Source organism: Ricinus communis, chromosome 5 (genome assembly GCF_019578655.1).
Source record: "Ricinus communis isolate WT05 ecotype wild-type chromosome 5, ASM1957865v1, whole genome shotgun sequence".
In the NCBI taxonomy this organism is placed as follows: domain Eukaryota; kingdom Viridiplantae; phylum Streptophyta; class Magnoliopsida; order Malpighiales; family Euphorbiaceae; genus Ricinus; species Ricinus communis.
In genome coordinates this window covers 5,455,373-5,599,551 of record NC_063260.1, presented here as the reverse complement: position 1 = coordinate 5,599,551, position 144,179 = coordinate 5,455,373, and the positions used below count along the sequence as shown (strand labels likewise).

The window sequence follows — 144,179 nt, the reverse complement described above, 5'->3', positions numbered from 1 at the left end:
ATTTTCTCAAAATTCTTTTATAAAAACACCCTTTACAAATTCTTTCATAATTCTCCAATATATAATTTTATTTATATATATATATATACATTTGGGAAAAATTTGAATAACCAAAAATATAATTTACCCTTCAAATAATTTACTTAATTAATTTCTTAAAAATCCAAACTAATAGGATATAGAAAGAATGACTCTTTTATTAGACTAATATTAAAATTCAAAATTTGCATTTAAATTATTCCAACTAGACCAAGTAAAAATTAAATTAAATTAATTTTAAATAAAAACTCATTATTAAATATATAAAAATTCTGGATATTACATATATGTTCCTTATATATAATATACTTACTATGTTTATATTTTTAGAAGAACATAAAGAAAAATTACAATGGTATACATTTTACAGATTTAGGTATATGTTTCCTATAAATTTAGTATACATAGGGTATATAAATGGTATCTGAAACTATTATTTGGTTTCTACTTGTACTTTTGATATCTATGTGTAATCTTGGCCACTTTCAAAAATTTTAGTAAATTTCTTAGAAGCGTATTATCAAACACCGTGAGTGTAAAATATAATCTCATTTAATTAAATTTATTAACTAACTCAAATGGTCATTTCATTATTTGTCTATACATGGGTAGGACTATTACAAAAAAATTAAATTAAATTGAATAATTAGTCAACAAGTCTTGAATTAATGCTCCATGTCATCTTTTTTCTTTGCTAGTTGTATAATAATTTACGTACTCTTTCTTTGATTGTCCTATAAATTTATTCCCTTCATTCTTTTTCACTATATACTTCTAAACATAGAAATTAAAATAAAGTAATAATATGTGTACCACTACACATAAAAGTTTATTGCAAATAGCAAAGTTACATACAAAACTTTTATCTTCATAGAATTATAGAAAAAACAGTATCTATTTACATATTTTAGTATCTTTCATAAATATATAAAGGATATGAATACTCTTTCAAATAAAATACTAAACCCATCAACACCCACCCATTAGAACCATCACTAACATATATATTGTTCAAAAAATCATTAAACACTTTAGTTACATGTTCAAATATTAGTTACAATCATCTATTTCTATGAAGATTGTCTAGCTTATCATTATCAAACATATGGAATATATACTCTTAAAAGACTAATAATTCTACGATTTTAAAATTTTTAAATTCACATAAAAAATTGAAATTTAACAACCTCGACTCAGTAACAACATCAGTCATAGCTTAAAAAAATATATAAATTAATCAAAGATGATTTTTGCTATTTATAAAAAATCCAAAACTAAGACCATTTTTAAAAATAATTATAATTCATAAAAAAATATAAAAATTTATTGGTATACAGTAGCTATAATAGAAAGAGATGAAAAAGATAAAATAAAAGTCAAAGAAAAATATAAAATAATAGGTAAACTTGACTTTTAATTTTTCTTATTGTCTCTTCGTCACCTCTTTCTCTTCTTTAATAAGTAAATTTGCCGTTGACGAATGAATTTGAATTAATTAAAAAGAAAAAAAGAGAAAAAATTATAAAAATAAAGAGAATAGTAATGAGTATAAAAAGGGGAAAAAAAGACGAATGAAGAAGAGCTAAAAGTAAAAAATAAAAAATAAATAAATAATATTATCCATATAGTAACCCATAAAAGAAAAAAAAAATGTTAAATGATCCAGATTTACAAAGTTGTATGGACGTGAGTCCAATAAGATTTATCCAGTATCTATATTTTGAGAAGTAGCAGGTATTCGTTTAGAAGATTGTGGTCCTTCCGGTTGAGACCAATGATCTACTTGTTCCGGGCCATCTTTTATCCTCCAATATGGGGCTACCCATCACAGTGATTTCCGGTTCCGAGTCTCCCATAGCTCTTATCTGATTTTCATTTTCAATACCAGAATTTTTTTGAAGAGGAAATTACATAAAACTTTATTATTTTTTTATAATATTATTTATACTCTGAATATTATTTTAAAAAAAATTATTTATATACATTTAAAAAAATTCAGAGTATAAGTCCTTTAAGTTAAAAACAACACTTCATAAATCATCAAGTTATAAGTCCTTAAGTGAAAAATAATATATTTGGTCCATACACGCCTATTGTCTTCAATCTGGTAACCTATTTCATGGAGCACATATTATTTAACATTTAATTATGTCTAGAAAATATTGTTAAACATTTAATTACATTTACTTAAACATAATACAACTTAAACACTGGATTTAAAGGAATAACATCGATGCACATATAATAATATTATTAAAATAGTAAATATTTATTATTTTCTAAGTGTATTTCTTACGGTATTATATCAAAATCCAATATTTATCTTGTTAACTTGCTTAATTTTCCTAATTATTTAAATAATATGTGCTATTATTTTCCTTATCAATAATAATATATGTAGTATTGTTCATTTAACTGGACTTCTTAGATTTTATAAAAATAATATTTTACTTACACACCACTCTTACATATATTGATAAAAAAAATCATTAAATTCATCTCAATTATGATATTTTTATCCATATTTTATTGTTTTGGTCTTTTATAGGATTAGTTTGGCAATTTGACCTATTGCATTTTTGGCTTTTTATACTTGATCATATATGTTCACAGATTCTCTGAAAAACAAAAACTTCTGCTTTTCAAGATTTGGCTTCCTTTTCATAATTATTTTTTTTTTTTGCATGACAAATTTGACTTGGCTCACATATTCTATACAATTGACTCAAAAATGACAAATTAAGTCTAACCGGCACTATAAAGATAATAATACATCTACCCTGTTTTAGGAAACTAGATGCATTAATTAATTTTTACTACCCATTCAGATTTATGTATGAACAAACAAAAATCTCTCTACATTACAATTGCTAATTATTTTTATGAATTATACAGGTCTTCACAATCTTAGTCAAGGAGAGCGACATTTTAATTATATTTTAATATCATTAAGAATATTTGAAGTGTCCCATTAATTGTTAGAAATTGATAATACGACTGCAGTTAAGTAATGCTCGTATGTTATACTCCCTTTCATTCCATAGTAACTGTCACATTTTAGTAGTTCATATGGATTAATTAAGCATTTTATAGACTTAGTTATATGAAAGAAATTCTAGCTGAGATAGAGTTAATTACCCTTCTATAGATATTGTAGAATTTTTTATATTTATTTCAACACAAAAATAAATTATGAAAGCAAAAACTAATGTTCCATTGGATATATAAAATTGATATATAATTGTAATCTTTTATATGTACAAATTACAATTAAGAAGGAACTAGACATCGGGCCGGGTCGGGTCAGGCTTGAGTTTCTATATAAATCCCAAACCCGGCTCTGGCAGTACGGGCTTTTTGTGAGTTCGGGCCGGGCCGGGCTTATTCACAAAAAGTTTTGTCCAAGCCCTGCCCGAAGAGTACAAGCTTGGGGCTCATGAACATGTCTACTTTGGACACATGGCTGCCTTCACTTGAAGCCCCTCCAATTTTTATTTTTATTCTATTGCAGTATCTAGTTTTTTCTTCATTCCATTGAGCCCTTTTTTTTTTTTTTTTATTATTAAGCACTTGTTAGACATGTATCAGAATACTTTTGTTTGTTTTAAAGAGCTATTGATCTTGTAATTTATCTCAATTTACGGACTATTATGTCCTCAATAAAAGTACAAATACATCTATAGGTGGTGAATGGACAAAAACAAATCAAATGGATCATAAAAAATAAACTAACAAGTTCAAGCGATTAAACGTTAGTTTTTGGCAAGGCTTTTATACTGTAATACAAAAATGTTTGTTCTCGAAAATTGAGATAGGATTTGGCATGCACTGCTTGTTTGACTTTACCTTGTTAGTATAAGATGCAGATAGAATACTTTGTGTAATACACACACCAAATGTCACTAGCTCCCTTATATATAGCGTATACTACTAACACTAATAAGGAGTAAAAATTGAAATAAGCTACAACTTGCCAAAAACAAACACAAACAATCTTCATTTTTCTCAATATCTAACATGTTTTAGGCTACCGAAAAATGGATCCTGTGGAAAGTGGTTTCGAGCACACACTCAAGTACTTTTAGTGACTATGGCATTGCAAGATTTTCAATATAATCGGGAATATGCTAACTAGTCAGAGAAACTAGCGCAGAGATGGAAATCGCTACCCAGGTAACTGGGACATTTAACTAATAAGTGACGTTTCTCGATTTCATAAGGAAGCTTACGTCACAAATCTAGAGATGTATCCAGAAGATAGCTTCCAAATTTTTGTATATTTATTTTTAATTTTATTATTTAACAGGCTATTTCCTATAAATATAACGATTATATATATTACATATCAAGTACTACAGTATATGAGGTCTACTTGAATTTAGCTCATTTTATTTAAAACTAGCCCATATTCAAAGTCATTAACCTAACTTACTAGTTAATTATATACAAGGCCCGCTTAGTTTAACCCGATTATAAATTATGTTTTGGTTTCCAGCCTTTAAGCCTAATATACTACCTTTATGAAAAGACTCAATTTAGTGATCTTAAATCTAATATGGTCTAATTCAACCTAAGTAAAGCATTTTAAGTCTATGTTGATTTTAAGGTCCAATTACCATTTAATTAATCTGATGGACTCCAGTTTCATGCCAGATCCAATTTTAAATCCTATATTTATATGTCAGTTTTAATTAAACAATCATATAACAGATATTTAGCATCCATCACAGATAAAGAAAAAAGAAAGAGCGGAAAATAAATCTAGCTATTACAACTTGCCTACAACTAAAATTATTGGAAAGAGAAACTGTAAAACTAAGTTATAGTATATAAAATTGTAAAATACACATCATAAACTCAAAAATCAGCCTAAAAATTATGAACAACCGATCTACTCATGGTGTAGAGCCGATCGGTCCTGGAGGCTTCGAGTGGCTTTCCTGCAGTTTTCCTCGATTCCTTACACTTAGTTACGATTTTCACATGCATATAAAATAAAAATTTAATTAGAAATATGTAAAATTAATAAAAGAATAGAAATATAATCTAATTACATTTACTATTAATTAATCAAATCCAAAACCTAAATCAAATTCAAAATCCTAAGTTTTCTTATCATCATATTCAAAATCCAATAAAATCAGCATGCTGAGTAGAAAAGAATTCTAGTCTAATAAGTGAATAATGTAGGACAACCATTTTAAAAAAAACATTCCTAATATATATATCGGATAAGAGATGTTGATGATGTGGATGTAGATGTAGGGGGACTCTCATGTTGTCACTGTTGGTTATCGTTCTACGAGTCTCAAGATATGAGGAAGCTATTGAATCAAAGTGTGGTTGGAAATCTAATTCTGCTTTTAGGTTTTCAGAAAATTTTAGGTCGTTCTGTAATGAGTTTCCTAATTTAGGAGTTCTTTCTTAGTGGCTTGCTAAGGGCTAACTTTCTGTATACATCGATATAGCTAGAAACTTTTAGGAATTCTTGCTCTAGTAATTAATCAGTGTCACTAGCCCTAGACCTAACCTATATTATTCTATTTATAGAAATAGGGTTAGGACACCCTAGAAAATGCTAATAATTATTCAATTATATTAAGAAATAGACTGTAATTATCCCTCCCCTTTATTAGATTAATATTAAATAAAAAGATATTAAATCTTATATTTTCAAATAATTATTATCAAAAGAATTTAAAAATTCTAATAATTATCATAAATATCTTATAAAAACTTATTTTTACCAACTTTTGACGTTTTTGGTTGAAAATATACCTAAAACAGCGCCAGATTCAGAAAACAGCCAGTCATCATTGTGTAGAGCTGATTTGGCTCTATGCTAAGCCGATCGGCTCTATGTTATGTAGAGCTGATCGACTCCATGTTATGTAGAGCCGATTCGGCTTTTCTTTAAGCCAATTGGCTCTAAGGAGCAAAAGTTCTAAAAAATTTGACAATTTAATATCTGAACTTGTGACAACTGCTGTTTTACCCTTAAATTTTATTTTTTCTGTCAATTAGGTCCAAATTGATTCTAGAAAGTAATTTTAAATATAATTATTCGCATTTATCACTTAGATTTGCCCCTCCTCAATCTCCAAGACTTGAGAAAGGGAATAAATTTTATCATCAAACTTTTTACAATTCTCTCGATACCTAGATCTAGAAAATGGATACTGACAGACCTAACATTCCAATTCAGATCAGTTATTCATGCCTATTACATTTACATAACTAAATATGTTGCATGTAGTTAATTTCTTAATGCATATTCCAAGTATATATTTATTTAACGAAAACTATTATACTCCTATTTTTGTAGATACTCCGGCTTCATTCACACAAGGGGCATTCTCTAAAGTTATAAAAAAAATACTCCGGAATGAACAACTTTCAAACCTTGATTAGGAATCGAAGGTGATGAAGTATCACCAATATATTTGTGCTTTGATAAGCAAACAACAAAAATATTGCAAGCTAATGACGATCTCTTGTTCAAATGCATGAAGAGTTTTCACATGCTATATGGCTACAAAGATGAAACCTCATGCAATACTAACTGCCTATCCACTGTTGGATGTGTCGGTCTTTTAGGTAATAATGACAATTACGTGCTACGCCCTCGACAACTAAGAAAGGCTGTAAGAATAAGGAAATGGTGTTTATTTTAAATTGGTCGAGGTAGAGAGCTTGCTAGTTGATCTTGTTACATCAGTAGTAATTTGGAAGATATTGTTCAACTTGCATCTTTGTATTAGTAGTAATTATTCCTAATAGTTTGCTCCTGTCTTGTTTCACCTCCTTTACCCTTAGGGTAATTCCTTTTTCTTTTCTTTTTTTTAGCCTTGCCTGTCATGAAAAGTCTCTATAATATTTGAATGGTTTTCTTTTTTATTTTTCTTTGAATATCCACATGTCATGTCCCTTGTGTCCCAATACATATCACACTAATTGTAATAATATTATAAGGCTTAACCATACTTTATAAAGGGAATATATATATTCATTAAATTTAATGATTATTATCCATAAAACACTTATTAATATATGCCTTACATATATTATATTTGTAAATCACTAAACTTACATTACTCATTCCAATAATTAATGAAATATTCATTAAAGTTATATTTTTGTACATGAAAACCAATAGATTTACAAAAGCTTGCATGCTATATGTACACTACAAGTAAGATTATAAATAACAAATCAATCTTGGATATATATATAAAATATTTACATAAACTGCTTAGTGAACGTATTAAACATATAAATTGTTTATTTTATTTCCTGAGAGATTACAAAATACATCACATTACCAACATATACATAAATAAATCAATATTAATAAAAATAATTATTTTAATACCCACTAGCTTAGTGTCTTATTGTGCAGTAATTCACTATAAAAGACCCTGAGTACGAACCTTGTTGAGTTTTAAAGGAAAAAAATATTATTATTTTTCCTATTAAGTTATTATACTATAAATTTATTCTTGTTATTATATATATATATATATATATATATATATATATATATTTTATATTGTAATGCAATGTAGATAACTATTCCATTATCATATTTGAAAATAGTAAAACAATATATGTAATATAATGTAATTATAATTATAATTTTAATATTTAATTTTTTTTATAATAGTTGATATAGAAATAAAATATTAAATAAATTATTTTAAAAATAATATTAAAATCTATTATTTTTTAAAATATCATTAACACCAAAATCAAGTCATCGGACACTGAAATTTTGATCATTTGGTCACGGAATCTGGTCATCGGTCTCTAAAATTTAATTATCGGTCGTTAAAATCCGATGGCCGATCAACAAGATCTGATTGCCTCGTCAGAATCCAGTGATTAGCTACTAGATAATAGTGGTGGGTGGTAGTTGAAGGTATTTAAATTATATTAATAAAAAATAAATATAAATATATTATAAGTAATCATAATTATATAGATTTTGTGTGTGTTGGCCTTACATCAAATAAGGATAATTGATTACATGATGTATTTACCATTATATTACATTAAAAAGAAATTTTACCAAACAAAGTAATGAAGCATGTAATATAATGTTGATTCATTACATCATACCAAACATAGCCCAAGTGTATAATTTAGAGAATTAAGAGAATATTTATTCGTTTATTTTCACACTTTACATAATATTATTATTTTTGTGTTTATATTATTTTATTATTACAAATAACACTATAAGTAAGAATATTAATTTGTTATTATATTTGTGAGTGAGGAGGATAACTTGTGAAGTAAAAAAGATACAATTGAAAATTAAAGATAATCTTTAGAAATCCAATTACAAAAAATAAAACAAATGCAAGGTAATTATGTATTTAGCCTTTAAAGAAATTTTATTTGATATAAGAATAAGGGCCAATTTAGCCTTGAACTTTATGAAAAGGCCAATTTGGCGGTCAAATTAGCCCATGACTTTACACAAATGGGTTTATTTAACCCTTTTCTTTGCAACTCCTAAAGCGTGACATATATGCTCATCTAATGAATTGAAAGAATTGTTATTCTTTATTTTATTTAGTTGATTTTCTTAAATAAAGACAATATAGACGTTAGTTAGTATAAAATCCCTAATTTTATTTAAAAAAGCCCTAGTTTCTAATCAACGATTAATTCTCCTTATGATTCTAAACATTTCATTAATGTCTTCTTCTTCCTACCATAGCTCTTTTTTCATGGTCCAAACTTTGACTATGATGGGGAGGAGAAAAAGTATAAATATTGTTCACTTTCATTTAAAGCATTAATGTAGATATCATGGACAAACTTAAATCTAGAAAGGAGGTTTTTCTCATATCCTAAATGGAAGGTAAAGATTTAGTTTCGTAATTTCAAAGGCGAAATTTATTATTTTAGGATTCATATAAGTATTCTGGTGTTATAGGGAGAAGAAAAGTACAAATACTTTGAGTAGAAAAATGAAGAATTTACTTCATGTTCTATGAAATTTATTAATAGGTTAAGGTCAGAAAGAAAGAGGTTGAAATATGAGATTAAGTGCTTGACTCGATATGGATGTGAAAGGTGCAGAGGAGACTTAAAGGTGATATTAAAAGCTTCACACATATTATTGTCAACTACATCAGCCTTGCATCTAATCCTTTGATAAGCTCAACATCAAGCAATTGGAGGATATTTTCATAATACTCGATAGAACAAGTTGCTTTTCCATGCTTTTTCATCCAACTTCTCTAACTGATCAATAAAATACTCTTTGTATGTAGCTTTATAACACATCAATTACTGATTTTGTAGCTCTAAACCCCTCCATCTCTTTTGACATCTAGACCATATGTGCATAGTACTCCATCTATTCTCCGCCAATAAAAATTCTTCCTTAACAACTAGTAATAGTCCCTACATGACAACAACAATAAAAGTAAACAGAAATCTAACAAATTTGATCTCATAAATTAGCAATACAAATAAATTAAAAAAGTAACTAAAAAATCAAAACCAAAGTTTACCTTTTGCATGTCACTAATTATTGTTAGACCATCACCATCTGCCAACCCAAGATCTTTATTTAGAAGTTGAAAGAACCATACCTAATTTGCTTTATTTTTCAAATGTGCAACAGCCTAGGTAATTGGAAACATTTGATTGTTTCCATCTCTGCCTATGGCTGTTAGTAGTTTTTCTTTTCAGCAAGTCGTTAAAGAACAATTATATATCCAATGATAGGCCTACAATCGGCCTCCTAACCCTTTTTCAAAGCATCAAAATAAATGTATAATTTGTCAAACCTATTTGTATCTTTTATTAATGCAAAGACTTCAGTAGTTGTCTCGAGATTAGTGCTCTTCAACTCTTTTATGCAATCCCAAAGACTTGCATACTTCTCTTTATAATTTCCAAAGGTCTCATTGATTACAATCTGATTTGCTCTTTTGCATATTGTTTGAGATAGTTTATACTTCAATTGTTCACCCACCAATTTCTTGAGATCTTTCACCTTTATATTGGGTTCTCGCAATATTCTTTGCTTGTAATAGCTAGCAAGAAATTTTAATATTAATCTCTTATTCTTGAAAATCCTATTGTATTTATGTAGGGGATCCTAGGTTGTTATTTGAAAATCATTTCTCTTAGATCGATGCTAGCAAATATCATCCAAGGGCACCCATAATGAGTGCAAACAGCCTTAACCTTATGATTCTCATTCTTCGTAAAATCTACTTCATACTCTTTCAATACAAAATATTTTGATACAGCATCTCAAAACTAATGAGATGACTCAAATACCATGCCAATTATGAAAGAAGGCATGGCCACAAATGGATCATAAACCACTCTACTACTTTTTTTTTGTTACACCTTATTCATCTCTTGAATCATTTTCAATACTATAATTATCATCTAATTCGTAATACTCTTCACCTATGTAAAGTTCCTCGCTAATTCTAGTAGTTGCATCATTATATGGTACATCATCCTCGTTTTCATGAATAGCTTCTTCCTCTTTATTTTCTATGTCAGCTTCATCTGTCAATTCTTCTTCATCCTGTGGCAAAACATACTCTACTGTATGGTAATATTGTTGCATTTTATATCTTGCCTCTTACAGTTCATAGTCACTCCTATCTGAATGTATATCTTCTTCCTCTTGTCCCTCATTTGTTGTTTTTCCCTTTAGTTTCGGCTACTCTTTCATTTTGATGTATTTCTTGATCAAAATCATTAAACTTTAGCAATTGCACCATTCCAGCCATATCAACATTGTGCTCTAAATATAACTCAATTAAACACATATCATCCCCCAAGCTAAATATCTTATATTTATCTTTGTCATTCTACAGTCTCTTCAACCCATCATATAAACTAGCATCATGTTTCAATTAGTAAATAGAAGGCATTTGACAATAATTCAAACTCATTATATATTTTTTTATTCTAAACATATGTAACTTGTCTCTATCTTCAAGAATTAACATTGCTTCTTCCCCATTAATATATTTTAAGTCGGAATATTTTACAAAAGTTCTCCATGATTGAACTTTAAAGACAACTCTTTTGCATACATCCTGTAACAATGCAAAATATATTTAATTAAATAACAACTCAGAATCATATTTAACATAGCTATAACTAAATCAAGGTAATTAAGTCATAGTTGAAAAGAAAATAATAATTATAATCGAATTGCATCTCAAATTTGTTCGTCCATAAGCAATTTTACAAATAAATGAAACTATATTCGGTTTAGTATAAGATAAGAATTCGCTTACTTCGCGGAATGCCCTTTCTTTTTATATTGGAGCTTTGTTTAGGTTGATTTCAGCTCTAAATAGTGAATATGGAAAGCTTCATGCTACTTTTCAAATTCTCCTTTACACAAATCCCTAATTTTTTTTCTTCAGCATTGTGTTCCTTTCTTTAATTGAGATATTTTCTTAACCTATCCAATTTAATGGTTATTAAAATTTAGATAAATAAATATAGCTTTTTCTTAATACAAAATATTGCTTTTTGAAGGACTACACACACTTTGGCTTTAGCGTGTATGCCACACACTCTAGGAGCTGCAAAGAAAAGAGTTGAATAGACCCATTTGTGTAAAATCATGGGCTAATTTGGACCAAAAGATCAAAAGGGCTAAATTGGCGTTTTACGTAAAGTTCAGGGGCTAAATTGGTCCTTATTCCTTTGATATATATACACAACATTTTCTAGTTCATCCATTTCATTTCAAACAAGGGTCAAAGAAAGGAACAAATGATGGAACAAGCCGAGCATGAAAGGCTTGAAGGCTTTTTAAAATGGGCAGCAGCAGAACTTGGAATTTCAGATTCATCAAACAGTTCCCAATCTTTAGAAGAACCCAATTCCTGTTTAGGCATTTCTCTCACTGTCTCTCATTTTCCTGATGCAGGCGGGTCAGTAGTATTATACTCTACAAATTCCTCTTAACTTTATTTGATTATTATTGTTAATATTTTTAGTTTTCAATGAAAAGATTCTACTGTGGAATTGGGTTTGTTGCAGAAGAGGTCTGGGTGCTGCACGTGATCTTAAGAAAGGTGAATTGGTTCTTAGAGTTCCAAAATCTGCACTGCTAACTAAAGATAGTTTTTTGAAAGATGGATTACTCTTATCTGCCATTAACAATCACTCTGCTCTTTCCCCTACTCAGGTTTGCTTATTCTCTTTCTCTACCTTTTTTTTAACAAATGTTAACAGCTTTTTTCTAAAACATTTAGTTAATGATGCCCTTTCTCTGAAATTTAATGCAGACGCTGACTGTTTGTTTGCTATATGAAATGAGTAAAGGACAGAGTTCGTTTTGGTATCCTTATTTGATGCATTTGCCTCGCAGTTATGAGATTCTAGCTACTTTCAGTGAGTTTGAAAAGCAAGCTTTGCAAGTTCAGTTTCTAGTGTTCTTCTTTGTTGTATTACTTACTGGTTTTCATTTGTTTGGTGAGGTTACTAATTCAGATCGGTTGTGACATAAGAATGATGGCTGAAAGGTATTAAATTAATTGTTAGGTGGATGATGCTATTTGGACAGCAGAAAAGGCCATATCCAAGGCTGAGTTGGATAGAAAAGAAGCTTATTCTTTGATGCAAGAGCTTAGACTTAAGCCTCAATTTCTTACTCTTAGGGCGTGGATTTGGGCTTGTGCAACTGTGAGTATACTTTTTTCACCTTCCAGTAAAGGGTGTATGCTAAAAATTTTGTGGCTGATTCAAGCACCTATTATATGAGTAAATTCCCTATGAAATTGACAAGATGTTAATAATCTGTATATGATGTTTATATTTCAGTACGTTAAGTCAGTACCACCTCCTCGTTCACCCCTGTGCTTCATTCATGTTGCATGTACCAGTCTTTGATATTCTGTTGGAACGATCATATTAGGGTTCTTTTGGTCCTGTGTATTATGTCATATAATTTGTGTGTTAATCTCCAATTTTCTGCCTGTTCAAAATTTGAAACTTCAGATTTAATGCTGTTCGTAGATATCCTCACGCACAATGCATATACCTTGGGATGAAGCTGGATGCCTATGTCCAGTTGGAGACTTTTTCAATTATGCTGCTCCAGGAGAGGAGTCAAGTAGCCCTGAAAATGACGAGAGTTGGAAGCCTGCTTCTTGCTTGGAAGATGCTTCTTTGTCAAGTGAACGTTCTACAAGTAACTTCTGTTCAGAGACATTTGATGTGCAGTTAAAGAGCTTGACAGATGGTGGGTTTGATGAAGATAAAGCTGCATATTGCTTCTATGCTAGGCAAAATTATAAAAAGGGGGCGCAGGTACAATAAATTCTTTTTCCAGTCAGTTCAACTGCTTCGAAATTGATTCACTTGTTGATATTTCTTCATTTTCTTCTAATGCTTTTGTTTAAACAGTGAAGATTTAAGAAAGAATGTTATAGCTACTTGGTGCAATATACTTTGCATTTTAGATGGTTTCTTTAGCATAATTGAGTTGACCACATTGCCAATTATATAGTGATTGACCTTTATCGAAGAAAGAGAGGTAGAGCCTGCATCATAAATATGTAAAGTAAGAAACAAAGTTATATGGATCGTTTTTTATGCTGTTACATCTAGATACAACACTGATAATGAATTAGTTAGGATATGTGATGGTTGGCCTCTTGCAAAGCTGTTAACATTTCAAGAATATATTCCTTTTAAAAATTGCATGATATGGAACTGGCTGATTACAAAGACATACAAAAAACTGATGGAGTTTTTATCATTTGATCAACCTTTTGCTTTATATTGTTCATTTCTTTTGTACTTTGCTTATCATCGCCTTATAATTTTGGTTGAATTGCTGGTACGTTAGTTGACAGAAAATGAATGCGAATGAGTGATATTATGTGCTTTCGTTTTTGTTCATTAGCAGATGAAGTTATAAGTTAGAATGATACCTTGTTTGCAGGTTCTGTTAAGTTATGGAACTTACACAAATTTGGAGCTCCTTGAACACTATGGGTTTCTCCTAAATGAAAATCCAAATGACAAGGTATTTATTCCCTTGGAGCTGAGCATGCAATCCTCCAATACATGGCCAAAGGAGTCTATGTACATCCATCAAGATGGGAAACCATCTTTTTCCTTGTTATGTGCTTTGCGGCTATGGGCAACTCCTTCAAATCGGCGAAGGTCTATGGGACACCTTGCTTACTCTGGTTCTCAACTTTCTGTGGAAAATGAGGTATCTATTTTGAAATGGATATCAAGAAAGTGCCATGCAGTTTTAAAAAAATTGCCGACAACAGTTGAAGAAGATAGCTTGCTCTTATCTGCCATAGACAAAATCCAAAATTGCCATAGCCCTTTGGAGCTGGGGAAGATGCTACATGGATTTGAAGGGCAGGCTTCTGCTTTCGTGGAAGCCCATAATCTGCTGAACATAAAAATTGGCACAGAGTCGACAATGTTATGCGGTAAGGCCAAGAGATCAATGGAACGGTGGAAACTAGCGGTTAAGTGGAGGTTAAGCTATAAGAAGACACTCATTGATTGCATTTCTTATTGTACTGAAGTCATCGATTCTCTGTCAATGGAAAATGTTTCAACTGCAGGAACTAAATAATGCAGAAATTAGCATGTTTTTGTTATATTACAATATATTCCTACACTGGGATGAGGGTTGGCAAATCGTAACAATTCCATTGAGATTCTGTCGACCCTCTTTGCACATTTTGGAGGCCTGATTATCAAATATGGGATTATGCTGAAAGCGTAATAGTTTCAGAACACAATTTCAAATTTCAGATCTGCTCTCACCGAGCTTCCAAGTGTTGTTCGTGATATAAGAGGGACTGGAGCCGAGGTAATTATTCGAGATCCTATGGGGACACCACAGCGATAGAATATCCATAATTTCTCTTACTTTGGGTTACACGATTTCAGATATCAATACAATTAGTTCTAGTTTCAGTCCCCCTTTTAGTTTTTGTTCCATTATTTCATATGGATACAATTAGTTCCAGATTCAGTCACCCTTTTAGTTGTCTATCTCAATTTGCTTTTTCAAGTTCAACATGTTTGTTGCTTCTCAGGGTTTCTTTGTCGAATGCAATCTTAAAACAAGGGCCCAGAAACCATTTTCTGATAATGATAAAAACAAGCAGCCCTTCGAATATACTCAAGAATGCCAAAAACAAACCAGACCCCATCCAATTGTATTTTGGCATCCCAGCCATCCAATGTTGGTCTGAACCATTATTCTGCAATCCTAGAGTTCACATTTCTTTAGACCCAAATCAGATTTAAGCTCAAAAGGGACTGGTAAATCCAATAATTTTTAGAAACCAATGATATGGTCAATTTTCTGAGTTAAATTCTCTTTAATAAAGGAAAAAAGAAATAAAAACGTTAAATTTATTCAGCATCGATCGTCTAGAAAAATATTCATCACTTACACCCCACCCATCACATGTCATTCAAAGCGATTCCAACTAATTAACTATTTCTCCATCAAAATAGAATTTCAATTTAAAAACCTCTTTTAACTCAATAAAGAAAAATCCTAAATAAATAATTTTAGTATGACAACAGAAATAGAGAATGATAAAAAATCTGGCCTGGACTTATCGAGAGTAATCGCTAAGTATAGTCAGCTTCAATTATTTGAGAAAATAATCATCACCTCCCACCTCTATTCCTGTCTAATTACTCAACTTTGAAATAATTATTTGATTTCCTATTACTAATAAGAAAAATAATTTTTTATTTAAAAAAAAAAAGAAAAAGAAGAAGATGGATCAGAAATCTGGCTTGGATTCTCAATTGAAAATAGAGAATTAGAACAGCACAGTATATTCAGCTTCGTTCATTTGGGGAAATAATCATCACCTCCATCTTCTTTCTCTTTTACTAAAATTGACCCAAAATAAAGAAGGAAAAAGATTATCTCTATATCTGCAGAGAATGGAGAGTCTGTGACAAGCTAATCTGCTCCTATAATATTTACTATCATGCAGACAAAGGAAATTAGATATTGCGTCAGCTCATACACTGCGTCCATTGTTAATAACGCAGGTAATCAGTATATGACGCAGATGATTTATCAACAAAAATCAAACAACAAAACCTTAAATGAGAAACAGGAAGAGAAAGAAGACGATTTATGCAGGAGGCACAACAGCACTGCTTTGTATCTCAAGAATTCAGGTTATTTATAAGCCTCGCCTCTCCTCTCTTAAACCCTAGAAAACCGACTCTTTTTAGGTTTTAAAAGTGACATTGATAAATCAACGGTGGAGATCTCATTGTGTTAGGTTTCGGTTGTATTGGGCTTTAGATCTATGGGCTAAGGCTTAAGGCATAGTAGCCTCATTAAAACCCTGCATCATCAATTAAATTCTAAAATTTATATATTTTACTAATTTTATTTAAATACTTTAAAAATATTAGATATAAAGATCTCATTTTCAATTTATTTTAAGAAATATTTTTCAGCAGCAACTTTTACAATTTATTATTTTTGAATGTCAGATTTTATATTTTTACATGACAAAAATAATAATGACAAGTTAATTATATTTACTTACAAAAAATTTGTGAATCATCGAAAATTTTATCCTTAATTTGACAAATGTAACCATTAAAAATCTTTCATATATATATTATTTCATATATTGCATTTAAACACAATAAATGTTTTAGGATCACAATATTTTTATTCTTAGTAAACATACTCAACTTGATCAGCCATCTTCCTTACCATAAACTTTTCCTAGATAATATCTTCAAAAAAATAAATTAAAAGCATAAAATTTTGAAATTTTAAGAAAATAATATTTTAATTAATTTTTAGGTCCTAATTTATAATTTTTACTTTTTACTCATTTCTTTGAACATCATTAGGTGTATAAATGAGTCGACTCGAGTTTTAAGAATTTGAACTCGAGCTCGATCCTAAATAAACAAGCTCGAGCTCGAGCTTGTTCGAACCGAATTCGAGCTTAATCGAGTTTTGAGTAATAAATTTAAATTTTAAAACTTTTTACCATATGAATTATTTAATTATTAAATCTAAATTAATTAAGTAATTTTATAATTGTCAATATATGTAGAATTATTAATATTCATATAAAACTCTATATTTTTTAAGTATATATCATATACATAAATATAATAAGAAAATAATTAGTTTATAGAACATAAATATAAATATTTATATTAATTATATATATATATATATATATATATATATAAATTTATGCTAAAATTAAAATATTTTATTAACTATAATATATTATACTAGGATCAAGTTAATATATACATATTTATATTTAGTCTAGTGAATCAAGCTTAAATATATCCTATTGAGATGCAATTCAAATCTTACTCTCTATATAATAGTTGATTTTTTCAATTAAGCCTAAGTTCGATTAGGATCGCGAGTCGATTCGACTTGGTATTATAAAGCTCGTGCTCGAGTCGATTAACATCGAGCCGATCTCGAGTATTTTTTGAACATCTATGTAGTTCAAGAGTTGACTCAACTGGATTACACCCTAAGTATCATGCATGTAAATTAATTAGTGATAACTTATGGTGGTTAGTCATCCCACGAATTCTCTTTCAATATAATTAAGTGTTCATTAAAATATCACGAACCATTATTCAACAAAATCTTAACATCTAGTTTAGATTAGAATTTGAAAATATATTGCAAGCATTTATATGGATGTGTTTGCGATTGATGTTCAGTATTGAAACAACAGGTTTTGAGATTTTTTAATTTAATATATTAACTTCTAAATTTCTTATAAACTTATTTTTTTAAACTTGCTTTTGAGGAAAGCATCAATTTATCTGCTTTTTAAAAAATCAATTTTTAAAATTCAAAAAATAAGATGAAATAAAAATTGAGGTTGAAAATGCCAAACATACCCTAAATATTTAGCCTTGTGAACGTTTCCACACACCCAACAAAAGTATTTTTCATATCCAAAACATTAAAATAGCCTAAAAGAGATAATCCTTCCAACCACTAAATAAACCATATTATTTGAACATATCTCATCCCCTAAATCAACTTTCCCTACAAATTTCTCCAATTCTCTAGCCATAGTTCCAAAACCTGCAAAGAAATAAGAACTAAGAAAACACACACATAAGTTATACTAAAGAAAAGAACAAAAGCTTTAGAATCAAAAACTTAATTCATGGAAAGAAGAAAGGTGGAAATAGAAACCTTCATGAGGAAGAAAAAAATGGAAAAATAAAATGGAAAAAACACTAACAGAGTGAGACTAGCTACAGAAAGGAAAGCCTTCAAGATCCTAATTTCACCATAGCGTATAATTTAGTGTTCCATGAAGTGTCAACTCGAGTAAGGTTTTTTAGAGAGTTTCTAACATCATGAAGAGAAAGATTATCTGACATGGTGATGAATGTTTTAAGTCATTTTTGAGTTTGCCTCTTTTCTTTTGCCGATCCGTCTACTACTTTGACTTTTCTACTTCTAGTTAAGGTATAGTCATGCAGCTACACTTTATTACCCTATTTACTTCTTCTACTTTCCTCTAATGGTCCATTGACTGTTGTTCTACCTCTCTTTTTATTTTATGTCCTTTTCTCACTTTTCTTCTACCTTCTACCTTTTACCTTGTCCACTTTTTTTCTTACATTTACCTTATTTCACTGATATTTTCATGCATGATGAATCATATGCAAATCGATCAACTTGGGATTCAACTCTGATTGAGCAAATAAAGAGTCTTAAATGCTAAGACTCAACCTTGGACCTTACAGCAAATGCAAGTACTACAATAGCAAGGATTTTACTCTCTTAAGGAAAGTAATATCTACTAAGGTTCTTAGTGCATATGTGGTATGCGAGGGTCTTCATAGTGCATGGAAGCTTATTAATGATTTCAACGTCTATCACTTTGCTTAAAATAGTTTCACCTTTCACTTCTCAAACTCAAATGATAGATAAAATATTTTGGTAGAACGCCAATTGTTGGTTCAAAAATAGCTCATCAACATCTAGGTATGGGCCTCTAATGTCAGTTTTAAAGATATGGACCTTTCCAGGTCTCCTTTTTGGTTGTATCTAAAGGATCTCCTTCCAAATCAAATTAACAAGCAAAATGCAGAATGAGTTGGGGCCTATTTTTGGTGGTCTCTTTGCACTTGATACTAGGGGTTTACAAGGTAGTGATAAACCTCCCTTCATGTATATAAAAATAAATTTTAATATGGAGAAACCTTTGCCACAAAGTTTTAATAAAAAAAGTGTATGGCAAAGTTCTTTAGTGTCCCTTTAGATTTGAAAAATTGCTTGATTTTTGTTATTATTGTGGGATTGTGGGTTATATTACTCAACTTTTTAACATTTTGGTTATTATTCATACATTGTCTTTATATGGTCAAGGCACTTCTGGGATTACTATCAGGTTTAATACTCTAAGTACTAAAAGCAAAACAGATTAAGCTGTAGATTCAAGACCATATTTTAGTTCTTAAAAGGATAAATCTAGTGTTGTATAGTGGCCTCTAATTACTATAGTTAATGAAAGAGGTGGCTTTATTCTGGAAAGCCATTGTAGCCACGTGGAAACACAATCTCTAAATCATACTGGGGAAGGATTATCAATATCAAGTGTGGACGATAGTTTTGAGTGCACACCTAAGTGTCTTTAGTGACTACGACACTGTAAGGCTTTTCAACTTAATAAGAACACGCAAACTAATCACAGAGACTAGCCCGGAGATGGAGTTGCCACCTAGGTAATTCTTGTAACACTTCTACTAATTGAATGACATACTAAATTCCATAAGGAAGCTTCGCCACATCTAGAGATGGATTCGGAAGCCAACTTCCTATCTTAGTCTTTAATTTTATTATTTAACATGTTATTCCGTATAAATGTGATAATTTATATTTTATAAGCATCCATTACAGCATGTGTGAGCAGTAGTTTCAGGCGCCATCTAAGTGTCTTTAGCGACTAAGGCACTGCAAGGCTTTTTAATATAATTGGAAACATGCTAACTAATCACAAAGACTAAAGCGGAGATAGGAGTCGTCATCTAGGTAATTCTCCAAGACACTTTTTTATAATTGAGTGGCGTTTCTAGATTCCATAAGGAAGCTTCGCCACATACATAGATAGATCTAGAAGCCAACTTCCTTAATTATGTATCTTTATCTTTAATTTTATTGTTTAAGAGGCTATTCCCTATAAATGCGACCAATAAAAATATTAAAATGCAATAAGAAACATAATAAACATAAAATTTAACAAAGAAAACTAAAAAATATATATAAACCCCAAAAATGATACTTGACAATAATAAATATGGTATTTTAAGGCAGATTACAATTTCAGTTAGACAAAACTAAAAACCTAATTCAAACAAACACAAATTAATTATATATCCCTAATCATAAAACTGATCGAACTCAAAACCCAATAATATCACAATATCATATTCAAAATCCTACATGTTCCTATAATTATATTCAAAACTTAATAAAATCAACAATGTATTAAATAGGAAGAGATTTTAATCAAACCATATGAATCATGCTTATTCATTCAAAAATAAACCTAATCATGTTCCTAGATTCATAAGTAAACATAAACATAAAAAGAATAATTAAGAAAAGAATGTTGATGATGTGGATATAGAGGAACCCTCAGGTTGTCACCGTAGGTTGCTGTTCTGCGAGACTCAAGAGATGAGGAAGCAATTGAATCAAAGATTGGCTGAGAATCCGGTTCTGCTTGAGATCTAAAAACTTTTGTCATTCTAAATGAGTTTTCTAGATTTGGGTTCTTTCTTATTGGCTTGAAAAAAACTAACTCTCTGTGTTTAAAATGATCAAATAAGAGTACAGCTTAAAGAATACCCAAAGGAATGTAGCTAGTGCTTCATGATTTCAGCTAACCCTAAACCTAAGGTATCATGTTCTATTTATAGTATGGTTAAGAAATCCTAGAGAAATAGATAAATACTCAATTATTTGAAAATAAGAAACTATCAATTCCTTTTCCTTTATCAGATTAATATCAATAAAATAGAATTAAATCTTTTATATTCAAAAAATTATCATAAAAAATATTTCAAAAATCCAATAATTATCATAAATCACTTCTAGAAACTTATTTTTATATTTTTAGGTATTTAAATGTCGAAAATACACGTAAAACAATGTCAAATCGCTAAAAATATCCAATGGACACTCTGTATAGCTGATTAGGCTGTACATAGAGCTGATTGGTTCTAAGGACTGAAAAGTTTATAAAATTGTAGCAATTTAGTCCCTGAACTTGCTAAAATGACCATTTTATGCCTCAAAGTTAATTTTTTCAGACAATTAAATCTAAATTGATTCTAGAAAAGTGATTATAATTTAATTATTCTTAGTCCTAACTTGGATTTTCGTCTTCGAAAAAGTCAGTAACTTTCATCATAAGGTATTTTGTAATTCCCTCAATATCTAAATCTGGAAAATGGGTGTTGGAAACTGCCTATGGTTTGTTGAGATTTATAAGCATTCATGGGATTAAATAAATTGAGAAAAATTATACTATCAAGGATATGACAAAAAGAATATCTCGATAAGCTGTAGAAGCCACACCTCGTGAGCTTGAGTTGAAAAAATTTGATTTGCTACGGGGACCACATTCATTTGAGTTTTAAGGACTTCACATACTTTTAAAATTTGAGAACTTTGCCTGTTGATTTTACATTTGCAGAGACTTCCCTCTGGCTATTTTCTACTTTGGGATGTAATTATACTATAATTGTTGTCTCAGGTTAATTTGGTACTTTTCTACTTTTGGATACTCTTGGTTAAAAAATTTCATTTCGGCATGCAATGACTTAATTAATGTCTTTTAGAAGTTATACGGGTACCTGGCCCACTCAGGGACTAAAATATAATTTTGATGGGTCAGGGATCAAAATGGTAATTTTTTAAAAATTCCCACCTTGGGATGCAAATTGACCTTTTAAATGTCTTCTAGCGACTTGTATTGGTAACTAGTACATCCGGGGACTAAAGCGTAATTTTAGTAGGTTAAGGACCAAAATGGTAGTTCTGCCCTCCTTATGACATATAAATATCCCTTCATCCCTTCATTATTTACTTTATTTCATTTCAATTCTACTTTTCACTCAAATTCCCTTTCATATTTCTTTGATTTCTCCCTCATTTCTTAACTAAATTCTACAAAATCAGTCTTAAAATGGCAGCCTCGACTTCTAAATTCTCAAGGCATACTCCAATCGCACTAAATTGGGAGTTTTCTCTGTTGATTTCACGCCACAATGATCATGGGCTTGTCAAAGGGGAGGAAATCCCTATCTTAGCGAAATTGAACACTCCCCGAGCATTTTCGACAATTGGAAAGGTATTTTTCTTGCATTAAATCTTGTTTCTTATGATTTATACACTATATATACATGTTATTTGCTCAAAACACATGAATTTTTGTGAAACAATTAAGAAAAAATCATGCCCTAACCCATAAAGTTGATCGGCTTTACATAGTCCGAGACAATCGTACACATGTCGAAAACCCTTTTTTTAGGGTTCTTTAGTGTAAAATAACAATAAATCAATAATATAATCACCTGTTTAAGGTCTTTATATGTGTGTATTGTATTTACAAACCTGTACTTGTGCTTTTCCATAGTGATGTTGTATCGATCTGTTTTATCGAAAATTTCTATAGGACTCATGAGTGGTTTGTCGAGCTTCCACGCTCTATTCAGGCTAAGATCAGTAACACTAGCTTCCGCCAATTTATTGCTACGCTTCATCGATCACTAGGAAGATGGATCATAACTCAGTATATGCCCTACTTAAGAGGTAGATGGATACTACCCACTCCTTCCATACCCCAGTAGATGAACTGACTCTTTCCCACTTTCCTTCATTGCCATTACGGGGATAGACTTTATGGGTACGCATGTACCCTTTAACTGTGCGATTCACGATCAGTGCTCTGATGTCTAGGAGCGTTAGGCCATGACTTACTTGGATTATTACCAACATGCAAGAACACTAGATATATAGCTTATCATAGCATTCTGCTCCACTACAGGAGCTTCGAGCCTCAAAATGCTCGGGAGGTGGATCAGATGACCCAGGCCCTTTTGGTATATCTTTTTGGAACCACTCTATTTAATAATTTGGGGAATGAACTTCCAATGCTTGGCCTTTTGTGGGATATAGACCAGGTCTCATCTTTTGATTGGGGTTTTGTAGCTCTTGCTTACTTGTACCATAATATGGATATTATGTTGCGGGGAAGTAAAAGGATTTGTGACTTCTAGCATACGGTTCATATAAGTCCCATCTATTTTGATTTCCTTATTTTATGCTTTTTATATTTGCATAGTAATTGCTGACTTTTGATTTACAGGTTAGGCCTTGGAAATTGGCCTTCTGGTAAGCTCATAGCCTATAAGCACTTCTCAAGGTTTCCCACACTTGAGCCGCTGAAGCTTGAGTAAGAGCGTCCTTTTAGAATGGGGGTAGGTCCCTATGCACTTGTATATGGATCAACTCCCTAACTTGAGACAAGGTAAAAAGAAAATTTATTAGTTATTTATTTGTCTTATAGTTTCTAGTTACTTACCTTTGTAATCTATAGATTCGTAGTGATTGGCTAGGAGAACGCAATCTTTGGGACCCCTACATACTCTCTATTGCAGATCGTGATCTCAAGAGGGTACTCTTGGATGGCCCCACTTATCAGGCTTGGTTTCGTAGCAAGAGGATATACGGTTAGCAAAAAGGGCCTAATAGGCATCGAGTTCCCTTATCTGCTCCTCCTTCTATGCTTTGGACCACCCATCTTGCTGGTGAAGAGCTAAGTAGAAGTTTGGAGGGATTCAGTAACTTTGAAGACCTCATTATTTGGTCTCAGAGGACAGGCTACATCTCCTTCATCCCTTAGCTATTAGGGCTCATGTTAGCGATGACACCATGGCTTAGGTTTTTCTTTTACTTGCTTTTCATTTTTATTATTTTGTATTAATTACTCATTGGGTTGTCATGTAGTAGTTCATTCATCACACGCCCCTAAATCCTGAGCCGACAAAAGGGACGGTCCACCCGCCGCTCTAAACCTTCACATATTTTAGGCTCCTTTGTGGGTGCCGCATCTGAAGTATCTTCCACTGTGATGCTAGATGTGGTGCTTAGGAGTATTGCATTCCTACCATATTCGATGGTCTCCTACTAGAGTCTCGTCGGTGCTATAGAAGCATCGGCTCGCTATAAAGCACTGCCTCTCGCTGTAGTTTATTCCAAGCACTTGTATGCATGTAAGTTGTATTCATTTGATATTTACGTCTTTTCTTTCCTGAAATGTTAGTATTATATGCAAATAATCACATAGGTTCAGAGAGATCAATTTGAGCACGTACATCGGCACTGCGAGGAAGCAATTTTTCATCCTTGGCGAGTAAAAAAATAATCCATTAAATATAAAATGTATGAATGTATGAGATATACTGACTAATATCCTTTTGGGTTTCCTTCAGAGGGACCATGAGATTATGAAAGAACAGGTGGATAAACGAAAGTGTCAGATTAAGGCCCAAAGAAGTGAGCAGGGGGATGGGAGGCTCAGGAGAGAGCCTCGACTTTTAATTTTTGTGCTATTATTTTTATTTTTTCACTTTTGTAAAAATCGATTTTGATATATAAAATTTCGCACTTTTAACATTTGAATCCATGTTGCAATCTTATTTCCTTCTTAATATCGTGTATTTCAAGTGTACATATTTAAGAGTTTTAAGAGTAATTAGGGTTTCAATATATATTTATTAATGAAAGAGTTTATAGCCTATATATATACATGTAAGTACAACAGTGTATAACTAAGAGATTGAGGTTACATCAAACACTAATACATAAGATATTGCTACAAGAACTGCTATACTGATATGATATATTAAGCTAACTAACATGATTATCTTGACATGCTGTTATAATACTTATCACTCCCCCGCAAACCGTTGCCATTCGAAGTTGAGACACAAGAAATTAAAAACGAGGAAATGGTAGAGGTTTGGTAAATAAATCGGCTATCTGATCTTTAGTGGACAAGAACTGAACATGAAGAAACCCATTCGCCACCTGCTCATGAACAAAATGATAATCCAACTCAATGTGTTTCGTACGAGCATGGAAAACTGGATTCGAACTTAAATATATAGCACCTATATTATCACACCATAAAGTGCACTGCTGAATTGGAAAGCCAAGTTCACCCATAAGAGACCTTAACCAAAGCAGTTTGAAAGTGGCATTGGCAATGGCCTTATATTCACTTTCAGTCGAACACCTGAAAATAGTGGGCTACTTATTCGATAACCAAGAGACCATAAAAGAGCCAAGAAAGATACCATACCCATTGGTAGAGCGCCTGTCATCTTGATCACCACCCTAATCACTGTCGGCATAACACTTCAAAGAAAAATCAGTCACAGCAGAAAAGTACAATCCTTGCATTTGTGTCCCATTCAAATACCGTAACAATCATTTTAAAGCCTTCCAATGTACATCAATTGGAGCATGCATGAACTGACATAATTTATTGACGCTAAAGGTAATATCAGGCCTAGAAATTGTAATGTATTAAAGTGCACCTATGATTTTGCGTTACGTATCACCCTGAGGTAAGATTTCACCATCAAGTTTAGATAGAATTGGGGAAGCAGCCATTGGAGTTGAGCATGGCTTAGAGTCAAGCATTCCATGCTTATCTAATAAATCCAGAATATATTTTCGTTGGGAAAGTAGGTTACCGTGTGGTTGAACATCAACTTCAAGTCCAAGAAAGTAGTGCAACGATCCCATATCCTTAAGTGGAAATTTTGCTTGCAATTTTGAAATAAAATGCGCCACCAAGGAAGAAGAAGAACCTGTGATTATTGATGGTTGCTATCTATGCAGCTACAATCTAAGGCAATGTACCTATCGATGCAGTCTAGCACTAATGGCAAGTATCAAGGTCGTATTCCTCGGGAAAGTGAGAGCCCAGAGTTACTCCTTTGTTATTTGTTATATTAACCTAAAATGAATGATGAATAATTTCTAAACTAACTAATAACTACAAGCTAAGTTCTAAGGGAGATGCAGGAGTAAATGGATAAATGAAACAACCAAGACAAGAAAGCAAACCCAAAGGGAACCTAAACTAGTTGGCAATCAAACAATAGATACAGGATTAATGACTCCAATTATGCTACCCGTGGACGAATTCCTAAACCTAATAACCTAAAGTTGGAATCTCTTCCTAAAGATTGATTCTTAAATTAGCATTAAGCTTTAATCCGCCTCTATTAAGCTTTGTTAATTCTTAATTCGGCTAGTTAATTATCCTTATCTCTAAGTGATTATTAACCAGTTCTTGCTATTCAAAATTCCAATTACCAAATGGGCTTCTCAATCACATAAAGCAATCTAAACACCACAATTCATAATGTCTCATGAATAATGCATTATCTTATTAATACTGAAAGCAAGAAGAATACAAAACCAACTCAAACAATCCAACAATATAACATTAAGCCAACATAGTAAAGAAATCCCAATGGATTTATCAATCTAGCTAAACATTTTCATTATCAAAACCTACAAGAATTCAATTACAACAAAGAGTAAAGGTAGAAAAACCCGATTACACCCTTGGATGAGAGTAAAAAGCCCCAATTCCTCTTGCTCAATCTTGAATCAATCCTTGTTCCTCTTGCTCAAATTGAAATCAATTGAACGAACCTCGCCCAATCTTCAATCTTTGAAGGGAATCCAATTAAAACCTTGGTCCAAGTCTCCTCTTTCCTTGGTCTCAGCTTAAAAAACCCTTAGGGAGAGAAAAATTAGAGTTTGGGACGTTCTCCCCGCCGTTTTTCCTTCTTTCCTCTTAGTCTTTCTTTTAATTAATTCATCTTGTCGCTGCGAACAGGGTCGTGTTCCTGGCCATATTGGGAACACGGTTTGGTGTTCCTAGCCGTGTTGGGAACACGGTTTTGTGTTCCTGGCCGTGTTACTCTCTGTGGTCGTGCTCCTTAACGCATATTTTTCCTATTGGCAAATGCACCCAAAACGGCCGTTTTGGTGCCCGTGTTGGGAATCGGCCAGTGTTAAAACCAACACGGCCATGTTCAGATTAGGGATGCGCAAACTCAACTTATTTCGGCAACTTTGACGTCCAATTCTGCTCCAATTCTTCCCTTTATCACTCTTTAACTTCTTTTGGACCTAAAGCACATAAACAAATGCATAGGGTGAGTGTTGGGACCAATTCACATCCAAATGTACATAAATTCTACCTTAAAATCCCCATTTAGATGTGTGTATTCTACGCACATCAAATAACCCCACACTTAGCTCATTGCTTGTCCTCAAGCAATCAAAAGTAAAATAAGGAAAATAAACCACTAAGAAACAATACCTAAACTGATAAGCAAGCTAGAGAGCCCCTGCACATATCCTTTCAAAGCATAAGTCAAGCAAAAAGAAACGAAGCAATCAATTCAAGTATCACAACCACGATGTTAATGATTCACATAATACTATCTCAACAAAATTATTCAGAACCAACTCCTCACAAGATTCACTCTAAATCACTCAAAGTGTTCAAAGGGTAGTGTTTAATCGCTCAATGCATCAAATACTGCCTTACTTACTATATGCTTGCTCTTAAATCCTACTCCTACCACTTATGGAGAGTCAACAACTATGTCAAGAGGTCTTTATAAGGGTTGTAATGGGGATTAGGTATGGGTAGGTAAATTTGGTAAGAGTTGAACCTATGGTGTTCTGCAATGAGATAAATGACTTGCACACAAGCCACAATAATCACAAGGGATAAACAATGAACAGTAGTCCAAGGTGGGAAATAAGAATCAAGTCAAAATGTAAACTCCCAAAAGTAATTAAACAATTAGCTCAATTACTTTCTTTCTTTTCATCACCTTTCCCTCTTATTCTTCTTATTATTATTTTTTCTTTTCTTTTCTTTTCTTTTTTGAAATATATAAGGGAAGAAACATTCACATAATATAGTGAATTTCTTATGGATTGAAGGAAGCTACTACAAGTTTCCAATGCTATTCCCAAGACAAAAATTTCCAATAAAAACAACTCATATGCAATATCATAACCCAAAGCAAAATAAAACTAAGTGGTAATGAAATATGATAAAAAATGGTGAAAGAGGGGTTTATCTACAAAATCAATAAACGAATTAAGGTTATTTGGCTAGAATGAAAAACCTAAGTGCCTCTATCATACCAAAGTGTTAAACTCTCCTTGTGGGCCCTCATAAACATTACCGAGCAAGTTCTAAAAGTAAAGACAGTAATTGGCACTCTCAATAAGAAATAAATAAAAGCATATAAAATGTATGCTTACAATTGAGGCTCAATTTCTCACAAGTGTGTTTTTTGAGTAGGTTCCAAACAAAAATCATCAAAACAGAATTAAATAAACCAAAGCAACTTATTGTAAAACTTAAATTAAATAACTTACATTCTTCTGCAAAACTGAACACTATCGGTTTTACCCGATCACATGGACATGAACAGGAATTCTAAATCAAGTCAACAGTAAGAGCATTGAAACAAAGTGAAAATTTTTTCAAAATTTTACAAAAAATTGCACAAATAATAAACAAATAACTGAGATGGGATAAATATCACCCACCCCACACTTGAAGGACACACTATCCCCAGTGTACAAAATATAAGAAATGAAAAAGGAAAAAGAGCTAATACTACCCTGACTATGGCTCCGGAGTGAAAAGAGGTGCATCATCAGGGATATCAGGGCGTTGGCTAGTCTGTCGTAGAGGAGTGGCTACAAATAATAAAATAAAGAATTAAAATCGAAACTGAAACAAAAATTAAATAAAATATGAAAACTAAAACTAATAAAATGTTTCAAAATAAAAGGTTAAAATATTAGAGATTAAAGTTAAAAATTGGGGTGCCTCCCAAAAGCGCTTCTTTTTTATGTGATGAGTCTTCTTAGCTGGACTCATGGTGAAAAGAAAACGGGCGTGATCGACAACCATCCATCCTTCTTCCAAGGAAATGTCTTCAAGTATCCGCTTAAAGGGATAATCATCAATTTCCTCTTCCCGACTGTCAAGCAAGCTGCCAGTATGATGGGTAAAACTCGCTCCTCGTGTAATTGCACGTATCATGATGCTCTAGGGGCTCTTCCAATTTGAAAGCTAAAGTTTCACCAATTGGAAGGATCGACGGTTGGGCAATTTCTTCAGGAACGTCAATGGTTTTCTTCAGTCCTTGGCTTGGTTCACTTGCTAGAAGAAACTCGAGCTCCTCCAAGACTTCTTCATTGGATAACTCGTGCTCATCTTCCATCATCGAAGGGACTTGTGGAAAATCCACCAAAAATTCCTCTAACTGCAACTCAGCATCATCAATTGTACATTCCTATTGATAGTCTTTCAAAGGAATCATGTTTACCTCTTCATTTTCTGGTTTCATCTCCATGTTCAAGAAATCATCCTGCATAGAAGCATCATCGTCAAACATAATAGATAAACCAGAAAAATTCTCACCTGAACGCAAAGTGATGGCGCTTAAATGTTTCTCAGATTTAGTAGTGTTTGATGGAGTTCCCCATTGTTCTGCCGCTAGTAACTTGAAGATCAAGCCCACTTGATGCTCTATGTTCTCAATTGAGGCTTGTTGACTTTCAAGTACCCTCTCTGTTTGTTGGAATCTATCATCAAGACTTGCAATGAACCTCATCATCAACTCCTCTCACACTAACTCTTCATCTTGAGTTGATGGTGCAAGATTAGGCTGCTGATGTAGTTGCTGAAATCCTGGTGGCTCATGGCCATCTAAGCTCCATCCAAATGGTGACTGAGTGCTCCACTCTTGATTGTAGGTGCTTCCATACGAGTCATTTGGCCAACTTCCCTTATAATTCACCTGTTCATAGTTATAAGAACAATGAGCAACATCACTATATAATGGACAATCATTACTCAAATGTAAACCACAACAAAATTCACAAAAGACTTGAGATGAAAGGATAGGAGTGGAGAGTTGATCGATAGCCCTGCAAAATGATTCCATTCGAGCTTCTAAAGATGCACGGGTATCCCAATTTTTAGCATTCTTTTGGTTCTTGATCCCATTTTCCAACGTGCTATAGAAAGAGTTTGAATTTAACATTGAACCTCATTATCATTCACTACCTGAATCATAACTTAACTAAATAAATATGTACAAACAAAATAGAAATAAATAATAATAAAAAAATGGCTAAATTAACAAATAGCAAATTTCACTCTAGTTTTCATACAATTCCCCGGCAACAGCGCCAAAAACTTGATGGTTGCTATCTATGCAGCTACAATCTAAGCCAGTGTACTTATCGATGCAATCTAGCACTAATGGCGAGTATCAAGGTCGTATTCCTTGGGAAAGTGAAAGCCTAGAGTTACTCCTTTGTTCTTTGTTATATTAACCTAAAATGAATGATGAATAATTTCTAAACTAACTAATAACTACAAGCTAAGTTCTAAGGGAGATGCAGGAGTAAATGGATAAATAAAACAACCAATACAAGAAACCAAACCCAAAGGGAACCTAAACTAGTTGGCAATCAAACAAAAGATACAGGATTGATGACTCCAATTATGCTACCTATGGACGAATTCTTAACTGAATTCGGTTTCTCTCTCGAGATAACCGAATTTTTAAACCTAATAACCTAAAGTTAAAATCTCTTCCTAACGATTGATTCTTAAATTAGCATTAAGCTTTAATCCGCCTCTATTAAGCTTTGTTAATTTTTAATCCGGCTAGTTAATTATCCTTATCTTTAAGTGATTATTAACCAGTTCTTGCTATTCAAAGTTTCAACTATCAAATGGACTTCTCAATCACATAAAGCAATCTAAACACCACAATTCATAATGTCTCATGAATAATGCATTATCTTATTAATACTGAAAGCAAGAAGAATACAAAACCAACTCAAACAATCTAACAATATAACATTAAGCCAACATAGTAAAGAAATCCCAATGGATTTAATCAATCTAGCTAGACATGTTCATTATCAAAACCTATAAGAATTCAATTACAACAAAGAGTAAAGGTAGAGAAACTCGATTACACCTTTGGATGAGAGTAAACAGCCCCAATTCCTCTTGCTCGATCTTGAATCGATCCTCGTTCCTCTTGCTCAAATTGAAATCAATCAACTAACCTCACCCAATCTTCAATCTTTGAAGGGAATCCAATTGAAACATTGGTCCAAGTCTCATCTTTCCTTGGTTTCACTTAGAAAACCCTTAGGGAAAGAAAAATTAGGGTTTGGGACGTTCTCCTCGTCGTTTTTCCTTCTTTCCTCTTGCTCTTTCTTTTAATTAATTCGTCCTGTCGCCGCAAACATGGCCGTGTTCCTGGCCATGTTGGGAACACAGTTTGGTGTTCCTGGCCGTGTTGGGAACACGATCTGGTGTTCCTGGCCGTGTTACTCTCTATGGTCGTGCTCCTTAACGCATTTTTTCCTGTTGGCAAATGCACTCAAAATGGCCGTTTTGGTGCCCGTGTTGGGAGCACGGCCAGTGTTAAAACCAACACGGCCATGTTCAAATTAGGGATGCACAAACTTGACTTGTTTCGGCAACTTTGACGTCTAATTCTACTTCAATTCTTCCATTTATCACTCTTTAACTTCTTTTGGACCTAAAGCACATAAACAAATGTATAGGGTGAGTGTTGGGACCAATTTACATCCAAATGTACATAAATTTTACCTTAAAATCTCCATTTAGATGTGTGTATTCTACACACATCAATTATAATGTCATCCACATAAACTAAAATAAAGACAATATTAGAACCCTGTCTATATATAAACAAGAAGGTATCAGCCTTGGAGAGGGTTGAAACTGAAGTGAATGAAGAAATATGGACAGCCGAGAGTACCAAGCCCGAGGAGCCTATTTGAGGCCATAGAGTGACCTCTTCAGTTTACACACAAAAGAAGGATGAATAGAGCTCATAAAGCCTTAAGGCTTATGCATTTAAATATCCTCTTGAAGATGACCGTAAAGAAAGGCATTTGACACATCGAGTTGTCGCTGTGGCCACTTATTCATCGTGGCTGTTGTAAGAATATCCCAAATGGTAGGGGCCTTAACAACTGGGCTAAAAGTCTCTTTGTAATCAATGCCGGAAAGTTGAGTGAAGCCCTTGGCCATAAAGCGTGCCTTATATCGATCAATGGATCCATCCTGTTTGCTCTTAATCCTGTAAATCCACTTATTAGCAACAACATTAGCATTAGGAGGTGGTGGAACAAATCCCAAGTCGAATTAGCAAGGAGAGCATTCATCTCCTCAAACATTGTTTCTTGACATTCATTATATTTACAAGCTTGAAGATAAGTGGTAGGTTCATGAAGAAGGTAATTAGTTTTGGTACGTTCTTTAAGGGCAACTAAGGCCTGGCGTTTGTTCATGGTGGTAGGACGAAGTGTCATTAGATGTGTACGACTAACAGTGTGAGGAGAAGGAGAATAAGATGAGAAATCAACAACAAGGTTGAGACCGGGCGATGAAGAAGTGGGAATTGTAGAGGTATTTACAGAGGTAGAGGGAGTTGAGTGAGGTGGTGTAGAAGGAGGCGAGACAGGCTCAGGGGCAGGAGTAGAAGGAAAAGGGGACTCAGACAAAAGAGAAGATAACAAATGAGAAGAAGACTGAGGAGAAAAGGGCATACCTGAAGCACAAGTCGGTTGAGAAAAGACCTGCATGGTCAGCCATGGGTGTAACGAAGAAGTAGACATAGTTGAGGGTACACTAGAAGTAATGGAGAATAGAAATATGCGCTCATCAAACACAGCTTGTCGGGCTAGATAAACGCGACCAGAGCCGATGTCAAGACAACTATAACCAGCATAATTAATAGCATGACCAAGATAAACACATTGCTTAGTACGAAAGGAAAACTTGTGCTGATTATAGGATAAATTGCACACCTAAAAGCCTTAGTGTCAATGTATTTAGGAACCTTGTTATACAGTTTTTCAAATAGAGACTTGTGTTTAAGAACAACCGTGGTTAAAGCATTTATACAATTAACAGTCGTACGAAAAGCATAGGGCCAAAAATGAAATGGGACATGAGTATGAGCAAGCAAAGTTAAACCAGTATCAACTATATAGCAAATTCTACGTTTGGAAAGACCGTTTTGTTCATGTATATATGGACATGAGATACGATGTATAATGCCTACTTGGTTAAAGTATTTATATAATTTTTAAAATTCATCGCCCCAATCAGAATGAAATGCTTGAATGTTAGAGTGAAATTGACGTTTAATTAAAGCCTAAAATTCAAGAAAAATGCGAAAGACATCACTTTTATTAGTAAGAAAATAAATCCAAGTGAGTAAAGTCATCAACAAATAATACAAAATATTTAGACCCACTACTTAAGAGTACTAGAGCAGGACCCCAAACATCATAATGTATTATTTGAAATGGGGAAGTGCTGGTATGTTCTACCGTAGCTAATGGCACTCTCGCTAATTTTCCTAACCTACACGATGAACAAGCAAAAATCGATGACAAACGAGATGAACTGGAAATTGGTAAATGACTACTATTGATGACTTTCGACACTATGTGCTTATTAGGATGACCAAGGCTGACATGCCACTCCACATGAGACTTTGGGGCAGAGGAAGACTCGGATAACAAAGCTTGTTTGGAAGACACACTCGGCATCACATACAAACCATTCTCAATTCATCCTGACAATAAGATTGCCTTGCTCACCTGATCCTTGACATAAAATTTAGATGGCCAAAATTCGATAAAGCAATTGTTATCAGAGGTAAATTTATGAACTGAAAGCAAAGGTTTCGACAAGTGAGGAACATAATAGACATTTTTGAGACGGAAAAGCTTGTCATCATATAATGAAGGATAAGAAGCACTACCTGTGTGCGATATTTGCACTCCCTGATCGTTTCCAACTATGATCTGATCACCACCAGCATAGAGTACTAGATGCGCAAGTTGTTGAACGTAAGGGGTCATATGATGAGTGGCCCATGTATCAGGATACCAAGGCCCAAAGGATGGATGCTAGACACCATAGGGCTGAGCAAGAAACTTTGGAGCTTGGGGCTGTGCATAGACAGGAGAAGGTGGGGCTGCCATCACCATGTTAGCTTATGGAGAGAAGGCACGGTATTGATTTTATGGTTGTCTGGGAGCATAGCGTTGTCGACAACGATCGGTAGAATGATTTCTTATGTTGCATATTTGACAAGGGCCATGGTTTTTCTTGCCACCCCCTTGAGGACGATAGGATGGCCTGGGGAAGGATTGGGAAGGTTGAGAGGAGAGCAACTGATTTGAAGACAAACTCGCACTAGGAGAAGCCTGAAAGTTGGAGGGGACGAGGCTGATTGGTGGCTATATAAGCCAAAGGTAATTTGGCCATGCTTTTAAGGAGAATTTTCTGAGCAACAAGCTGACCATGGAGCTCTTGAAAAGAAACAAGAGTAGGGCGTTGGTTATTTAAGAGCATGCATTAAACCTGTATACTCACTTCCAATGTTACAGCAAATGATGGCATTGAATTCGGAAGGGGAAATAATGCGGCCAGCAACAATAGTTCATCAGCAAGGGCTTTAGCCTTTTGTAAAAATTAGGAAACAAACATATCATGCCGTTTAAATTCTTGGAGTTTGATATTCAACTGTAATTGTTGGGTCTGAGATATAGATCCAAATGCACTTTCTAGTGCTTGCTAGGCAGAAAATGAAGTCATATGACCAACAACATACGAAAATACCTCCTCAGATAGAGAAGACATAATCCAGGAGAGAACGAGTTGATCCTTCTGGAACCAGACAGAGTAAGCTGGATTTAAGATGGTATTTTCACCATTGGTTGGATCAGGAATGGTTTGTGCCGGAGCAGGAGAGGCACCGGTGATGAAACCCACTAGGTTATAATAATTCAAAAGAGGTATAAACTGTGTCTTCCAAAGTAAATAATTGCGGCTGGTGAGTTTGATTGAGAGAGTGTGAGATGTGGTGGGAGTAAGGGATGGGAGAGTAGTAGATGAAGTTGGAATAAGAGCCATGGAGATGGGAAGTGGAAGACGAGAGAAAAGAAAGAAAAAAATGTTACATAAATAGCTCTAATACCATGAAGAGTTTCAAGAGTAATTAGGGTTTCAATATATTTTTATTAATGAAAGAGTTTACAGCCTATATATATACACGTAAGTACAACAGTGTATAACTAAGAGATTGAGTTTGCATCAAACACTAATACACAAGATAAGGCTACAAGAACTGCTATACTAATATGAAATATTAAGCTAACTAACGTGATTATCTTGACATGTTGTTATAGGACTTATCACATATGACCAAGGGTTGAGAAATCGCCAAAAATACCTCAAAAAGCTGTAAATTGGGTTGATGACATTACACAGCCGATTCAGCTATGTGCACAGTCAATCATCTGTATGGTCAACTGATTTGGCTCTATAGTTGCAAAGTCCGGATTAAATACTGATTCGAGACCTATAAATACGTTTACACCCTTCATACTTTCCCATACACGATTCACAACTCCAAAGTCGAAAAAATATAACTCAGAAAAGTACTAAAGCCCTCCAAACTCTTCTCAAAACCTTGACTGGTGATGATGGAAAATTTCACCTTCCCTCCTTTAAAGCCATGCAACATACCAAGCTTAATTATGGATTTTTTTCACTTTACCATCAACTTTTGTTGCATAAGAGATCACATTTTCATGATTAAAGAATTCTTTGTCATTCTTGCAGGCTCTATGTTTTACTCATTCGATTGCTTTGCCAAGGCTTGATAATCCTTTTCTTGGAAAATTGGTATAGCTATTTGATATGCCCCCGTGCTGAGGTACTGTTCCATTTTATTGTTGAATACATTACTCTTGCTTCCTTGATTTCTTGTTGTGAGAAGAAAGAAAGGGGTACACCTGCTTGGGTTAGGATGTTGGGCTTTTATCTCTATGCCCAATTTTTTATGTTCTCCTCAAAGAGGGGGAGATATCAAAATTACTCGCATCATTGAACAAGTAAAGCATGGAGCAGATCCAGTTCCAATCATTTTAGCTGAAACCATCATTGAGTTAGACATATACAAAATCTATCAATGATTTGTTGGTAGCCTTATTGTCTTGCAAGTATGCAACTAAATCTCTTTTCTTTTTTATTATTTTCACCTTAACTTTTTTCTAAGACGCCCTCTCAGGTTTTTAACTTAGTTAGCTAATGTCTTAACTTTTGCCTAAGTGGCACTTTTGGGTTTTCAATTTAGCAGACTTTATTTTTGCCTAAGCCACCCTTTTGAGTTTTCAAATTAACTCTTCTCTTTGTTGTTCATTTTAATATTTTTGTAGATTTGGTTGAGCTTAAAGCTCCAAATACTAACCATCCTGCCAAACATCGATAAGTACGAGCCGAAGCATGTGCAAGTTCGATCAATTGCTACCCCACGAGACCATGATGGTTGGATTTCTTGGTAATCTCTAGCTTGTACCCGTAGTGCATACCTTTCTTTTGCAGTTGCTTCCTAATAGTATATCCTATCTTCTATAAGTTTTTTTAGATCATAAAACCAAGGTTTTCTTCTAGTCCCATCTAGACTTGCATCTTTTGGTCTCCCTGATAACAAGGTGCTCTTGACTTCACGATTACCAATGATTTCATTGGAAGTTGCAAGGGGTTAATCCCACATTGACTAGCTAGTGCATCCGCCATCTGTTTCTCATCTCACAGCAAGTGTATGAACAAACGCTTAAAGACGTTGCAAACCAAAGTCCTGAGGTAATTGACATATGGCTTCAACTTCTCTTATTTCACTTCCCACTTTTCGAGAGCTTATTGAATCACTAACATGGAGTCCCCGTAGACCATCAGCTGCTCGCTCTTGCCACCACGACCGCTTCTAATCCAAATAAACATGCTTCATACTCCATATATTATTTATCACTTTAAAATCCAATCTTTTGGCCATTGGAAGCATTTCTCCTTTTGGAATGATCAAAATTATTCCCAACCTTGCATCTTTTGCAATCACAGCTCCATCAAAGTACATCTTTCATTCTTAGACCTTAATTACCCCTAAATTTTCATTGAAAGACTCTAGATCTCGAGGGCCACCTCCCTTGATTGCATCATAAGCCAAGAATTCTACTACTACCCTACCTTGACTACCTTCTTAGCAACATACTCAAGGTCAAATTCCATTAGGAGAATTAACCATCAAGCTAACTTCCCTACAAGAGATGGAGCTTCGAACAAATATGTCAATGGGTCTATTTTTAAAATTGCTTACATACTATAAGACTCGAAATAGTGTCTCAACTTCCTCGTAACTCATATCATGGCTAGACATGTTTTCTCCATAAAGTTATACTTTGACTCATAAGGCAGTAATTTCTTATTGAGATAATAGACTACATGCTCCATGTCATTAGGTCCATATTATGCTACTATTGCCCCTATTATTTCCTCTTCCAAGACCAAATATGGAATCAACAATTTTCCATCTTGCAGTAGCTTTAGTATTGGCGGCTTTATCATATACTCTTTAATCTTGTCGAAGGCTTTTTGACAGTGTTTATCGCAGACAACCGGCTAATGTTTCCTTAAAAGCTTGGATATAGGATCAGAAACCATTGCGAGCTTGGAAATGAACCTACTGATATATTGCAGGCGCTCTAGAAATCCTCTGACTTTCTTCTCTATCCTCGGCACTAGCATCTCTTGAATGGCCTTAACCTTGTATGGTCTATCCCTCATTGTTTCACTATGTTCTAACAGCTTTCCTGATGTTACTCCAAATATACTCTTCTTCGAATTTACAGTCTTAAGTTATACCTTTCCACTCGTCTTAGGAACTTAGCAAGAGCTTGAAATGCCCTTTTCTTGTTTCAAACTTTACCATCATATTGTCTACATACACTTCCACCTCCTTGTGCTTCATTTCATGAAATAAGGTAATGGTCGCTCTCTGATAAGTTGTCCTTGCATTATTTAGTCCAAAAGGCATAACCTTATAACAGTATGTATCCCATTCAATGATAAATGACGTCTTCAGCTTGTCCATTACTACCGTCATGATCTGGTTGTACCTGGAGAAACCACCAGTGAAAGAGTATATCACACTTGAAGCGACACTGTCGACTATCACATCTATGTATGAGGAAGGAAAAAATCGTCCTTAGGGCATGTCTTGTTGAGGTCCGGATAATCCACCCACATCCTTACTTTTCCATTTTTCTTTGGGACTGGGACGATGTTTGCCAACCACTCAGGATAGTCGACTACATCAAGAAAATTGGTCTTCACATGTTTAGCGACTTCTTCTCGAATCTTCTCTGCCCATTCTGATCTTAATTTTCTACTTAATCAATTTGATATGCGGATAAGTTGGAATGCGGTACTCTGATATCTTTCTATCTAACCTTAGCATGTCATCATAGAACCAAGCAAATACTTCTTTTCTTTTTTCTATTATTTTTTCTAATTCTTTCCTCTCCCATGAGTTATATAATGTGCTATCAAAAATTTCTTGAATTTTCATTTGTGCCTAAATTAAATGAATCAATTTGTATAGAATTAATATCAAACATGCACATGTCATGATTAATTAAAATGCACACTACTATCAGAAAAAATATCACACAAGTAATCAAAATTGGAGTTTATATCATTAATCTTAGAAATAAAAAAACGTCGTCCTCATAAAGATCAAACGACCATGTTGTTCATCACATTCTAAAGATATTTCTAGATTCATAAATAAACATAAAAGATCCAGTAAGGCAAAATGTGTTGATGATGTAGATGTAGGAGAACCCTCAGGTTGTCACTGTTGGTTGTTGTTCTGCGAGTCTCGGGAGATGAAGAGACAGTTCAGTCAAAGATAGATTGAGAATCCAATGCGACTTGAGATTTCAAAAAAAGTTATTATCGTTTTAAGAAAAAACAGATTTTCTTATATAGGGTTCTTTCTTTATGACTTCTAAGAAAAAGCTCTTTGTGTTTTCTCCCTAAAGCTTCTGTCTCTTCAAAGAAAAGGAATTCTAACAATGAATTGCTAATTAGTCAAAGTTGCTAACTAATGAATGTTGCTAAGCCTAGACATGGAGATATTGTTCTATTTATAGAGCTAGGGTTTGGAAACTCTAAAAAAATCAAAACGATATATTTTAGTTGTTTCAAAGATTTTCTCTTTATTAGTCAATAATATCCAGTAAAAATCTTTTAAAAATCTCAATTATTATCACAAAATTTATTTTTATATTTTTAGGCGTTAAAATATCAAAAATACGTGTAAAACGATGTCAAATCATGAAAATTAATCAATTAGCACTTTGTAGAGCCATTCGGCTTTGCAAAGAGCCGATTCGGCTCTATGCTAAGCCGATTGGCTTTGAAGGCTAAAAAGTTTGGAAAATTGTAGTAATTTGGTCCCTAAACTTGCTGAAATGATTATTTTACCCTTCAAAGTTAATTTTTTCTAACAATTAAATCAAGATGATTCTAGAAAAATGATTTTAATTTAATTATTCTCAATCCTAATTTGGATTCACCCGTTCTCGTTTATTTATTCTGAATCCTAATATTGATTCATCTGTCCTCATTCTTTTGAAACTCAAAAAATGCAGTAACTTTCATCATAGGATGTTTTTTTCGTAATTCCCTCAATATTTGAATTCAGAAAATAGATGCTGATAGTCATATGAATAAAAATACAAGGACTCAATATGAAAAAAAAAATACAAGGAGCTAAAAATGAGTTATTCCTTTAATATAATTACTTTTTCCTTTTTATTTTTCTTAAAAATTGTGCCTTCAAAACGTATGAGAAAAAGGGTTGAAAGAAAAGAGAGAATAATTTAGAATTTTTTTTAAAAAAAAATTGAGTTTACAAAAAATTAAATAGATTCGCCTGAAACCAAGACAAGTTAGAGGACCATACTTAAAATATGGTTTAATTTTTCTGTTAATTAAGGAGTTTAGATTATAAATTTTAAGAATTTTCAGAGTTTATTTAAATCCAATAATAATTTAGAGACAAATATGTTTCTAACCATAATTGTTAAGAGCACAATATATATTTTTCCTTAGTTTTTAATCTAACATAGGCAATAGCATAATCAAGAGGGCTAAGGGTGGCCATAACCCCTCTTAGCTTTCTAAGATTTTGTTCATACTCTTATAATTCCTTTAAATTCTTCGTTTTAGACTCTTGGAAAGTATCAAATCTTTCTCTACATTTTACTTAGCCCTGTCAGGCAAATTTCTAGATCGTGGTTGTGGATGATTATAAGAGAAGAGGTATTGTGAACTAACTTTTCCTCTAGTAAGTGTAAACTCTCAGTAAATAGTTATCTTTTTGGACATTATATATGGAGTGGCACTATGACACTTGACAAAAATGGACAAGGAGCATAAAATTAAGATTCTCATCAGATTCACAGTTTGTCTTGACCTTCTAAAGATATGCCACGTAAGAGCACAATATAAAGGGGCAATCCTCCTAGCAATTGGCTAGCTAACATTAGGTAAAAATTCTTTCACAAGTTGTGTCTACCAAATTTTCTTGTTATGAAGGGTGTAATACATACATTTATTCTTCTCTTTTTAAAGAAAAAAGTATACGATGTGGGATTAATTCTTCTTAAATTTATCAAATCTAACCCAATAAATTATTACATGAACACAATCAACCTCGTCATTCAAATAAAACAAAGACACTTTGATTTTTTTGAAAATTATTAAATCACGTATACAAATATTACTAAAAAATAGTTCAAAGAAAAAGTAACTTTTAACAGTGTAAAATGTTCTTATTTCATTAAATTCGATTTTTAGATAGGTCGTATTAACATAATAATATAATCTATGGCGGGAAAGTGATGAATTTGCACAAGACTGGTCTACCAATCTAGTTTGCAAGAAATTAAAGGCCAAGCTCGTGAAAAGGTTCGGTCCCCCATATATTAGTAGGAAAGGACGGGGCAGATACTACAATGAGACAAAGAAAGGGTTGCCGTGAGCAATACAAGTTTAGCTTTTCTTTGAGTTGTTTCTTACAATCACGTAAAGAAAAGAATAATCATTTTCTTGCTTTAGTTCCCCTTATTATTCATGTTTTTTAACTAGGAATCTCTTCTTGTATCTCTTCTTTTCTTTTTCTTTTGTTTAATTTTCTTTGTTTTTACCAGAAGGAATGTTCTTTCTCCTCCTCCTGCACTCTCCTTTCCGGGTCCCATTTCCAATTCCAAACACTTGATTACAAGAAAAGCAAACTCCGTTTAACAGGAAAGAGCATCCAACACGTATAATACATAGATACCTACATGGTCTATAATAGTCAAAAATCATTTGCTATATAAGTGCAAGTAACACCAGCAAAGGAAAGGGCATACAATATTATTATAAGTCATTCTTCCCATTCAACAGGAATTCAAGAAAACGTTACCCAATTCTCCAAAACAAGTTGCTACAATGGCTGCTTCTGGCGCAACCCTAAAGCGGTCCGACTCGATTGCTGATAACATGCCGGAGGCGTTAAAGCAAAGCCGGTATCACATGAAGAAGTGTTTTAGTAAGTATGTGCAGAAGGGGAGAAGGATCATGAAGCTTCAGAATCTGCTGGATGAAATGGAGGATGTGATCGATGACAAGATTGAAAGAACTAAGGTCTTGGAAGGTTTACTTGGTGACATTTGGTACTCTACTCAGGTTCGTGTCTTCCTCTTGCTTCACTCTCTCTCTCTCTCTCTATATATATATATATATACACACGCACACATGTATTAACAGCATAAAACTAGCTATGGTACATCTACGAGATATATAATCACAGTTTCTTAATATTTTCCCAACCAAGTACGATTATGGATTCAGACTAATCAGCATGATCAGTTTTGTTTAAAATGTGAGCCCCATGAAATTATTTTCATTGGGTTACCATATCAAATTAAGACTTTTGCACTGTGACCTTTTTAATACAGGATGTGTTATCTTGGAATAATAGGATGGACTAAAGAAAAAACAAAAAAAAGATATGCAACTAAATGTTTGGCATCTGGAATTTAGTTCAGTGATCTCGTTGCACTTCGACGAGATCACTTTAAAAGGTATCCAAATCCAAAACTCATTAAGCTTATTAAAAATTGAGTTCATATTAGAAAAAAAAAAAAAAAAAAAAAAAGAAAAAGTATAGAGTCCAACTATTGAAAATTGTTTAATTATTATGAAATAAGTTACTTCACCTGAAGAAAAAAGAATTGTAAAAAAGAGTAAAATTGATTAAAGAAACTAGTAAAGCCCATTAACAAATTAACTGTAGTAAATTGGTAAATGTCTAAATTTAATCTAGTTTCAGATTATTTTAGTAATTTGATTGAATAAAATACCTTAACCTTATTTAGCAGCTGGCTTTAATCATTATCTGCGGAATGAGTTATATTAGCACTAGTTATAATTCTGTTTTGTGGTATTTGCAGGAAGCAGTTGTTAATCCTCCATATGTAGCATTTGCCATAAGACCAAGTCCTGGTTTTTGGGAATTTGTAAGAGTTAACTCTGCTGATCTTGCAGTTGATGGGATCAATGTTTCAGAATACTTGAAATTCAAAGAAATGATTTTTGAAGAGAGTTGGTATATACCCTTTTGGTTTACTACTTACATATCTGGTCCTTCAACTTATGGCTTAATCAAGTGAACTAACAAATTTCCCATAAACTTGGTGGTGGTCATCAATGAATATTTAACCAATTTCATCTATTGAAAAAATGCAGGGCAAAAGATGTGAATACATTGGAAGTGGATTTTGGAGCATTTGATTTCTCTATGCCTAAATTGACTCTATCTTCTTCCATTGGCAATGGGCACAATTTTGTCTCCAAATTCATCACTTCAAAGTTAAATGGCAGGCCAGAAAATGCTCAGCCTCTAGTTGATTACTTGCTATCACTCACTCATCATGGAGAAGTATGCCTAGGACCATCTCACTGCATATTAATATAACCCCTTACAGAAACAAATATTTATATGTTTTGTCATGTCTTGCAGAAACTTATGATCAATGAAAATCTTAGTACTGTTGCAAAGCTTCAGATGGCATTGATAGTTGCTGAAGTGTACCTTTCTGGGCTTGCCGGGGACACCCCATATCAGAATTTTGAGCTAAGGTAAAACCACTCATGCATATAAAAACTAGGTGCATAGCAGATAGTCCCCACCTACAAAGGGTTTCAGTTTGACTTGACTAGTTCATTGGTCGAATGTCTGCCTTGTGGTCAGGGTTTAGTTCCTTTAAAAAACTCCGGATGCATAAAAGATGGTTTGGACTATTTTTCTCTTTTGCAGCTTCAAAGAGTGGGGCTTTGAGAAGGGCTGGGGTGACACTGCAGAGAGAGCAAAGGAGACAATGAGGTCACTCTCAGAAGTGCTCCAGGCGCCGGATCCAGTAAACATGGAGAAGTTCCTTAGCAGGGTGCCTACGATTTTCAATGTTGTAATATTCTCTCCTCATGGATACTTTGGACAAGCAAATGTCCTTGGCTTGCCGGATACTGGTGGGCAGGTATGCGAATTTCATTCCATTTCCTGATGTATCAGAATCAGTGTACATGTGTTTGAAATATATTTACAAGCAACTTGATCTGCTAACCTTAAACAGGTAGTCTACATCCTGGACCAAGTTAAAGCCTTGGAAGATGAGTTGCTTCTCAGGATTAAGCAACAAGGGCTTAATATCAAACCCCAGATTATAGTGGTAAGTTAAAGTTCAAATATGCAAGAAGAAATGGACCACATTATCACGTCAATAAGGTAGTTCAGTCTCATGAGGACTCTCTGTAATGCTCTTGTCTAAACAGGTGACACGGCTAATTCCTGATGCTCGCGGAACTAAGTGCAACCAGGAACTGGAAGCAATCAATGGCACAAAGCATTCCAATATCCTTCGTGTGCCATTCACTGTAGAAAATAGAGTGCTCCGCCAGTGGGTTTCGCGTTTTGATATCTATCCTTATCTTGAGAAATTTACTCAGGCATGTGCTAACTTTTCTGTTGTGACTTTTCCTTTAAGAGTACTCCTGGGGGATCTCTGTTACTAATTCAATGGTTTTATTTCTCTTTTCCATTGTGTATCTTTAGGATGTCGCAGACAAGATACTAGACCTAATGGATGGGAAACCAGATCTCATCATTGGAAACTATACTGATGGCAATTTAGCAGCAACTCTCCTGGCTAACAAACTTGGGATCACTCAGGTGTCCTTGCTTGTATCTTTATAAACAGCCCTATAATTTGCTTATAACAGAGGTAATATGTATATATGTATGTATAGATACTAACTTAAAATGGTATAAAATTAGGCAACTATTGCACATGCTTTGGAGAAGACAAAGTATGAAGATTCAGACATCAAGTGGAAGGAACTAGATCCCAAGTATCACTTCTCATGCCAATTCATAGCTGATACAATTTCAATGAATGCAGCAGATTTCATCATAGCAAGCACATACCAAGAGATTGCTGGAAGGTTCGAAACCATTCATTTAATTTGTTCGTATTAATCTACTAATACACAACCTTATCAAACAATCTGAACGTATTCTTGATTTTATCAAAGAAAAAGCTTTCAGAACCATCAGAACTTCATATTTCAATTTTTCACTTGTGCCAACTGACATGTAATGTCATTCCATTGAACAATTTGATTTGGTCTGAAGTATCTTCAAAATAATAAAAATTTATGAAAAAAATAAGCAGTTGCAAACATGAGTGAATCAAGTTATTCATTTGCTGGAAAAAAAATTTCTTTTTGCAGCAAAGAAAGACCAGGACAGTACGAGAGCCATTCTGCATTCACACTACCAGGGCTCTGTCGAGTTGTTTCTGGCATCAATGTCTTTGATCCAAAATTCAACGTTGCTGCACCTGGAGCTGACCAATCTGTTTACTTCCCCAACACAGAGAAACAGAAAAGGTTCTCACAGTTTCATTCTGCCATTGAAGAACTATTGTATAGTAAAGAGGAGAATGAAGAACACATGTATGTCACTCATAACTCAATTACTCAAGAATTGAAAATTAACTATTTGAAATAATCTAACAGCTTGTCCTAATATATTTGAAAAACAGTGGATATCTAGCAGATAAGAAGAAACCAATTATCTTCTCAATGGCAAGGTTTGATACAGTCAAGAACCTCACTGGACTAACTGAGTGGTACGGAAAGAACAAAAGGCTGAGAAACTTGGTTAACCTCGTCATAGTTGGGGCCTTTTTTGATCCTTCCAAATCCAAAGACAGAGAAGAGATGGCTGAAATTAAGAAGATGCATGCACTGATAGACAAATACCAGCTAAAAGGTCAGATCAGATGGATAGCAGCACAGACGGATAGGCAGCGCAATGGAGAACTCTACCGCTGCATTGCAGATACGAAAGGAGCTTTTGTGCAGCCAGCTCTGTATGAAGCATTTGGACTTACAGTCATTGAGGCAATGAACTGTGGATTACCTACCTTTGCAACCAATCAAGGAGGTCCAGCTGAAATTATTATTGACGGGGTATCTGGCTTCCTTATTGATCCCAACAATGGAGATGAATCGAGCAACAAAATTGCAGACTTCTTTGAGAAGTGTAAGATAGATGCAGAATACTGGAATAAGTTTTCCGAAGATGGGTTGAAACGCATAAATGAATGGTAAATATACTTGTGCCATCAATATCAACTGCAATTTACCTCTGTTAACTTGCTGAATCATTATTGGCTTTGTTTTTGTAGCTACACATGGAAGATCTATGCAAATAAGGTATTGAATATGGGCTGCATCTATACTTACTGGAGGCAGATGAATAAGGAACAGAAACAAGCAAAACGGAGATACATCCAACTGTTCTATAATCTCCAACTAAGAAAACTGGTATGCTGTTTTACTTTCAACTGACATAGAACTTGCTCCTCTATGCCTAAGCTAAAATGAAATCGGAAAACAATCATACAATGAATCTGATTAAGCTCGACTCCTTTCCAATGTGACAATTTTCAGGTGAAGAATGTGCCTATCCCAACTGAAGAAGCTCAGCAGCAACCAGCGCCAAAGCCGGTAAACAAAGCATCATCAAGGCAAGTTCCTTAACTCACCTCTGCTGCATTCCCTGTCCGGGTAATGATTTTGATACCAATTTCTTTCTGCTTCCAATAACAGTTAATATTTATCACTTTGCTTCTCCAAAACTGAAAACTGTTGAAAAAAGAGCTTCAAGAATGCATAAGCGTCTATCTTCTAAATACTTTAGTATTATGCAATCCTAATTCACATTTGGTTGATCTGTGCAGCACCAGACGCAGTCAATCTCGATTGCAAAGGTAAGACTAAGAGTAGAATATCAGAATACCATATTGTTATGATATTTTAATAGAGATACATAAAAAGCATTTAACCTATATAAATATTCAGGTTGTTCGGTGCTTAAAGGCGTAAATAAGGCAGCATACCTGAGATGGCATGTTCTGTGCCGCCTAACATTGGTGTCACCTGTTATACTTTTTAGTTTTTCATCTTTTGTATTCAAAGAAGCAGCAAATTATTCAATAAAATAAAGCAAGTGGGATTGTAATGCATTATACAAAGCAATAAAATCTTCTTGATGTTAATTTTTCAACTGTAATTTTTCTCTTTTCATCAGCAGCGTTCCCTGAGCAGACACATTATCTTAACATAACACTATCATTTCAAGTAACTATAGTGAATAAGTTATTTCCCAAATACAAACCAGTTACTCGTGATTGCAAGTTAAGCCACAGTTTGATCTTGCACCAACTTTCATTTGTTCGACCTAATAACAAACTACAGGTCCTCTTAACATAATCATCTTTAATAACATAAGAAAGGTAAAAATTGTCATATAAAATACAGTTCCTAACCAGCTTTTGGAAAGAAAAAAAAAAAAAGAATTGGCAGCAAGAGAGATAGAAGGCAAGAAACCAACTGTACAATGGGAGAAATCTGGAACCTGCTTTCTTGATTTTTTACATTTCAGTATTTGATTGAGAAACTAGTCACTGTAATTAATCAAGCAACTGGATTAATCTGCTGTATGGAACATGTCATACAGCATATTACGGAGTATACAAAATTATAAAAATTCGCACCAAGGCAGTTAACAAGAATATAGTCACCAAGTTAGCCAGGATGACATAATAATTTTAGAGAAAAAAAAGTCTCAAATAATGGAACGAGCAAAACAAAGAATTGCAATTTATTTTAGAAAAGCCTAAAAGTTTCTTTATTGTACCGGTGATCATAGAGAGATGAGAAGCCAACACCATTACAGCTTATTGTACCGGTGATCATAGAGAGATCAAGTTATGATTGGAATCATCTTAATATTGCAGCTTTAAATGCTAGTTACAATTAGCAGACACTATACGGAGAACAAAATGCATAAAGGCTACATTGTATGGAAAAGTAAAAGATAGTAAAAACTACCAGCAGTATAGATGTCACCATTTTAATTTACATGAAACAGAATCTCAACTTTTATCGTAACAAAATTAAGAGAGGATCATCCTCGTTCTGAGGATTCTCGAGAGCTGTTACATGTTTCTTGAATGAAGCTGCAGCTTCTTCCCTTTCTTCTAGTTTTCCCAGTTTGTCAAAAATCATGGCCATCAAGTAGAAGGCTTCAGCAGCCAACTCATGATACTGCCAACATAAGCAACACATCTCGTTAACCATGCTGAATAATAAGCCCCTAAAGCAATAACTCGAATTGACCAAGAAAACTTCAAGCTAAATGGAAACCTATCGACAACCTCACACCAAAGCAAAAGGTGGTCTGGACTATACTGAAATCTTAATAAGCCACTTCCTTTTCTGTAAGATAACGGACTCCATTCCACTAAAATTCCATTAACATTAGTGACTGCCCCGTCTCTAACACATTCATGGCTCCAAAAAGCTTGAAGCACAATATTACCACAATATCTCCATTGAGATTCACACTTCTTATTTTATCCATGGACTATTTGGGTCCAGTGCATGACTAGTGTGTGCAATAATTGATTTAATTTAATGACTAAAGCAGTACTTGTTTTCAACCCTATAACTGTTTCCATACTTGCCTGAGAAATGCTCAGTGCTTGACTACATATGTAAACAGATTATATTGCTCTAATATCATAATATTTCCTTTATTGGCACGCCCCAAGTCACACTTTTTTTGAACCTACCTTACTAAAGCTAACAAATTGCCACTAGAGTTAACTGATAATCAGCCAAGCAGTGTAAAGAAAACACATCGTAATAGTTGACTGAATTAGATTTCACCTTCTTTTCTCCTTTTACCAACTGAAATCAATTTTTTACCTTTTCTTTTACTTTTCACTCTGCCTCAACTGTTGCTGATAGAATAGCTATTTATTTGCCAAGTTGATCAAAAAGAGTACAAATCAAAAGTTTCCTAGTCAAGAGGATGCTTATCAAAATCATTTTAGATTTTCTATTTTCAAGAGAAAAAAAAGGGAGAGGAAAAAGTTAATTATTGAGAGGAATCTAGGTCTAACTTCTTTGTCCCAATCCAGTGAGATAATGGAGAGGTGTATTCTATCGAAGTTTGGACCACAAAGACTCCAACAATTGCAAAAAACACAGCATGTATGTTCATAAAGAGTCAACTTACCTCCAACACCTGAAGCTCTTCAGAAGCTTGTGTCAAAGGATCCAGTACAACCTCAGGATCCTCAAAAACTAAGAGAAAAAACATGTGTGAAATACAAGCAACCTCCGTGGAAATTTCCTCAATGCAAAATCATAAGACATAATACGTAGATGAAATAACTTGAAATAAATATTTGAGCACATATAAAAACAATGACAGTTAAATTAAGCTAACCAAATTATAATGCCATAGAAATGACAATAGAGTGACTAATGTCAAGTTGAATGAGGTTAAAGAGACTAAAGGATAACTTAAGAATTCTGATTTGCAAATAAAGAAGTTGGATGGGGAAAAAAGAGCGGAGAGAATACCATGCAAAGAGAATATGTTTTTTCCCTATCTTGCTTGGAAAGTAGTGAAAACAAAGTAAACTAAAGAGTGGATAAAACCAAAAATGATTATATGCCCTTCACCCAATAGTTAAAGACTCCAATTTGGAGAGAGAGATTTTTGTGGGTGTCCCTGCTCATAATGCCACTATATACTAACCATTTCAATCACAGAAACTCTTTTTCCGTTTTAGGCAGGTCATAATTACGACACTATAATATTTGAACTTTTCATATCATGTTTGCCTGCACCTTATGTATTGGCTAGATCCATTTTTCATTGAAATTGTAGTAACTGAATAAACCATGATAACACAAAATGAGCCAACAAGCTAGAGACCATGGGAACAACCTTGCCCAAAATTCAAATCCAAATGCTATGTTTTTTATTTTTATTTTTACTTTTATTTTTATTTTTATTATTTGTATTTTTTTCGTGTTCAGTAAGAACGGCTCAAGCATCAAATTCACATGAAATTCGTCTGCAATTAACTACAGTACCAATCGTCCATTCACGATATATTCTTGGAATGCCTAATTATCTTCTATGCAACTCTTTTCTTAACCATAAACAGCTCTGAATCTCATGCATAGAATCCAAAAGGTCCAACTAGTACATATGAAATATACATTTGATAACATTATCACAACGATGATTTGAAAACAGAGTCTACTAGGCTAATGAATGAATTGACGAGAAAAATTTATGAAACTAAAGAAGCAGGACTAACCTGAGTAACTCGAATCAGAGAGATAGCATTTTGCTTCAGCAATTCGAGCCCTAGCTCGTAGCTCCAGACCTCCATGGCCAAGAACCATTGGAAGAGCCCCATGTACAAGCGATAAGGCCCTCTTTGCATGATTTGATCCCAGAGAGAGCCACAGCTCCGCCAGGGTGAGAGTAGCTGATGCCTTGAGAAGATCCAAGTTAAAAGACTGGCAAAATGAGAGGCTTGCCAGCGCATATGGAAGCCCTAAAACAGCATTGCCTGATTTCTGAAATACAACAAGTTCTATGATCAGAATACTTCAACACATAAAGAATCCAAAGAAAATACAGCGCTACTACATGAGCCATATAATAGAAACTTAATGAAGCATTACTTCATCCAAGGCATCTCATAGAATAATACAACTTATTACTGATGAGGAGAAAAGGAAACTCCATTTGCCAATTAGATTAAGTTTTGGGAGCCGGGGTATTTTCAGTAAGCAGGGAAATTTCAGGAATTCTTTCAAGTTATGTACAAGATGAGCAGAGTTATAATTTTATAGGTCTTAATTTCTTTAGTCCCATTAACAGTACTAATATGGGTAGAAGTCTACAAAAGGAGAATTCCAGCATTACTGTTCAGTGTTTCTATCAATAAATTTCCAGCATTTACGTCTTTGTTGCATTCCATGATGCAATTTTAATAGTACAATATGTGAAGTTTGAGTGATTTCTAGATCCTGCTAGCATGAGACCAGTAACCTTATTTTCTCTGCTAAAATTTCCCATTGATTTTCTAAAGATAACGAGATCTGCAGTCATCTTTAGGCCCTAATCTCTCAACTTCTAAAAATCATTATCTTAATCTCTGAAAGAAACAAATATTTTTATACAATGTTCTATGTAAAATATTGAGCAGATGCAAACAAAGCTACATTGCATATCAAAAATTATGGACTTCAATTTCAGACGCCAGCAGATAAAGAAAAAGAGGAAAGTTCCCTAGAAAATTAACCAGTAAACTGAAAGTAGACTGTGTGCCTTTATAAAGAACTCTAAAAGCGCACCTCCTTCTGCAACTTCTCTATCTAGTTTTTCGTTTTATAAGTGCAACTTGCTGACAGGCAATATCTTTTTTCCACTCTTCTTTAAGAAGGGAAATAAGATCTTGGCAGATACTTCTTAAAATCAAAGCTAAATGTCCTAACTATATTGAATCAATTGTCATACAGTACCTTGTGAATTTCAGCAAGCAGAAGAAGAACAGTGGCATTTTGAACCTGCATATTAAATTTGTAACACATGCAAAAGAGGGAATGTGCAACAGCAGCTGCCTGTGAAAGAAGACTGTATTAGAAAAGCATACAATGACAAAACAATCTATTGATAACAGGCATCAAGTTTGACAAGCTCATGAGAAATAAAGATGCATCCAAGCGAAAGGAAATCAAGTAACTTGATTTAAAATGTCTATTGAATCCCTTGAACGAATAAAACTAACAGCAAGCAAAATAATCAGTTTGAAATTAGCAGAGAATATACGTAAAATAAAAATAGAAAGTGTTCTGGATCGAACTTGCATTGAAGCTTTCATTTATAGCTATATCAATGTCTGGCAAGGATAAAATGAACCATCCACAAGAATCTTTTTATGTCTTCTCAAAATAAATGAATATTTAAACAGATGTACAAAATTATTTATTCTGTCCTTCAATGATAACTAACCAACCTTGTTTTTGAACTTCACCTTAAGTTGGCTTACAAGCAATACAAGTTGTGAATCCTAGTCAAACACACAAAAGTTTGTATTGCTTGTAAATCCACAAGATGCATCACTGGGTCCTACCACCATCTCCACACATAATGTGAAGCATTAACAATATCATTTGGTTTAGTCCACTATAATCTTCACGACAAAATGGAAAAAGATGTGCTTGCATAATTCTGAACAATCTTAAATTAGTTGGTGAAGCAATTCGATGGTATTTAGTTCTGAAAACAAATCAATTAAGTCACTGTTTAATTTTAGGTTGACCCACCTTTTAAGTTGTCAAAGGTCTTCTGTTTTAACTAGAAACCTCCAATGGGTAAAGTTTCTTACACCTGTTTAGATTACAGTTCAGCACTGTAAAACTAATACGAATTATATGATCAATGTAATTTCTTGGCAGATTTCTGCCAGTTTTAGGTTAAGAATCCATCACATTTTTCCAGGACAAAGGGTCAATTTACCCCTTGAACTTCTGCCAAAGTCACATAAACCGAATTCAAACTTTTTCAGCAAATAGGCCCAAAACATTTCATTTTCAGGTCATTTAACTCCAAATATTTACAAGTCTGGAGCGTGTGTAACAATTGTTTTTTAAAAATTAATTTAATAAATTCAAAATTCAAAAAAATTATTTATTAATATTAACAAAACTCTAACTTTTAATTTCTATTATTATTTTCTTTTTGACAAAAGATAAATAATTGGAAAAAAAATTAAGTAATTAAACCACATATCATTTAACCGCCGCCGCCGCCCATCGCCAACATCTTCATCATAGACAACACTGCAATCGCCACCATCTTCCTAATAGACACCACTATCATTACTTCCATCTTGACTGCTAAATCACTATCATCAATTCCATCTTCACCATTGATCACATCAAGTTCATTAAGCACTCTACATTTGTTTCAACAAATCAATTACAGAAAAAATACACCATAGCTAACTAGATATAAACCCATTGTCATGATCTCTCATGAAAAACCAAAAAAAAAAATTAAAATCTTTGATTCATAAGCATGCCAATAGAAATCAAAACAAGTTTTTCATGTCAAGATCAAAAACAATAAAATCAAAAAGTATCATCTTCATATCAAACCCAAGTCCCTTGAAGCCTCATCCTATTGACTTAAAATCAGGTTTTTTGTGAGGGTTGATGGTGAAATGATGAGTAATGCAGGGCGGCTTTGAAGGCGAGGCTGTAATGAGTGGTTTTTTGCCGAAATCAAGTGTTGCTACAGGGGTGGTGTGACTAACGGCGACGGTGCTGGATGGTGTTCTAACAAAGTTGAAGAAGTGAAAGGAAAAAAAAAGAGATTTGGAGAAAAATGGATAAGAAATGCATAAGCAAACGGAGAAAAGAAATGAATGGATAAGAAAGAAAGAAAGAGATTAAAAGAGAAAGTAAAATCTGTTTTAATATTTTTATGCTAAATTCCTAGACTCACACGCCTTTAGCCTCTATTGCAATATACGTGCAGACTGAAGTCAATATTTGGATCTATTTGGTCTGCAAAATGCAAATTTTGGGGCCTATTTGCTGGAAAAGTTAAAAATAGTCTATTTGACCCATTGAGACAAGTTTAAGGGCTAAATTGACCCTTTATCCAATTTTTCCCGGTGCACATGCAAGCTTTAGCATCCCAGAGTACTAAAGAACCAACAAATGCTTTAAAATACATTCAGGAACTGCTTCCACTATGGATGGTGCTTTTTGCACCCAAGAATAGCACAGAAATTGCGTCAATATGTAAGAACTTATAATGCCTATAAACCTCGCTGAATTGCTTTGCAGCAAGCAATGTACGAGCATGACGAAGACTTGTTTCTCTCTTAAGCTCCATGTCAACACCATTGACAGATGATGCCAGAACACCAAGTTCATTGCATACTTGTTGTGCTAATTTTAATTGTCCCCTGCAAATAATGTAAACTTCAGTTAATTGACGAATATAAAACTAAACTTTTAAATGATAAAAAATTACTGCAGAGTTGCATGAACAGTCCTTAACCTCACCTATGTAAAGCACGTTCATGTAGCAGCTGCAGTTTTAGTAGTAAAAGTACTGATCTTGAAACAGATAAAAATTTCTCTTCAGCTACTTTAAGAGCAGAAAAGGCCTCTAAAAATCAAAAGCAGAGAAGATTAGGAAATTGAATAAAAAATGGGTTTTATATTTTTTTCTGGAGGCATTATGATGAAAGTCAAACGAGATATACAATCAATATTTTGAGGATTTGACTCCATTTCTGGACATAGCATGTGAAGATCTCATGATCTTCAAAATAAACAGCAGATTCTGAGCATTGAAGGGTTTACATGATTGAACAACTAAAACTTCAACTTCTGAATTCCACGTGTTTGACAATCTAATATTCCAAAATAAAATATATGATTGAGAGAAAGGTCTCAAAGCATTCAAACTTACCTTTATATCCCTGAAATGCTGCTAAATTTTGAATGAGCTTGGCATGCACTAATGCCGCATCTGACGAACTTGAGATAACAAAGGCAAGTTCAGATTCATTTTAAAAAAAGATTCATGGGAAGAAAGGAACTAATGACAAACCAAACCAGAAAGAGTAAATATATGACATGAGAGCCGAAATTACCTTGAGGAATCAATAAAACAAGTTGCATAAACTAGAGCATTTATTCGAGAAAGAGGGGCACTGTTGACACAAACAAAAAGAGCGAGTAGTTAGAGAAACTTATCCAAACATGATAACTGAAGAAAAAGTTAGAAAATCTAGTCTTTGCAGTGCATTTGAAAAATCCAATCACATGCCTATAATCCTCAGACAGCTACAACACAAATACAGTGGTGAAAAGACAATGGTAAACAAGAATTTGCTTAGGAGGTGACTCAAATTTCAAAATACAATACTCAAACAGCATGAGACAATGTATAGTAGAAGTCGTAGAGTCAGAAAGTTTACCACCTAATTGCCACATTCTTTCCTATCTTTCTAGTTAAAGACAAACACCTCACATTAAGAACCATAAACTGAGAAAAGAAGAGGGAAAAGAAAGGGGGAAAAATGGACGTGATGCAACATAAGTTTGATAGGTCATTATCAATTGCAGATTATACTTCCACTGTAATTAAACATTTCATTTCTATGGAGAACAGCACTCGAAAAATAATGGTCACTCTTTCCTATTCTTGGGCTCTAATATTCAGTCCTTATGTGGAAATGCGAACCAGGCTAGAAAATAAGTGTTCCTGTTTTACCATTCCTGGTTAGCAAACACCTGCATATTTGGAATTAAACTTGTTTCCAGCCCCTCATTTCAGTGATACAAACAGCATCTTTGTTGCTACTTATAACATGATAATAGGTCATAAGCAATTATTAACACAGCTCGTTGGATCAGAATAACATGGAAGAAAACAAATTAACTGGTTATTCAATCTTGTTGAAGATCACCTTCCATATGTCTCCCATGCAGTGGCGCGGAGCAAGTACGAAGAACCTAATAATTGCAAAACAGATCTGGGAATTGAACTTGGTTGCATACAGAACTGAAGGGCATGAAAATTTTCTCCAGATCCATTCTCCTGGGTCAACACTAGTGAACCCATTGGTTTTGTCAAATTTTTAAGCCAAGTGGTACTAAAAGCACCATCAGTGGTTGAAGTGGAGATTTCAGAGGCAAATTCACTAATCAAATATGAACATAATCTGAGTTTCTGCATTAGTGCAATGAGAATAGATAGAATTAAAAGCAAAATAAAATAGCTGCACATGTTATCTTATTTGGGATTAGAGTAGAGTAGCATCACAGAAGGTGTAATTACCTTGCAAACATTTATTGGAGAGGTTTTAAGCTTCATGGAGACTTTGGGACCAAATGATAGTAGAGGTCTTTGCACATGCTGCAAATGAAATTGATTGAACAACTCATATAGCATATAACAGAACAAAGATCAAGAATATTTGGCACTGAAGTTCTCTATCATCATCATACCACAGTAGGTAAGGGCAACCTTCCTTATGAAAACTTTCACAATGAGATGTGTATACAGAGGCCATTGGAAGTAAGAGATATACCAATAAAGCACACACTTGGTTTTCATAATCATGCAAATGATACATATACAAACAAAAAATAATTCTCCTGTATCTGTCTGAAGGAAAAGAATACATAAGCATGACTCAGAAAAAAAAATTTGCCATATGACTCTTAGGCATGCATAATGCATCAGCAAGAATATAAATATGGAGTTTATATTGAATGTTTCTCAATGCATCGTGCAATCGCATTTTCATGTCTCCTGATATCCTGCCACATAATAGAAATACATTTCTTCTGATTCAATGCCATGAAACTGAATAACTGATAGTCTGGATTCACTTTCTCACCATCATATCAAATCTGGCCATTGCAAGGTGATTAGAAGCAACTAATCTTTTCAACTTTAAACTTTCTGCTCTCTTCAGAGACTCTCTCAAGAGAACAAACAACTGTTGTGCCACAGACACTGAAATGCCCATGCTGGTAATAGGAGAGTAGGATGTTCCAAGTATTCCAGCTGTAGTTGAGCTACAAATTTCAGATAACAAGTTGCAGATAGCTGCTAAAGTGTAAGCAAGACAACTGTCATTGCTTTGCTGCACAAGTTCAAGGTAATGAAGCATTACTAGAATTACTGAAATAAGTAAAATTTGCAACATCAACAGAAAATCAAATCCTCTAAAACCATGTTGCAGTCAGAATCAATTTGACTGCCAGAAAGTGAACTTCAGATAATTTGATGTTTGGCAATTCACTAGAAGAAACTGAGAACATAAACTAGTGTACTTTCATAGGACTCATCTTCCTCTAATAGTCCAGCATCAATCAAATATTAGTAAAAGGATCCGGTTCATAGTCAAAACAAAGTAGATTATTTGATGGTTGATAGGACAGCCATCAAGAGGGCACCAATCTATTTATACAGAAAATTATTTATGAGACAAATAATCTAGAACTTCTTGCATGTCCAAATATATATTGACCACTATAACAATAATATAGTGTTGTAAATACTTGCAAGGCTTGATTCTAGGATCTAGATTAATTCTAAACATGTGCGTATTGACTTCCTGTACGTCGAAAACATATCGAATAAGCAAGTTTCTTCCTCATTACACAAAGGATCATGTATCTATGAGAGTGGAAAGTGATAGTATTTCTTTCCTTCTATGACCAGGAAACCAAAATAAGGTTGTGAGAGGGAACAGTAATAACAGCTCTTTGTCCCCTCACTAGAATGTAAAACCACAACTGAATCTCAGAATATTTTTAGAAGCACCATTTTTGTGCTAAAACTCCACTTGTTAACTCCCTACAACTATTCCTGAATCCATCAATTTAACCAAAATGTCAGCTGGAATGATTCTCTCTCCAAATCACCAATTCCTACACCATCCTCCACAACCAAACCCTGCCACTACCCAGCACCACGACAGCTATCACTCAAGCATCATACAAAATTCCCCAAGATTTCCTGTAATCCTGCATCACTATCACTTCTAAACAAATCCCACAAAAACCACCCTTATTAATGCCTCCCAGTTCCCATTCACCATATCCATCATTTCAGATCCATCCCACAGACTGTCAAACCCACCACTCCCACCCCATAAAGGATCTGAAAAGAAAATAACCAAAAAAAGAAAGAATTCTTGACAGTTAAAAATATAAAAGAACACCATATTAAGAGTATTAAAGAAAACACCATTAACACAAGTATGCCAATAAAAACAGTCATAAATAACACAAATGCAGCCACCCACTAAGCTCAAGCACAGTCACAAACATATAGATGGGCTTGAATCTGGTGAGTACAACTTTCTTTGATGGATCTAATTTATATTTCTTCATTGAATTGTAGCCGTATAGTTTCAATTTGAGATTTGGAAAGCTAGTTGACAATTGTTTCAGTAAAATTTTGGTTTATGTCATCCATCTAGCATTATGAAACAGACTAATACAACCAAGTGAGATTTCAAGAATCCAGGAAGTTAATTAAGAAACAAGAGAGAGAAGAATAGGAGGATAAGATTCCTCCTAAAATGATTAAAACATGAACATAAAAATTAAAGAGAGGGTGATATACCCATTCAAACAAAAGAGTCCTCCAATATGACTGTCGACTAAATAAACCCTCAACAAGCTCACCAATATAAAATCAATGCAAGAGTAACTGCAATAGCGGCAATCATTCTTCGAACTTTGGGTATTAATATACAAGCTTGTCATAAGTACACCCATAGGCACTGGTCCCTAAATTATGGGTACAATTGTCCAAACAAATCATTCAAGTAAAACTTATATTGCACCAGTTTCTCAATCTTGTTCTTAGCAGAACCATGTAAATAATGCTCTTCAAAATGCAACAATTTTGATCCCATAGGAATATACACTATGAAACAGTACAAAAATAAAAAAAGAATTGAAAAAATGATTTGGCAAGTACAAAAAGCACAAACTGAGGGCATACCTCCTGAGAAACACGGACTGCTTCGGTTAAGACCTGAACATTGACAAGCAAAACAATGACCAAGCAATAGTAAAACAAAGTAAAAAGTAGAGCTGGCTGCATGCATTCATTTCAGATGGAGCAGCACATGCATATTGAACAAACTGAAGAGCTCCCTTGCTCAACCTAGTGGAATTGAAACTCAGATACTTCCTCTTTCGTTTTTGCTTTTTCAGGTGAAGTCCTGAAGTTCACCCCATTAGATCCATATTAAGTATGAGATTTAAACACGGTTAAGGACAAGACAGCACCTGAGTTTAATTACCATCAAATGACTCGTAAAGTTTCACATTACGTGTCATAGATGTACATATGAAACAAAGATTAAGAGACTTGAACCGAAGTCTCAAACTGCTTAGATAGCAGAAAGAGTCTATCATCAATTAACAATAAAATACTTATAAATGTAGCCAAAGCTACTGCTGACATGAGCACAAATGAACTCATCCCAAACTAAAGCTGTGAGCCAAAATTTTCTTGGTGAGTTCAGCTGAGACCTATACTCCTAAAACCTCAACAGAAGAATCAGGATTAACTAGCAGACTTTCCCAAATTCAGTGCATTCAGAATCTCATGATCCAAGTTTTAAAGTTGGGGTTAAATTAAGAAAATATTTCTTGAAGAGCTTTTTCCCCATGCTTACCAATAAAGCTTGCTTAGGATGCCCAAAGTAGAAATGCATCATGCCCAAACATAACAAAGCGATCTCATATCTTTCAGAGTTATTAGATCCAGAAGATGGTGGTGCAAAATCAAATCCCTCTGTCCCTGCACTTCAGTAACAACATTTATCAAATTAGTTTGGATTTAATCCTGAGCACCAAAAGAACATTTGAGATGAATAAAAGAGCCCCAAAGTCATCTTTGACTGAGTTGGTGCTTCAAAAGGTTATAAGTGAAAATTTTCAATGATAAAATTAACTCAAAAAGAAATCTGTAATTCACATGCGGACATCCTAATAAAACTACATCAATGGTTATTGCAAGGTCAAATAAAGTATAACACACTTACAGTACACATTAGACATATTATTAGATTCCTACACTTGCCGATCCTTTCAGCCAGATGAATCAAATTTTAAGGAAATCGAGAAAAAAATAATGGAACACTTTTCAATGGAAGAAAGCATTATGAGAAAGCAAAATGAATTACTTCTAAGCAAGAATCAACCATGATGCCACTAGAACTATAATGCATATTTTAAACAAGCAGTGATAAGCATAAAGGTAAGAACCAACTGGAGCAATAAGTCATCATATGGCACATTTTAAGGAACTAAATCGCAGGTCAAATTTATTGGTTACCTGTAATCAAAGTAGCAATGAAGATTCTCCGCAGCAGCAAAATAATCATCATGATAAAGGCTATTTAAGTAACGTAAATAATGAACCTGGATCATAATTCAGCAGAGACCACGAAAATTTGAGTACTGGAAGTTAAGAGATATGGAGGCCCATCAATATTAACACGCATCATAACTTACACGATGCAGCTCAGGGGCCAATTTTTTAATCTGGCCTAAAATCATTTCAAAGGCATTAAAAGAGAAAGAACTGCCATGCCTGCTACAGGAAAATAACAGAATTAATTTCAACCACCAAGAATCTAACACCTCAATTGCTCAAAGGAGTAAATGATAGCAATAAGAAATGACACGTACTTCTCAATCGTATCTGCTTGCTCCATTAAGTATCCTTGTACCTGCCAGTTTGTTCGTAGGAATACCTCTCCAATGGGATCAGCATCAGTTGCTGTGTTTCCTGGAGGATGTACATGTCGACAACCTTCCGCGCCTTTGTCACCATGTTTGGATGGGTTAGCAACAACCTCAACATCTGCATGTTTCAATTTTATTTTTCAAGAATATTAATCTGATGCAAATCATATCACAGAATCAAAACTAAATCCGAGAGAAATATATATTCCGAAAATCCTAGTTGAAAACACCTAAATTTGAAATGAGAAAAGTGAATCTGTCAACAAACAATCATATGCACGAAATAGAACAACTTCTTCCATAGCCTGCTCTCTGGTTCTTATTTGAGGGCAAAAGAACATGCAGGAAACTTTGAAATCCTTGATGGTCTAAGACGTCTTGCCAAGGAAAGTAAATGATACCTTCAACCAATCCAAAAAGCCCTTGGGGTGCATGAAGGTGAAAAGAAACCCTTTCACTAGCCTGCTTTCTTTCTTCAATTTCCTCGCTAACTTTCTCAAAAACAAAATTCTCCAGGTCCATATTTTCATATTCTGAAAATGACTCCATATCGTTACTTGAACCATCTACCCCATGCAACTCATATGGAAGGCAATTTGTAAGGGCTTCCTTATAGTTTGCTATATTGGTCCAAAGATGGCACACACCCTGCAATGATTCCAATAGTTTAAACTATCAGAGTCAGACTGTTCTAGTAACAAAAAGAAAACAGCAAAGCATTTACCTTAACATTTGTTCACATTAAAAGTCCATAAGAAAGCAACAAAGAGACCACAGTCAATATTGAAAAGTAAACTAATGATGGTAAACAAAACTTGCACAAATCTTACCAATTATAGAGACAACTGCATATTCTGTTCAAAAAGAAAATTTCAACTCCCCCCCTTCCTTTTTCTTATTCTCTTTTTGCTTTTTTGCTTCACATTTTTGGTTATTGGTTCTTTCCCTCTCTTTTCCCAAACAAAACTGTACGGTATAGACTCATGAAAAACAAACATGTCTACAATCATCAACATCAAAGAAATTTGACTCAAGAAGATGTCTTTCAATGAATGCTCCAAAACATGACCTAATGAAAAATGTAAATTAGCAAGACAACATGCTTTAGACATATTACCTCAAAGGACAACACATTAAAGGCCAATACACATCGACGGAGAAACATTCCAAGAATACTATTAGGATCAAGAATAACTTGACTGTCATCCATGACTATTGAATCAGATCCTCCAAGAATTCCTACAAAAACAAAGAAAACTTACAAGCTTTAGTTCAATACAACTAACTAAATTTACAAGCAGTAACTATTATTAGTAACAGCAAAAAAAAAAAAAAAAACTGACCTCTCATTTCACTAAAGAAGGTGAACAAATCATCAGGAGACAACAAATTGCAAACCCTATTTGTCAAACTATGAATTAACCATTGACCTAACGATCCTCCAATTTCCCTCAATTGATTTACTAGATCCTCTAATGTTGGCTCCAAAATATCATCATAAGACTGCAAAGTCAAAATCAAAAAACAATACAATTAAAAATTGAAAGAAATTTCACGTCCACAGATGACATTCAAGTGTATTTAGGGATTAAGCAACTAATCAGTTACCTTCGTGAGAGCCAAGAGGTATAAACCAAGGCGATTATGCTGAGATATTGAAGAGAAAGGAAAAGGCGGCGTTGTTTGCAGTTGAAGAAGGATGCAGACCGAGACTTTATGCGGCGTTAGTGTGAATGCGCCGCCAGTTGGCGTTGCTGTTGCAGCCATTTACGGTGGTTTCCGGTTATCAGTTAGAGGGAACTTTTGAGTGTGGAGTGAGCGGGAGTGTGACAGATTACTAGGAGTAAGCAAAACTCGGAAAAAACCGAAATTCGAACTCAACCGAACAGGTTCGGTTAATTTTCTTTGTAATTCCCGTTTATTCGTTTTCAGTCTTTTAAAGAGCCAAATGATATCGGTTCGGTGTATTTTCATATTAAAATAACCATTTTAATTAAAATGATTAATTTTTTAATCATTTATTAATTGTATTCTCATTTTTAATATAAATTTTAATTTTTAAAATAATTTTAGATATAGATATTTAGGATACTTTAGAGATATGGCAAACTAAAAATTCTATACATTAAAAATTAAATATACATCATATTTTTTATTTGTGCATTGCACGGTCTTTCCTTTTATATAATTACAAAATTAAATATATAAATAAAATTTAATAAAATTTAATAAAAAATTTAATATTTAATATCTATTCAACATATTTTAAAAATAATAGCAAATTAGTGTTTTTTATTTTTGAATATTTTAAAATTTTATTAATAATATTTATAAAAAAATTAAAAATATTTATTAATTGATTTTTAGTAGTATATAATAGGGTTGAGCACGGTCCAATTCGGTTATTTATAAATCACCAGTATCATACCAAACCTCGGTTATTTTAAAATTGAAGATACCAGTACCGTACCAAACATAAAATGATCCAATATTGTATTATACCAATTTTACGGTTCAATACAGTTCGGTTCGATGCTATTTTCGGTTCTAAAAAATTTAAAAAACACAACTTTAATCTCTATCTTTAATCAAATACATTTAGAGAAAATATGATTACCAACTTAAAAAAAGTAGTATGAAAATCTGAATTAAAATTGCAATCACATTCTTGAACAACCTGTTTCGCAATTCAATTACTTGCAAATACAATAATTCATTCATTATTCAAATACAAACCATTAAAATATATATTACTGCTAGCATAAAAATATTTTACAGATAGCAATCATTAAAATAGATAAATTTACAAACTTTATGTAGCACTAAAATACATGTCCAAAATTAGCAAAGGAATGTTATTACCTCCCCTTAAAATTAGCACTTCACATTTAATCTTGGCATAAGGGACTCACCAATCTCAGAATCTTAAATAATTTCTACAATAAAAGTAAAAAATTATGTCAATAAGACTTAACAGCATCAACAATAAATAAACACATGTAAGAAGTAAATAAATGTTACCTGACTCTATGCTTTCAATATCCTCTATTGATTATTCTAGTTGGATAGGTTTATTTGAATTTCTAATCCAATCTTGACAACAAATGAGGACCTCCGCTGTTGTAGGAAGTAAAGAACTTCTATATTATTAAAAGATGTTTTTATAATTTTTTCTCAAGTTTTGTTTGATCATTTTCAAAAAAATGAAATTTATAAATATAATTTAATATTTTTTATATTTTAATATTAATTTATAATATTTTAAAAGTTAATAAATTAATTATTTCTAAATATTTAATTTTTTAAGTTTTATTAGTATAATAATATAAAAATTATTTTTAAAATATTTATTTATTAATTTTAATATTTATATAAATTAATACTTTTAGTATAATTAATATTATTATTCTTAAAATAAAAATATTATATAATTAAAAATTAATTTATTAATAAATATAGTGTAAATAATATTATATTTATATAATAATATCTTTTTATAATTTTTACTAATTTATATAGCTTTTTATTAAATTAAGTAATTTTTAATTAACTTGTCAAAAATTTATAGATAGTAAATAAATTTTAAATCTAGTATTATAGTATGTATACTAGATTACTAGTATCAATATACTATGTGACATATTAATATATATAACTTATATTTTTTATAGAGTATAAATTATATTATAATATTATAGTTATTTTTAATATATATTATTTTTTGTAATCGATAACAATTGCTTGAATTATATAAATGATAAATATAAAATAATTTTTTATAGAGTATATGTATTATTTATATAATATAAATAATTATTTATAAATATATGTAAAAAATTCGGTTCTATGGTTTGGTCCGGATCAGTACAAGACGGATCGGTTTTGGTACGGTTACGGTACGGTTTTTACTAAAGAACCAGTACCATACCGTAATAGTAAAAAAATTTGGATCGATTCAATTCAGTTATAAAAACTTTCAGTTTTATCGGTTCTGGTACTTTTCGATACGATTATTCGATTCGGGCGGGAATCACCGAGATCCATGCTCAGCCCTAGTATATAATACAATCAATTAAATCGGTATTACTATTTTTTATAATTAGAAAATTATTATATAACTAGTCGTTTATTATGATCTATTATTATTTTAATTATAAAATTAAATTTATAGATTTAATTTAATATAGTTTTAATATTTAATATTAATTTATAATAATTTAAATAATAATAGTAAACTAACTATTTTAAATATTCATAAATTTCTTAAAAGAATATTTTATTAGTGCAATAATATAATAATTATTTTTAAAATATTTTTTTATTAATTCTAATATTATAAAATTAATACTATAATCGATATTATTATATTTTTAAATTATAAATTATTATAATAACTAAAAATTTTCTTTTTAGTGAACATAATATTTAACAATATTACTTTTTATAATTAAAATTATTATTTAATTAAAAAATAATTTATTTAGTATTATAATTAATATGCTATTTTTTAGAATAACCATTATCTAATTAGAAAACTAATCATTATCTAATTATAAAATTAATTTATTATTAATATATTATTTTTTATAAGTGTTTAATTAGGAATGTAACTTATTAATTAATAAATTAATGAAAAATTCATAAAATTTTACATGTCAAGATAATAATCTTATGTGTCAAAAATTAAACACACACGTCAAAGAATTTTAGGTTTCGAAATTTATATATATATATATATATATATATATATATATATATATATATATATATATATATATATATATATATTTAAAAGTTAAATTATTAGTGAACATAATATTTAAAATATTATTTTTTATAATTAGAATCATATTTTATTAGTTAATATAATATTAAAAATATAATTAATATGTTATTTTTATGATAGAAATAGATTATTATTTAATTAAAAAATTAATTTATTTGTTAATATAATATTAAAATATAATTAATATGCTGTTTTTTAATATCAAAATCAGTGTTTATTTAAAATATAATTTTTTAATTAATAATTTAATCAAAAAATTATAGAATTATACGTAAATTTAAATTTTATGTGTCAAAAATAAGTATATGTCAAAATAAAAATTCTATGTGTCAAGAAAAATGATACATGTCAAAAGAATTTTAAGCCTCATAAATTAATATACGATAATCGTTTATCCGTGTATTATATGCTCGTTATTATTATATGATAATAAAATCAAGTCTATAAATTAAATTTAATGTAATTTTTAATATTCAATATTTTTCATCATATTTTAAGAATAATAGCAAATTAGATATTTTTAATTTTTTTCTTAACTTTATAATATTTTAAGACTTTATTAGTGTGTTAATGTAAAATTATTTTAAAATATTTATTAATTAATTTTAATATTATACAAATTATTACTATCAATTTAATTAATATTACTATTTTTTAGAATGAATAAATTACTTTATTAGTAAATATAATATTTAAAATATTATTTTATATAATTAAAATTATTATCTAATTAGAAAGTTAATTTTTTAGTTAATATAATTTTAAAATACAATTAATATACTATTTTTAGGATAATCATTGTCTAATTAGGAGTAGAATCAGTATTTAATTAAGAAAATAATTTATTAATCAATAAATTATTAAAAAAAAACCACAAATTTAGGTATAAGTTTAAATTTCATATGTCAAAAATAAATAAAAATATCAACATAAAAATATATACACATATATCAAAATAAAACTTCTATATGCCAAAAAAAGAAATATGTATCAAAACAATTTTAGATCTCAAAAATTATTATATATATGTTATACTAAAAAGAGTTAAAGCAAAAATTGAAAAAAAAAAAAGTAATTAAGCTATAGATAAAAATATATAAAACTCATTAATAAATTAAAATTATTAAATAAAGAAAAATAAATAAAATTAATATAATATATAGCAAGAAATATTATATGAAAATAAATAAAATTAGTTAATTAATTAAAATAATAACAAAATAATTACATATAAAAATGAAATTTAGAAAGTTGTTATTATTATAATTATATAAAATAGAATTACTTTTATGAATTAGTATTCATAAAAAAGTGTGAGATGTCATGTTTTAGTACTCCTACGTGGCAAGTTGTGGTTAAACCATTCTTTTTCTTTTCAACTTTAATATATATATATATATATATATATATATATATATATATATATATATATATATATATATATATATATATATATATATATATTAGATTACTAATGCTTTTGTTTAGTTAAAATTAATTAAGGAATTTTTTTAGAAATAAGATATAAGAAAAATAAAATGAAAATGATAACATTAAAAATATATTTCAGTGTTAGACTTATTAATATAAAATTCATTTAAAAACTCTATCCATCTTACTATAATTTAGTTTAGTTTAATCAATTTCATAAATTTGATTATGTAAAATTATGAATTAATTTATATTTTAAATCAAAACACATAAAATTTATTGAAAATGTATTTTATAAATTTTGTGGATTTTAATTAAGCATTATATAATATTTTACTAAAATTGTTATTTATATAAAAAATATGGTGAAATTATATGATATTTTTTATTTTTTATATTTTCTAAGAATGGCGTATTCAATTAAAAATTTTTATACTATGCATGGCTACAAAGAGGGGAGGGGAAGGTAATTTAAAGGGAAGGGAAGAGAATTGAAGGAAAGGGATGAAAAAATTATTATTCTATTATTTTTTGTTACATAAAAATAATCATTAAAGGGAAAGAAGGGGAAATATGTAAAATTTGTTTGGATGAGTGGGAGGGAAATGAAATAATACTTATTAAAATACCAAAAACTCTTAAGTTGATATATAAGTCTAAAAAAAAATGTCATTACATAATAAAATACATACAAATTTTAATTATAATATTTAATTTTAAATAATTTTATAATGAAATGTATATAAATTTTTTTTTCTAATTTGATAAAATCATATGAGATGATTTACTATGAAATACGAAAAATAACGACATTATACAAATAACAGTTATGAAATATATAACTTTCATGTAAATAGCAAAATAAAAGAGGTATACCTTATATAAAGTAGTAGTCCATTTATTGTAACAAAATAAGAAGAATGAATAAATATGAAAACCTAGTGAAAGACAACCTAAAACTTATATGAAAGAGTTTATTTTCATATTATTATTAATAATAAAAGGATAAAAAAAATTTATGTATATGTTTTAATTCTTTTCCATGAGTTGAAATTTTTTACAGCCCAAATTAGAGTGTAATCAATTTCATCTTTTATTTCCTTCCCTTTCTTAAAAAACTAAATAGCCAAATGACTCATTCTCTATCAATTATCTTCCATTCCCTCTGAATTACCCTATCCATGCATAGTGTTAAAATTTTTAATGGAATTTAAAAGTTATGATGTATTCAATACTAACTTTAAAAGACTCTGTATAAGTAATGAGATATTCAATATTAGCTTTTAAAAACTTTAAATAAATCTATAGAAATTAATGGATATTTAATTATAATTTTTGTAAAAGCTATAAAAATAAGCTAGTATTCAAAAGTTATTAACTTTTATATACATGGATTTTTATATACTTTTAATGATTTTTTTATGCATTGTTATAAATCAAAATTGTTAATAATTCTCTTCCGCTGTTTTTTAAGATTTCAATGATTTTTTTTTAAAAGTTTATCTTTCTTTTTCTCAATTCTCTGTGCTATATTTTTTATTTTTAAAAATATAAAAAATTAGATAAAATTTAAAAATTAAAAATTATTTATGTACTCAAATTTAAAAATAATTAATTCTTTTTGATTTAAATAGAGCTCTCACCAAAATATAAATTTTAAATGAAGTATTCGAGTAAACAATTCCACTATATATAGACTTTTAAGTTTTATTAGAAAAATTATTTATATAATTATTATTGATAAGTGTGCTTGTTGTCGGTTTATGTATTTATCAAATAATTGATAAACGTGATTGTTGTTGGTTTAAATATTTATTAAATAGGTAATAAATAAAATATAATAAGTATATGACATGAATTTGATGGTTTAATTGAAGACAAATTGTGTTATAATGTTTTTAGTAAAAATATTATCTTAATAAAAAATAGTGTAAAAAATCTTAAAATAATATAAATTTAACACAACAATGAATTGAGATTTATTACTTATATATAAAGTTGTAGATAACATTATGGGAAATAACATTTAAAGTAAAGCAGAAAAAAAAAGTAAAATAATTAAAAATATTTTAAAGTAAATTCTATAAAAAACATTCATAAAAATTTTAATTATGTGAAAATTATTAAAAAGTCATAAATTTCTTAAAAATAATTTACTTTGTGATTTGATTATTTAGTATAAAGTCTATAAATCAAATAAATTTTTTAGGATAATTGTTTAAAATAATTTATTTTTTTAGATTAAAATGATTTGATTGGACACTTTTTGCAAATTGCCGGATAATTAAATAAAAAATTAAAATTTGAATTAACTGTGTATCTGCTACATTGACACTTTATCCTAATTTAAAAACATAAAATGTGTAGATAGTCTTTTGGGTCCCTGCAAATTGAAGCCAACAATATCTCCCACACCAGAAGGTCACAAAACGTGAGCAACAAAACGAAAGAACAGAAAAGACCGACCGGTAATTTTCCCATGTTCCATCTGTAGCTAATAAATTTCAATTATGGAAACCAGAAATACAATCACTTAAAAGAGAAAAAAGAGAAAGTGTGAGCACTAAAAAGAAAAAAGAAAAGATCAACAACACTTTTTGCTATCTCTCTCTCACTAACGCCGTACACGGTGTTCAAAATGAGAGGAGCAACCAGTTCTTCCGGTGGCACCACCGTCGAATCTGCTCCTGCCAAACGGAATTCACGGAAACCCAAATGTTATTTCCTTCTCTTTCTCTCATTTTCTTTGCGATCCTTCTTTTTCTTTTTTCTTTTTTCTGTGTGTTTTGGGTTATCAATGCCCTTCCCGTTGAATGCTTTTTAGAATGTATGTTTTGATTTGCATTTTAATACCTCTACTGTCATTTCTCTTGGGGTTTGATTTCCAAGGGTTTATTTTTATTCTTTGATGTATGCATTTTGTAAATGTTCTGTTTCGTTATTTATTAGTGAAACTGGGCTTTTAAATCAGAATTTCTTGTCATTTTCTCACATCTTCTTGCATGCATTGCTTGTTTGGATGTTGATTATATGGAACACTGGTTGATCTTAGTATTGGTTTACAGATAAAAAAACTAAAAAACTCATTTCTTTAATATTTTAGTATATTTTATTCAAATTAATATTTTTTTAATGAATTAAGAATTTGAACAGTGTCTGTTGTGCTTGCCTTGGTTGCAGATTCTAGATTCACACAGCAAGAACTTCCTGCTTGCAAACCAATTCTTACACCAGGATGGGTATATGATTTATAATATGTTACAGATTCTTGTTTGACTTATGTTTTGATTTCTTTCTTTCTTTATTTAATAATTTAATAATGCGTATCTTATAATTATTTTTAATAACTGGGTTCAGGTCATTACAGCATTTGTTGCTGTTGGCATAATCTTTATCCCTATTGGTCTCACTACCTTGTTTGCATCAGAGCGTGTAATCTTTTCTTAATAGTCTTGACTTTGTTTTTTTTTTTATACATTTTCCAAGTTGGGTGTAAACACTAATGAAGCTCTGTGTGTGTGTTTTTTTCTCCTTTGGGCAACTTGTAATGTAGGTGGTGGAAATCGTGGATCGCTATGACAAAGATTGCATTCCTCATAATTATCAAAATGAGAGCCTTGAATATATCCAGAGCAGTAATACTAACAAGACCTGTACCAGGAGTTTAACAGTTAGTTCAGTTCCTTTTGAATTTATGTGCTTATCTCTTTCTAATTTTACTACTACTTGGCCATCTTCTGCACAGGGTATTATTGACTGATGATTTTATATATTTTTTAATCTTTTTTACAAGATCCCAAAGCAAATGAAAAGTCCTGTTTTTATCTATTATGAGCTTGATAACTTCTATCAGAACCATCGTCGGTGAGTATAACTGTAATCTGCTTCCCTTTTTCCCCCTTTTCTTTTCCAGGTGCATATTTATAGTGTTTTGGAAGACATTCTTGATTTTTAAATGTTATTTTCTCTCATTTATTGAAAAAAAAATGTCATTCTTAGAAACTTGACGTGAAGATTGTTAGAAGCATATGAAGTAGAACTTTTTAAATAATCGATAAACTTCATTTGATGTTTTGGTTTAGTATTCTCCTTTGTGAACTTGTTTTCTTTTTCTGTTTTTTGCTCTTTTAAAAACCTCCAAGCTTTATGATTGCTGATAACACATTTAGTAAGGTGATATGGCCGTTACTGTTTCTGCTCTTTGATCAGTGGTGTTGGCTCTATCAAAAAATATTGGCAATCATGATTTCACCTAGGATTTTCGAAGATCTGAAATATTTTCTTTATGTTCATTTCTGGTCAATCACTTTAAAATACCTTCATTCTTATGTCCCAGAGTCTAGTCATTGCTCTTTGGTATTTTGATGGAAGGGAAAATGTCGATGGAAATACGGATTGAAAATGCAGATGGTGGAGTGATTGTTTGGACGGGCAAAGTTGTTTGATTCTTTGGTTAAATTTGGAAATTCATGAAGTTTGGGTGAAGTTGTGGTCTTTGTTTTTCCTCCATTTTTCAATTCCAGTTCCATCAAAATTTATGTTTTCATCCATACAGAGTTTTCAAAATTTTCCTTACTAGTCTTTTCCTTGACCCTCTTTGTAAGGGCACGCTGAACCCAAAAGTCTCTTCTTGTTTAATCAGTCTCATATAAACTTCCTAAAGATGAGAAGATGTTGGTCTCTTCCCCCTCGGTTTCTCATTGCCCGTTATCTTTGAGATCTCCGTTTGTTTCCAATTTTGTTGCTTGAACTTTTGCACAAACTTAACATAATTTTCCTGTTAAACATGTCTAAGAAAAAAGATTGAAGTTTTGCCTTGAAATAAAGTAATAGAAGAGTAAGAAAGGAAAAAATTAAGTAAAATTCCATTGCCAAATTACCTGTAGATTTTCTTAGTTTTCTTTTTGAACTGAAATGGATTTCTTAGTTCAATTCCTATATTAACTTGAAGATCTCCACCTAAGTAAATATGAATATGAAGGGCACTTGAATGATGATTTCATTGAGGTTAAAAGGTGGATGTATTGAGTTCCTTGACTTTGGCTATTGGTTTTTTCTGAGGATTATGAAATTTTTGAATATTTTGTTATTGAATAGTGGAAATGTCCTCATAGCCGTTAATGCTTATGAACAAGTATATAAGCTTGAAATGATACACTCCTTAGGCTATCATTGTCAGTGCCTGACTTTTGAGATTGTGTTTTCTTTGATTTACATGTTAAAAAAATTGTCCCAGATATGTAAAAAGTCGAAGTGACAAACAGTTGCGAAGTAAGGCAGGTGAAACTAACACAGATAGCTGTAAACCTGAAGCAGTCACACCAAGTAATGCTCCAATTGTTCCTTGTGGCCTTATTGCATGGAGTTTGTTCAATGACACATATGGCTTTTCACTTAAAAACAAGGCCTTATATGTCAGCAAAAAAAACATAGCTTGGAAAAGTGACCAAAATTATAAATTTGGTTCTGATGTTTATCCTAAAAATTTTCAAACCGGAGGCTTGATTGGAGGTGCAAAACTTAATTCAAGCATACCTGTCAGTATCTCCAACTTCTTACAAAAATTCTCTTTGTTTCTCATCATATACTCTCTGGCCTTCTCATCTTTTCTGACAAAGTTGTTTACTGGATTTGTATGAAACAGTTGAGTGAACAAGTGGATCTCATTGTCTGGATGCGTACTGCAGCATTGCCATCTTTCAGAAAGCTTTATGGAAGGATAGAGATGGATCTCGAAGCTAATGATGTAATTACAGTTACTATAGAGAACAATTATAATACTTACAGTTTTGGTGGAAAAAAAAAGCTGGTTCTTTCAACCACGAGTTGGATAGGTGGAAAAAATGATTTCTTGGGCAAAGCATATCTTACTGTAGGTGGAATATGCTTGTTTCTTGCAATAAGCTTCATACTTGTATATGTGATTAAGCCAAGGTGAGTGATGGCTCAAGATCCTATCATTAATATTCTTAGATCAAACTAAGGATCACTTTATCTGCTATTGACATTATTTTCATTTATAGAAGATCTTTTACATTATCCTTGTGTTTGATATGGTTTATGTTTTTGCAGGCCTCTTGGTGATCCGTCCTATTTGTCTTGGAATAGGAATTCATCAGGAATATGAATTAGAACTCTTAAAACAATTTTCTGTCCATACCAAGTGCAGGCTTCTGCATGCTTTGGTCAAAAACTTTCATCTTGGAGCATTAACATTTCCAAAAATGCCAAGGTATCAAGTAGCTGTAGCTTGGCTGAGTTTCATTGTTGCTTTTGTGCTTTCAGGCAATCCTAGTTAGAACCAGTACCTATATTAGTAATTAAATTTTGAGCTTTGTCTTAATTTATTTTGTTCTCCATGAGGCTGCAAAAATAATTGACTCGGAATGGGATCATACACAAGTGTGCTACCACAATCTTCTTACTTGAATATGGGATCATACACAAGTGTGCTACCACAATCTTCTTACTTGAATCAATCACATATCTTTGTTTATACTTTCCTTAATATCTACTTGAATTCATTACACATCACTGTTTATATTTTCCATAACATTCTACAAATCTTGCACCTTGAATGACATATGCTTATATGCTTTTTGACTCATTTCCCTATCAGTTTGCAATTGGTTTATAATGTGAAGGAGAAATCAAATATTAATATTCCTGATATTATATCACCTAATTGTACTACGAGAGCATGAAATATTTTATTATGACCTGCACTATATACTCGATAACATATGTTTTACTATGTCATTGATTCTATTGTTTGTTTTGTATGTTTGTGGATTGTGACTTGTGACTTGTGACTTGTGTTGAAGGATGGTTCAACTCAACTCAACTAAGTTAATTGGGGTCGGTTGTATGGATTCTCTTTTTCCACCTACTTCGGTCTTGGCCATTTTGAATTGGTCGGCTATATGAATTTTCTTTTTCTACTTGAAGCAGTTCTGGACTAGCAATTAATCACATGTGTAATGAATATTTGAGCCATTAGATTTTTTAAATTTAATCCTAACTGTTGAATGAAAAAATTACTCATAGGATAACAGATTGCTTCTTTTATCGATTACATGCAATATAAGTAAAAAATTTCAGCAATACTTATATTTTATTTCACCGACTATATAAGTTTTTTAAAAACAATATCAATTTTAATTTTTATTAAAGATAATTTTTATAATACCGATGTTATTTGATACCAAATAACGACTCTCTTGGACCATATATTTAAAAGGATGTGCAAGGCTATTAGATCGTTTCGAATTATTTTTCTTCTTACCTACGTCTACTCTAATGTGATCTCACACCTTGCTAACTGCGGTGTCTAAAGGCCTGTAACTCATATGTCTAGGCCATTTCAATCTCCATTCTTTTAATTTGTCCTCAATAGAATGAATCTCATCCTTATTCCTAATACATTGATCACAAAGTCTATCCATTCGAGTATGGCTACACGCCCACTTAACCATTCTCATCTTGGCAATGCTCAGGTTGGATTATGTAGTTGCTCAGTATTCATTGTTGTACATCAAAGCAGGCTATATCATTGTGCGAAATTTCCTTTTTATGGGATAAATTACTCCATTGGTACTAAAGTTTTGACATTTATATCCAAATTATGCTAATTCTTTAATTTGATTATTTCAATATTATATCCATTATTTTTATTTGAATTGATGGTAGTTGGTGGAGACTCGCATAAAGACGAATCCCCATGCAAATTAAGAACTTGCCAATATTTAACAATCCGCTTAAACTACTAACATACTCAATAAATGAATCATCATCATTCTACATATCCACAAAGCACTATTCTTGAAAAGTCGGAATCCATGTTCCTCTTAATTTTTAAGACCATGCTAGATATAAAAATAATTAGTTTTTTCTTATAAATATTCACCTAAAACTCCAATGAAAGAATAATACTAATACAACTCTCAAACACTATTTCTCAAGCCTCTACTTAAAATGAATCAAATTATTGTTATCTTACATTGTTAATGACATCAATACCATTGGGATTCCGATAATTTTTTGCTAACGTGATCCGAAAATTCATCTGAATATGACACTAATTAATACATCAACAAAAAATCACCAAAATCCCGATAGGTACTATCAACAATAGATGTAATATTTAAAAGAAATAAATTAAAAAATTAGTACTATTTAAATAAAAGTATAAAACTTTGATAGCAAGGGAGCAATTTATTCTTTGTTTTTGTCTTATCTATCAACAGTCATCATATATCAGGGGTATCCTCCTATATCTGTTTTGCCGATTTACCCATAGCTAAAGCACAGAGGTAAGGGCTGACTGCCAACTCTTGACGCAACTCGACCGTAACAGGTTGTGTCCCCGCGCCAGTTACTGCTCCTCCATTCTTCCTAGCATTTTCTTTAAGGTCAATCTCGGTCCTTTTAATGTTTGATCATTGTTAAATTTTCTGTTAATTTAATTGGTTTATGAATTGTATTCTTTTTATTCAAGGAAGGGATTAATAAAAATGAACATGTTAATATTCTTAATTATGTTCAATTTGAGAACGAGTACACAGAGAGAGAGAGAGAGAGAGAGAGAGAGAGAGAGAGAGGTATACAGCTCAAAATTCAAGTAATAATTATCAGTGTTGAGGTTTCCAACTTGATACTTTACAGTTCTAGAGACAACACATCTTTCATACCCATAAATCTATGCTCACTAACCTCATTGGTGAATAATTCTTAAATTCACAAATTAGGAGAAATTGCATTTTGAATAAAATAATTCCGGGGACTTCACTAGGGATCAAATTTGGTATCACTTGATAGAAATGAACATAAGTTTCTTATCTATCTCAAATCCTAAAGACCAAAAACTTATTATATGTTCGTCTTTTTTTTTTTTTTTTTTTTTTACTGAGAATAACCAAAAGAATTATTAAAGCAATGGATGAAGTGGAATCAAATTTTTCAGATATAGTTTCACCATTAGCAAGGTAGTATTGTAGGCTCCAATGGGATAGAGATATCCCTTTCACACATGTTAGCACCAATGCTTATTATCCCTTCTCCCTGCAAATTGTGATACATATGTCAAATCACTATAACAATGTCTTAATTACTTGAGTTTCACATTAAGTAGAATTGGGTTTTACCTTTGCAATGTTCCTAAGGTATGTTGTTGTGTAATTTCCAGTGGGAAATATAGCTTCTGCAAGATCTGCTAAAACCAGTTGGGGTTGTGAGACTGCTCCATCAAACCAGTCTTTACATGTCGAGAGAGAAAAGAAATATTAGTCAATTAGGTTGTGCATAATATTGAAGAACTAAAATCTAGATGGCTAGATTGCTCATTGATTCTTTTCGTTGGACGCTAAATAGGAAAACATAATATGAAATAATCATCAAACATAGGAATACCTGGAAAATATTTATATTTTCCGTGAAACAAATGCAGCCTAAATGTCGCTTTTGGTGATCCAATCAAATATTCTTACCTTTTCTTTTCCTATAGAAAAGTTTAAGTGGAAAGAAAATCCAAACCAGTGAATTCTTAGAAGAAGAAGAAGAAGAAGCTCCACAAGAGAAATTAAGAAGAATATTACAGTGACTTCAATAACCAAAATTGTAATTTCTATTTGTAAAAGAAAATAAAAGTGCAATAAAACTTACCAAGAGCAGTTGAGTTTTGGACCCTTTTATCATATCTCCACAAGCTTTGATTGGAGAGAAATGCAAAACAAGAATGGTCTTCCACATTAACATTTTGAAGGAAGGTTGATTGATTGTATTCAGCAGGATTAAGAGTGCCTGTCTCATCAATAACTACATCCACAGTCTGATCAAAATGTCAAAAATTTGACAAGAAAAGAAAAAAAAAAGAAAAAGAAATTGTTAGTGATCAACAGTGTAGAAACAGATCATGAGTCCTTTCTGAGTCATATTATTTACATATTTTCATATAAAATGATAAAAAAATAAATAAATTGCACCATTAATCTCTCTACAGCCATGTCACTATATTTATTCCAATTTCCATTACTAAATCTGTAAAATAAAAGAAAAAAAGGAAAGGGAAAGGGAAGATAACAAAACTTACACATAGAATGGCATGTAATTCCTCCAAGTCATCAGGAATTGAGATATTATAAGTCATTTTGCTGATGGAGTTATCAATATTTTCTCCACCTGCATCTTCCACATACTGTTCTCAAGATTAATCCAAATTCTTCTCCATCAAAGAACTATCGCTGAAACCCAATCATGCTTTTTTCTTTTAAAAATAAAAAATTCTCAAATGGATGAATGATTACCGTCAACTTGTATGCTTCCTTTGTAAAAGACCACACACCCTAGAAACAAAAAAAAAAAAAAAAAAAAATTATTATGTATGAATTAATTATGTGAAGTTTGAGATGAAAAAATGTGTTGAGTTGATGTATAAATAATTCTTGTTTCATACTAACATTAGAATACTCCATCCAAGCTACAATGGGTTTGAAGGATCTTCTGCTTTTTGCTGCAACCTTAGCCAAGCATAAATAGTTCTCTTTGACCTGCAAAAGATCAATTTCCCATTACAAAATAATGGAAGAAGACAGTTCTCCCAAACAGACATCCTTTTCCTAAGGTAAAAAAATACAATTCCTCAAACTTTTCAGTTGTTATTTTATTACTTTCTTAATTCATATTATGTTTTATTAAGTTTTTGTATTTTTATTTCTTGCATTGATTATAAAAATACAAGGACTCAATAGAATAAGACTTCGCAAAACTTACTGCATCATAGACTTGATTGGCTCTAGTCTCAAGGTTTGCAAAAACTCCTAAGAACTTGATCCACTCTGCTCTCTGTATAATAAAATTATCAACTTGCATGTAAAATGAAATAGTTTAGTAAGAATGTAGACTAAATTTGGATTACCTGTAGAGGATTATCCTCTTCAAAAGGAACAAAATTTGCAAAATTACAAGCCTGTGGCTGATCAGTATCACTAACAAAGTGTGCTGCAAATTGGGCAAATACTTGTGGATCAGCTCTGTTAAACATCTCTGTTTCTCCTGTTTCATACAACTTTAAGGCACATTCAGAAGCCACAGAGTTTGATGTGATTCCCTTCATACTCCCCAGTAAGCCAAGTAGCTGAAAAAACAAATATATTAATTATTGAAATTAGTCAAACCCATTACTAGTAATAAGAAGTGAGCTGTAGCAAAAGATATATAATAAATTTAAAAAATAAGGAGACTGAATTGAGAATAAGAAAATCTAGAACGTAGACAGAAACACTTTAATTTGCACCCATACCACATCTTATATTTTTCGTAATATTTGGACACTTCTTTCACATTAAAACAATATGTTTATTTAAGTGCCAAGTTGAAATGTCATTACAGTTTGTTAATTAAATAAAAGTGAAGACCCATAACAATAATAATGATAATAAAAGTGAAAATAAGAACTATTCAAATTAATTTGATATTGGTGGATTATTATATATTTTCTAAACTCAAATAAAAAAATTAAAAAAAAAAGAAAATATCATTTTTGGGCTGATTTATAGTTTTATAGAGTTTTTGCAATTAGATTCATTTAAAAATTAAATAGATAATTTATAGCAACTGAGTGGTGGATTAATTATTGATAGTTATGGAGTTGTAAATTAGAATTATTCTATCAATCCTATCAAAGAATACATGTTTAACTATTTAGTTGAAAATTTATTTATGTGTTTTCTAATTGTACTTATGCTTATTTATATTAGGCTTAATTATAAATTAAATTTTAAATTTTATATTTTTAATAATTTTAAATTATTTTAAAATTTTAAAATAAATATTAATTTTTAATTTATTTTTAAAAATATTTTCGATAACAATTTTTAAAATTTTAACATAAAAAAGATAACGTGAGAAGTCGATTATACTTATTAAAAGAATAATAATTATAAATCAATAAAAAATAATTTATTCTACACTTAATAATATGAATATTAAAAATATTGCATATATACATTTTATTATATCTAAATATAATAAATTTTTTATTGGCTCACTAATTTTTATGTTAGTAATCATAATTGACTTACCACGTCACTTTCTCATTGTAAAATTTTAAAAATTATAATCTAAAAATGTTTTTAAAATTAGATTGAAGCCTAGTATTTATTTTAATAAGTAATTAGACATTTATATTATTAATTAAGTCTTCAAGGAATGCAAGATTCCAATAAGAAAGACAGAAATATAATTTTGCACCAACCATCCTTCTAAAACAATGTAATTGTATAGAACTATTAACCAATACACCTTTAAGAATCAAAATAATAGCCAAATAAATCAAAGTTGAATAAATTAAAAATTAAGGAAAGTTTGAAAATTAGCTATAAGTCAAGAAAAAAGCCATTTGAGTTAATTTGATTTTTTCATAGGAAATTAGAATTTTAATAAAATGTTAAATCGTTTGTTGGTTAAAAATTTCTAATCATGGTTAAATTTATTTAGCAAATTGAGATTAAAAATAATTAAAACATTGAATTGAAATGCAATTTGTTAAACTATATATATTAAATTATTTCAATAAGGGTGTAGTTCTAAAACTATAAGAAATATTTTGCTATAATTTGTTAGTTTAAATTTAATGAAAGTATTATATAATTTCTGTTGGAGTATACTCTGATTTTTATATTTTTGTCCTTTACAAATTGAAATAGTTCAAAAAAAGTAAACAAATTATGATGGTTTTTAAAAGTACTTTAAAAAATATATTTTAGTATGCCTTTCATTTACTAAAATTCCTTCCAATGGGCACATAAATGAATTTCTTAAAAAAGAATAACAAAATTGTATCAGTAAAGACTGCAATTTATATTTTTGTAAAAGAGCATCCATTTTTCTGAAAGGGAAGAAAAATAAAAATATAAGGTATTCTATTAACTTTTAAGTTATCCTTATGCCTTTAATGTCCAGAAAGTCCAAAATCCCATCATTTGATAAAGGATCTGGAAAGACATTATTCTGCTATGTTTAAACTTTATTATGTCATTGGAGGGCATGACGGTGATGATACATTGAAGTATACTTTCATCACCTCATTACCAGATGAGATACAACTAAAGGTCAACAACATGATTGCTGCAACAAAGAAACCGGTTACCTCCATCACCCTTGGAGAAATTTGGCAATTCACTCTCTCTTCCATCAAGATACTCTGTGACTAGCAAGAATTGTTCAGAAGGTTATCTCAGCGAGATTTGATAGTTCAAAAGGCCTGTAATAAAAATCATCTCAAGATCAAATGCAAGGCCTCAAACTGCGTCTGTTCCAATCATAAAAAGAAGACCGGGCATCATTTCCAAAAATACCCGCGTAGGAATAAAGAGTTCAGAGAAAGAAAGACGCGCTCAAAAGTGTTCAAATATTTCCGGAAAAAGCGAAATCAAGGCCACAAACCTGACAGATACTATATCTGCAGAAGAAAGGGACACTATGCTAAGAACTGTCCCCAGAATCCGGAAAAATCAGCAAGGATAATTCAACAAGTCAGTATGTCTATGTCTCTTCCAGACTCATTTGAAGAAGATATAGAATTGCTCCTATCAAAACAGGATAATCTTACTCCAGAGAGTCTTTTTGGGATTGAGGCGGAATATTCAGATTCCACGGAATCCTCAGAAGAGTCCTCTTCAGACTCGGATGACAGCGAGATCCTGGTCTTAATGATCAGTCTCTCTTTGAGAGAAGAAAAAGAAGAAGATATCCTGAGAGATGTAATGCAGTACCCTTTCTCTCCATATCCACTCCCTCAGTTATCTCAGTTTGCTACTCCATATCCAATAAAATAGACCATATTGTGGAAATTTCTCATATTCCTGAGAATGTCCAAATCGAAAACACCCTTGTACCTATCATGAACCCATACAATATCTTCAAAAAATAGAACTTTGTTAGAAAAACCTTCAACCAAATCATTCACAAACAACCCCTATCTGTTAAAGAATATGTTCAATCTTCTTCTCTTTCTCAATGTTCTCTCACTGCTATCACTCAGGAGCAGTATGTTACCCTTGAGATCCCAACATCCTTCATAGAACAATAGAAGAAACAGGGATATACACATCTCCATCTCGGAGCTGTCAGACTAGTCCTCTCCTACCATAGCAAGATGGGTCTACCGGTTACAGCCCGTATGTCGCTACTGGACACCAGATATCTTAAGTATGAACATGCAGTAATTGGCACGATAGTCACAACACTTAACACTGGGAGTGTTGTTTTAACTTTCTTTCCCAATTTCAATCTATCTCTCAACGATCCCTATCTGTCAACTGCACTCAAGGTACAAGTCCAGATCACGGGAGCAAATAAAGTGAATGATGCTCTCTCTACGACCCTGCACCATCAGATTGTCTACAGATTACAGGATCATGCCTTTAATCTCCAGATCCCAGGCTTTCAAGCCTCTTTTAATGTTTTGTTCATTATGGCTGACTTTGGCCAGATTCCTACAATAGTCCAGGGCCGGTTGGAAAAGAAGATATCACGGTGGTCGATCCCAACTGAATGGGTAACCAATTATGAAAAGCTTCAAGCATCTCAGGCCAAGCCTGTCCAAGCTACTGACCCTCTTTTTGTCAACCAAAAAGATGGAACTGTAAAGACGATCTTCACAAAGACAGGAGAATCTTCTTCTACACCCTCTATCTTCTAGGCATCAATGATACAGCCTGTATCTAGACCTAGGGAGAAGATCCCTATCCACTCATTCCAGTCCTCTGGACATCAGATCTATGCTGCTAGAGTAAAAGGACACTTCATCTGGGATGTTAACCCATGAATGTGCCAGTCAGGATGCACCTGTGGAGATGATCTCGATTTTGCTGAACCATATTTTCAGCATTCTAAGAAAAATCCAAGAGATATGACTCTAGAGACTCCATGTTCAGTCATGGAACTAAGGCCGGATGACCGGGATCCAGACGGTCCTTAGATTGGCATCCACAAGAGACAAAAAGAAAGTCAGAGCAAAGCTCCTCTCCCAATGTTTAACGAAGCCTTAGATCTTCTTGCAAAAGAAGGAAAGAATGTTCTTGACATCTCTTTTGATGAAATGATGGAACTTTTGGCCCAATTAGGAGTTGAATTTGGAAAAGGTCCTTCTGCAACTTGCAGAAAAGAGATTCAGTCTAATCTACCGGCAGTACAACCACCCCATACAATCCAAAGCTGTTTTATATTCCAGCCAAAAGATTTCCCTCCTCTAGGGAAGACTGAGAATAAAAGATCAGAAATCCTTCCCTCAAGGATTACTCCTTCCGGATCTATAGAGCCCCTCACACCACCAGAAGAGGTTCTGAATTGGCAAACCTCAAATTCTATTATCCAGAATTCCTATCTGAAGAAAATAGATGGAAAACTGGATCAGGCCCTACATTTGGCTCATAAGCTGGACCATAAGTTAGATACATTCTCTCAGGAAGTACTCCAACTCTATTCATCGCTCACTGCCAAATATCAAGCTCTGGATAAAGAGCTTCGAGTTCTTCAGCCGATCACTCCAGCCTTCATCCAGAAGGAAAAGGAGATTACAAGGCTAAAAAAGTAAATTCAACAGTTCCTTGGGATTCTTAATTATGTCAGAGAAGCCATACCACACTTGTCCAGTTACACATGCCATCTTTCTAAGATGCTAAAAAAGGACCCTCCTCCTTGGAAAACAGAGTAGACTACAGTTGTCCGAAAACTAAAAGAGTTGGCCCACAATCCTCCACCTCTCACTATCCCATCCACAGAAGATCTCATTCTTCAGACAGATGCGTCTGATTATGCGTGGGGGGCCATCCTCATTGAAAATATTAATGGCAAAGAACAACTGTGTGGATACGCATCAGGACAGTTTTCTTCTTTAGAAAAATATTACCACACAACCTACAAGGAGATCTTGGCAGTCAAATACGAGATAAAGAAGTTCGAGTTTTTCCTGATTAGACAACACTTTCTGGTTCGGATGGATAATTCTTCTTTCCCAAAAATCCTTGAATCCAACCAAAAGGCCTTACCAGAACCTCAATTATTGAGGTTAAAATCATGGTTCAGCAGGTATGATTTTAAAGTTCAACATATAAAAGGGATGAGAAATCTCATCCCAGATTTCTTATCCAGACTCTCAAAACCACAAAATCAACCTATAGTCCTCCTCACCTCAACAGTCAATCTCCCTATAATCTTCATGGCCTCTTCGTCTTCAAAAACCACTCTGCAACCTCCCTCACCACCAGATCTTCCCACCAACTTCACAACCAAACAAGTCACTGATTTTGCCAGAAATATGATATTCCATTATTTGGCAACCTTCCAACAAACTTTCTCACTGCCCATTCAACCTAATTTCTTTTTCCCAGATTACCCTTGGTGTCTGATTTATCACCTTTCTCCTATCCATCCACAGATTGAAAGTGAATTATGGTTCCTATGGTGTCTTTCTACAGTTTATTATCATGCTATTGAAATACCAGTTATGGATCTTCTACATTTCTTCAATAATGAGATAAATTCGGGAACATATCCATGGAGATACCTTACTTGGTTCAAAACTCCATACCAATGGAGTAGGGAACTCCTCAAGGTTATTCATGAGAACAAATTATTTACAAACAATAATCCTAAAGTTTTAGGATACCGTGCCATTTTCATCTTCCACAGGCTATATCTTCAGTTCTCGAAAGACACTTATGCAACTCAAAATATTTATCATTATTGGAGGAAAATTGAAGTACCTTTGCATCTTGCTCCTCCAATAATTACAAGGGATCTAAAGCAGGCTCTACAACTAAGAAATGAATTAGGGATGACTGATGTCTCTACGCCATTAGTCTGCACTTACAATGGACACCTATGGACTGAGACTGGATACACCATTATTGAACACTCCACTTTTCCCCTGCTTCCAACCCTACTGGATGATCCAGACCTTACCAGTGAACAGAAGGATGCCATCATGCAAGATTCTCAACCTATGGATGATGATAACTATGACAGTATTTTCTGAGTTAGTGGTGTGTGCGCTGGACGTGAAGACAAGCCTTCTCCTCAATAAATAATATGTAATAAAAAGATGAGATGTTAATTTCATCTTTCGGTGCATTATTTTCTGTCTTTTACATATGTAAAGTAGGTGCATTATTAAGACTTGTCGTCTTAATATGCATGTGAGCTGTCAGTAGATAATTAGGCTTATCTTTTGCAAAGTGGGAAATCTCATCTCTTCCTCTAAGGAAGGCATGTGTCAAAGATAAGATTCCCATCTTATCTCTTCCTGTCGTATTGTATTTACACTTCTCTCTATATAAGGAGAAGTCGATTTGGAATAAAAAGCAAGCAAATTTTTCTTTCATCTATGTCTATCATATACTCTCTTATGACTTTCTAAATTTCTTCCTTCTCGATCCATTGGCCTAATTGTCTGTCGACATCATGGCTTTGGTATCGAGGAGCGTATTCGAGGGATTATGGAATGAACAACTCTCGACCGATACCATGTGTATGCTTAAGACCATAAAGAGGCACCTCGCCACGTCTTTTCCTTTTCGATGGAATAAAAAAAATCTCGAAGAAGAGAATGAAGAAATTTAGAAAACCATAAGAGAGTATATGATAGACATAGATGAAAGGAAAACTTGCTTTATTGAGAGATTCTCCTCTAGAAAATGATCAAGTTCCTTTGTCAAATGGGGACCATACGTGTATTGGCCGTTTTTAAAATGCATGCTAAGAAATTCTATCTCTTGTCGGCCAATAAGACTCTTCTTTTCTAACAGCATGATGCCATATTTTTGAATAATGGCGAGGAACTGTTTTAGGAGTTGATGCTGTTCCTCAACTGTTTTCGAGAATAGAAGAATGTCATCAATGTAGATCAAGGAGGAGTAAAGGATAGGCCCAAAGATTTTAATTATGGTCTTTTGGAATTGTGAAGGGGCCGTTTTGAGCCCAAAAGGCATGACTGTCTATTGATATTGGGCATTTGGGATATAAAAGGCTGTTTTGTATCTTTCTGAGGGCTGGATACCCAACTGCCAAAAGCCCGCTTTGAGGTCAAATTTGGAATAGAATTGGGCCTTTTGGATATGGACTTTGAGGTTCGAGATTCGAGGGAGAGGGAATTTGTTATCTTGTAAGAAATGGTTTAAGGGCTTGTAGTCTATAACAAGTCTCTTTTTTCCTCGTATCTTTTCAGACCTTTTCTCCACATAAAAGGCTTAACAAGCCCATTGTGAGGTTGTGGGCTCAATGAGGCCTTCAAGTTAAGCATTCCCGATCCGCAAGGGCTAGATCGTAGGGAGACATTCGGATGTGTGGCCTTTGTTGGGTTGATATCTTCATTGAGCTTGAAAGGGAGGCTGATATAGAACTGAGGATTTTTCCATAGGGGAAGAGGGTGTTGGAAGTGTGAATGAGATTTTGGACAAAAAAGAAGGAATTTTTCTGTGTATTGTAAGAATGGTGGACCTGTATCTGCTATAGTGAACAGATTTGAGGTCTCTATGTATGGCCGAAAATGTCTTTTGAATTTTATACCATTGGGAAGAATCTGGAGCTTCTGAGCTTGATGATAAACATTAAACCCTATCAGGATGTCTTTGCTTGGAAGATCTGAACCAATGATATGCATCCATACTACGTAATCAGGGAAAAATTGTATCCCAATTTTCTACTTTGTGATCAGAGTAGTCTTGAAGGTTTGACCATTTGCTGCTCTGAAAAACTGATCATGAGGCTTCCAGCATTCAGATGGAAGGACCTCGGGATTCATCATGCTTCTTTGAGCTCCAGTGTCAAAGAAAGCTATAACCGGGACAAGTTTTGCATACTTTGAGGGTAAAACTTGTATAGGAACATAGGGGACTGGAGGAATTTTGGTAGCAAGCTGAGATGATTCAGGAAGTGGATATGGAGTAGCAAACTGAGATAACTGAGGGAGTGGATATGGAGAGAAAGGGTACTGCATTACATCTCTCAGGATATATTCTTCCTTTTCTTCTCTCAAAGAGAGACTGATCATCAAGATCAGGATCTCGCTGTCATCCGAGTCTGAAGAGGACTCTTTTGAGGATTTCGTGGAATCTGAATATTCCGCCTCAATCCCAAAGAGACTCTCTGGAGTAAGATTATCCTGTTCTGATAGGAGCGATTCTATATCTTCTTCAAATGAGTCTAGAAGAGAAATAGACATTGAATCATCCTTGAGTTCTTAGCATAGTGTCCCTTTCTTCTGCAGATTTAGCATCTGTCAGATTTGTGGCCTTGATTTCGCTTTTTTCGGAAATATCTGAACCCTTTTGAGCACGTCTTTCTTTCTCTGAACTCTTTATTCTTGCGCGGGTATTTTTGGAAATGATGCCCGGTCTTCTTTTTATGATTGGAAGAGACGCAGTTTGAGGCCTTGCATTTGATCTTGAGATGATTTTTATTACAGGCCTTTTAAACTATCAAATCTCGCTGAGATAACCTTCTGAACAATTCTTGCTGGTCATAGAGTCTCTTGATGGAAGAGAGAGTGAATTGCCAAATTTCTCCAAGGGTGATGGAGGTAACCGGTTTCTTTGTTGCAACAATCATGTTGTTGACCTCTGGTTGTATCTCATCTGGTAATGAGGTGATGAAAGTATACTTCAATGTATCATTACCATCATGCCCTCTAATGACATAATAAAGTTTAGATATAGTAAAATAATGTCTTTCCAGATCCTTTATCTTTAACGAACAATATTTTCGATCAAAGTATTCTTATTTTTGTTGTCGTATAACAAGATCATAACTTCCGAGGAAATCATGCGACAAGAATACCGATGGAGTTGGTAGTGTCACAAATTGAAGTCTGGTATACTCAGGTTGTGACTGAAACCAATCTCTTAAGCTTCCTGTGAACCTTGTGACAAATTTGGCAAGTACTTTTTTGAGTGTGGCCCCTTCAAGGGTCATTTGGAGATCGATCCATGCTAAAAATTTAGAAAGCTTATCCTTCCATTTTGATGGAGGCAGGTCATCAAAGGAGAACCAAGGTCCCGTGCCAGTTGTCGGTTTTGACCTTGGGTATGGAGCTCCAGTAGGAGCAAAGAATGACTGTGCATCCTCATCCTTAAGTTCCACTACTTCTAGGCTGGGTACAGTAGTAGAAGTATTCATCAGAATTTCTGTGATATCAGCCATCTCTGAGGTGTTTGAGGAGGAATCAGAATCATAAGAACTGATGAGTGATTGTTCTGGTAGTTTTTCTTTAGAGATTGGAAGAGGAGGAGAGATTTTCTTTTGCTGGGTTACGGAGTCTTTTGGGTAAATATGAGAGAAAGTGCCAAAAGGCTGGTAGAGAGTTTCTTGTTATTCTGACTGTGGGAGGAAAGGAAATGAAGAATAATATGAGGGAGCAATAGCAGAAGATGTAGAGGTTGCTGATGTAAAAGATGGGATTGTAGCAGACTGATCTCTTCGAAGATCATGTTCAATCTGGTCAATTTGCCTTTTTAGCCTTGTAATCTCCTTTTCTTCCTACGGATGAGATCGGTGAAGAACTCGAAGCTCTTTATCCAGAGCTTGATATTTGGCAGTGAGCGATGAATAGAGTTGGAGTACTTCCTGAGAGAATGTATCTAACTTATGGTCCATCTTATGAGCCAAATGTAGGGCCTGATCCAGTTTTCCATCTATTTTCTTCAGATAGGAATTCTGGACAATAGAATTTGAGGTTTGCCAATTCAGAACCTCTTCTGGTGGTGTGAGGGGCTCTATAGATCCGGAAGGAGTAATCATTGGGGGAAGGATTTCCGATCTTTTATTCTCAACCTTCCCTAGAGGAGGGAAATCTTCTGGCTGGAACATAAAACAGCTTTGGATTGTATGGGGTGGTTATACTGCCGGTAGATTAGACTGAATCTCTTTTCTGCAAGTTGCAGAAGGACCTTTTCTAAATTCAACTCCCAATTGGGTCAAAAGTTCCTTCATTTCATCAAAAGAGATGTCAAGAACAGTTTTTCCTTCTTTTACAGGAAGATCTAAGGCTTTGTTAAATATTGGGAGATGAGCTTTGCTCTGATTTTCTTTTTGTCTCTTGTGGATGCCAATCCAAGGATCGTCTGGATCCCGGTCATCCGACCTTGGTTCCATGACTGAACATGGAGTCTCCAGAGTCATATCTTTTGGATTTTTCTTAGAATGCTGAAAACATGGTTCAGCAAAATCGAGATCATCTCCACAGGTGCATCCTGACTGGCACATTCCTGGGTTAACATCCCAGATGAAGTGTCCTTTTACTCTGGCAGCATAGATCTGATGTCCAGAGGACTGGAATGCGTGGATAAGGATCTTCTCCCTAGGTCTAGATACAAGCTGTATCATTGATGCCTGGAAGATAGAGGGTATAGAAGAAGATTTTCCTGTCTTTGTGAAGATCGTCTTTACAGTTTCATCTTTTTGGTTGACAAAAAGAGGGTCGGTGGCCGAATTGGTTACCCATTCGGTTGGGATTAGCCGCAGATCTTCTTTCCAATGCCTGGGCCGACTATCAGAGGAATCGGCCATAATGAACAAAGCATCAGAGGAGGCTTGAAAGCCTGGAATCTGGAGATTAAAGGCATGATCCTGTAATCTATAGACAATCTGATGGTGCAGGTTTGCAGAGAGAGCATTATTCACTTGATTTGCTCCCATGATCTGGACTTGTACCTTGAGTGCAGTTGACAGATAGGGATCGTTGAAAGATATATTGAAATTGGAAAAGAAAGTCAAAACAACACTCCCAGTGTTAAGTGTTGTGACTATCGTGCCAATTACTGCATGTTCATACTTAAGATATCTGGTGTCCGAATGGCGACATCTGGTATGTTAGACCCATCCTGCCATGGTAGGAGAGGACTAGTCTGACAGCTCCGAGATGGAGATGTGTATATCCCTGTTTCCTCCATTGTTCTATGAAGGATGTTGGGATCTCAAGGGTAACATACTGCTCCTGAGTGGTAGCAGTGAGAGAACATTGAGAAAAAAAAGAAGATTGAACATATTCTTTAACAGATATGAGTTGTTTGTGGATGATTTGGTTGAAGGTTTTTCTAACAAAGTTCTATTTTTTGAAGATATTGTATGGGTTCATGATAGGTATAAGGGTGTTTTCGATTTGGACATTCTCAGGAATATGAGAAATTTTCACAAGATGGTCTATTTTATTGGATATAGTTTTTCTGCAGGAAGGAGAGAGTTGTAGAGTAGAGGTGTGAGTAGTAATTTCTGAAGTCATCCGAGTCTGAAGATGACTCTTCTGAGGAGTAAGATTTGAACTTTTGACACTCACCCAAATAATCATTTCACTTTATCATTAGAGTAAAGCAAAAAGAAATATATATCAGGATCCATCTTTATTGATTCACTGTTTACATTATGTTATTGTAGGTAAATACTATTATTTTTATTTTTAATAGTTAAAATATTTCCTCAAAAGATTTTAGACCCATTTTCTTTTCTGACTTTTCGATAAAAGAATTTAATATATTTTTATAAAAAATAGGATGTAAAAACCAATAATTTTGTTTATTATATATATATGTATTGGGGAAATTATCAAATATTTTTTATTATCAAGCATATGTAAATAACTCTAATTTGCAACTTACTGAAGCCAATGGTTCTCACCTCCAAGAAGGAAACTGCAAATAAAAAAAAAAAGATACACAATAGTGAAGCAGCAATTATACAAAATAGTTAGCTAAACAATATAAAGACAAAAATAATTAAATTAATCATTAGCTTATTTATTCATTTATTTATTATTGGACTACCCTTATTTTTAATTTCACTCGCAATTATGCATAATACAAAGAAATAATCACTTTGGGTTGTAATTATACTTCACCACAAAATTGATAAAATAAAGTAAACAAGGAAAAGGAAGAGCAAGAGGAATTAATTAAAATTTGAGCAAGGTACCTGGAAAGAAGAAGGTATCGGCCGAATAGTTTGACAGAGGGATAACAAAAGACTTGATCCTTGAGGTGCAATATTTTGTCCTTGTTGCCATTCTTGAGTTATTCTGTTCATAAATTTTTTCAAGTAATTTGAATAAAACATATAAATAAAACATATATATATTAGATGGTAAAAAATATAGATAAATTCTTGAATTTTCAATTAAAATAGAATTTAACTTTTAAATTTAAAAATAGATCAATTATATTTTTAAAATTTTAAAATAAAACAACTACATCTTTAAAGTTAATTTTATCTAATTTACCGTGTAATGATATGGAATTTTATTAGCTTTAGCCGCTAAAAAAAACCACTTTAACTCTTTAGTCATTATCTTTTGCCTATTGCATATTTATACTAACAAATAAACAAGGGACATATATTCTAAATAAACAAGTAAACAAGGGATATATATTCTAAATAAATTACATATATGTTGAATATTTATATTTAAAAATTTAAATATTAACGTGTATTTAATTATTAAATTATTGTAATAATAAATAAATATAAAAGAAATGTAGGCCTCTACTAAAATCTGTTACTATTAATTCAATAAACTCAAATTTAATTAGTTACTAATAAACTTTTTAAATAGATATGTTCCTTTTAAGTTGTTAAAGTATTTCTAAGTTACTTCAGTGTGTTTTAAGTAACAAATTAGATACAAAAAATATTATATATATAATACAATATACAAAATATTACAAATAAATCACAAATTACTTACAAAATGAAAAAACATTTTAAAACAAATTTGGTTTACCACTTTAAAGGCCAAAATTCTTTATAAAATGATTTAATAGAAAGTTGAGCGTAAGAGATCCCTTTTCTCTTGTATTCTACAACTCTACTATTGTAAGTTATATTTTAAAATTTTTATTTTAAAGATTGTTATTTGTTTAATAAATAAGAACTCGTTTTCTTTTCTTTATTCTTTGTGCATAATTAGATTAACAAGTGTATACTCTGTGCTTGCCAAATATGAGGATCCTGCACATCAGAAACTTGTTATTTATCTATTTTTTCCATTGTGAATGAGATAGCGTTCACATGCTTGCCTATTCTTTCGTCGGATCCTGAGAAAACTTGTCATTTATCTATTTTCTCCATTAGTATCAGAGCCTGATTGAGGAAATTCATCTCATTATAAGGGATTTAAACTCGTTTTATTCATCTGCATCATATCTTTGATAAACAAACCTGTTCATTTATCGCAATAAGATTTTTTAAGAGATAATGGTGATGATTTATGTTTGTTTAAGACAAAGTTATTTTATTTTGTTCTAAAATAAATTTAGAACCACTTTTCTGTAGAACGTTTTTCTTTTCAAACTCCTCTACTTCTGACTCCTCAAGGTCCAAAGATTTGGTAAATAGTGAAGAAATCACTATTGAAGATTTTATAAAGCATATTGATGATTGAAAAATACCCAAGATTCAAAGGAAGCAAATATATGAGTTTTCAAAATTTCCTATCTTTAAAATAGATTTTACCATCAAGACTGAAGAAAAGGATATCCAAATTTTAAAGTCTTTTGAGGAAATCTATCTTCTAAAATCCAAAGACCCTTCAGAAACATAAAGAAAAAAAATTATAATTACATCCTCATAGGTCTTGTTCAGGTAGGAATAAAATCCTTTACCAGAGAAGGATTAGATACTTCTATCTTAGCAGTCCTTAGGGATGCTAGATTTACAAATTTTTATGATTCCTTGTTACGCACTGAGTCGAGTCTTAACAAAGGACCTATCAGTTTCAATTATTTTCCAAATATTACAATCTTTTTAAATGATAAAAATATTTTAAAGAGTACTGTTCTTCAGATTAAAACGCATAACTATAAAATGCTTGAAGGATCTATTCCGATAGCTTTAATTTTTAAAATCCATTACAAAGCCGTGATTTCTGCTTTTGGTTCCAAACATAAGCTTCATTCACCAAAAGGAGAAACCTTATTCCTCCAAACAGACCTCTCTAAAGCCAACGCAACTATTCCACAGACCATTCAATGGAAAGACACCACACTTTCAGAAGAATGGACACTAGAAGGAGCAACCCAACCTGAATCTCTAAAGCAGACAGAGCCAAACACTAACCTCAGAAACACAACCCAGTTTCCATATGGGAAAGTAAAGCTCACATTCAATAGAAGATCAACTTCCTCTAGATTTTCTGATGATACTTCTTTCACTTCAACCATAGATAATGGGAGGGTTTCAAACATACCCTTTGTCATCTATGTCCCTTGCAAAGAACCTGTTCCAACACGAAGCTTTACTTGCCCAGCTCTAACACCACATTACAAAATGTGATTACCAAAGCAATATCCTAAGACCTGTTTACAATGAAAGCCAACCAAAAAAAGAAGATGACATGGAATCTATCTTTACCCCCTCTTCACTATCATCATCAGCAATAACCCAAAATCTAGAAACAAAAATCAATATGATTTCAAAAGATTTTCAAATCAATAAAAAACTTTTACATGAAGATTTCTATTCAAAGAGAAACAATTCCAAAAAACTTTAGTTTTCTAAAAATCTATTAAAAGAAAAAGATAGTATTTAGGAAAGATACTATGAATCTTATTTACAAAACAAAGTCCAAATCACATTTTTTGATTGGTTTTAAATTTATTGCAAAGAAAATGGTATTTCATACCCTTTCAAAGATTAAGTCATTAGTCCTGTTACCATTAGGAATAAAGCCCTAGAGTGGAAGGTCGGAGAGAACCAAACCATCCAGTTTGAACATCCTCCTCTTACGAAGATAACCATTCCTTATGGAGAAAAGGAAATTGAAGCCACACCTTACAAGCTAGTAGGTGAGGATTTTGAAAAGAATGTCAAAAATATCATTCAACAATTCAAATACAGGAATGGCTTGCACAACAACCTCCTGAATTTTTAAAAATGGTTCAGAAATATTCAAAGACAAAGTCTGTGGCTGACATTCAGCTGAAAATTTCTCCAAAATCATCCTCTCCTTCAACTAAAGGTAAAAATATACTACCTATCCCTCTTTTAAAGCCTGAGATAGTAGTCTTTCCATAAAAACTATCTCACGATTCTCAAAGTATTTCAAAACCAAGTTCTCAAGAAATAGTTTTGTCCCAAATAAAACTTTTTAAAGCAAATAAATATAGAAAAATAAAATTTCTAAAGAATTTTAATTGCCGAGGAAGGATTTTGTACAGACCCTCAAAGTTAGTTTCAAAAGTTTTTTCTCTAGGATGGTATTTTAAACCCTGGAATAAGACTAAACCTCAGTCTTATTACCAATCTATCTTAGAGGTGACTTCTTCTGTAAAGTTTAAACATTTCAAAAAACATAAAGACCACAAAGACCCAGCCTATTCTACTTGTACTATTCAAAGAATTCTTCACCCTTCAGATTGGGGAGTGGAGTTGCATTATTCAAGATCTTTCCCAACAATCCTTCTAAACACCTATCCCTCAAGTCTCAGTATCACTTTCAATTACTGAGATTACCAATAAGCCTGGTTCAATAGCTTTCTCTTACAAAATGAAGAATAAAGCCATTCGACTTTTTACTGATACTTATTATTCGATTTACTTAGATCGCTGGGTTTAAACAATGGTGGAACTATTATGGTAATGTTCTAGAAACTATAATACCTGAAGTACTTCCCATTTTTAACCTCTTCAAAGCTCATTATAAACCAAACAAAATAGAAAGACAATTCCCACCTTTGCTTTTATTTTGTTCAAACTTCTTTCTCCTTTGGGTATGCGTATGGTATTTCCATTTTAATCAAGTAGCAGATGGATAAGTCATTCTTACCTGCAAATTTAAAGTAAAGTGGTAGGACAAATTCAACCACCAAGAAAAGCTATCTACAAAGATGGTTCAAAATTTTCTTACAAAAAAACAACTTCTTGCTAGCACCTAAAGAGCAAACTACCTTCCTGGCACAAAAGCCTTTCACACTTCCAAAATTGGCGACGATCCAAATAGAAGATGACTTCCTACAATTAATCAGATAATTGTTAGAAACCGCCTCCTCTAAAAGAAAGTCTAAAGCCTTATTATCTTTTTCAAGCACCAGCTCTGCAGTCATTGATTTAGATGGTGACTCTAATGAAGATGATTGTTTTGGAATATTTAAGTCCATAAAATAAAATATTGTAAAGCCTTGAAAGGCTGGGTTGAAAACCAGAAATGGCGACCCATGGTGATATTCTGTAACGGGCCGAAAGCTCGATTGAAAAAGAAAAGTTCTTTCGATAAAGAAGACAAAAGATTCTCTTATCCTGCACCATTATTAAAGAAAAAGAAAAAGGACTCCATTATTTCAAAGCGACGGCTGCATGCTATCAAAAGCATCCAAAAACGAACGATCAGTGAAGTAATTGTTTGAGGCTCGAGAGACCTCATATAATAGAGGAGATTTGAAGAAGAGAAACCGAAACTCGAAAACTATAAGTAAATATTGTATTCTTCAAGTTCTAATCAATAGAAATATAAGAAGATAAGAGTGTTAAGAGAGATCTCTTTTTTCTTGTAACCACTCTACTCTTGTAAGTTATATTTTTTTTCAAAGCTTTTATTTTAAAGATTGTATATTTTTTTCATAAATACACTTGCTTTTTTTTTTCTTTACTCTTTGTGCATAATTAGATAACAAATGTATGCTTTATGCTTACCTCATTTGAAGATCCTGCACATCAGAAACTTTTTATTTATCTATTTTCTCCATTGGTATCAGATAGAGCCAATTACAAAGTATTTTTATTCAAAAGAAGATTTCTAATTTTCAAAGAAAAATTGAAAGAGAAGTTTGTTCAGATCTTCCAAATGCTTTCTGGAAAAGAAAACAACATATGGTAGATTTATCATATGAAAAAGAATTTAGTGAAAGACAAATCCCTACCAAAGCCAGGCCTATTCAAATGAACAAAGCCTTAGAAAACCATTGTAGGGTAAAAATCTTAGAGAAAAATATTTAATTATCAAATCACGATCCCCCTAGTCTTGTGTAGCTTTCTATGTCAATAAAAATAGTGAAATAGAAAGAGGTACCCTTAGGTTAGTAATTAACTATAAACCTTTAAACAAAGCTTTTAAGTGGATTAGATATCCTATTCCAAACAAAAAGATATTCTTCAAAAGCTTCATTCTGCTTTCGTTTTTTCAAAGTTTGATATGAAGTCAGGATTTTGGCAAATCCATATTCATCCCAGAGACCGTTACAAAATTGCATTTACAGTTCCATTTAGCCAGTATGAATGGAATGTAATGCCAATTGGTTTAAAAAACGCTCATTCTGAATTTCAAAGAATATGAATGAAATTTCTAATCCCTATTCAAAGTTCTGCATTGTGTACATTGATGATGTACTGATTTTTTCAAATTCTCTTGAACAATATTTTAAATATTTGGAGACTTTAGTCTATGTTGTCAAGAAAAAAGGCTTAGTTGTCTCAAAATTCTCACCTACTAGCTTGTAAGGTGTGACTTTAATTTTCTTTTTTCCATAAAGAATGGTTATCTTCCTAAGAGGAGAATGTTCAGATTGGATGATTTGGTTCAAAATCCTAGATGAGGCAAATACAGAGCATACACTTGTTATTTAATTATGCAAAAAGAGTAAAGAAAAGAAAGCGAGTGTTTATTTATTAAACAAAGATATAATCTTTGAAATAAAAGATTTGGAAAGAAATGTAACTTACAAGAGTAGAGTTGTAGAATACAAGAAGAAAATGATATCTCTTACTTTTAATACTCTTATCTCCTTATATTTAAACTGATTACAGAGAACCTAAAGAATATAATATTTTCTTTTAGTTTTTTATTTTGCCTTTTCCCTTTGAAACCTCCTCTATTTATAGAGATCTTGAGCTTTCAGCTTCAATAATTCATTCTTTGGATACTTTTAATAATGGAGCAGGAGGCTTTTTTCTTTTTCCGAGATGGAGCAGACATTGTCTGCCATACTTTGAAAACAATGGAGTCCTTTTCTTTTTCGTCTTTGAAATAATGGTGCAGGATAAGAGTCTTTTATTTTCTTTTTCCTTTGAAAAGACTTTTTATTTTTTTATTTGCGCTTTTGGCCTATTACAGAATGTCACCATGGGCCGCTATTTTTGAGTTTCAACCCAAGAGCTTTACAAAGCTTTATAACATTTTATTTTATGGGCTTGAATATTTCAAAACAATCATCTTCATTGGAGTCACCCTCTAAGTGAATGGCTGCAGAGCTAGTGCTTGAACAAGATGATGAGGCTTTAGACTTTCCTTTAGAGGAAGCGGTTTCTTACAATTGTCTGATCAGTTTTAGAAAGTCATCTTTCGTTTGGGCTGCCGTCAATTTTGGAAATATGAAAGACTTTTGTGCCAAGAAGGTAGTTTGCTCTTTAGGTGCTGGCAAGAAGTTGTTCTTTGTAAGAAAATTTGAGCCATATTTGTAGATAGCTTTTCTTGGTGGTTGAATTTGTCCCACTACTCTACTTTAAATTTGCGGGTAAGAATGACTTTTCCATTTGCTACTTGATTAAAATGGAAATACCACACGCATACTTAAGGAAAGAAGAAGTTTGAACAGAATAGAAGCAATGGTGGAAATTATCTTTCTATTTTATTTATTTATAATGAGCTTTGAAGAGGTAAAAAATGGAGAGTACTTCAAGTATTATAGTTTCTGGAACACTACCATAATAGTTCCACCATTGTATAAACCAGTAAGGAATTTTTAAGGGCTGGATAGTGCTAGTATCGAAGTAAAAAAGCCAGGAATGGCTCTGTCCTTCATTTTGTAAGAGAAAGCCATTGGACCAGGCTTATTGGTAATCCCAGTAATTGAAGGTGGTACTAAGACTTGAGGGATAGGTATTTTGAAGGATCGTTGGAAAAGATCTTAAAGAATGCAATTCCATTCTCCAATCTGAAGGGTGAAGGATTCTTTGAATAGTACAAGTAGAATAGGCTGGGTCTTTGTGTTTTTTGAAATGTTTAAATTTTGTAGAAGCAGTCACCTCTAAGATAGACTGATAATAAGACTGAGGTTTAGCTTTATTTTAGGGTTTAAAATACCATCTTAGAGGGAAAACTTTTGAAATTAACTTTGAGGGGCTTTCTATACAGAATCCTTCTTCGACAGTTAAAACTCTTTGGAAATGTTGTTCTTCTACATATTCATTTGCTTTAAAAAAATTTGTTTGGGACAAAACAATGAGTCTTGAGAATTTGGTTTTGAAATGGTTTGAGAATCATGAGATAGTTTTTGTGAGAAAACTACTATCTCAGGTTTTGAAAGAGGGATATGGAATATACCTTTACCTTTAGTTGAAGAAGAGGATGACTTTGGAGAGATTTTCGACTGAAGGTCAGCCACAGGTTTTGTCATTGAATATTTCTGGACAATTTTCAAAAATTCAGGAGGTTGCTGTGCAAGTCATTCTTATATTTGAAATTGCTTGTGAGCATTTGTAAGAAATTGTTTATTCTTAGATGATTTCTGTCCAGGTTCTGATTGGCTTTGAAGAGGAGGGAATTATCTCCTTCTTTGGGCTTTGTATTGTTTTTGAATTTTCTTTTGGCTTTTCTTCTTTATCATTTGCTTTTGTTTTTCAAAGCATTTTCACTCCTGTTTTTGAAGGAACTCTCTGGTTAGAAATTCTAGTATTGAACTTGAATCTCCTCGTATGTATTTAATTTCAAAATTAAAAACAGAAAGAATAGCTTGCCATCTGGCAAAAATTTACTTTGAAGCTATGTTTTGGACATCTTTTTGTAGTACTTCTTTTGTAGATTTACAATCAATCTTTAAAGGAAATTTTTGATTTAAAAGATCACTTTGAAACTTTGAAATGCATAGGACTATTGAAAGAATTTCCTTTTTGATGGTTGAATAATTTTTTTTTTGGTATTCTAGTTCATAAGTAAATTGGACAATACATTCTTTATTACTTTGAACTTGTTTTAGAATTCCACCATAACCTAAATCTGATGCATCAGTTTCAACTATTTTGAATGCAGATGAATTAGCAAGATGCAAACATGATATTTCGGAAACTTGCTTTTTGATGCTTTGAACAATCTTTGTATGCTCATCAGACTGGGCATGGAAATTTTTCGTAAACCTATCATGGAGAGGCTTTGCCCAACAGTTTAAATTCGGATAAAAGTCCATAACATAATTTAAACTGCTAAGAAATCTTTGTAATTAATTTTTTTTTTAAATTTTATCAGGAAATTTTGAAGTAAAGGCTAGAGATATTTCAATTGGGGTAATAGTTTTCCGAGAGATATAATGTCCAAAAAATCTAATCTTTATTTAGAATAAAGAGATTTTGGATTTTGAAACAACTAAGTCATTTTTCTTGGTGACATAAAAAAATATTTCTAAATGTTTAAAATATTGTTCAAAAGAATTTGACAATACATCATCAATATATATATATATATATATATATATTGGCCGTTAATTTGGTAACATAAATTATATTAAATTTTCTTAAGAATTTAGTCTTTTACCACTTGAAGTAGCGGCCACACTTTTTCCGCTGCTTCAAGTTTAGGGTGGCCACGATTCTAGAAGGCCGGTTATGGTCCAGAATCTGCAGTTCATGATTCATTGAAAATTAAAATCTCATTGGAGTTGTCCTTTGGACAGTACATGGTGCGTTTGGATTTACGGTTTAAACAGACTAATTTTTTTAAAATATTTAAATAAAAAAGATTTAAACTTAATTTTTTTATGAAAAATTAAGGTGTTTACGTATTTTCTTAGAATTTAGAAAAATTAAAGCCTACATAATTCTTTTACATTTTTTCAAAAATATGCATAATATTAATTTATATCCACAAAATTGCAATATTTGCACAAAATTTACAAATATTTTAAAAGTTTTCAATAATCAATTATATTTTTAATAGTGTTTATTATCCTACTTCTCATTTGCTTATAATTGAATATTGTATTAATATTGCCCGTGCTTTACAAGAATATAAAAATGATAATATCTTAAAAAATTAACTTTATTATTAAAAATAAAATTGAGGAATTATTATAAAAAGATTTCAATTATTAATCTTGTTGCACGCGTTTTTTATCCTGGGAATAAAATAGATGGTTTAAATAATTATTTAAATCTTTATTATTCTTATTTAGATTTTAATAATTTTAGTGAAAATATAAAAAATAGAATTGATATTGATAGATTAATTAATAATGTTAGAAAAGTAATTATTAATTTATTTATGGACTATAGCATTATTTATGGTTTATCTTCTAATGATTTTTCCGTCACTAGTTAAGTTCGGAATGAACCAAATAAATTTAGTAATGGTGATCAATTAATCATGTAAAGGCAAAAAATACCTAAGGGATCATCCGGTTTATCTCCAAACTTAACATTTATCTTACCACAGTGTTTGAGTTTGGTAATAGGAAAACAAGTAAGGCTTTTCAGGTTGTTGAGTGGTAGAGTCGACACCAAAACACGTTTCCTATACTATCAAAAATTGCAAAATATACTTCTGCAAGTCCATTCTTAACTGTGTCTGTGAAACAAGCTTTTAGTGCTGGTGATGGTGAGAATAGTTTGGATCCTAAACAATCTTCTTTGGCTCCTGAATCATTAGAAGCCCAAACATTTCTAGATGATTGTTCAAATGTAGATTTCAGGCAATAAGAGTTTGTAAAAGAAGGAGATGGAGATCTTTTCGATCTCACAAACCAGTGGACTTCAACTTTCAGCGTGGGAAGTGATTAAGAGGGTAAATAAATTTCTTAAAATTTAGATACAAGAACTACATGAACTTTGATTCCACTAAATTTCAAAAGGATATAAAGACATTTTAATTTTAGAAAGACAATAAAGTTGAAGTCCTTTTCTTTTATTTTCTTAAAACACTTTTTAGAATTTTTTTTTTTAATTCTGTTTAAACCAGTTGAATTGGAACCATGAACCAACCTTTTTAATTTTTAATGAACCGCTAACCACACCAATTCTAAATTGGAACTGAGGGTTTCTAAATGGTTGCCAACCCTAAAGAAGACCTCACTCTTTGAATTAGGGCTGAACATGGATTGATCTAATTCAGTTATTTATAAATTACCAGTACCATACCAAATCTCGATTTCTAAAAATTTAAAGTACTAATACCGTACCAAACATAAATGACACAGTATCAGATTGAATTAATTTTTTCGATTCAATACAATTCAGTTTAGTACTATTTCGATTCTAACATTTAGAAAAAACACAACTTTAAATTTTACCTTTAATCAAATATATTAGAAAAAACAAGATTGACATCCGAATGAAATTAGTATGAGAATTGGAATTAGATAGAATTGCAATTACATTATTGAACAATTTACTTTGCAATTTAGTCCACTTACAAATATGATAATTTAATGTTAAAAATATAAACTATTAAAATATCTGGTATTGCTAGCATAATAATAATTTATAAATTGATAACATTAAATTAAAAAATACAAACTTTAAATAGCACTAAAATATAAGTCTAATCTTAAGTGTAAGATGCAACTAGCTTAGAGTCTGTGAATCGAGAGCTTAAGTGTGAGAGAATAAACTTATGAATTGAGATTTGAGACATGTTGCTGGCTACTATAATAGATAGAATTAGTGAAAAAAAATTAAAGCTTTAGTGGATAGTAAATTAGTAATATATTATACATTATACAATAAATATTATATATATATATATATATATATATATATATATAATTATTAATAAATATATGTAAAAATTCTGTTTTATAGTTTGATCCGTATCAGTACAAAATGACTCAGTTTGGTACGGTTATTACTAAAGAATCAGTACTATATTGTAATAGTAAAATATTTTTGGATCAGTTCAATTCGATTATAATTTTTTTTGATTATTTCGGTCCTAGTACTTTTCGGTATGGTTATTTGGTTCAGGCGAGAATCACCGACATTCATGCTTAGCCCCACTTTTGATATAATGACAGTTAAATGACTATCTAATTATTTAATTATTTACAGAAAAAAAAAGAGAAATAGATAAAAAGTAAAATATGTTTGAAATGGAACTAGTTCTTAAATAAAAAATCTCCTAGATAATTAAATGATTATTTAATTATTTACAACTTATCTAATGTATGGAAGTTGAATGCTGATTTAAATATTTCTTTCTAAAGTTTTAAATTACTAATATTTTTTATTAATAAGTTATTGAGACTAAATTACTATATCCTAATTTGATAAGAAAAGACAAATTAAATTAATTAACTTATTTTTTGAATGTACATTTTCAGTTTATTACAATCAATAACTGAAATTATAAATAGAAGTGTAAAAGATAATATTTTCTAGAAAAATAAAAAACTTAATATTTATTCTTTAGAGAATCAATTATGCAGACTCTTTATTTTTGTTTGTTTATTTTATCTTTTATAAATATATATCAGATTGTGGATAACAATTTCATTATGTTAACAGAGTCAAAGTAGTTACATTCCAACTTACTTATTATGTCTGTCCAGAAACAGGAAAAATAATGATCTGTTATGTAGTTATAAATAATCCAAACTACTATTAATTAGAATCGTAAAGGAACCAATTTTTTGTTGTTGATTTTTTTAAAACATAGCTTAGTGAAACTTGTTCAATAAATCAGCCAAATTCTGAATTTATCAATAAAATTTAATCATTATATTTTTTAAAAATAATAGTAAATTAGATATTTTTAATTATTTTTATAATTTTTTAAAATTTTATTAATATACTAATAATATTTATTTAAAATTATTTAATAATTAATTTTAATATTATATAAAGTAATACTATAAATATAATTGATATTACTATTTTTAGAATTAGAATTTTTTTATTTAAAAATTAAGAATATAATATTTAAAAATATTATTTTTAGAATTAGAATCATTATCTAATTAAAAAATTATTTTATTAGTTAATATAATATTAAATTATAATTAATATGCTATTTTTAAAATAACTACTATTTAGTTAAGAAATTAATTTATTATTAATATGCAATTTATTAGAATTAGAATTAGTATTTAATAATTAGAAATATAATTTATTAATCAATAAATTAATAAAAATTCATAAAATTACGCATAAACTTCAAATCTATGTATAAAAGATAAGTGTACATATCAAGATAAAAAATTTATGTGACGAAAAAACACATGTCAAGAAATTTGTACATGTAGATTATAATTTATAATTTATATACTTTTACTTATTATAAATGTAAAAATATTTATTTAAATTAACTTATTTATTAAAACAAGATTATAAATGTAAGTAAATATGTCATAATTTTTGTAGATGTTGTATTAGTGTTTTTAATAAATTGATGAAAAAGTTGAGTTATATAATTCGATTAAATTCTATTAATCTCACGAGTTATATAAGCCGAGCCTCATCTAAATTTATTATATTTATTCATGGCTCGGCTTATAAAAAAACAAGCCCAGCTTTGGCTCATTTAGATTCACAACTTTACCATTAAGGGCACTCGTTAAAATGAAAAAAAGAAAATCTCATAAAAAAATAATATATTATAGCTGAACGAAAGAAATTAACACTATAAAAGCAAAAGGAAGAAAAGGAACAGGCTACAATAATAAGCTACAAAAAACAGGAACAAAACAAAGTTACTTGTGTTATTATTAACTTTTTTAAAAAGGTTCAACGACTGTATGTTAATATTAGTCCCGTGACCAAAATGGAGCAATGACAAAAAAGAAAAAAGGAAAAAGAAATCGAAGCTCAATGGAGGAAGATAAAGAGAAGTACCTGAATGAGAAGGTAGCTCTTTCCATCAATAACATTCTTGATAACTTTGAAGGTTTGTCCATAGTAAACATGGAAGTTCACTGCATCTTCTGTTTTGGATATGTTACCAACTTTGACTGTAGGTGCCCCATTTGCTCTTTCAACATACCCACTACCAAACAACACAACAGCTACAGACAACACGACGCTAATGCTAAAACAAGCAGAAGAAGACATGGCTACTAATTATGATGATGAAGAAGGAGGAAGAGGAGGAGGAGGAGAAGGAAGAGGAGGAGAAGAAGAAGAAACAAAACTACCCACTAGGTTTTATTATGGCATTTGGGAGAAATAATAGAGACCACAGTAGAGTTGGCTATAAAAGTGTAAATACCAAAAGTAGGTAGCCATAAGTGAGAGAGAGAGAGAGAGAGAGAGAGAGAGTCTGGGGATGAAAGTGGGGGTGGGAGGGGTGGGTCCAAATATTGCAGCTTGAGAGTATGAAGAATTATTCGATGACAAATTTTGTTTGCATGTGAAGTGGGATGTCTGCCTTTGTTAATATAGAATGGTGACCCGTGAATGGGATGAATTCTATTTTTTGATGTATAGTTTTCCCCTGTTTGTCATTTTCTTTTTATCTTCTTTCTGTTGGTTGTAAATTTCTTGCCCTTTTCCTGTCTTACCCATCCATGTGCTCTGCAGTACCCACCGCACCACTAACACTAACCACTGAAGTTTCTCAGTTTAACTCCAATTACAATAATAATTATAATAATAATAGAAGAATATCAGATATATGCTGGACCTGTCTCAGGATCAATTACCATAGTTCCAACAAGTTCTTGGTTTGAAACACTCACTCAAACAAGCCACAAAATAAAAGGTATGTTAGATACTTAATCCTCCTTTGTGCTTCTATGCAAATGATTATGCAGGGTAAATTGTCATATAAGATTGAACCTAAAATTTAAAGAAGTTAGAATTTAATGAAGTTGATAGGATATGCACTTTTGATAAAAATTTAAAAGTAATATTTATTTACATAAAAAACTAAAATAGAAATATCAAAAGATAGCATTATGATTTATTATTTATATACATAGTAATTATGGTTCTCGGATAATATCTTAATTTTATTCTAAACTATTATCAGTTTGAAAATATAATTAAAAAAATTTCTACAAATATATATTGATAAAAAAGCAATTAACTTTATAAATTTAGATACATTTTAGTATGTTAATTTATTATTTTTTGGTAATCTAACATAATTGGTTTTAAAGTTATCGATGATGATTTTTATAATAAATTTTTAATTTAATAAGTGGTATTAGAACCATTTTTTTATGTTAATAATCGAGAATAAAATTAGATTTAGATATATAATTATTTAGGTATTATTGAATCTATTAGTTTTTGTTATAATTTTGTTTAGATTTGAGAACATGTATTAATGAATAAAAACAAAAATATTTGGCCTAATCATCACTAATGGTTAAAATATGGGTATTATATACATATATTGTTTCCTATTAATTCGGTTAATGATAAAAAAGAGAGAATGAATTGTTAACGGCATACTAGCGATTATCATAGCAAAAGTGATTTTAAATCCAAAGACATGGTCATAATTGGCTTTAAATATTTCTTCCAATAGTTATTATTGTTATTATTATTATAAATAAAAATTATTATTAATAATAGATTCTATAATAATAATAGTAATAATAATAATAATATTATTATTGTTATTATTATTATTATTATTATTATTATTATTTCCTTTTTATGAATTCAATAAATTAATGAGAACTATATTTTAGAATTGAGGTTTGGGAACCATAATTTCTAATTGAAACATATAATGTGCCTAAAATAACCTTTCTTATTTTATTTTACAATATAATTAGTTATGTATATGTAACTTATATAAATATTGATTGGTCTAAAGAAAGACCAATATTTAACAAAATTTTTTGTACACCCGTTTAATAAATGCATGACTGTTATTTTGTTTTCCATATGAATAATATATCAGCCTAAAGAAAGATAGAACACAAAGATAACACTTAAAAATTAACATTTTTCTCCCAAAGATAAAATATTAATGGAGTTTGGTTATCTTGAGAATGGGTCTATTTATTTGAATTTATTATTATTTTGAGGCTTATATAAACTTGTTTTGTTTATTCAGCTATGGGTAATTTTGCTAATATCACTGTCAACATTAACTCTATTCTTATGTTGAATGATATTAACTTCAAATCTTGAAAAGAAAATTTATTGAAAGTTCTTAGAGACATGGATTTCGATTTTACATTCAGGATTGATTTCCCTATACATTTTATTGATAGCAACACCTTTGATTAAAAGAGGGATGTAGAAATGTGGGAGAGATTGAATCGTGTATATATGATGATCATAAAGAAGATCATTCCAGAAGAACTCAAAGGCACAATATTAGAATAGATAGAAAAACTAAGGATTTCTTTACAGGTATTGAGAAGAGATTTGTCAAGAATGAAAAGATTGTAATTGTTACACTTTTGATAAGTCTAATTTCAACGAGGTACTAGGATAAAAGCAACATCAAAGAGTACATCATGAAGATGTCTTATCTTGCTTCAAAGTTTGTAGATCCAAGTTATATCATCAACTTAGCAATTTCGGATTTGATCTTGATAATCAAATTGAACAGTAGTAACAATTTATCTAAGTGTTTTCTTGTAGGATTCTTAGTCCTTATTGTTTAAAATATAATAGACTTAGAAATCAGTATTGCAATATAGCTTAAGAAACCACAATATTTAAATAGTCAATGAGACTAGAAATTGACCAAGTATCGTTACTCGACACAAGCTTCACGACCATAAGAATGTACAAATTCATCACAATGAGTTTCTCGACCTTCATCGTGAGCTCTATGGCGATCGCGACTCAAGTTGTCATTCCATTTAAGATAAGATCCTAAATCTATTATTTTCGCCCCTAACGTTTGGTGCGAATCCCTGCACATTTATTTTTCATGGGGGATTTGCTGATACTTGACTTCTTTTGCTTCCGTCGCCGGTCATAGGAAAAGTGTTACCTTCAGGCTAATGATGATACATCTGCGATACCTTAGGTTTCGCCCTTATAAGAGCGCGGCAGCAGGATGCACTTGATAAATTAAAGTATCGTTAAGTGCAGATGATATGGCAATTGATAGTCCCACCACAAGTGACGTGTCGATGAATAATTAAATTATAATGTCATTAATATATTGAAAAAATAAATAAAAATCTCTCTTCTTCACTCTCTAGTTTTGGAATTCAATCAAAGAAAAATCCAAGATACAATAACGATGAAAACATTGCAGTTGACAAAAAAAGGATGAAAAATCATAGAGAAATGCCCAAAAACAAACATCTCAGGTTGGCGTCTCTCCTTTGGCCTTGCAACTGGAAGATGCAGCGGATCTAGGTGGCGAGACGGGACTGAGGCGGTGGAAGACGCTGTGGATCTGGGGCTGCAACTACAACTGCAACTGCATGTCAAAACACACAATAGACTTTCATTTGCTAAGATTATAAATTTATACAAAGAGAGCTGCAAAACTGCATGTCAAAACACAAATTGCATTAATTAGTTTTCATGTGAATGGTTTTAAAAACATTTGATATTTCAACAGTAAATTCTTTTAACTCACATGTCCTCGTTTCTGTCAAATGATCCCTACAAGCCAAAGTTGATTTTGGGGTAAATTCTTCTTTACTAGTTGAGGATAGATTATAATTTAAGCATACCCTAAATTGTTTCAGCAAGTCTTGAATGTTTTTCCATCATCATCTTAGTTTTCAATAGAGCTGATGACTTCATTCTCTATTTCTTTTTGTTACCAACAAGCCTTTCAAACCTAAAAGAAATCTGTTTGACTAGAATCTTTAAATTAACTAGCTAATTATATGTAATAACATACAAGATGTACTTTTGGAGTTGAGCTAACTGCATAAGCACAAAAGACTTGCAGATTTGAGGTAATTGTCTTCATTCAATAATTTTCAACCAAGAACATCAACCACTATTCGCTGCTCAAGAAGATGTTTCTGAAAATAAATTATAAAATATTAGTAATAAATCTATATGTCAATAATATACATTACGAACAAGGAAAACTGTACACTACAGAGGAGGAAGAAGAGGAGGAGAGAGAGAGAGAGGGAGATGTGTTCTTTTCATTAATATCATTTTTAATTAATTAAAAATAAATTAAATTTTATTTTTCAGTTTAATGGACCCAATATTGGCTGTAGTGCAAGGTTGAAAAATTAAAATCTTTATACCACTTCCATCAAATTCACCAATTCCTTTAAAGCAATTTGCATCACTTCCATCAAATTTAAACATAAAAGTTGTTGAAACTATAATTATACAACATAACAGTAAAAAAAAGAAAACCCTTCTTGTAATTAATATCAAGTTCTTAAATTAACATCACCCTGAGTTTAGTTTCCTCAAAAGCATAATAGAGGCCTAAAGCCACAAGCTAATGAAATAGACTAAAATGCAGAAAATGACATAGTAATACATTATTGAAAAGGAAAAAATGGAAAACAGTCAACTTATTTTTCATTTCGACATCTAACGAGACTCAAATCTGCAACTTCACTTGATAATCGCTCTACAAAATAATAGAGTCATGATAAGCATTCTTAAAAGTACTTATGTTTAATTAAATTCTTCGTCAATTATTATCTTTTCTTTTGTTATAAAATTTACATTCAAAACAGATTTGAAGTAAAATTTTGCTCCCAAATAAAATAGTGACAATTTTGCATGTATCATCATTAAAATAAATATTTATGTCAAAACAGTTCAGTCATTTATCTATTTACCGAATTATTATATGGTCATATAAAGTTAATCGTTGTGGCAATAACAGTTATCATAAATTATTACCTCCTTAATATTCTCTATAAAATCTTGCGTAAAAATTGTGATGTCATTTAATATAATAATTTATGAAAAAACAGTTTCGCCATTTTTCTCTAAAATTTTTTATAATAAATTCTGTCTCTAAATATAATTGTAATGAATCGGTATTCATTGTCAATAAATGTGAACAATGATAAAGAATGAGTGATGTCACTAAATTTTTCAACTAATTAATGATAAAATATAATATCGTCATCAAAAAAATTTTGTGACACTAACCATCGTCATCAATTACTATCAATTTGTCACTAAATGATTTCCCTCTAAATTTTTGATGCAAAATTACACCTCTAAAAATGAAAGTGACAATTTATTAATCCATTATAATATATGCAATATAGTGACAATATAAAACAGTGACAAAATCAAATCTTACAGTGGCGAATATGAATTTTGTAATCTTCAGTTAATAAATTCTGACGAAATTTAATGTGTAAAAAAATAATTCGTCACAAAAAGTGTGATTGTAGAACTTACCGACGAACTTTACACACTTCATCACTAAATTTTATCAATATCAATGAGTTAACGAGGAATTTCTTTTCACAATTACCGGTAATATTAGTGATGATCTTACAACAATTTTTTTACGGAAGAAAATTTCTTGTCACCAAATAAGATGCTAAAGAATGATGCCAACAATTAGCAAAAAATTATTGACACTTTATATACAAAAAAATCATTGATAAAATTTTTCAACGCTAAAAAAGTTGCCAAAGAAAATGGTGCCAATAATTACTACAAAATATCGATAAATTTTTCTCGTCACTAAATAAGGTATGTGTCGTCAATTAGCTACGAATTACTGATAGATTACCTATAGTAGTTACTGAGAACATTTTTTGTTGCTAAACAAAGTGCCAAAGAATGACACTAACATTTAGGTATAAAATACCGACATTTTACTGATAATTATTTATCAAATAGCATTTCCACTGCTAAATAAGATTCCAAAGAATGGTGCTAAGAATTAGTTACAAAATTACCAACAGTTTATCAATAATTTACCTACAAAATAATTATCGCTAAATAAAGCCGACAATTAGCCACAATTTACCAACGAAATAAAGTCGCTAAATTGTACTATAATTTTTTTTATTTACAATTTACTAATGAAATTTGTTGTCACTATTCATTGTTATTTAAAAATTTTGGACGGTACCCTCTGGAATTTTCATTACAAGTAAGTCAACAACACTTGAAAATGTTGGAAGGAAAATTTCCCTTTGAAAATTTCATTTCCTCCAAAATTTTGATTACAATTTATTGACAAAAACTTTTGTCGGTAAAGCATCGACATTTGAAAATTTTCATTTCCTCCAATCTTCTATATTTTCAATTTGTTGATAAATTTCAAAAAAACTTTCAATAAAAGCTAAACCAGCCCCTCTTTTTTTATCGCTTTTCCTTACATCTTTCTTATCTATTGTCTAGTCTACTTATTAATTTTTTTCTCTTTTATTAATTTTACACTTTTTTTCTTATGATAATTTTTGCTTTTCTGCATTTTCTCTTCTTCTTTGTTTCTTTCTTTATTTTTATCATACTCCTTTTTATTTGTTTTACTTTTTACTTTTTCTAGTTTTTCATTCTCATCATTTATATAAGGTAATTATATTTATTTAACTTTTTATTTAATCTTCTTTTTTAAAAAAAAATAAAATTTTGCTTTGTTATTTTATTTCTTATAAGGTTAAAAGAATAATTTTGGCTCTTTCTTGTATTTTATTAATTATTTTTATTCTTATTCTTCAATGTTATTTTAGTTTGTTTTTATTTGCTAAAAAGTTATTTATCTTTTATTTTTATTCTTAAAATTTTACAGTACACTATAAGTTACCAACAAATTACTTACAAATTACCGACTGGATTACTTACATTTAAAATTAATTTACCAACAATTTATTGACAGTATTTCCATCACTAAACAGTTGATTTTATATAATAATCATCGAATTACTGATAATGAATTGATAAATATTGACGAATACTTTCGTCGCTAATTTACCGATAAATTTACTAATGAAAATTTGTTGCTAGCTTTGTTATTTAGCCAATGAATTACCGTAAAAAATTAATAATTTCAGAATATATTTTTTGTAATTTACTGATAATTTTCAATTTTGCTGGCAAATTTTTCCTACAAGCAAAAAATCGCCAATTAAATAATTTAGTTGAAAAATGGTTGATAAACAAATTTACCTACAAATTTTGTTTTACCAATAAAAGATTTTATATGTAAATTGAAAGATTCTTGTGGTGAGATTAACTATAAATTTCTATAAATTCCACACCAATCAAAATTAAGAGTAGTGGTGGCATTTTCACTATTTAATTAAAATTCAGGGCGTTTATACACTTGAATAAAGAATTAGAAAGTTTAAGTGAAATTTGTATTGCAGTCTCTTTCTTCACTAAAACATTTTGAAAACTGCAAATACATCCAATGATTATATATTAGAAAGAAAACATTGGAAACATAAATATATTTATCTAGATTAGTGATAAACATTGGTAAAAATAATATGTAAATCAAGTGCTTTATAGGTTAGTCAAGGAGCAGTAGAAAAAAAAAATGCATGGCTTAAAATGGTTAATTTATATTATCTTTTTCATCATAATCATAAAAGGTAAAAACAACCACTATAACATTCTTTTTAAATAGAAACCACATTTAACTATCACATTACAATAGTCACTTAAAAACTACGTTTCTATTACATAGAACTTTTTTTTTTTATAACGACCAAATAACAACCACATTAGAAACTAAACTCATAGCGACCATAAAATGTGTTAGCTAATCCTCGTGCTAAATATTGGCGGAAAAATAACGACTACTTAGAGAGCACAATAAGTAATCTCTAATCCTCATGTTAAATATTGGCAAAGAATATAGCGATCACGTATAAACGACAGACAGTAGTTGCTGTTTAATGGTGTAAAATATTTTAAGCTGTTTTAGTTACCATTTAGAAACCAACATTGTATCATTGAATTAGAGACCAAGATTAGTAATCTCTAATAGTTAAGTTGGTCACATATTTATGAATATTGTAATAATTAATTTATTAAAAATAAAAAATAATATAGTTTAAGGAAAACTTAATTTTATAAAAACAAATAAAACGAGTTATATAAGAAAAAATATGTATACAAATAAATATATAATTATAAATTTTATATATTATTATTTTATTATTTGTATTATATTATTAATTATTTATACTTATATTTATATACATGTATAATTATTTATATATTTATACTAATATAGTGTACCGACCACATGGCTTTGGTTGCTGATTGAAACGACTGTTGAGTTGCCATTTCATCTAAGCTAGCCACCATATCGTTTGCGGTTGCCGACTGGCGTAGTTGTTGTCTGAGCTAAACTAGCAACCACATCGTTTATGGTCATTGATGGATTCAAGTGAAATGTTGGTTTAGCTGTCATTTAGTTTAATTTAGAGACCACTTTATCGACCATTTCCTATACTCGCTAAAATCAGAACTAATATCGAGCAAATCAACCACATGTCATAAATTTATACTATCTCTCAAAAATAAAATTATATTATTAATTATAGATAAATTGTAGGGCTTCTCTTTATTTAATAAGAAAATATTAAAAGATCAGATATCTTAATTTGAATTTTTAAAGTATAAAATCATTAATTTGAATAATGAAATTTAACTTAAATTATAATTCACTAAATAAAATTAAAATCGATTTCTTTTGGCACCTTAAACAAAATAAACTAGCTAAAATATGCACATATACTCATGGAGCATGTATGTTTCAATGAGATTAATTATGAAAATTAGAGTAAATAAAAAAATAGCTTAAATAATTGACATAAAATATAATAAAATATATAGATAATAGGAAAGAAATACGAGTGTTAGTGGTGCTTTTGAATGAAAGAAAAAAAAAATATTTACTTTGAACCTTAAGATTTTAGTTTTTTCTTTTCTTTTTTACTTAAGAATGAAACAAAAGAAAAATTAAAACCAAATACTATCTACATTAATTTAGACTTAGTTCCAATGTGTTGTTTTGTTATTTACACTTTTATAATCAATGTTAGTTGTCTCAATTAGATGTGAAAATGAGGGAGAAATGAATATCACTTTACCGCTATTCTTTATTTTTGCATTTTTGATAACTCATTTATTGCTATTGATTGAGATTCAATTGATTAAATAATATTATTCTAAATTAAAAAATGTAACTCTCTCTCTCTCTAACATCGCAATTTTCTAGGAATTTTGTCAAATATCCTCTTAATACTCATCAATCAATCAACATTGATCACTGGGTTAATCAATATCATGCTACACATGATAACTCCTCAAAATTGGTGCTTGCCTTAGGCATTTGTATTACCCTCATAATTAATAGGAGAGTTACTTGTATTCATAAGCATTGTTTATCTTTCATTAACAGTTGCCTATCCTTTCGACACTTAAAAGGCACTAAACTAGACACGTTAACCCTGTCCCTAAAACATTTTTTCCAATCGTTACCAATCTACAATCCCAAAACCATCCTACACAAAGCCAAATCAAGGTAGTCCATCCTAATGGATAGCATCGTTGGCCTCTCAAAATTTGGAGATTATTTAGTTGCTCTAGGTGTATGTCCCTAATTTTACATCAAAATAATAGATAATTAGTACTTATTTATTAATTTTATATAATTAAATATGTAGTGATTATCCAATCATAAAGTGTAAAATATTTACATATACTTAATACTTTTTTATTCGTTTTAGTGTATGTGATATGTATAATTTATGCATACTTTTTTTACTATATTCTTGAGGAGTTTATGTGTATTTTTTATAATTTTAAATTGAAAAAATAATTAACTGAAGCTTGTTTAAGTTGGCGTGGAAAGATTAAAGAAAAGATTAAGTTCAACTTAACTTTGATGGCTTCTCCCCTATGAGGATTTTCTTCAAGCCAGTAAGGTATTTTAAAAAGTCTCTTAACACTCAATTAGTGTCTCACCCCCTTGGAGGTTTATCTCATGCCCTGTAAGATGTGATCTTGGGAGTTTGAATGGATTCTGTCAACTCTCACGCCTTTGTAGGTTTTTTTCATCCATTTAGATCAGGTCTCACGGCCTGTGAGATTTTTGCTACCCCCTTGGATGCGTGCAAATTCAATTTTATTTTTAGTGAATCTTTATTATTTTTGAGCTATATAAACACATCTTAGGATTTTAAAGCACTTTTCCTTTAATCTAAAACACTATTTGAAACCCACTGAGAGAGAAACAGTCTAAATTAAAGATCTAAACTCTTAAGAACATCAAATTGAAGATTAAAACCTAACTTTTAAGAGTAAAGCAAGAAATAAAGTTTATTGATAGAGAATTCAAGAGGAAATTTACTTTCTTCCTTTTATTTAGTCTATCTAAATACATATGTTTATCCTTATTTTTATGATTACTATTTTTGGGTTTGTTTTTATTATGAATAAGATTTAGTTTCTCTCTATATGGTTAGATAAACCTTTTAAACTCCTTTTGTTTGTGATTGTGATTTGGTTTATAGATATTTGTCTTTTGATGTCTTATGAATGTTATGATCCAATTTGAGAGTCAAAGATGATCTCTCTCCTTTAAGACCTTGATAAGATGAGCTATATACTTAATGGGTTTGAGTTATTATTCATGATCATGATATTAGATCTGAAATTAACTTAAGCATACTAGTATAGCTCAGGAGAATATATTAAATATTTAAAGGTAATCGGTCTATAATTAGCTAAGCATTCTAATTATCAATTACATTACTCAACCATAGGATGTTTAATAGTTGAAATCTAAACCCTGGACTTTTTAAACATTGTTTATTTGTACTTATATAGTTTAGTTATTTTAGTTAATAAACTTTTATCTTTTAGATAATAGTGAGCACAACTATTTTTGGTTCTTGATATCCCTTCTATCGACATTCTATTCACTCTATATTACTTGTTACAGACACTTGCGAATTTTACACAACAAGTTTTCTAGGGGCTAGAGCTCTAATGTTTTCTCAACTTCCTTTATGATTGGCTTCTCTTGTTCTTCATAGCACATCTAAAAGTTGCAAGAAAAATAAGACATTTAAGGTTTAATTTCATCCTTCTTGCTCTAAAAGAATATTACTTTATTTTCTCTTGCAAATCCTTCTTGTGCTTTATATTTTTTTATATTACTTATATATGCTCAATTCTCCTTTGATCTTCCCAAGGATCATCTTGCGCTACACATGGAGAGATAAAATGCTACAAGTTACTTGCAACCCATTTAAGAGATTCCTCATATATATATATATATATATATATATATATATATATATATATATATTTCTTTGGTTTAACATAATGATCAGCATGTACGATGCTCATATCCATAGTTGTAAGAAGGGTCTTGTTGACAGAGAGTAGATATGTAATACACGATATTTTCTTTTAATAATAATAATAATAATATTAGTAATAGTTAATAAATGAGTTTTTATTTAAATTTATTTTACTTTATTTTTATTTGATTTAATTGGAATGATTTAAATAGAATTTTAATGCTAGACAACATAAAAGAGTTATTTTGTATATATAATTTGTTTGATTTTTAAGAAATTAGTTAAAGTAAATTCTTGGAAAATAGATCATATTTTCGGTCATTTAATTCTCTACAATATGAATGTATAAATTAATTTATATATTTGAAAGTTATGAAAGAATTAGTAAAGAATATTTTATAAAGAATTACTGGGGAAATGACATTTTAATTAGCTAATGATGTTAATTTAATTGGAAAATATTTAGCAAATTGATTAATTAAATTAATTGTGTTAGGATTAAATTGAAAATTTATTTTGGAATAAGGATTTAAAATATAATTTTATTAATATGGGGTTTTAATGAAAATTTATATGTTTGGTATTTTTATAATTAAATATGTCGGTAAGGGTATTTTGGTAATTTCACATTTAAAAGCAAGGGTAAATAAGTAATTATATATATTTTCAATAATTCTAATTTGGCCAAAATTAAATAGTTAGGGGCTTAATTGAAAAGCTAAAGAAAAGTTTAAGGGTTAATCAGAAATGTTGCAGGGTAAAATTGTTAGTAATTAAAAAAGTTGAGGGACTAAATGGTAAAGAAGAAAAGTTTAGGGACCAAGTATCGATATAGAGAAGAAAGAAAAGAAAAGGAGAAGAAAGAGATCGGGGAAGGAGAGGAGAGGAAGGCACTACGTCAACTGCGAGAGAGTGGGGGAGGCTCGGCCGAGTATGGTGGCAGTAGAGGCCAACGAGTGCGTGGCCGGAGAATGAGAGAAAGCGGCAGCGGCTTTTTTGCCGCCATTTTGAGCGTTTCCGGCGTCCAATGGCGGCGTTTTTGGTCTCAAAATGACCGGTGAGTTGAGGGCTTCTTTTTGGGAGTAGCAACGTCGACTTTAGTGGCCGGAGGAAGGAGTTTCGGTGAGGTGTTGGCAGTAGAGTTTTCTGGCTTTTTCACGAGCTTTCGGCGAGCTTTGGCTGATCGGAGGACATATCCGGACTCTCCTCAGCTCAAGCTTTCCAATGGCACCGGTTTTGTGGCGATTAGGCTCCATTTGAAAATCGACGGCCGAGATCGTCCGTAAATATCTCCGGATGATCGGGGGTCGGATCGGAAGATCAGAAGTTGGGATCGTCATCAGTGTGTTGTTTCGAGTCCGTTGGTGCATTTGGATCATCGATCGGACTCCGACGGCTGGAGGCGAGTCGACCCAACGATCAAGCGTCTCAGTAATTTTCTCTAGCCCGTTGATTTTAGAATTCATTAATAAAAATTATGTGTTTAATTATTGTGTTGAAAATTAGAAAATTTATGTGAGGTTTATTAATTAAAATAAATAGTTTGTCGGACCATCTGCCAGTTATCGTGTTTTGTGTTGTGTGGCGGAGTTGGAAAAAATAATGTAGTATGGTGGCCTGACTCCCATTAAATAATTGTTGAAATATTTGAAGTGTTTTCTGGCAGGTTCTGGACCTGTTTTACGAGGGGTAAATGTCCGTAACTTGGGGAGGTTCTGCCAGATTTTTGGTAGAATTTACCCAAGTTGAAATTTTTTAGACAATTAGTCGTAGGAGTCTAAGCCTAAGTTTAATTGTCAAACGTTTTACTTTTTCTGATTAAATTATTCCCGTGATTAGAAAATCCGTCAGTTCGGCTGGCTCTAGGCATCGGAGTTGAGCTAGGAGGTCGTCAGAACTGTGATTTAAAGTCATATATCTGCTTACGTATATCATGCTAAGATTTTATGTAATATCTTTGATTAAATTATTTATTTATTTACTATTCATATATATTTTATTTTTGCATTATGACTATTATGATTGCATGTTGACTCAGGATGAGACGGCAATAGAACATGCCACCTGATGAATTGCATGAGGACCGCGTGCGCACCAGTATAAATTTTGAGTCAGGTAATAGAAAAATGGTTTAGGGTTTGCCCTGGCCGAGTTTAACTCTCTAGGCTAAGTAGAGTGAGATGCCAGAGTAAAGGTCCCCGGTCGAGGATTGCTCTCTGGACACCGGCTTAGCTGGAAAGTTAAGTGACCAAACTAGATTTAAGGACCCTGGTTGAGCTACGTTCTCTGGGCGCCAGTCCTGTTGGAAACGAGAGAGCCGAAAGGCTGAGACTATTTAGCAATGGGGATTAGGGTTTTACTGAAGTACTCCATCCTGTAGTATGGAAAATTTATTTTTATTTAAGCATGGCGTGACACGTATATTTTTACATGGCTTAATGTTTATTTTAAATTAAATAAATGTGTTATTGAAGTGTTTGTAATTATTTTTAGATATATAGTTTTAACTCACTCCCGATACTAACAGTCTCAATTTAACTGTTTTTCAGGCGTGGTTAGTTTTTCCGCAGTGCTTTTCATCTAGCAGCCTGATTCTTTCATCTTCGAGTTAATGTAATTAATATATTATTGGTAATGCTAACTTTTATAATTCTAGAATCTCCGTAGTAGAAATTTTAGATTTATCATTTTGTAATTTTATGTAAATTTCCGTCTTGCCTATTCATGGTGGCAGTCCACATTCTAAATATGTAGAACCTGATGGTTAAGGTTGATTGTGGATTAATGCTATTAGATTGAAATTTCATAAGGTTAGTGATTGGTCAGGCTTACTACGGGATTCGGTAGCCTTACGCCTACCGATTCCCTAGTGCCGGTTACGGGCCCACAAATCAAGTCGTGACAAGAAATATGGAATTAGCTCCACCATGGTTCTTTCCACACCAATCACAAATCTAAAAAATAAATTTGAGAAACATTAAATTGCATATGTCTTTATCGTATATAAGATCTTGTGCATTTAAATTCCAGCATTAATTAGTCCAACAATCTTTATTCATGATGAGTGGCTAATGCCAACACAAAACATAAAAATAAACGAACAGTAATAAAAATAAAAAAAATAAAAAGAATAAAGTTTAATTTGGAGATTAACCTTGTCACCCAAGTTTAATTTAGTTATTTTTTAAATTTATAGATTTTTTAGTCCAAAATTTTATATTTTTAGCTTAAATTTTTCCTATTTTTTTTTAAAAAAATGAGAGAGTGATAGTCACACTCTCTTGAAAATAAAGAATAATTAAAAATTTATAATAGTATTTAAAAAACACTTTATTATTTTAGTATGATTAATATAATTAAGCAATAAGTAGCTATTATTACCATTATTCTCGATGAAACCGCTCTCTCTACTGTTATGGGCACCACCACCATTGTAATTGTCTCATTCTCTGTCATTATTAAGAGAAAAATAGTAAGAACACTAAATAGTAGTAATATTTATTTTTTATTATATTTTGTTTAAATATCAATATATATATATATTAATTTAAATAATTTAATTTAATGTAAGAAATTAATATTTTTATTTTTTATTATATTCACTCTCTTTCTAGAGAGAATGTAACTCACTTTCTCATTTTTATAAAAAACAAGACTAATTTGAGTTTTATATGTAAACTTTTGGGCTAAAATGTCCATAAATTTATAAAAAGATTAACTTGAATCCAAGCAATTAGGTCAGTGGTCAAATTGAACTTTATTCCAAAATAAAATTGAAAAAAAATAATCAAAACAGAATAAAAATATAAACAAAGAAAAAAAACTGAAATTTTAGATTAATTGCAAACACAATTAGTATTGATATCAATATAACGACGGAAAAGACTTGTTGTGTAAAATTTGCAAGTATATGAATCATTAATAAGTAATATAGAGTGTCAATCCCACAAGGAGGATATTAAGTACCAAAAGTGGTTGTGCACACTATTATCTAAAAAGATGAAAGTTTATTAAAATACTAATTAAATACAAATAAACAATATTTAGAAAGCCCAAAGGTTTAGATTTCATCTATCAAATATCCTATGGTTGAGTAATAAAATTGGCTATCGAAATGCTTAACTAATAAAGACCGATTGCCCTTGAATATCTTATATACTCTCTCAAGCTACACTAAGTGTTCTTAAGTTAATTACAGACTGTTGAACCTTGAGGGTTATTAATCCTATCTTGATGATTACAAACAATTAAGAATGATTAATTTTATGTTAGAGTGTTTATGTGCAACGAAAGAAAATTGGTTCTTATAAGACATGGCAGATTCACGCCTGTGAACTTTTATTCACGACCGTGAAACTTCAATTCTTCAGGCATGAAGAATTCTCACCTCAAACAGTAAAAAGGATAGTAGCATTCGCGATATGCTTTCCAATTGTGAAAATGAGAATTCACGGCCGTGAAGAAATAGTCATGCCTGTGAAAAATGATCCCTTTCTTAAAATCAGGAGATGCCACATAAGGGTTCACGGGGAAAGTTCCCAAGCCGTGAAGGAGATCTTCCTACTCATGAAGAATAGTTCACACCCGTGAAAAAACGAGTCATCCTTAAAACCTGAAGAAACAATATTTAGGAATAAAAGTGTGTACACGGCTATAGTGTTCTATTTTCCTATCTATTATATACAATGTATATTATATACAAAATTGTATATTTCGCATCCCTACCTCAAGTTGGAGCTTGGTGTGCATCAGACAAGCCCAACTTGGACAGTAAGTTTCTAAAGTGTGGATCTCTAAGAGACTTAGTGAAAATATCAGCCAACTGATGTCTGGGGGAAATGTGTTGAGGAAGAACAAAACCCTCAATATATTTTGTTTTTCACTAAGTGACAATCGATCTCAAGATGTTTTGTTCTTTTATGGAAGACGAGGTTGGTTGGAATATCTAATGTTGCCTGATTGTCATACTAAAGAGGAATGGGAAGCGAAAGAGGAACCTAGAAGTTTGAGAAAAGATAGGACAACTGTTGAAGCTCGCACCTATTGTTGCTAAGCTTTGGTACTCTACTTCTGCTGAAGATCGAGAGATCGTACTTTGCTTTTTAGTTTTCGAGGAAATTAAGAAGTCTCCCATGTATATACAGTATCCAATAATAGATTTCTTGTTATTGACATAGGCTGTCCAATCTGCATCCCAAAGGCCTGCAATTGAAAAGGAGTTTTGAATAAGGAAATAAAGTCCTTCTAATATGGTTCCTTTGAGATACTTGAGGATGTGCATTGTTGCATCCTAGTGAGCCTAAGGGGATAATTGACGAATTGACTCAATTGTTGTACTTAACAAGAAATATCCAATCTTGTGAAATTGAGATACAATAGTTTGCCAATGGGACGTCTGTAAGGGGTAGCATCTTGCAGAGGTTCTCTAGATTCCTGTGAGAATTTTTAACCTTTTGGAAGACGGGTTGTCGTTGGTTTTGCTCTTCAAAGGCTAGCTTCTTCAATGATGTCAAGAATGTATTTTCTCTGGTTTATGTAGGTTCCTTATGGACTTCTAGCAATTTCAAGACCCAAAAAGTATTTGACATAGCCTAAATCTTTGATGGTAAAGATGGAATTAAGAAAATGCTGTGGCAATAATGTTTGATTCCTTAGTCCCTGTAACCAAAACATCGTCAACATATACTAGCAAAACTATGAAGGAATCAACATTAATTTTAGTGAAAAGACAATAATCATGTTGTGATTAGACGAAGCAAAAAACTTCAAGCTTAGTATAACATTCCTGGTTCCATTTTCCGGAGGCTTGCTTCAAATCATATAGGGACTCTCCAATCTACAAAAATCTCCTAGTTTTACCCCTTTATAACCTTCAAGAGGAGTCATATAGACTTCCTCATCTAAATGCCCATGTAAAAAGGCATTATTTATGTCTAGCCAGTGTATTGGCCATTCTTTTGCAGTAGCAATAGCAAAAAACAATCTGACAGTTACCATTTTTGCTGTTGGAGAGAAACTTTCTATGTAATCGACACCAGCCACTTGGTCATATCCTTTTGCTGCTAAACGGGCTTTAAATCCCTCTATAGAGCCATCTGGATTCAACTTAGTTTTTATACACCCATTTTGATCCAATGGGAACCTTTCTAGTGGGCAAAGTAATGATATCCCAAGTATTGTTTTGTTATAGAGCATGATTTTCCTCCTCCATGGAAGCAATCCATTCACTATGTCTGCTGGCCTGAGCATAAGATTTTGGTTCTTGGATACAAGATACATCAGCAAAAAAAGTCAAATAAGCACTATTTAAGTGTAGTGTTTTTTAGTATGGGAATGTAGGAGGTGCGTGAATTGAAGGTGTGATGCAGGAAACAGAACTTGAAGCATCCCGAGTAAAAACTGTTTGAAAGAACAATGTAGGTCACAAAATCATTAAGCCAGGCAAGCTTAATTCTAGTTATGAGGTTTTGCCTCAAGGATTAAGGTTGAGTTGGTGAAGGCTGAGAGTATGTCATGGATAAAGAGTTGGGCATTTGAGGGGATTCATGTGTAAGATCTATGTCTATGGTGAGTTGTGGCTCATCAGTGTCAAGATCATCAATGGTGTTCACTGGTTTGTTATCTTCTGGTGAATGATTTTCTTGGTTAGTGTTTGGTTGTGACAATGGAGTTTCATATTTTGTATCACGAGAAATAGAAAGTAATGGTGCATCCTTGAAATGGTCTTCTGCGTAGGGAAATATATTCTCATGAAATAAAATATCTCTGCTAACATAAATTTGATGGTTTTCTATGTCATAGATAGTGTATGCCATTTGACTATTCAGGTATCTAATTAAAACACATTTAAAGGCTCTTTCAGTGAATTTGGTTTTATTGGGATTAGTATTTGTGACATAACATAGACAACCGAAGGTCTTCATGGCAAAATAATCTATGGGTAGTCTGTTTATGATGTATATGGCCATGAGAAGTGAATGAGCCCAAAAGTCGCAAGGTAATTTTGATTGAACCATCAAGGCTTTGGCTATTTACATCAGGTGTTTATGTTTTCTTTCAATGATGCCATTTTGTTAAGGAGTGTAGAGACCAGATTTTTGGTGTGAAATTCCAAACATTGCTAACATGGCTTGAAAATCTTTACTTAGGAATTTAATGCCATGGTCTATTCTGATGGCTTTAACTTTAGTCTCAAACTGGTTTTGGATCTAGGTGAAAAAAAATTTCAGTGACATGATGGGTTTGGTCTTTGTGTTTGATCATAAAGGTCTAGGTAGTTCGACTATTAGCATCAACTGCAGTAATCATGTAAGGTGAGTTAAGAAGAGATGACTGCTTATAGGGTCCCCATTAATCCAAATGAATCAATTCAAAGACACTTCTAGTGTTGTTCTGACTAACAGGGAAGGGGAGTCTATGTTGTTTGGCTTTATGACATAAGTCACAGTGTTCAACAGTGTCAACATGTTCTTGCAAACTAGGTAAAAATTCAAATGACTCATAGTAGTAATGGATGCATGTCCAAGTTTATAATGCCATGTAGAAAAGGAAGGTAAATCTTTATTTTTAGTTTTTGTCACAACACAAACAATATTACGATGAAGGTTTCTCACTAATTTTCCAATTCCTAAGATAGCTTCATTCTGTTGGTCCTACACACAATAACAATTTGGATAGAGAAGGAGTTTAAGATTTGCAGATTTTGCTAAACTATGTACAGATAACAAATTATGTCTAGAACTTGGTATGTGTAAAACATTGGTCAAAAAAATCTTTAGGCTAAGATGAGTGTTTCCAATGTGTTCAACAAGTTTAATGTTGCCATTAGAAAGATAAATAGGTGTTGAGTGTTTTGGTTTTATTGGAATGGTGAATTTTCGGATGTCAGTGCAAATATGACTAAATGCTCTTATATCTATAATCCAAGATCCTATTTCTAGATGATCAAGGGCAAAAAAAATGAATGAATCAGTAGCCATACCTGTAAAATCCCAAAAAATGAGCGAAATTAACTTGTGTTGCATCCATGCTCATATTCCCTTTCATTAACTTCATAACTTCCTGCTGAATCAGATATCGGTTAGTGCTGCATTTGCATAAGCTTCCTTTGGCATATCATTATTCAAATCAAGTGGTGAATCAACAACATTTGTCGTCTATCTGTCCTCTCTTGTCCTTCAAGTCCTTATACCAATCTGGTACTCTAGTGATCTTAAAATAAATGTCCTTTCTTGTTGCAAAAATCATAGTGTTTAGTTTTTTGGCAAGTTTCTTTGGTATGGCCAGATTTGTGGCAAACATGACAAACCTTGTCCCTCCTATTGGCAGGTAAAGGGCCCATAACCAGAATCTGGTTTTTGATATTTTCATACGAGTCATTCAATCCCATGAGGAATTGCATGAGTCTATTGAACTCACGTCTCAGCTATTGCCTTGGGTGCTCCATAGGTACATGCTCTACAGGTACACTTTGATATTGGAACGAAACAGGTAAGCTCATCCCATAGTTTTTTAAGTTTAGTATAGTAGGCATCCACCGTCATGTTTCCTTGAGAGATTGACCTAATCTCTCTTTGTAGTTGATAAATTAGAGGCCCATTACTTTCGCCATACCTTTGAACTAGCTCATTCCAAAGTTCCTTTGTAGATCTGACATACATGACAGCTTCCACGATGTCCTTTGAGATTGAGTTCAAGATCCACGATGTCACCATGCAATCTACACGTATCCATTGGTCAGAATCATCGACATCCACTTCTTGTGTTTTGCAGCTTCCAGCGATGAAACCTAGTTTCATTTTTCCTCCTAGAGCAAACATCATTTCCCTTGTCCACGACAGATAGTTCTTTCCGGTGAGTGGTGAAGAGACCAGCACCATTCCTGGATGATCGGAGTTTTGGAGATATAAAGGATCTCTGCTAGCACCATATCCAGTTTCTCTTGCAGTCAAGTTCGACCCATTTCCAGAGCTAGTGTCAGTTTTGGTTCCCTCTTGAGTAGCATCTTCAGTTTCATTTTCCATTTCAAAGAAAATGATCAAGAATCAATAAGAAATTTCAGCTTCGATAAATCGATAGCTCTGATTCCATGAACAATGAGGCGGAAAACAATGAAAATAAATTCCATTAATCTAATTCAGTTACAATTATTCAATTACATGTATCAGTATGTATTCATAAAAATATATAAGAAGGGATCTGCCTTCAGCATTGGAGAAGGCCTATGTCTACCTTCCAAATTAACAACTGTATATCGTTAGATATAAAAAAAAAAAAAAAAAAAGGAAAAAAAGGAAAAAAATTAAAATTAAAAACTGAAAAAGAGAAAAAGAAAAAAATAAAAAATTCAGGAGGTAAGAATGATATGGTTAAACCACATGGTACACAGAGCCAAAGAAACGGTTAGAAAAAGCCCTAACTTCCTTAGGATAACACTAAATCTATTCCCACCTCTTATAATAACCAGCAAATCGTTTTCTTTCTTGTCATCGATCCATTTGTTTCTCTGTTGTATATTTTTCTTGTTCTTAGGGCAAACCCTCATCTCTTCTCCACTTCCATTTTCCATCAAACCATGCACCGTCAGCTTCTCATTCCCCATATACAAACAGTGCAGCAAGAGAATCACAATCATACAGATAATAGTTCTTGCAATTTTCTTCCAAGGTTGTATCAGTTTGCTGATTCCCATGTTAAACTTGCTGTCCTTGGAAACTGTCTTGAATCTTTTCACTTGTGCTTGCATGTCTACTTTCTCTACTGAGAAGTTCTCTGCCGTTTCTGGGTTTAGATGGATCTTGACAGTCTGAGAGGGAACTAACTGGTGAAAGAAAGTCTCTGCTGCTTGGCGAGTCGAAACAAACATTCCATGGTTAACTTTGATCTCTTCAACAACTTCAAAACTTGGTGAACTTGCTAAATCATCCACATTTCCTTCACCTATGAAGTTAGCGTTAGCATCATCGTTGATGAATTCTAGTGAATAATCATCTGTGTCATTGAATCCCATGCAGTCTTCTTCGTTATGCACATTGTTTCCTGTAAATGAACCTTGTACAATAAATAAACTATCGATTTAGTTTTTCTATTTGACAAATATGTATATATAAATGTAAAAGGAAAGTATGTACGCAAGAATGTCAGGCATAATATTACCTTGAATTTCATGCTCTTCCCTACTTTGGAAACTTGAAATATTTTCTACTGGGACAACCTTGTGTTCCTCCATGAAACTCTGAAAATTATAAAGGAAATTCAATGTAGTTTAGAAACAAGAAAATAAATGTATTAGCACTGCTAGTAAACAATCTAGATCAGTACAAATAATGTTAATCACGCAAGATCACTTACTTTCTCAAGTTCTTCATTTGACATTCCTATCCATCTCAAGTTTTCTACCATCCTCTCTGTCTTGAATCCTTCATCCAGATTTCCAATCTCTGTATATCTTACATTAGGATCTGCCCATGATTTGTCAATACATCTTATTGAATTCATGTCGCTGTAGAAATTACCATGAACATCTTTCCCAGCTATGAAAGTGAAATCATTATTATCAGAAGAATAATTTCCACCCCACGTATCCTGAATATTAGATTGATTTATCAGTTCCTGAGATGCATGAGCTACCGAAAGAATTTCCTGCAGAATATCTGTCCGATTTGAGTTTTCGTGCATGGAAATGGAGCGCATCAGTTTCATGTCAGTAAGTCCAACTTGAGGGAAGTCCTCCACCTGCAATGGAGGAACTGAAAACCTATGCTGCAATCTTGCACACTCTAATGCTATATCAACCTGCAAATCAATCAAACATGTATTTATTTTGAAAACAAAAGAGCGAAGGAAAGAATCTTCACATAGCAATAATAAACAAACATAGTTTTACCTTGGATGGTGGGTAAGGAATGGACCCATAATTTGAAAAGGATGGAGAAGAAGAGAAGCTAAAAGGATCTTCTGGTATAAATGGCTTCCATTTCCCATGATCTCTTGTTTGATCAAGATGGTGATGAAGAGGAGATCCATTGGGAATGGAGGGTGAAGATGTGTCTATTGGCATTTGATAATTTGAGCTCTCAAAATCTTCACATCTACCTTCAGAATATAGCTCAATGCTAGAAGAATGTTCACTTGCCATTTGATTTGATGTTGATGCATAATGCTCTCCAATCTTGGGAATATTTGCACTCTTCTTGAATACACGGCAAAGTGCATATGCATCCTGAAAATGGAACGTTTTATTTATAGAACCATTATTGGACATTCTCCTATAAATTTTGAGCTTTGAGGTTGAAGAATTCTTTAATATGTTATCAGAAGACTAAAAGATTTAGAATTCGAATATAGAAATTATGTTAACAACATAAAAGAGTAAATAAAAGTACAAGAGAAGCAAAGAATGAGCTGAACCTGTAAGCCAGTAGGAATTTCACATTCTCTTTCGTCAAGGCGATATTCATGCATAACCCAATCTGTTCTAGCACCATGAGGAGCTCTACCTCTGTAGTAAACTAGGGTTTTCTTCATACCTACAGCACGCATTTGAGAGTTAACCTTTCTATCTTTCCCTGTGGCCTTCCAATACCCAGCTTTAGTAGCACGATTAGTCCTCGATCCATTAGGGTACTTACGATCTCTAGGACTAAAAAAGTACCACTCTAGATCTTTGCTTGGTAATAGTGACTTCCCTGCATTTACATGTTTCGAACTTGTTAAATTTCATTTTTAAGTAGGAAATTATGCTGTAGTTGCTTGAGTACTGTAATTATAAAATAAGGAGAAAAAGTGCATTTTTTTTTCATTGGTCGGTCCAGGAAGCCTTAGGCTAGTCCTATATCGATATGTGTTTTTTTTAGGCTTTGATAAAGTTGGTACTAATCTTGGAAAACAGCAATAATCACTACTGAAAAAGTACAACAGAAATGATATCAACGCAGAATGAAACAAAGCAACAGTAGGAGAATATGTTAAAGAAATGGCAAAAGCATATAATTATTGATGGAACAAGAAATATCTTGTAAACAATGCAATGCTCTCCTTTCCTTGAAGCTTTTTGACTTAGAAATTAATAATTTTTGGATTCCCATAATTGATATATCTTCTTACTCACAATAGAAGCCCTAAAGATGTTGGGACCAGCTGCCTTATTGTCACCGTAAGTACGTACTTTTCCACTCAACTTGATAAATTTGACCAATAAAGCATGATCAATGCATGTAATTAAGTAGATTCATGTCATCATTATCGGATTAAAGAAAACAAAAAGAAGAATAGGCAACCCTAAAGAGTATTTGAAGCCATTTCTTTGTCTTCGCCTTTAGAAAAAGGCATCATAACCCATTGCAGTCTTGAAGATTGGCCAAATTCCAAATCAATTAGCAGAAAAAGAAAAATTCATATCTGATAATGATAGTCTATGCTTGTTAAAAAAATGTTTAAAAATTTAGTGTTATGATGATGGGGATCAATGTACTTCTATATAAAAAGGCTTTTCCTTTCTTATTGTTGAAATTTAATAACAGTCAAAGATCTATGTAACAGCAAAAGAGGATGGTGCAATTTAGATTATTTTATACATATATTTGGCTTGTTAATCACAATTTTGTTTTCTACAAGTTTTCCAAGAAAAGGTTTTAAACAAAAAAGAATCCATGTAAATTAAGAAACAATTAAGTTTACTCTTCTCAGCATTGTCCCTTTCCTAATGGTTACTCAATCTTTGTTTGGTTCATTTAGTGGTACATCCTCTAAGAATGAGATGCACAATCCTTTGCCACAAATGAAGCCTATCAAAATAAATCATGAAGGAACATTTAGCAATGAGCTTAATCAAGAACTAAGGAATATTGAAGACATTGTTTCTTGATGCACTTAGACTCGTGAAAGAACTAAACAAAGAGGGGGAGAAAGAAAACAAAAATTAAATGCAAAGAATGAGAGGAACAAAAGGTGTGATGTACTTATATGTGTGTGTGTATGCATGTAGTACCTGGTAAATCCCATGGCTCACACTTGTAAAGATCAACTTCAGGGATGATCTCTAATTCAATCTTATGTCCATTAATCTTTCTTTTGAGATAGTAAGCAACGAGTTCCTCATCAGTAGGGTGGAAACGGAAACCAGGAGGCAATGAAACAGGAGCCATTCAACTTAATTTCTGTCTCTCTATGGACCTTCTTCTTGATTTGATTCTTGATAAAAGAAATAAATGAACAGAATGAGAAAACCAAGAAAAAGAAAGAAAAACTTCCTTCTCGTATCCCAGCAAAAATAAGAAACTACGAGACCCAGTCTTCAGAAACCAAATAACTGCACAGGGAAATTCAAAAACCCCATTAACAGTTAGACATCATGAAACTTGATATTGCAGCTATCTATATAGTTAGTATAAGTTAAAGAGAGAGAGAGACCTTGAGCAGAAGAAGGTCCAAAGCAGAGAGAGGGAGAGCCAAGGAAGGATTGACAGGAGAGGCAAATGAAAGGAGGAGGGAGACTGGGGTTTTGATAAGAAGACAAAAAGTTACAGAGAGAGAAAGAGAGAGAGAGAAAAAGCAAAGTAAAGAGGCAGCCACCACCACCACCACCCCCCTAGCCCTAACTACCCTTTGCACTTTTTATTTGTTTTTCTTTTTTCTTTTTTTCCTTTTTTCTTTTCCTGTGTCATCAAAGTATTCTTGTTACCGTTCCATTGAAGATTTTCGAACTCACTGATCTCTATCTGTCTATATACGGAATTGCAAATTATGCCATGCTTCATTCTTGTCCTTTCTCTAGGAATCTTGAAATAATCCCATCCACATGCCCTTACATGATTCGATGCATTACCAACTTTTTCACGTTATATTATGAGACCAATCAAGTATATCTACATTAACGAGAAAACTGTTCTCAGGAAAGAATTTCGGCGCCAAGCTCTGTCTTATAACTGAAACTGAAAGTTTGTCTCTTTCCACATGCTACTTTCATTTCTCTGTTAAATTTACTCTCTCTGTCTTCTGCTTACTGTGTAGAAATATACTAATTAAATGAAAACACTCATGTTACCAATTTTCATCCAGATCAGTTTATGATTATTCCATATACCAATTATAAGGTTGGAATCAATACTTTCACAAAAAGATCAATTGTACTTTTTTTTTTTTTTTTTTTCTATTCGGAATTCAACCGGTGACTCGACACAGCACGAGATAATTCTCTCTTTCATAAATTACTCGCGATAAGATGTGATAATTCTAGACTCAAAGTCGACTTCTCCAACTTCTTACATTAAAAACAGATATGAGGATACCAACCAACCAACCAACCTAGGCCGGCCTAGTTGGGGATGAAGAACACCTTTTGGTGGATGCCCTAATAAGTCTGATGTGTCAATTGACTACTCCTGAATTAAGAAAGGATGCAGGTGGTCCTAATAAGTTAATTCACTGATTTTGCATAGGGCTGGTAATTCAGGTTGTTGTGTGGAGTGTCTAGTTTCAATATGTAGGAATAATATAAATATAATAATTCTAATTTGAGCCATTTTTAATATTGACAAGAGTCTTATGCCCTAAATATATGCATCAAAATAGACCCTTGTATGACATTGACATATACTTGTAATACAGTATTTTAACTTCTTTTTTTAAAAAAAAATTATGTTTTTTGTTGATTTTTATTTTTTTCTAGTTGTTTTTGAATAAAAAAATAACTAAAAAAAATACTAAAAGACAATTGAAAAACAACCGTAAATAACTGAAACTAATTGAGAAACAACCGAAAAATAAATAAAAACAACCACACTTTGAATTTCTTAAAGAAAATTAAAGAAATAGTAACTTTTAAACAAAATTTACACATTAAAAATGTTAATTTTTGTTGATTTTTATATATCTTTTATAAGCTCTCATAAAACTAAGACAAATAATCAAAGCTTGGGAGGGCCAATTTATATATATATATATATATATATATATATAAATTGTAGGGCTGATAGGAGCATTTCAAACTTTGGAGGAGCCAAGGCCTCCTTGCCCCCTATTTTGCGTGTCCCTACGTCCCCATAGAATGTGAGAGATATTTAAATTATTGTTAAAGCTTTAATTAATAGCTTAAATTTTTATCTGGTATCTTAATCGAAGGTAACACTGATGTAAAAGTGGGATTCAAGATTTGAAGCTCAAAAAAGTGATTTAAATTTTTCAATTGAATGGTTTGTTGCAAAACTACTCCTTTTAATAATATCCATATAGGCAAATGCAAATTGCCTCTAGGATAATTATAATATTTCTATTTGAGTTCAGATCCTTTTATATTTAAATTGGACATATTAATCATGTTTATAATTTTTTGAAATTGAATAGTTTTATGTAATAGTACAGCTTAATAAATGGATTCAATAAGGGTATAGAGTAGACGTCAAGACAATGACAAAATACCTCAACAAGAAGCGACTATTAGCAAACTTTAAAATTAACATATCTAAAAACTAAAACGCGATAGGATATATATATATATATATATATATATATATATATATATATATATATATATATATATATATATATATATATATTTCCAACATAGAAATTTTTATATATTAAAAATAATTTTGATATGTATATCTATTTTTTATATATAGATATTATATTATTGCATAATTTTTATTTTTAAATTTTTATTTATATTTAAATTATTATATTAACATATTAAATAATATATTTATTTTTTAATTAAATAATAATTCTAATCTTAAGAAAAAAAGTATTTTGATTAATGAGTCTTTTCTAATTAAATAATAGTTCTAGATCTTAAAAATATAATTATATTTTAATATTAGTTACTTAAATAATAATTAATATATTAATTGATAAATTAATAAAAAAATTCATCATGGTATATTATTAATTATATTTTTTCATTATATAATTTTCATTAGTTAAATCATATATATATATATATATAGATGTGTGTGCATATGTTATATAAATATTTAATTTAAATTTTCCAAATGATAAAATATATCATCAAAATAATAGCAACACTATACAATGTTTTAATAAATAACTAATGATACATAATTTTGTAATTGACAAATCAAATCAAACAATTTACAACAGCTCTTGAAACTTAAACAATTATCAGCTGGTTTCCAAATATGCATTAAACATTCATTAAAATTGTATTGAAAGAGAATTGTGTATTCTAACAGTACTTCATACGGCTTATAGGAATGTCTTAATTTTAGAACAATAATGTCTGATCTGCAGCTTTAAATCATAGGAGAGGATGAGTAAAATAACTCATTGTCGATTTTTCCTTAAAAACAAAAAGAAGGGAAAAGTAGAAAACGATTGAGGAAGAATATATATATATAAAGTTCACAATAAAATTATGAAAAAAAGAAAAAAGAAAAAGATAAAACATAAAACTTTTTCCAATATATTAATATACTCTTTCCCGAGGTGGGGGCTATGGTCCCTCTCTTGCGTTTGAAAACGTTGAACAGATTCATTTTCCATTTCTCAATATCTATTGTTAAAGCAAAAGATTCATGTGAAATCACTATTATTGTTTATTCAATCTCATCTAATTGTTACTTTTTATTTTTATTTTTCTCCTTTTTCATCCATCTAATTATATGGTTTTTTAATGAATATTTGAAAAGTTAAATGAGGAATTAATATTTGAGCTTATAAAATTTGAATTTCTTCACATTTTATGTAATTAATTCTTAGATTTTTATTTTTATTTTTTATTTTGTTAATTTAAATAAAAATTAACACAAAAATTTATATAAGATTAATTAAGGAAATTAGAAAAGGTTAAATTTTAAAAAAAAAAAAAAAAAAAAAAAACAACAACAACAAGAAAGAAAAAGACTGCCCCTGCCTGCCATAGTAGAATTGGAGTGAGTGGGAGTAAGGATTCACATGTAGATGTTGATCCCATGTGGGGCCAGCTATAGCCGCGTGAGAAAGCTTACACGTGGCAGAACAGGATGACTTAGAAGTCTTTCCATTCTTTTTCAAGCAATTCCAAATTGTTTCTTCTTCTTCTCTTTCCCTTCCTTTTCCTTTACATCAATCAATCTTTTTTGTGCTTTTCCCCTTTTGTTGGGTTTATTCTTTCTCATTATTATCGTCTTTCCATTACTTGCCTCCCCTCACTCTTTCCTCCTTTCTTTTTCTTTATTATATCTTATAATTTTATTTTCAACGAATATTAAATCATAATCCATAATAAATTAATTAATTACACTAATTAACTTGTGCTTGTGTTTAATGAGTCAGTGTTTCAATTTAATAGAGACTCAGCTAAAAATCTACTATCAAAAAATAATTCTTAAGTTTATAAACAAGTTAAGATTAAGTACAAATTAATCCAATTTATGCATTTTCAATAGCCATTCACTTGGACTAAATACATTGTTAAACGCTTGAATTTTTAATTTTATTTTATTATACTCTTTTGTTGTGATAATCAATTTCAGAAAAATAGTCTGATGATAGTAGAAAGTCAACGTTAGGGTAAGATTAAAAGTAATTTTTGACAAGCTTTTGGGATAGCAACACTCTGAGTTATATAAATGCATAAAAAATCGAATAGCACATGGAATAAGAAATTGTTGATAGTATATATATAAAGAGTTGAAATCAATTAAATAAATTGTGTTTTGGTTATTTAGTTTTGGAGTTAAAGAAACTCCATATTAAAATATATTATAAATAAAAAAGTATATCAGAATAAGAATATAAATAATATATTTATGTCATAATACAAAAAATATTATAATTATTGTATAGGAAGTTATTGATGTAATAGTGTATGTATATATGTCTATAAAATAGCATAATAAATAAACTATAAAGGCCAATTTGTATATTACAATAAGAATTATGGGGTAAATAGTATAAAATTAGACCTAGTTAATGGTTATTTAATAGAAATTTTGACAGAAAGAACTTTTAATATAAGATTACAAAGTAGAAGAATGAGAATATATATATTTTTAAGATCTCATGAGGTAAGTAGTGTAATATGAAAAAACACAGGAGGCAAATAGTAATTACCCCTATAATTAAAGGGTTTCATATCACTTTTATCTTCTACATGATATCAAAGCTTCAAGATTTTCCACCACTTTCTTTTCTCTAAGCATTAAACAATTCAAAAAAAATCCTTCTATAAGCATTAAGCTTCCGATTACACGATAAACATCAAGCTTCAAGGTCCTCCTACCTTTAATCTTTATCAAAAAACTCTTTCAGTTTTATTAGTCTTTTATTCTTATTTTTTTACTAGAAAAATCTATTTATCCTTTTTATTAAGTGTGATGAAAAAATATCTAACCCTATTCCTACACACCTTGGAGTCATTCTTTTACACTCATTTTTTTCTTACTTAGTACATAACCACCTTTAACTGCATAATCCCTTAAGGTTTCTCTAAATATCTCAACACTCTCAAATACATGACCTACTTCAAATACAATATCCCTACTGGAAGTTGCAGAAAAAGGTTTAGAGAATAACTTCTTAAAAGGATCAATAATTTTTTTCTTTCTCTTCTTATTACCTATTATATAAGTAATTCCTTCCTATGAACAGTTCTCTATATCAACTGACCTATTTGATTTCACATCACTAAGCCCATCATTTTTATCTATAATTCTATCTTCATCTTCTTCATTATACATAACCTCTTCACTAGCTTGATTGACTGAATCAGTACTCTCCTCTTCTAATCTATGACTTTTTTCATCCCAAGTTGCATCATTACTGTCATCAGTTAGTGCATAGTCATCGTCATTAAACTTGGGGTCATCATTCCCCTCTACATTATTATCCTCACTAACTGGTGGCACTCTCTATTTTTTATTTGATCTGTGGCCAATGCATTCACCCTCCCTCTACTCCTAACTTGATTACCCCTCATATGTCCCAACCTACCACCTCTAGTTCTAACCATTCCTCCTCTCCCCCTTTTAGTTCTTACTATTCCTGCTCTGCCACGTTTAGTTCTAACCATTCCTCTTCGTCCCCTCTTTGTTTGAAACAATGAAGTATCATTATAAATCTCGCTACCAGCTATTTCTTTACCCTTATCTTTTCCCACTATAGAACCCTCAACATTAGCTTTTAACTTAGGGTATACCTTATTTTCATTACATATTATATCATCATCATCATCATTTTCCATTAAATTAAAAACCAACTGCACCCCATCTATGTTAAACACAACATGTGTGTCTTCATCTATATTCTCCTTATCCTTCTTATCAGTATTAGTTCCAACCCCAAGTGTAGCAACATCAATAGGATAGGATTATTGTTAAACATCTTAAACATTATATCAACATCCTTATCAGTGGTTAGCATCAATGCCATTGTCAACTATCATATCTAAAAAGTCACTCTTGATCCTAAAACACTTATGCACATCATAAATCAAGGTAAACATGGAATACCTTTCATGGAACACATTAGAAATTGATCTTTTTTACTATTAAACTCCAGTTCTAGTGTGTAAGAAGGAGCATATAATGTCTATGGAAAGAAAAACATATATAAGAAGCCAAAATTAACAGCTCACTACACTTTTAAAACATAAATAATCATGTAATTGCATTAACTCAACCTTAATTATAACATAATCAATAACATATACCTTTATTCCAATTATTTAACAACTTAATTTTCCATTTGTTTTAGTAAACATTAAGTAAATATAAACCCTAGTTACACCAAAACCTTAAACAACCCAACCTAGTAGTCAAAACAATGATAATGCCTAAAGGACAAGTAGTTTCCCCTTCCCAAAACGAGATAGACAAAAAAATATTGAAAAAAATCATAACCATTAGTTATTAGTAAATAAAGAATGAATACACAATGCTTTAACAACTAAAAATAAATTAACTAACTCACTTCTTTTTTATCTTTTGTCATTTTTGTGACACGAGGGATCACAATTGATTTGTTTAGTAACAGTAATTTACAAGGAATTTCATAAAAGCTAGGGTTAAAGAAAAGGAAAGTGAAAGTTATAAAAAGAATATGATTAACTATGAAAGAGAAAGAACAAGTGTAATTAAGGGCAGAGTTGTCTTTTCCTTTCAACATAACGACAATAATAAACGGAAGGACTAAATAACGTATTACGTCAAATCTAAGGGATATCATAATATATTTTCTAAAATAGAGGGATTGCCTTGTATATTTTACAAAATCTCAGGAAGGTCATAGTAATTTTTCCAATATAAAAACTTAATCCAACAAAAGAAGAATTCAGAAATTTAATGATATAAAAGATTAAAGAGTTCAAAACCTTAATAATGAATATTAAGTCATTCATTTAAATCCAGTTTTTTCAACTCATGCAGATTCTTTAGCAATTCACTTAAATTCTAGTACTCATAATTGAAATAATTATAAATATTACATTGAGGTTTGACATATCCAACACTTTCACAAGAAAAGGAAACACAGGATTAGCGCACACTAACCCAACAAAACCGAACCACAGCTAAATAGATCATAAAACCCAGAATCAGTGCAACCTAAATTTAACAAGAGGATTAGTATTACTAATTTTAGGATTTAATTGTAAACTAGACTTAAATCTTTTCGGAGTCCTGGTGTCATTTATCTAAAACAATAAATGAATTTGGCAGGACAATAAAGTAGAAAAAGAACAGTACAAATCTTAAATTAAAACAAATAATTAAATTCATTCGATGCTAAGATCTATATAATATTTTTTTTTCAATATTATATAGTGAACTAAACTGCTTATTTTTAAAGTGATTAATTATGATAAGAACGTTAATTATTAACAAATTATTCGTTTAAGACCAACAATGATTGGGTGGCAAGAAATGTTGGTCTCTCTACGAAAAAGGCACAAAAGTATGTTTGAACTTGGACATATACAAACCATATATTAAATTTATAATAAGGTGGGCATTAATTTATTGGGATTATAAAAAAACATTGCATATTTATAAAATATTTAAATGAATTTAATAATACCATATACTTGCCGAAAGGAAATCTTTGCTTTCTGTATAGTCTGAATGCCCCATTAGACTAATGTCACATGGAATTCGAACAGTGGCATACCATTGTATTTTTTATTCGAAAGGGGAGCATTGTATTTTTTATTTGAAAGGGGACCCTTGTTTTTTATTTGTTTGGATAAATTATTATATTAAATAAAAAAGTATATTATTTTCATACATTTAACTACTGTGTTAAATGAAAACAAAATTGTTTGTTCAAAGAAAAAATTAAAAATTATAGGAAAATAAAAGAAACAGCAAGTGTCTCATTATTTAAAATCATATATGAGTATGTAGTACAAAAGAGACCATAATTCATTGTATAGTAAAAAATGAATACAAAAAATTTAAATTTTAAGAAGGTGATTGCCCTAAAATGAGAAACTATTGAATTTTATTAAGAAATGCATCAATAATTATCTAAAAAAAAGAAGAATTTTCATGATGCACCGTGTTTTGAAATTATTTATGATCAAAAAAGAAATTTATGGTTTTTTTTTTCAAAAAATTACATTTTTTTTTTAAATTTTATTTATACCTTTTTCTATTTCAGGATTTTGTTAGAAAAAAAGATTAAAAGTATGCTCTTAAGATATTTGATTTTTTTTTTAAAAAAAAATTGTATTATTGTGACTTTAGTTTTATTTTATATCTTTATTATTTTTTTCAAAATTTCATGAGAAAAAATATACAAAAAATATACCTAAAAGATACTAAAAGTAGAAGATATTAAAAATATACCTATAAGATACCGAAATTATATTACTTTTAATTTGTATTATTATGAATTTAATTTTTATTTTAGATCTTATTATTTAATCATAATTTCATCAGAAAAAAATACTAAAAATATACTTAAAAGATATTGAAAGTTTATTTATTTTAATTTGTATTATTATGAATTTATTTTTTAGAATTTCATCCAAAAAAAGATACTAAAAAGATGCTGATAAAATATAATTTTTAACTTATATTACTGTGAAATTAGTCAAACGAGGTATATTTATCATTTTTATTTTACATCTTTATGTACAATATTAGTGAATTGAATAATATTATATGTTTGTTTTAGCAACTAGTGTGTTTTAATAATATAAAATTTATATTTTCAGAAAATATACTAAATACAGTTTAAAATACATAAAGATATAATTAAAATAAATTTTAAAAATAAAATTAATGGTAATAAAAATATACTAAAGAGATACTAATAAAACATTAGTACAAAAAGACTGTATAAAAAAAACATAAAGAAACTTTTTTAAAAAAACAGTGTAAAAAGAAAAAAGACAGTAAAAACAAAAATTTCATGCATCAATAATATTTGGTTAGCTTGGAGGGGCCTAATGTAGATCAGGCCCAGGGTTGGATTCTACCGAAATGGAGAAGGAACGGCCTATATTTGTGACGAGAGAAGACCGATTTAAGTGTTCATCTTCTGTTTAATTTGACCTGACCTGAAATCAAGAACTAAAAAATTTTGATCGGTTAAACTAAAAAAAAGAATTAACCGTAATTATCAATATAGTTTTATACATATTATTGATAGTTAGTAAGTCTAAATATATTACTAAATTATTGTAGAAAAAAAAGATATTTTTGCTAATTTAGATTTTACCTGATAAATTAACATTCTTATTAAAAATTTACATTTCAAGATTAGGATTTTTCAGATATAATTTATCACAGTGGCACAGAAGCGAAATTGAAACATAAATATGAACTAGATGTGAATTGAAATAAAATTTGAAACCATTCGACTTTAAACTATAAATCAATCTTATTATAATACTCATTTCGATTCAAATATAGTTGGTAACAAATATTCTTGAACATTTTACGAAGTATGTCTCTAAATAGTCTAAAGTCTCGATATTTAGTTCTTGGAAAGTAACGCCAATAAGGACATGTAGATGAACTATTTTATGTTGTGGATCATAACTTTTCACCATGATATAAGTTCTTCCCTTCTAAATCACATAAATTTATAAATGAATGATATTAACCGTAGATTCTTTTAAAATTTTTGACTATTTATTTTTCCATTAGAGATGGCTATAACCAAATATTTTGTAGTAATTCCACTGTAGATTGAACCATGATCAAGTCTAATGCAAAATTAACTTTTCTTTTATATAAAAATCAGCAAGTGCACCGACACGATTTAGCTAGGATTACATCTCTAGCCTAATGCGTTTAACAACTTCATTATGTAGTCAAGTTGAGATTCATTTCTATTTAGAAGTGATATATCCAGATTATGCATAGTTTCTTATGGTGTTTTAGTAGTTAAATGTGTTTAATTTGTGTTAATTTGGATTAATTTATGAGGATTTGAGGCACTTGAAGTTATTTATTATATTTTTAGGTTTTTGTTATTAAAAAATGGTTTTAGATACAAAAACATAAAAAGAAAAAAGTTCAAGGACCAAAAGCAAAATTGTGCCAGCCATCACACAAGGTTGCACGAAAGTTGCAGCGGAGAATGATTGTTGCGAGTGAGAGGAGTTGAGTGCGAAGGAGCTGATAAGAGGCCCGCGCGATCGCACGGAACATTAATTTGTAGTCTTATTTTATGTACTTTAGATTTTCTAAATCCTTTTAATAGTCTAGAACTATAAAAAATATTAGTAGATGTACTTTTAGGTACTTTTAGATAGTTTTAGAGAGAGAAAGTGAAAATTACTACAAGATTAAAAAGAGATCTTACAATTTCTTGAAAGATTAAAATAGTCTTTTCTCTAACTCTCAATCTTAATTATATTTTCTTTATTTTACTCTTGTCTTTATTACTTATTTCGTATAAGTAACTAATCTCTCTATAAGAGTAAAAAATATAATTTATTAGATTTTTTTAAAAAATTTTAATGATAATTTTCTTTAGTTCTTGATTTAATCTTTTTGTGCTTATTCTGCATATAGTGATTTATTACCATAGTATTTTCATTTTAGAGTTTGAAGATAACAAAGTCTTTAGTCTTTATATTAAACAAAATTAATTGTTTTTCCTATGAAAAAGGCCAAATTGTCTAAAAACTTCCAAATTTTCCACTTCTTAATAATCTTAACAAAATCTTTTTAGCATTCTAGTATGAATATCTAATTGTTCATTTTAATTTCTACAAGACAATCCTTAACCACAAGCATTTTGAATTTACGGTAGTTTCTACTAACTATGTAAATTATTTAAAAAAAAATGAGTCAAAGTTGCTGACTCAACCACTTAATAAAAATGCACCACCTTTTACCGTCTTCTCCATATATCCTTATTTGATAGAGTTTCTTTACATTCTTCATCATTTTTGTATCTTAACACAATTTGTTTCTTTTTAAGTTGATTTTTCAATAACTATGTGTCACATGTAAAATCTTAAAATCCATCATTAATGTTCATTTTCAACTCCAATAGTTGCGCCTTTTTCTACTCTTTGAATCATAATAATTATTTTCTCTTACATCTTGGTTATTTTTAAACTCATTGTCTTAGGTGACTTTACAAGGCATCACTTCTTCAATTACAACTCGAAACTCTTCTTGAGTTATATATTTTCAACTTGCATTAGTTCTTATTATTAATATTTCTTTAGGAATTATCAATCCAACATAAAATTCTTCTCATTTTTTACCATGAACCAATCTTTCCATGTTCAGATTGTATTTCATCCCACCATTTATCCATCCTTTAAATTTTAAGGAAGCTAAATTCATATTATCTTTGCTACTATTTTATGATAGTCAAAGTATAATTCAAGATCAATTACTTGTAAAAGTCACTATATAAAATAAGTTATATCTCCAAAATATAAAATGCATTTAGGAATAGATTTATTTTTTAAAAAAACTGAGTATCATTTTCTCAATATTTATAACCTATAAAACTTTATTTTGAAATAATTTTTTCTTTCATGATTTAGGTTGACAAAATTATAAGGAGTAGAATAATTATCTAATTTACTATGGAAACATCTATTGGTATGATTCAATTCATCTAATCCATTCTCGTTTACACCAATTTTATACTAGAATCATTTAATCTTTCTTCTGGATTGTTGTTTGCCATTGATGAAATGTTGCCTATGCAACCTGCAACCTCTAATTATTAACACGAGAATGATTGCCTCTGCTACAATTAAGATTAGCCATCTGATTAGGTAAATTTCTACTTTGATACCACCTAGCATAATGCATTATGCAATAAAATAAAGTCATTGCACAATTTAGCTTTAAGTGGATAAACAAGTTTTAAATTCAGAAAACTCTCAAATGGAGTCAAATTTTATTTTGGAATAATTTATCCCGTCATGATTTAGGTTGACAATTATAAGGAGCAGAATAATCACTTGATTTATTATGGAAACATCTATTGGTATGATTTGATTCATTTAACCCATTCTCGCTTACACCAATCTTATACTAGATTCATTCAATCTTTCCTCTATTGTTGTTTGCCATTGATGAAATGTGCCCACATAACTGGCAACTTGCAACTTTTGCTCATTATCACGAGATTGGTTACCTCTGCTATAATTAAGATTAGCTATCTGATTAGGTAAAGTCCTACTCTAATACCCCTAGCATAGTGCATTATGCAATAAAATAAAGCCATTGCACTATTTAACTTTAAGTGGATAAACAAGTTTCAAATTCAGAAAACTTAACCCAAATTGAGAAAAGTTAACCCAAGTAGATGTTACTTCCTATAATAAAGCTTTAAATTAGTACATATATGTAGATGTTGATTATAAACTCTTAAACCAAACCTTTTTTAGGGTCTTAATCATATTAAAAAGCAGTAGAATTAAACTAAGAACCTTAACCATGGACCATGTTTTGCATGTTATACATTGAAAAACATAAACATCAACAAGAATTATTAACAATACCTTTAGGGCAGCAGTTAAAATTCTTGAAAAAGTCTTTAATTATGGTTAGATTTACCAAACTGTTAATTTTCTTCTAAAGAGTCTAGTCTCTAACAGCATCCACACTGGGAATTACAGTTGAGAACTAAAGAATCAAGAAGAAGAAGAAAGGGCGACACCTTAGGTTTCTTTTTCTTAGTGGCCAAATTGTTTTGTCATGTGTCTTGCCATTTTTACATACCTCTTAAGTAAAGCCTTAAGTAGGTTTTTAATGGTATATTACATATTAACCCTTTAAATTTAATTATCCTTATAATAAAACATCAAATTTAATCATTCAAATCCAATTTAATACGGTTCTTTCAATTCTTGTATTGTTGAATCTTTGTTTATAATTCACTAAGATTCTAATATCATGGTAATAAATATTAATTAATTAATTCTCTCAAGATTTAATCACTTAATATTTAAAAATAGTTATTTTAAATCTTTCTAGTATGCACACTAATGAAGCATAATGACTTCTTATAATACTAGACTAGTCATGGTTTGACTGCACCTTTTAATGGTTGATTTACTAGTGTAATATGATCCTTCATCAATAATATCTTGATCACATATGAATTAATATCAACTTTATATAAGTATGTGATCTTTTATACCTATATACATACTGCTCTAGAAACTTAATTCAACAATATTGAACATGATGAATACTGATACCTATACCCTGCAAGAATTCTCATGTTAATGATTCTAGAGCTAACTTAAGACATCCCATTAAATATTTAAAGTGATGAATCCTCTCCTGACTATAAATATATTTTCATTTACTTCATCTTATGCCCAATCTGCACTTCGTAAGTAATCTATGGCTTGGACAATATAGAATTTGGTCAAAGTATAGGAATTCATATCATGCAATATATATGTATCTTAGCAAGTCATGTACGGCAAAATCAATCTTATAATAAGCACCTGTGTGTTAGTTCCAAGTCACTAGTTTTTCAATTTATAAGATAGATTGCTTCTAATTAAGAAAAGAACATCACACACACCAGTTTCACAACCCTTTGAATATTTAATCTTAAAGGTGGATCGAATAGGAATATTTTAAAGAAATTAATAATAAGTATCTTACAGTTATAACCACATTAGAATCATTTATTATATAGTATGTTTTTTTATAGAACTTTGTCTAATTAGTTCGAGTTTTATTAAATATATGTACTGATAAAGAAAAAGCAACCTTATTATAAATTTGAATATGTAATTTATAAAAGTATAATATCTATAAGTTAACCATATGATTCGCTTTAAGGCACACCTATACTAATAGCATCCCATTTGCATTAAAGTCAGTCACTTATATATTTAAGCCCATAAGCGTACATTAACCTTAGATGTCAAAAGCACGCCTGAGGCGAGAGGTGCAAGCCTTAGGGCCTTAGGCTAAAAAAGACAAGTGACATGTATAAGGCTTGTGCCTTAGTAGGGTTAAGTCTTGAGGCAAGGCGCAGGCGAGGTGCGCTTTTCTAATATTTGGCATTTAAGTATTTTTTTTAAACATGAAATAATTTCAACCCTTCATCATAAGATTAATACAGGTTATGTAGGCTTGTCTACACCTGATTATTTCTTAAGAAATTAAAAAAAGAAAGAAGATTAGGGCAAAACAAAGACAAAATCAACAAAAAAAGAAGTTTATACTGCACAAGTTGTTGACAGCTACTTATAGCTCTTTTTCCCCGTCAAGAAATTATTCAACTCAACCTCAACTTGGACTAAGGTATATTTATATCATCTTTTTATCCTCTCTTCTTCTCCTTGTCTTCCTTTTTTGTTGTACCTGTATATACTATACTGCTATAATTTTCATATACGCTAAAATAATGCCATTATAATGTTAAGATTTTTATCGGGTACGTCTTTTTTGTTGTTGTTTGCCCCTATTAATAATTATGTTTACTTTAAAGAGCAAAAGTTTGAAAGATGTTTGCAATTTAGTCCCTAAACCTGCGAGAATCATTATTTTGACCCTCAAACTTCACTTTTCTTGACAATTAAATCAAATTGATTTCAAAAAGGTACTTTTGTTTAGATTAAACTCAACTCTAACCTCAAATTCGCCCGTCCTCCATCTCCCAAGGCCCAAGAAAGGCAATAACTTTCATCATAGAGTTTTTCGTAATTCGCTCGTTATCTAGATTTAGAAAATGGGTGTTGACATGATATCCTTGATATTGCACATGTTTGCATGCTTGATTTTGAGTTATTTTTAAAGCAAATTATGTGTTTTTGTATTAGAATCACCCTATTTTAGTTTTCTTTGTGCCTCAGGTGTTTTTCTATGTACTTCATCAAAGTTAGAGAGAAATCGGACCAAAATCGGGAAGAAACGGTCAAATCGGGTCAGAGGGCGTGCTGAAATGCCTCACCTATGTTGAGAAGAAGCGATTTGCAACAAGATTTCTGAGAGTGACATGGCCTAGGAGCATACCCGTGCTGAGTAGCATGACCCAAATCCAAGACATGCTGAAGAAGGCCAAAATGTACACTTTTAGATCAACACGACACAACAAGGCCCAAATCTAGGCCGTGTTAGATCCCGAAATCTAAGTTAAAAGAAAAGAAAAAGAAAGAGAGCGGAACATAGAGAAAAAGACAGAGAGAGAACTTTAGGGTATTCAAGACAGACCTTGAGAGCAACCTTCCAGAAGATCAAGAAGAGGAAGACGAAGAGAAACTCCACTTCAACATCATTCAGATAACTGTTCTTGAGGATTGGATTAGAGACTCAATGGAAAGAAGAAAGAGATTTGGAGCTACAAAGATTGGATTCAGAGTTACTCAAGAGGAGACAACATTTCACCATTTGAGAAAAGAGTGTTCATGCTCTTTTTTATTCTTGTTTACTTTGTATTCGATTATTGTATTAGTTTGATTATGAACATGTGTAACTAATATTATTAAACCCATTTGGGGGTGATCTTTAGTCATGCTAGGCTTGTTTTGTGCTTAAGTGATTAGATTGTTGATTTAAGATTGTAGTTTCATTCAAGTATAATTAAATCTATTATTTCTTCTTCATTGTTGAATCAATTTGAAAACTCTTTTGTAATTGAGAAATTCAATTGAGTTTGGACAACTGCTTGTGTGATTAAATGATCTGCATCTTAAAGATAAGTGTAATAACTTACTGTAATAAGAACTAGACATTCTTATTAGTGGTAATTTAGAGATTAATGTTATTCTAAAATCAATTGTTAAGAAAAGGTTCTAACTTTAGATCTTTAGCATTAGGAATTGGTTAACTCGAGAGAGGCCAATTCATTTAAGAAATTATCCATAGATCACAATTCTTAACCAATCAATTCATAATTTATTATTTTTAAGCCGGTAGCTAAAAGGATCCCCAATTAGGTTAACTCATCTCATTGTCTTTGCTAAACTATTCATTCTCTTTGTAAAATTTAGTTTTCATTTGCATTCTTATTCATTTTTAGTTCATGATCTTCACCTCTATTTGATCGGTTAGATAATAGGAATAGCGTAGCAGCAGTAGCTTCTCAGTTCTTGTGGAATACGACATTGATACTTTCCATAGCTAGATTACATTCGATAATGCACTTGCCTGTAGATTGCTAGTCGTAGCCAGCACGCATCATGACACTCTAACCAACTGATAATCTTTATTTATCCAAAATTCATTAAAAGTGAACTCAAATATACGTAATAATTACATACATCAAATCCCCCACCAGAAAGCTTTGCTTGTCCTTAAGCAAAAATTTAATTTAAAAATTTAAGAATTAGCTCAACTACAACCAAATCGACGACATCGAGACTGAAAATTGCTTATAAAGAAGATAATCAGATAAAAATGCATCATATATGAATAATTTACCAATCATAACTCAAGCAATCTAATGAATACAAGTCTAGAAAAAAATTATTAAAGCCAACAATTTCTTTGAACAATAAAAACCTGTTGGTTGTGAATGCGTTTTACGCTCCATTTCACAACATCTTTTCTTTTCTTTTTGTGTTTTTTGCTTCGATGAACTTTTGTTTTCTTTTGCTCAAGAATGAGTGTGTTTTATCCTCCATCTCACTTTGGATTCTTGCAAAATAGAAGTAGGCAAGTGCGTTTTATGTGCAATCTTACCCCTTATTTTCTTCCAAAATCATGTTCAAATTCAATCTCCGAATTTATTCTTAGGTTATAAAAAATAAAATTTTCATACATAATGATTATGTTTGACCATCTTAATTATTAAACTATCCAATAACTCGATAATTAAATTAAAATTGCATACTTATATGCTATTTTTCCTCTAATTATAGTTAAGCTTCAATTTTACATAAAATCAATAGAAAAGAATTAAGGACAAGCATTTACTAAAAATATGGAAAGATTGAGTTTAAATTTAATGAAAATTGTACAACCTAATTGGATTCAATTGCAAATTTCAAAAGTTATCTTCCCCACACTTATCACTGGTATTGTTCCTAATGACAAGTGTAAAAGTAGAAAATAAATATGAAATTGTTGTTATTTTTTTATTGATCATGGAACTATATATATATATATATATATATATATATATATATATATATATATATATATATATATATATATATAATTAGAGAAATTTTTATTCTAGAATATTTTAATCTCTAGAATTATCTCTAATTAATTACACTCTATCTTCTATTAATTACTCCATATTCTATAATATTCTAGATTATTCTACAATACTCCCCCTCAAGCTGGAGCATAGATATCAATCATGCACAACTTGTTACAAAAGTAGTCCACTCTAACTCCATTCAAAGCTTTTGTAAATATATCCCCTATCTGTTCTCCTGTCTTCACATAACTAGTAGTGATTAGACTCTGTTGTAGTTTTTCATGAACAAAGTGACAATCAGTCTCAATGTATTTTGTTCGCTCATGAAACACTGGATTAGCAGCAATGTGAAGTGCAGTTTTATTATCACACTAAAGTCTTGCCAGC

The 144,179-nt window shown here is 31.5% G+C and overlaps 6 protein-coding genes and 1 pseudogene across 12 annotated transcripts; 3 read left to right on the top strand and 4 right to left on the bottom strand.

Annotated features, from left to right (window-relative positions):
* Positions 1-11,795: 11,795 nt before the first annotated feature.
* Positions 11,796-14,831, top strand: LOC8278016 (protein SET DOMAIN GROUP 40). Its single transcript, XM_002532744.4, has 6 exons — positions 11,796-11,975; positions 12,085-12,232; positions 12,333-12,464; positions 12,589-12,729; positions 13,063-13,356; positions 13,994-14,831. The coding sequence occupies exons 1-6, from the start codon at positions 11,815-11,817 to the stop codon at positions 14,648-14,650; spliced, it is 1,533 nt and encodes a 510-aa protein (XP_002532790.1). The 5' UTR covers positions 11,796-11,814; the 3' UTR covers positions 14,651-14,831.
* A 988-nt stretch (positions 14,832-15,819) lies between these two features.
* Positions 15,820-15,921, bottom strand: LOC112536848 (annotated as a pseudogene).
* Positions 15,922-41,371: 25,450 nt separating this feature from the next.
* On the top strand, positions 41,372-46,815 carry LOC8278014 (sucrose synthase 5). The gene is made up of 15 exons (XM_015727619.3): positions 41,372-41,870; positions 42,638-42,792; positions 42,933-43,125; positions 43,207-43,325; positions 43,504-43,720; positions 43,817-43,912; positions 44,016-44,189; positions 44,296-44,412; positions 44,518-44,684; positions 44,973-45,197; positions 45,287-45,853; positions 45,935-46,073; positions 46,200-46,276; positions 46,490-46,519; positions 46,611-46,815. The coding sequence occupies exons 1-15, from the start codon at positions 41,634-41,636 to the stop codon at positions 46,624-46,626; spliced, it is 2,529 nt and encodes an 842-aa protein (XP_015583105.1). The 5' UTR covers positions 41,372-41,633; the 3' UTR covers positions 46,627-46,815.
* Positions 46,816-47,494: 679 nt separating this feature from the next.
* On the bottom strand, positions 47,495-61,855 carry LOC8278015 (anaphase-promoting complex subunit 5). 2 transcript variants are annotated; one of them, XM_015727618.3, is made up of 20 exons: positions 61,545-61,855; positions 61,280-61,439; positions 61,054-61,175; positions 60,338-60,584; positions 59,880-60,054; positions 59,703-59,784; positions 59,524-59,609; positions 58,862-58,991; positions 58,180-58,212; positions 56,057-56,305; positions 55,492-55,569; positions 55,121-55,383; positions 54,302-54,361; positions 54,118-54,185; positions 53,706-53,811; positions 53,464-53,605; positions 51,150-51,248; positions 49,934-50,198; positions 48,835-48,902; positions 47,495-47,858 (listed from the first exon to the last, which is right to left on the bottom strand). In XM_015727618.3, the coding sequence occupies exons 1-20, from the start codon at positions 61,701-61,703 to the stop codon at positions 47,694-47,696; spliced, it is 2,757 nt and encodes a 918-aa protein (XP_015583104.1). In that variant the 5' UTR covers positions 61,704-61,855; the 3' UTR covers positions 47,495-47,693. The 2 variants fall into 2 exon arrangements, with proteins under 2 accessions (XP_015583104.1, XP_002532792.1); XM_002532746.4 differs by having other exon boundaries at positions 59,703-59,781; positions 61,545-61,854.
* A 6,668-nt stretch (positions 61,856-68,523) lies between these two features.
* On the top strand, positions 68,524-73,257 carry LOC8266521 (ALA-interacting subunit 1). Of its 2 annotated transcripts, XR_001535751.3 has the most exons (9): positions 68,524-68,870; positions 69,334-69,392; positions 69,511-69,585; positions 69,707-69,823; positions 69,947-70,017; positions 71,390-71,690; positions 71,798-72,087; positions 72,226-72,385; positions 72,978-73,257. XR_001535751.3 is itself a non-coding variant. In XM_015723818.3 (8 exons), exons 1-8 carry the CDS (start codon positions 68,792-68,794, stop codon positions 72,278-72,280), a joined length of 1,047 nt encoding a protein of 348 aa, XP_015579304.1. In that variant the 5' UTR covers positions 68,524-68,791; the 3' UTR covers positions 72,281-72,701. The 2 variants fall into 2 exon arrangements, 1 of the variants encoding a protein (XP_015579304.1); XM_015723818.3 differs by lacking the exon at positions 72,978-73,257 and having other exon boundaries at positions 72,226-72,701.
* Positions 73,258-74,756: 1,499 nt separating this feature from the next.
* Positions 74,757-102,349, bottom strand: LOC8266502. Of its 4 annotated transcripts, none has more exons than XR_007216129.1 (12): positions 101,941-102,349; positions 89,113-89,215; positions 88,819-88,832; positions 79,298-79,351; positions 77,066-77,284; positions 76,921-76,992; positions 76,608-76,697; positions 76,455-76,493; positions 76,241-76,345; positions 75,814-75,966; positions 75,297-75,406; positions 74,757-75,213 (listed from the first exon to the last, which is right to left on the bottom strand). XR_007216129.1 is itself a non-coding variant. In XM_048374982.1 (12 exons), the coding sequence occupies exons 1-12, from the start codon at positions 102,154-102,156 to the stop codon at positions 75,130-75,132; spliced, it is 1,272 nt and encodes a 423-aa protein (XP_048230939.1). In that variant the 5' UTR covers positions 102,157-102,345; the 3' UTR covers positions 74,757-75,129. The 4 variants fall into 4 exon arrangements, 3 of the variants coding, with proteins under 3 accessions (XP_048230939.1, XP_015579299.1, XP_048230940.1); XM_048374982.1 differs by having other exon boundaries at positions 75,814-75,979; positions 101,941-102,345; XM_015723813.3 differs by lacking the exon at positions 79,298-79,351 and having other exon boundaries at positions 75,814-75,979; positions 101,941-102,343.
* A 20,009-nt stretch (positions 102,350-122,358) lies between these two features.
* On the bottom strand, positions 122,359-127,940 carry LOC8266504 (NAC domain-containing protein 86). 2 transcript variants are annotated; one of them, XM_048373682.1, is made up of 8 exons: positions 126,666-127,940; positions 126,244-126,564; positions 124,665-124,942; positions 124,141-124,476; positions 123,770-124,049; positions 123,606-123,694; positions 123,411-123,489; positions 122,359-123,305 (listed from the first exon to the last, which is right to left on the bottom strand). In XM_048373682.1, exons 2-8 carry the CDS (start codon positions 126,398-126,400, stop codon positions 122,602-122,604), a joined length of 1,923 nt encoding a protein of 640 aa, XP_048229639.1. In that variant the 5' UTR covers positions 126,401-126,564; positions 126,666-127,940; the 3' UTR covers positions 122,359-122,601. The 2 variants fall into 2 exon arrangements, with proteins under 2 accessions (XP_048229639.1, XP_025014445.1); XM_025158677.2 differs by having other exon boundaries at positions 123,606-124,049.
* Between the last annotated feature and the right edge of the window lie 16,239 nt (positions 127,941-144,179).

Excerpts from the sequence above, each read along its gene's own strand:
- LOC8278016 (XM_002532744.4), top strand. The coding sequence starts at position 11,815 with ATGATGGAACAAGCCGAGCATGAAAGGCTTGAAGGCTTTTTAAAATGG. Across the intron at positions 12,465-12,588 it reads TTGAAAAGCAAGCTTTGCAA|GTGGATGATGCTATTTGGAC; the intron begins GTTCAGTTTCTA and ends ATTAATTGTTAG. Across the intron at positions 13,357-13,993 it reads ATTATAAAAAGGGGGCGCAG|GTTCTGTTAAGTTATGGAAC; the intron begins GTACAATAAATT and ends CCTTGTTTGCAG.
- LOC8278014 (XM_015727619.3), top strand. The coding sequence starts at position 41,634 with ATGGCTGCTTCTGGCGCAACCCTAAAGCGGTCCGACTCGATTGCTGAT. Across the intron at positions 44,413-44,517 it reads ACAAACTTGGGATCACTCAG|GCAACTATTGCACATGCTTT; the intron begins GTGTCCTTGCTT and ends GTATAAAATTAG. Across the intron at positions 44,685-44,972 it reads TACCAAGAGATTGCTGGAAG|CAAAGAAAGACCAGGACAGT; the intron begins GTTCGAAACCAT and ends TTCTTTTTGCAG.
- LOC8278015 (XM_015727618.3), bottom strand. The coding sequence starts at position 61,703 with ATGGCTGCAACAGCAACGCCAACTGGCGGCGCATTCACACTAACGCCG. Across the intron at positions 59,785-59,879 it reads CAAGCAGATACGATTGAGAA|CAGGCATGGCAGTTCTTTCT; the intron begins GTACGTGTCATT and ends ATTTTCCTGTAG. Across the intron at positions 58,992-59,523 it reads CATTGCTACTTTGATTACAG|TGCAGGGACAGAGGGATTTG; the intron begins GTAACCAATAAA and ends TTGTTACTGAAG.
- LOC8266521 (XM_015723818.3), top strand. The coding sequence starts at position 68,792 with ATGAGAGGAGCAACCAGTTCTTCCGGTGGCACCACCGTCGAATCTGCT. Across the intron at positions 70,018-71,389 it reads TTCTATCAGAACCATCGTCG|ATATGTAAAAAGTCGAAGTG; the intron begins GTGAGTATAACT and ends AAATTGTCCCAG. Across the intron at positions 71,691-71,797 it reads AACTTAATTCAAGCATACCT|TTGAGTGAACAAGTGGATCT; the intron begins GTCAGTATCTCC and ends TGTATGAAACAG.
- LOC8266502 (XM_048374982.1), bottom strand. The coding sequence starts at position 102,156 with ATGTCTTCTTCTGCTTGTTTTAGCATTAGCGTCGTGTTGTCTGTAGCT. Across the intron at positions 76,346-76,454 it reads AGGAAGCATACAAGTTGACG|TATGTGGAAGATGCAGGTGG; the intron begins GTAATCATTCAT and ends TCTTGAGAACAG. Across the intron at positions 75,980-76,240 it reads AATTACATGCCATTCTATGT|ACTGTGGATGTAGTTATTGA; the intron begins GTAAGTTTTGTT and ends CATTTTGATCAG.
- LOC8266504 (XM_025158677.2), bottom strand. The coding sequence starts at position 126,400 with ATGGCTCCTGTTTCATTGCCTCCTGGTTTCCGTTTCCACCCTACTGAT. Across the intron at positions 124,477-124,664 it reads AAATTCCTACTGGCTTACAG|GATGCATATGCACTTTGCCG; the intron begins GTTCAGCTCATT and ends TTCCATTTTCAG. Across the intron at positions 123,306-123,410 it reads GGAAGAGCATGAAATTCAAG|GTTCATTTACAGGAAACAAT; the intron begins GTAATATTATGC and ends TTATTGTACAAG.